The following is a 132,375-nucleotide window of genomic DNA, read 5'->3' on the forward strand; positions in this document are numbered from 1 at the left end:
ACACTTCAGGAGTTCTTTATAAATGTTGGATATTAATCTTCTAATAGATGTTGAGTTGGTAAAAACCCTTTCCTATTCTATAGGCTACCACTTTGTCTAAATGACAGTTCCTTCTTCATACAAAGATTTTAGTTTCAAGAAGTCTCATTTATTCATTGATGATCTTAGTACCTGTACTAACAGCATTCTCTTGAGAAAGTCTTCTCCAGTATCAATGTGTTCAATGCTATTCTTTACTTCTATCAGGTTCAGTGTGCCTGGTTTTGTGTTGACGTCTTTGATTGATTTGGAGTTCGGTTTTGTTCAGGGTGATAAGTAGAGATCTATTTGCATTCCTCTACCTGCAGACATCGGTTTGACCAGCACCATTTGCTGAAGTTCATGGGTGGTTGATTTATGTCAGAGTTCTCCATTTTATTCCATTGACCAATATGTCTGTTTTTATGTTAATATCATGTGGTTTTTATTACTGTAGCTTTGTAGTATAGCTTGAAATCAGAGATGGTGATACTTCCAGCAGTTCTTTTATAATTTGATATTGTTTTAGATATCCTGGGTTCTTTGATTTTTCATATGCAGTTGAGAATTGTCCTTTTAAAATCTGTGAAGAATTGTGTTGGAATTTTGATGAAGATTACATTTAATATGTAGATTACTTTTGGTAGGATGGCCATTTTTACTATGCTAATCCTATTAATCCATGATCATGGGAGATCTTTCCATTTTCTGATGTCTTCTTTAATGACTTGAAGTTTTTATGATACAAGTCTTTCACTTGCTTGGTTAAAATTAGCCCCAAGACATTTTATATTATTTGAGGTTACTATGAAAGGTGTTACTTCCCTACTTTTTTCTTAGTCCATTTGCCATTTGTATATAGGTGGCCTACTGATTTTTGTGAGTTAATTTTGTATCCAGCTACATTGCTCAGTGTTTGTAAGCTGTAGGAGTCCTCTGGGGAAATTTTTAGGGTCATTTATGTATACTATTATATCATCTGCAAATAATGAGAATTTGACTTTTTCCTTTCCAGTGTGTATACAATTGATTTTCTTCAGTTGTCTTACTGCTCTAGCTAAGTACTTCAAGTACTATATTAAATAAATATGGAGAAAGGGGACAACTTTGTCTTGGTCCTGATTTTAGTGGAGTTATTTTGAGTTTCTCTCCATTTAAGTTGATGTTGGCTATAGGCTTGCTGCAGTCTGCCTTAATTATGATGAGGTATATCCTTTGTATCCTTAATCTCTCCAAGACTTTTATCATGAAGGGATATTTGTCAAAGGCCTTTTCTGCATCTAATGAGAAGATCATGTCAGATTTTTTCCTTCCAGTTTGTTTATATGTTGGAAAACGTTTATTGATATATAATATATAATATATTGAACCATCTCTATATCTTTGGGATGAAGTCTACTTGATCATGGTGGATGATCTTTTTGATATATTCTTGGATTATGTTTTCAAGCATTTTATTAAGTACTTTTGCACCTATGTTCATAAGATAAATTGGTCTCTAATTCTCTTTATTTGTTGAGTCTGTGTGTTGTTTGGGTATCAGGGTACCTGTAGTCTCATAAAATGAACTGACCAGTGTTCATGTCTTCAGCAGCTAGATTGCTTTCTCTCCCCTATCTTTTATATTCTGTTGGTAAAGTTTGCCTCATAGTTAATAACCAAATTGTTAATTTTTTATTAGAATTCTTTGTTTGGATTTTCTTTATTGAATCTATTTTCAATAAAGAAATTGAACAGTTTTATTCCTTTCTTCTCACTGTTTATGTTTTCCTGGATTTCTTTAAGGGATTTATTTCCTCTTTAAAGGTCACTTTCACTTTTCATAAAGGCTGTTTTGAGATCTTTTTCTTGTGCTTCTGCTGTGGTGGAATATTCACGACCTATTGCCATAGGGTTACTGAACTCTAGTGGAGACATATTGTCCTGGACGTTATTGAATGTGTTTTTATGTTCACATTTGGCATCTGGGATTGGGGTGATTATAGGTTTATGTGCAGATAGCACATTTTGTCTTTGTTGGATGCTGTTTGGTTCCTTGGTTTCTGTTTCTTCTCTGGATTTTAGGTGGATGTGGTAGCTGTATGATGCCTGTTAGAAATTTTTCTGTGGACCTGACAGGCATGACCACCAGGGGCTCCAGGTACAATGTGTTTCTGGATATTGGGTGTTGACGCTTAGGAATGGTTCTAGGATAGGATCTGAGGGCATTCACAGGAGAGAAGAAAGCAGAGTGTTCCACCAAGATCTGCTCAGTTAGCCTCCTTGTAATGGGGGTAAAGAATAAAATAAGTCACTCCAGAAGGCCTGCCATAGAGCTTGGGATGAGACTGGGATTTGGATCTTGAGAAATAGTAGGAGAGGGGAAGATCTGAAGACAACCTGTCTGCTTCTCTAGTAGGAGTGGCTAGGGGAGTTAGCAGGGTGTGCCTGCTACAGGTGGTGCTGGGATAAAGCAATTAGTGGTGAAGGGGGGTTAGGAAAGGATGATCTGTGGAATCTACAGATGTGGGCAGTGAGGGAAGGAAGGCTGCAGCAGGTGTTCCACTGAAGAGTTAGGGATGAGACTAGAGGATTGAATTCGGAAGGATAGAGGGATTGATAAAGGCCTTCAGTTAGCATATCTGGCTTGCTCAACTGGTGTATTCCCAGGGGATGCCTGCTGGTGTTGAAAGCTGAGGTAATGTAATGATTTGGGGGAGAAGAGCCTTCTGATCCATTTGGGATAAGGTCAGAGAGGAAAGTAGGTGCTCTGCTGTAGAGGTAGTAATGAGACTGGGCCCTTGGATCTGGGGGAGCAAAATGAGAGGTGAACATCTGTATCAGCCTGCTTGCTTCTCTGATGGGAGTTTTACAGGCTATTTTGCCCATAAATCCTTCTAAAAGTAGCTTATCTATAAGCAACTAACCATGTTTTTAAAAATCAATAAATAATACTTAGCTATAGATGATGAACTAAATTGATGTAATTGTAGCTACAAATGATGGCATATATCCTTAGATCTAAAACTTGGGAAACATGAGGATACCAATTTTAAGAACTACCTGAGCTATATAGTTAATGCCAGGTTTCATAGTAACACACTGTTTCTATAGTTAAATGAACAAATAAACTTATTATGTATTTCATTTATATATATATACAGATATTGATAAAGTAATAGATTGTTAAATACCAAGAGTTTATACTGCCCTGGTGAAGGCTTGACTAATATGATTTGGTTTGATATTAGCTTTAAATGTCACCAAGGAAAGAAAATCAGAGCATGTGTTTTATTGTTTTTGATCTATTGAATTAACCACTAAAAGCCCCATATGCGTTATAAGTAGGAAGTACAGAATCTTCATGAAGTGACTGGCCCACACATAGGTTTTAGAAATCCCTCAGTGACTGCTGAAACAGAATTGTCAGCCGACTTTCAAACATGAAATAGCAGTGCAGAACTATAATTCGCTCCTTACTGTTATTCTCAATCATAGCCACACGAAGGCACTGTTGCCTTGCCAATAATGAAGAGTCTTCTTCCTTGCAATAATGCTATTGCTTACTCCTATTGGCTGTACAACTTTGACATTCCAAACTTTGTTGTCACAGTCAGCCTGTATTAGCAAAGAGACCTCTCATAGATTTCCTGTTAAGTGACAAAATGTGGAGCCTGGAAAGATGATTCAGAGGCTAAAAGCATTTCCTGCTCTTTCTAAAGATTGGAGTTCACAATCGCCTGTAACTGCAGATCCCATACCCTCTTATGGCTTCCACTTGGATGTGCACACACACACTCACACACACACATACACACACACAGACACACACACATCAGATAGATAGATAGATAGATAGATGATACATACATACATACATACATACATACATACATTATAGATTCCTTCAAAAGATATTTACAAATTTTCTATATATCACCAATTTGAAATTTTACTTCATTTTATCTACTCAACAGAGTGTTCAAAGGCTTCTGCTAGAACAATATCATAGTGTAGGAACCTCAAAACAAGCAACTCTTTTCTTCATCTGCATTCCCTGTCATCTTTACCTGTATGTGAGTTTGCTTCTGGGCCTGTCTAATTGTCTGGCTTGCTCCGTCAACCATCTTCACTGAGACCGGTAACTTGTGGGAAAACTGAGTGATACCCAATGGCATCACTTGTCGTCCAACTTTGTTAAAGTCCATTTCTGTGGTATTTAACATTTGAGCATGAAAGTCAGAAAAACTGAAAGAAGGAGGCAAACCCTGAAGTTACTGCTGTGTTTCACACTGTAAAACGTAATTTCAAACTTCTAAAACTGGGTTGACTGTATCAGTTGGCATGTAAATAGCATCTAGGATGTATCAGGCAAGAATTCGCTGAAGAACCACATAATCCGATCTTTCTCAACTTGTTCTAACAAAAGCATTCCATCCAACACAGAGTAGCACAGGTTAATGTATTTCTTGTCATGCACACAGTCATAGGCACCTTCAGGATGTGATCTCTAGGGTAGGATGGAGGGCTGACTGTATGTTTGGCTGCTTTTGTTACTGTTGATTTTTGTTTTGTTTTGGAGTTTTTGTTTTGTTGGCTTTGTTTGTTTTTTGATAGGGGTGTGTTTGGCTGGTCTTTGTTGTTTTTGAAGACAAGGTTTCAGTGTGAATGCTAGGCTGACTTAGAACTCGTTCTCCTCATGCCCCAGCCTCTCAAATGTTGGGATTATAGCCATAAATCACCACACCCAGCCAAGTGGATTGTTTCTGCAAATTATAGGTGTGCACTCTGCAGAAAATAAAAGTATCATTGTTACTTGAAAGAATGTGAATGACTACACTGGATGAAAAAAGAAAAAAAATAGATGAGCAGAGAGATATTACAGAAAAACTAATCTTGAATTCATGAGAGAACTTTCCCATGGAGACTTCTAAAGTAGAGTCCTTTCTTCTACCTGAAACTTCTTTTGAAAGAAGGAGGGGTGGGCTGTGAACCAGATTGTAAGAGCTTTCTCTAACCTCCTATACCTACTGTCCAGTGACAAACTAAACCCAGCATCTCTGGCTTTATTCCATCCAAAACCCAAACCCACCGCAGGCCTTGTTTACTGACTAGACAAGAGGAAGCACACTTGCTAGTCTCTCATCCACAGCAGGAAATGGAATCTTATACAAAAACAGACACTGAAAGACCACCCAGGGGATGCCTCCACCTATACCCAGTCATCCACAGTTCCCCACAGCTCTCACATCCTTGACTTCCTATTTAGTAGAAGCGAGTTAGTCAAAGATCCCTGCCTACCCAACCCTGTCTGCTGGCTGCTCTCCCTGCTTAGTCCCATATGTCTTACCCTCTTCCTTTAACCTGGAACTCACATGTGCATCTACTGCTATAGTAACCCAGCCAGGCCTTTGGTGAACAAACCATGAGGGTTATAGAAGTTCTTAATTCTCACCTCTTCCTAGTCCCAGATGACTTGGGAAGCAGACTTGAAGGGTAATGAGCTGAGGTTTTAGGAAGTCTATCTATGAAACAACTAAATTGGAATATGCAGGAGAGGACAGTTTCAAAGTAAAATAGAAATTGTAGGGACTTGGTGCAAAGACTGACCCATAAACAGAGATGGAAGGGAAAGAAAGAAACTACAGGGAAGCTTCCTTTATTCTTTGGGCACTGTGGTGTAAGGACCCCTTTCCTGCCATGATCTCACACAGGACTCTGAGTGGTGCTAAGTTTCAGATTGAAATTTATGATGATAAATTTTACATGAAATTTGTGTTTATTCATGGTGATTTTTTTCAAGTAGATTAAAATATCACAGAGAGGATATGTTTTTATTTATTGATAAGCAAAAACGTGGGGTTTTTAACTAATTACAGTACAGAAAAGATAAAATGGTTGAGTTATTTTCAAGAGAGTCAATAAATGATAACCAAAGAATCTGAGCTAGACAAGGACCAGAGTGGTCTAGAGCAGACTCCCTCCATTAGACAGGACTTGCTGGGCTTGGTGTCTTTCACTCAGCCTCATATCCAGTGGCTTGTGAACTACGGTGTTACATAATTTTTAGGTTTTTTTCAGTTATTTTTATTATAGCATGTATTTGTGATATAGAATGATGGCGTACTTTGTTCTTTTGCTCTCTGACCTTCTCTACCTCTCAAGTCCCTCCTCCTATGTTCATGTCTGACGAGGATAGTTTTACAATCTATATTCCACAGATGAAGAAAACTGGCAGTATTTGTCTTTCCCAGTATGACGTCACTTAACACAACCATCTGTAATTCCACCAATTTTCCTACATGATATCACTATGGATGAATAAATCTCTAATGTGTACATGCTGCGTTTATTCTGTTTATTTGACAATGGAATGTTAAACTAGTTCTATATCTTAGCTATTTTGAATGCTTACATAGGCAATACCATCTAACTTGTGTCACACTACCCCACCGCTCCCCCCACACACATACACACTTGAGTGTGCAGTCACCTGAACTCTATTCTGCCCATCACTCCCGAGACACCTGAGTCACAGCCACAGCTTCAAATCTGAGTAGGGCTACACATCACAACGAAAGGAAGTAGAACTCTGAGGGACACAAGGTTAGAGTGATTTAAGAACTGTAAAATGTATCCAAAGAATTTGAAGAAATATACAGGAAAGGACAATGATATCTAGAAATTAGAAGTAGAGTTAGGGATCACTTAACAGGATATTCAGATTAAAATGGAAATTATAATAATATAAGTATTATTATGTTTCATCATCGTCATCATAATCATCACATGTAACTATGAACATTTCTCACAGAGTTAAGCAAAAGCAACCAAATAGCTAGGACTTCAGATCAGTCATATGCAGCCATAGAAAGCTAGAAATGTAGCACATGCATGTTCTCTCTCTCTCTCTCTCTCTCTCTCTCTCTCTCTCTCTCTCTCTTCCTCTGCCCCCAACTCTGGCTCTCCCTCTCAATGCACATTCAACAGATAATCAGTTTCTGCTCAATATTCAAAGAAATCCCTTTAAATTGTTTTCTTTAAGTAAACCAAATAGTTCCTCGGTCCCACCATTCACTGAATCTTTTCTAGACTATAATAACATATAATAAATATACTTATTTGATATTTTCAATTTTCCATTAAAGAGACATTTCACAGAGCAAAACATGATGGTATTTTGTTTTAAGTATTAGTGTTCTATATATTCCAAGTGGCTTTAATTTAATAGTTTTGAAATCTGATCATCAGAGTCGGTCATTAAGGACTGCTTAGTCGCATGGTCCTGGCTTCAGCCTCAGGAGACTTTTCAAACAGGAAAGAAGATGGCTCTGTGAGTCCTTGCTGTGGTCTAAGGACATGTATTCACTTGCCAGGAGTCGCATGTACTTCACAGCATGTACTTATAATCCCAGCATTGGAGTTGAAGACAGGAAGAGCCCAGGGACTTACTGGCCAGGCACTCTAGCCAGTCAATGAGTTCCAGATGCAATGAGAGATCCTGTCTCAAAAACATATAAGTAATTCTAAGAGTAGTGGAAGAAGACACTTGACATGAACTTCTAGCCTCCCCATCCACTCAAGTACATGAGCGCGCGCCGCGCACACACACACACACACACACACACACACACACACACACACACACGAGTAAGATTATTGAAGAAACCTGAACTCTCAGTTTTCTATGAGCTAAAAGTAACATCACTGGCTCCAATTGCAATTATATACCCTGTTTCTTTATCCATTTCTGCAAATCACTGTATCCAACTTTAAATGTGGTTGTATTTATACTCTCTCCCATTGAGGCTCTTGAGTTTTATATAACTAGAAGAACAATTTCAAATTCAAAGGATGCCCTTTATGCCACTCCAGATGGTTTTCCACTGTCCACACCATTGATCTTCTCATTCCTCAACCACCTCTACTTAACCCCAGAAAACAAAGGTGGCATCCCCAGATACAAACTGGTCAGTGATGGCAAATGGGTGCTGCAGAGGCTCGCAGATAGCACAGACCAGACTCCATGACAAGAAAGCTGTTCATGATGAGAAATTAGAAATAGCAGATAGTTTATTTTATTAAGATTTATGGATATCAACCTGGCAAGCATTTAATACATAAGTACACTACAATGGCCTTCTCAGATGAATTCATCCCTCTACCATCTCAACCATTTTTAAAAGGTTTCTAAATTCTTTTCCATCACCTCCTTCCTTCCCATCTGTAGCACAAAGGCAGCAGAAATATCAGATTCAAGCTCCTCAATTTCTCATGACAGACCCATAAGACCAGAAAACTCCAAGAGACTATCTCTCTTACTGCAATCCTTCCACTCATGGTTTTGAATCTACCTTACCCATCTTAGAAGCATGCTAACAGATTCTCTAACTGCTCAGACTCTCCTGGAGCCTTTGCCTGGACATTTAACACACGTGTGTCTTTCATTTCATGGTAAGTATTTTTAACTGTTGCACAGCCCCCACGTGGTGGAAAGTTTGTGCCTTCACTTTTGACAAATGTACTAAATCTCAGGGACCTGAATGAGGCGAGGCACATTTTCATGTGTCCAGTTAATGATAACCCTTAGAAAAGTTAAACTATCCTAAGAATGAGGCTGACCACAGGGAATCTTCTGCTTTGGTTTGGTTCTGCCATGCTCAGACTGTGTCCCATCCAATGCACTTAGGTTAAGGATTGCATTAACTCAAAATAAATGGTTTCCAGGTTAAAGGCTGCTGAAAATGCATTATGAGGAACAGTTTGGCAATGTAAAGATATTTCACCCAATTATTGCTTTCCAAACATATGACTGATCTTGAGAAGATGAGGGAACTGGGGTGGTATACTGGCTAGTTTTGTGTCAACTTGACACAGCTGAAGTTATCACAAAGAAAAGGAGCTTCAGTTGAGGAAATGCCTCCATGAGATCCAACTGTAAGGCATTTTCTCAATTAGTGATCAAGGGGGTGGGACCATCTCTGGGCTGGTAGTCTTGGTTCTCTAAGAGAGCAGGCTGAGTAAGCCAGGGGAAGCAAGCCAGTAAAGAACATCCCTCCATGGCTTCTGTATCAGCTCCTGATTTTTGACCTGCTTGAGTTCCAGGCCTGACTTCCTTGGTGATGAACAGCAGTATGGAAGTGTAAGCCGAATAAACCCTTTCCTCCCCAACTTACTTCTTGGTCATGATGTTTTGTCCAGGAATAGAAACCCTGACTAAGACAGGTGGCAAGAAGAAAATCAGATCATATAGAAGTCCAGTTCAGTTGTGTATGAACTCTACAAAATCATTAGAAAAGGCTTTAATTCATGTTAGTGTGGACCATGCTGGGGGAAAGCAATAATCACATTTTTCATCAGCTTTCTTCCAGTGCCTCATGAACCTGGGTGCCCAGTACCATATCAAAAATTTACCCTATCCCAATGACATTCATTCTCTGTCTCTCTGTCTCTCTCTCTCTCTCTCTGTCTCTCTCTGTCTCTCTGTCTCTCTCTCTCTCTCTCTCTCTCTCTGTCTGTCTGTCTTTCTCTCTCTCTCTGTCTCTCTCTCTTCATCCCTGAACTGCTTTCTAGGCAGTCTTAACTACAGAATACATAAGCACCTTGGTATCCAGTACAATGGCACAGCTGAGACCACACAACAGTCCCTTCTGAGAGAAGCTGGCTATTGAGTGTATATACATCCCCTGGACTGGCCTTTCTCTGTATTATAAAACTCTGGAGAAACTCTCTTGTTGAAAGTCTTCTGCTGACATAGGTACTGTACTGGGGACCCAAAACATCACTGACATCCTCCCTGCCCCCTAGCCTGGAACTCACAGATAGGCTTTGGAGAAAATGCTCTCTGAGGATTGAGCTCGAGCATCCAGTAGCTGGAACTTCTGAGGATTGAGCTCCGCATCCAGTACCTGGAGGTGCTTTCCTCATGCTCATAAAAAATCTATGGGATTTTGTGTTGTGCAGTTGATTTCTAGGTCTTCCCCCAGCCAGTGAAGGGCTATAATACTTTCCTGGGCACAGAGCTAAGGAGCTAAATCTCTTCAGGACTTTAATTTTTATGTTTTAGAATTATTCTAGGTAGCCTTGCTGGGAGTAGATGCTCTCTTTCCATAAAAGTACCACAGATCAAACTCAAACTCTAAGGCTTGGTATCAGGTACCTTCCACTGTGAACTGTCTCATTGGGTCTTGTTGTCTTTTTTCTTTTGGGGTGAGTGTGTGTGTGTGTGTGTGCGTGTGCGCGTGCGCCATATTCTTGTTTGTGCAGGATGTATATGTGCATATATATAGGTCTAATGACAACCTTACCTATTGTTCCTCGGGCATTATCTATGTTGATTTTTGAGACATGTTCTCTCACTAGCTTGGGAACTGTCAAGTAGCCATACTAGCTGGACAGCAAGCCCACAGAATCTAACACTCTCCTTCACCCTAGCACTAGGATTACAAGTATAGGCCAGCAAGCCTGGTTCTTCTACTTTATTCTCATTAATTGATTTATTTATTCAATTTACATCCAGATTGCAGCCCCCTTTCCAAACAGTACCCTCCTCATATGCCTCACATCCCTCCCTTTCTCTGAGAAGGGTAAGGTCCCCTTCCTGGATACCAACCCATGACACCTCAAGTCACTGCAGGACTAGGTACCTCCTCCCTGGCCCTGGGCAGGTGGTTCTGATATGGAGCAACCTAAGAAACAGCACTCCTCCACACCTTCTGCTTCCATTCCTGCCTTTGGATCATGACTTTGAGTTCTTTTCCTGACTACCCTCCATGATGGACTATAAGTCCTAAGATAAAAATAAAATACTTTCTTTCCCAAGTTGTCTTTGGTCACTGTTTTATCACAGCAATAGAAACCTAACTAAGACAGCAGGCAAAAATAGGAATAGATTACACACTGAGTTGAAAATAAAATATGAAAAGATGCAACTTATTGATCATCATTTGACTGTAATTTAAAATAAATAAGTAAAACACATAGTAAAGATGGTTTTAAGCAAACAAATTCTGAAAAACCTTTATAAAAGAAAACTATTAGAGATATACTTCAGGCAGAAGATACATATTTCATACACACACACACACACACATATATATATATATAAGTGTGTGTGTGTGTGTGTGTGTGTGTGTAGTCACAAGTGTGCCACAGCATGAGTGTGAAATTCAGAAGAAAACCTCAGGTATAAGTCCTCACCTTCCATCTCATTTGTGACAGAATCTGTTATTCACCACTGAGTCCAGCAGGTTATCTGACCCACAAGCTTCATCCTTTTATCCCCCAGGTAAACATTGGAATAGACATACCACCAACATGCATAGATTTACATTAATTCTAGATATTCATGTTTGTGTGGCAATCTCTTTACTCACTGAACCATCTCACTAGCTCTAATACATACTTTTAAAGCTATATGTTAGTGTGCTGCAACAAAGATTTTCCAAATACATGTAGCTTAATCCAAACACAACTTTATTTCTGTTTTAGATTCAAGTCATAGTTTGTGCTCTAGACAGCATCAGGGACACAGCCTCTTTGATATTGCTCCCCTGTCATCTTCAACCATCTTGAAATCAAAGAATCCTTTGAAGAGACCATGCCTACATCCATGCTCCAAGAGCCAGCATGTGATATTAATAATGAGGAAAACACTATTCTTTTTATATGCTGCCAAAACAAAATGGCTCTAAGGTCAAAAAGGGGTTTCCCCCAATGGGTATACTATACCATAGCCTGGATTTCTTTAGGACAACTTCAAAGAGTTGAAGTTCTAGATACACTTACTAATAAAAACATATTTTTTCCTGAGGTAAGTATAATTCATATCCATCCTCACTACCCCATCACAGATGCCAGCCACCCTGAAAACTGTTCAGTCTCTCTGAAAGAAAAGTACTCATCAGTAGTAAAACATACAGAGGATGGAGCATCAGAAGCACTGGCCTCCCTCTTCATCACTTCTAAAATGAATTCCAGCAACAGCATACTTTCATCACCTTTGTATCATAGATCAAAGGAGCAAAGCAAAATACTGTATAAGTTGAAAGCACAAAGAATCTTAGATGGATGACTATTCTAAGTGTGACAGTCCTTCTGTGAGTTTTTACCTGGTTCCTATCTTCAGAAATAGATGAGACTACTAATGTCACATTATATTTATGGTTCCCAAGGGAGAAACTCATTTTAAACATCATTGCTTCTACATTTACTGAAGCCGTGCATCAGAGTCTAGTAAAATTTGCTACCTTTTTAGATGCAAAAAAATTACAATTGCTCTTATTAAATCAATACTTATAAAATAGATGTAGTTAATAGTTTGTCTTGTCTGTTATTTATGCTAAGCAAAAATATCAATAAAATTTAAAACATGAACTTTTTAAAAGGGGAATCACTACATAGAAATACAATTACATCTAGAAAATGTCTGTCCAAGAATAAGTTACATATAATACCTAATTCATTTAGGTTTGTTTTAAATAAGTAAGTAACATCTATGTTACAATGAGAGGTGGTATTTCAGCAGGTTACCATTTTGCTTCCATTAAGAGACACCATGAGCGAGTGATATGCATCCACTGCATTGGCTTAGAGACCTTGAAGTCACTATGAACCAACCTTAAATCAGGCACAGATTTGCCAGTTTCACTCCAAATAGTGTCATGTGATCAGTTAAGGTTAAAAAGAAAAAAATCCTATCCCCGTGACAACAGTGGAGAGTTGTTAGACTTGAAAAGAATAAGATGAAGGAGAAATAACCAAAAACACAGATACCCAGATATATCTCAGTAGTATGCTGAGCCATATGCCTATGGGTATTCTCTGCAAAGACAACTAGGAGTAGGAATGTTCACTGTGAAATTGGTTCTGCTCCTACACTCTATGCCAGCCATGCACTCTTGGTGGAGTCTTCTGTAGCCAGTGATTAGGATATGCTCAAATCGATGCTTTTGTGTAGAACACCCTGAGCACTCGCTGGCGAATCTGTCGAGTCTTCACCCCATAAACAAGAGGATTCAGGGCAGGTGGCACAAGGAGATAGAGAGTGGCCAGCAGAACATGGACATGATGGGGAACATGGTGGCCAAAGCGGTGAGTGAGGAAGGAGAACATTCCAGGGACATAGAAGATGAGAATAACACAAACATGAGACCCACATGTACTGAAGGCTTTAAGTCTGGCTTCACCCCCTGGCACCTTCAGCACTGCCTGGAGGATGAGGGCATAGGAAATGCCAATGGCCAGGACATCTAGTCCTACCACCAGCAGTGCCACTGACAGACCATAAGCTCGATTCACTGTGGTTTCAGAACAGGCAAGTTTTACCACAGCCATATGCTCACAATAGGCATGGCTTATGACAGTTGCTCTGCAGAAGACAACATTCTGCAACAGAATGGGGAATGGGAAAAGAAGGACCAATCCCCGCACCAGTACTACCAGCCCAATGCGCCCTATAATCCCTGGATGCAGGATGGTGGAATGACGCAGAGGGTGGCAGATGGCAACATAGCGATCCAGAGCCATGGCTACAAGTATGCCTGACTCCATAGAGGAGAAGGCATGAATAAAGAACATCTGAGTCAGGCATACAATGTACCCAATCTCATGGGCATGAGCCAGGAGCACAGTGAGGGCTTTGGGTGCAGTGGAAGAGGCCAGGACCAGGTCAATAGCAGCAAGCATGGCCAGGAAGAGGTACATAGGTTGGTGTAAGGATGAATCAGTCCAGATAATGAAGATGATAGTCACATTGCCCACTAGAGCAAAGAGGTAAAGGATACCCAGGGGCAATGCTATCCAGTGCTGACTTTCCTCCAAGCCTGGAACACCTACTAGGAAGAAAGGGGGCTGGGGCTGCCTCCAGCTAGAATTGCTAAGAGCCATGAACAATAGCACAGAGAAAGAAGAGTGCAAAGACACCAGAGTCATGATTTCTCCATTCTTGATACACTAAGCCACTCTGGAGATCCAGCTACCATGCTCATCAGAAGAACAAGGTGACTTAAGCTGCAACACAAGGAAATAAAGTTAGATTGAAGGAAGAAAATTCTTTCTGGATGCAAGTGTTTACAGATGAGTCTTCCACATATCTGAACCAGGCTGAGTCTAGCTGTCATGAGGGATAGGAGTAAACACTGAGCACAGCTGCCTTGAGAGAGATGTTAACTCTGCCACTCAGTGACTGGTTTCAAAACTGTCAACTTGAAATCACAATGCTGACTGTGTAAGTAGCGCTGAAGGCTATGTCATCTGTCACCTTGACACTCATCTCCTGCAGCCTCATGACACAGCACTCAGTAGTTGTTCCTAGGTAGTCTGCATCCCACATCTTCTCCCCCCTATTACATGTCAGTTCCAGGGTTCAGAATTTCCTCCTTCCTCTTTCCTATGTGACTTATCATTGAGTTGTTTTAACTTGTTAATGTGCTTCATTTCATTCCAATTTTATCTTTAGTACAAAAATATATCTGAGAAGCACAAATTCATTTCTCTGCATCCCTAAGCCCAAACACTCAACATTCAAAGTTGGTGGATTACCTAGTCTTCCCAGACATCCTACATTGTGTCTGTCCATGCTATATCAGTATTTGTGTGAATAAACCCTTATCTATGTATCCAAATTGAAAACTGTCTTTACTAATTTTTACAACTGATGCCTTTTATCTTTTCAACACTGCCCATTGACTTTACCTTTATCATCTCACAGCTGCTTTTTTCCCGAGCTCCCAGAATCACTGCCTATGTTCACAATCCAACTTTCTCTTACCTGAGCTCTACCAAACATAACAGAAAAATTCGGGTTGGAGAAACATTTATTGTGAACTCTGGCTGTAACACTCTATGTCTATGAAGTTTTGAAATTTTTACTTTCAACCTTTAAATCACAAATTCTCCCTAAATATGTACACACTCACACACACACACACACACACACACACACACACACACACAGAGAGAGAGAGAGAGAGAGAGAGAGAGAGAGAGAGAGAGAGAGAGAGAGAGAGAGAGAGAGATACAGATGTATGCATATAAAATACTTTGTGGAATGTCATCCTAAATGGAATAAATCACAGACTGGCATACAAGGTTCCCAGGTTGTCTTATAGCATTTCTTTCTTAGCAGTTGTGTGCTCCCAGTTACACATATATTTTGCTGTCCCCTTTTATTGCTATTGTAATTTTATGATCGCACAGACGTATTATACATGACTTCTATGCTGCTTTCTCCTTCTTTTATCTAAATTGCTCTTTTATCTAAATTGCTCTTTCTCATCTATCAAAATTTGAAGTCCAGTGTCCTATTCTCCTCCAGAAGTATTCACAGTGGTTTGCCAACCCTGATAACATTTCCTATATTTTATGATCTTCCTTTGTTTATCTATAAATTTCTGATATGTCCACATCATAAAATCCATTTCAACGTCTAAGTGTTTTATTTCAAAAGACAGAATCAGATCTTGTATTAAATTAAATTTGGTAATCACCAACAAGCATGGTGGTCCCTTCACAGTGTATAACATCAAACTTAATTAAATTTAAGCTATTTCTATTTTGTATTCTAGCAATAAAACTTTGGCGAGCTACTTAAAATTTATAAGCCTTGGTTTCTCATCTGACAAAAAATAAAGAAGATCAGCTATATACATTACTATAAATATTAATCAAACAGTGCATTCAAAATCTAGACTGACATTATTCTACAAGTTATGGTTTTCATTAGTATTACTATAAATTATTAAAGAATATGGTCCCAATTTTTTTCCATTTTTCTTCCCATCCACAAATGTTACCTCTATGTTTCAAATGTTCTGTCTCTTGTTGCCTTGTAAGAATTCATTGCTGTTGCCTCCAAGTGTACTAATAAGAGAAACAAGTAAATGAAACATGTACTCTGTTTAATCTGCTTCTTTTGATTCACCATGTATCATTGAACAGAAATGTATATGATATATTTATGACTTAAGATTTGTCTTAAGATAAAGATAAACTCTGAAATAGTATTAATCTATGCTGGGACTCATACATACACACATGAAGAGTCAGACATGACTCAGTTTTGGGTGATCCCACATCTATAGATCATTTTGAGTATTTTAAAATAAATCAGTAATGACTATAATACTGCCTCCTAACTCTGCCTATAATTACTACAAAATCCAAAATGCCCAATGAACAAACATCAGCCTTTTCTTTTCTTCCCCTTTAATCTTAAAGGAATAGCAGTAGTTCTGTTGAGTGCTCCATGGTAATCCATCCAAGTACAATAATTCATCCATTAGTACTTAGAACTCTGTACAAAGAGAAAGGTTATTCTCCTTCTTAGCTATCCTCTTATGATGCAAACCTGCTTCTCCATTTTTTAGCAGAAAAACAAAGTGATCACTATGCATTAGGGAAGCATGTCCATAGCTTTTATAGGAGCAATGTAAGGGAGGTTGAGGGGCAATAATGCAGGTCCTTGGCATCAGTTACCTCTGTGCTTTGTGGCTTGTATGCCCAGAGTAAAAGCCTGGAGCCTTCTGTATTACTAAGTGGTCCTCAGTGAGCCTTACAAAAAAACAGAAAAGCATTTGTCTCCAGGAATCTGGAGAGAGAGATGCATTTAACTCTCTGACCAGGAAGTGGAACATAGAAAGGACTGGGATGTAATTCCCTCACAGCCATCAGATCCACCCCAAGCCATCTGTCTTTTGTCAAGTGGTTCTTTGAGTTCTGTAGGGCAGTCTGATATGTCTCCTTTCCTTCTCAATTATAATCCTTTCATCGCTGTATCACTGCGCTGATTACTTTGCACTGTAAGACCACTCAATCCCTGAAGAGTAGGGATGATGTCTTACTTAGGGGAGACTTCCCAGAACCTGATGCAGCATTCCTGGAATCCAATTAATCCTGCCTATGACTGGGTAAAGAAACACATACCCAACTGTTCAAATTACATAATAAATAAGTGAAAATGGAAGCGGTCTTAAAGAACTTGAAATTGTGGGAACTTGATGAAGCAGAGGCTGGACTTCGGGACAAGGTCATCATAATAAACAGAAGAGTGTCTACTGAGGGGTGACCACTGAGCCTTGATGTTCCCCACCCAACGTGACACTCCGGGTGCTTCATGGGTGTGGGGGCTTTGCTGAATCTCAGCTGCAAGAGACAAGTTAGAGTTCTGGGTGTGTACAGAAAAGAAGGGAATCGGTAGTCAATATAAGACACTTCTTTGATTACCTGTAGTAGGTAGGAAGGTTGCTCTCTTGGTTGTGACCTGACTCTCCTTAATGTCCTCAACAGTGTCCTGGATTCCATGAAAGTTCAGGAAAGGGAAAGATAAGAACACAGCCAGAGGTGCAAGAATAGTGGGTCTGTGATAATGCTCTGACATAAGAAGAAGACACAAAGCACTCAGAGATATGGCTCTAACTAACACATCTTAGAGAACCTAATACAACAAGCAGGGCACTGTCTTCCTTGTGTCTGGGCTGTCCTCAAGGATGTGCCCTTTGAATTTGAAGTTTTGGGTCAACTATGAGGAAGATAGACTCAACAGCAAGTAGAGTACTTGGAAAGGGGTAAATGGATCTTGTCAAATTCAGGAAGGTTCTACTAAGCCTTCCCCTAATCCCAAGCCACAGAGCTATCAGGCACCATTCCAGCCTCCACAGTGACACACTGCTCTAGGTTTGGAGTGATGATGGGGAGACTTAGTGCTCAGAAGGACTGCATAGCAATTTCTGAATGTTGAAGAGAAAATTAAATACATCATTCATGGCCTGTGAAGCTAATGCTTCTGAAGTTGTCAACACTATTAGTAGCATCCTCCTGGGCTAGTGTGCTGTGAGGATGAGAAAATGAGACTATGCAGAAAGGGGTTGGGAGTGTCTCCAGCTCACGGTGATGTTCAATGAGATCACTAGGTGTCTGCACTAACAGCTTGTGGCAATGTGTCCTCTGTGATCTCTGTGTCAATGTGCTTAATTCTTTATGTCAGTGCCCAGGCCAGACTTGTAAAGAACAGAGCTTGTGACTCAGGGGAACAGTATCTAAAACTACTAAGAGGTGCTGGGCTGGAGAGAAAGCTCAGTCAAATAAAGGTCTGCAGTGCAGGCGCTGTAGGGAAGAGACAGCAAATGTGTCATCTTGCTGGCCAGCCTGCGGCAGTGAGCCCAGGGTCAGTGAGAAATCCGTTCTCAAAAAACATGAGGTGGACACAGACTGAGAGAAACACCTGCTATCTACCTCTGGCTTCCTCGTGCTGGAGCATTCATGTACATATCCACAAAATCATGTACATACACCACACACAATGAGAGAGAGAGAGAGAGAGAGAGAGAGAGAGAGAGAGAGAGAGAGAGAGAGAGACTACAAAGATATGTTAAAGCAGTTGTATTTACATAGTTGCAGCCCCATTAACCAAGCTGAGAAATGATTCCCCCCCCCACAGGACCTTAAAAAAATTCAGCACTCAGTAGGCTTCCCCCAACCCTAAATTCCAAATCTGACCTCATTTCCACAGCCCAGGTTCTGTGCTTCATCTTGTTGCTGCTTGTGACAGTTATGAAAGTTTCTTCTTGATGTTTCCTCAAAGGAGCAACCATGACTGTGAACAGACTCTGGGAAAGGGTGTTAATACCAACTGATAGGTCCCGGAGGACTTGCAGCACATCTGCTCAAAGCCTAAGTTAGTCTTCAGACTGGAGAGACACATGGGCTGAGTGAACATCCCAGAAGGGTGGGTGGATGAGCAGGGAGACAAGGCTAGTGATGACACCTTGACTCACAGGGTAAATTGAGACAGGCAGAGAGGTGGGGTATGGCTTTGGGTTACTGCCTAGAAGCTATTGGCTTCTGGCATTTTAACTCTTTCTTATAATTTAGAGGCTAGAAGCTACTGGCTGCTAGCAATTTAACTCTTTCTCTGGGGCCAGAAGCTGGTGACATCTGGTAATTTCACTCTTGCTGGTTGCATCAGGGAATTAAGAGGAAAATGGCTTAGTTACCTGGGTTGTTTTCTCTCAGCCCAAAGGCCCCTTGCTGGACAGGCTAGGGGCTCTTCTTGAGCCAGAGAAAAAAGAAAAGAAAGGAAGAAAGGAAGTCAGCTGCTCTTATCTCCCCCTTCCCCTTTCCCCTTTCCCCCTCCCCCCTTCCCCCTTTCCCCTTTCCCCTTTCCCCTTTCCCCTCTTCCCCCCTCTCACTCTCTCTTTCAGGCCAAATTACCTGCTTCATTGTATTCACAAGTACACATGCATACTTAGAAACATATACATATACCTTCATATGTATGTATGTCCATACATATAGACAGACAGACATAGATACATTTGGTGGATGGAGCAGAGGCCCAATGCATGCTCTATGAGCCATGAACCTCAAACTGTTCATCTTCACTAATCAAGCTTAGACCCAAGTGAACTCTACCTTTTTTTTTAAATGAGTGAAAGCAAAACCTTTATTTCCTATTGATCTCTGATTTTTATTAGATATTTCCATTACATTTCAAAAGATATCCCCTTTCCTCATGTCCCCTCTGAAAACTTGCTATCCCTGCCCAACACCCCTGCTCACCAAACCACCCACTCCTGCTTCCTGGCCCTGGCATCCCCTACACTGGTGCATCGAGCCTTCACAGGACCAAGGGCCTCTCCTTCCATTGATGACTGACAAGGCCATTATCTGCTACATATGCGGCTGGAGCCATGGGTTTCTCCATGTGTACTCTTTGGTTGGTGGTTTAGTCCCTGGGAGCTCTGGGGGTACTAGTTGGATCATATTTTGATCCTCCTATGGGCCTGCAAACCCATTCACCTCCTTGGATCCTTTCTCTAGTTTCTTCATTGAGGACCCAGTGCTAAGTCCAAAGGTTGGTTGAGAGCATCCACCTCTGTATTTGTCAGACAGTGGTAGGGCCTCTCAGGAGACAGCTATATCAGAGACCTCTCAGCAAGCATCTGTTGGCATTCATAAGAGTGTCTGGGTTTGGTGACTGTATATGGAATGTTTCCTCAGGTGGGGCAGTCTCTGCATGGCTTTTCCTTCCGTCTCTGCTCCACACTTCATCTCAGCAACTCCTTTCATGGATATTTGATTCACCCTTCTAAGGAAGGCCAAAGTATCCATACACTGATCATCCTTCTCCTTGAGCTTCAACTGCTCTGTGAACTGTATCTTGGGTATTCCAAGCTTCTGGGCTAATAACTACCTATCAATGAGTGAATACTTGTGTTCTTTTGTGGTTGGGTTAACGCACTCAGGATGATATTCTCTAGCTCCATCTATTTGCCTACAAATTTCATAAATTCATTGTATTTAATAGCTTAGTAGTACTCCACTGTGTATATGCACCACATTTTCTGTATCAATTCCTCTGTTGAGGACATCTGGGTTGTTTCCAGCTTCTGGTTATTATAAATAAGGCTGCTATGAACATAGTGGAGCATGTGTCCTTATTACATGTTGGAGCATCTTCTGGGTATATGCCCAGGAGTGGTATTGCTAGGTCCTCAGGTAGTACTATGTCCAGTTTTCTGAATAACTGCCAGACTGATTTCCACTGTGGCTGTACCAACTTACAATTCCACCAGCAATGGAGGAGTGTTCCTCTTTCTTCACATCCTTGCTAGTATCTTCTGTCACCTGACCTTTGATCTTAGCCATTCTGACTGGTATGAAATGGAACCTCAAGGTTGTTTTGATTTGCATTTCCCTGATGACTAAGGATGTTGAAAATTTCTTTAGGTGTTTCTCTGCCATTCAGTAATCCTCAGTTGAGAATTCTTTGTTTAACTCTTTACCCCATTTTTTAATAGTTATTTAGTTCTCTGAAGTATAACTTCTTGCACTCTTAGTATATATTGCATATTAGGACTCTATCGGGTGTAGGGTTGGTAAAGATCTTTTCCCATCTGTTGGTTGCTGTTTTGTTATATTGACAGTGTCCTTTGCCTTAGAGAAGCTTTGCAATTTTTATGAGGTCCCATTTTTCAATTCTTGATCTTAGAGCATAAGCTGTTGGTGTTCAGGAACTTTTCCCCTGTGCCCATGTCCTCGAGGCTCTCCCCCACTTCATTTCTGTTAGTTTCAGTGTATCTGGTTTTATGTGGAGGTCCTTGATCCACTTGGACTTTAGCTTTGTACAAGGAGATAAGAATGGATAGATTTGCATTCTTCTACATGCTAACCACCAGGTGGACCTGCACCATTTGTTGAAAATGCAGCCTTTTTTCCAGTGGATGGTTTTAGCTCCGTTGTCAAAGATCAAGTGACTATAGGTGTATGAGTTCACTTCTGCATCTCCATTTCTATTCCATTGATGTACCTGCCTATCACCATACCAATACCAGGCAGTTTTTTCACAATTGCTCTGTAGTACAGCTTGAGGTCATGGATGGTGATTCCACCAGAAATTCTTTTATTGTTTAAAAGTGTTTTCGCTATCCTGGTTTTTTTGTTATTCCAGATGAATTTGGAAATTGCTCTTTCTAACTCAGTGAAGAATTGAGTTGGAATTTTGATAGTGATTGCATTGAATCTGTAGATTGCTTTTGGCAAGATAGCCATTTTGACTATATTAATCCTGCCAATCCATGAGCATGGGAGATATTTCCATCTTCTGAGATTTTCTTTGATTTCTTTCTTCAGAGACTTGAAGTTCTTGTCATATAGATTTTTTTTTCTAGCTTAGTTAGAGTCACACCAAGGTATTTTATATTGTTTGTGACTATTGTAAAGGGTGTTGTTTCTCTAATTTCTTTCTAAGCATGTTTTTCCTTTAAGTAGAGGAAGGCTACTGATTTGTTTGAGTTAATTTTATATCCAGCAACTTTGCTAAAGTTATTTATCAGCTGTAAGAGTTCTCTGGTGGAAGTTTTGGGGTCACTTCAGTATACTATCATATCATCTGCAAATAGTGAAATTTTAAGTTCTTCCTTTCCAATTTGTATCCATTTGACTCCTTTTTGTTGTCTAATTGCTCTGGCTAGGAGTTTGAGTACTATATTGAATAGGGAGGGAGGGAATGGGCAGCCTTACATAGATGCTGAGTTTAGTGGGATTGGTTCAAGTTTCTCTCCATTTGGTTTGGTGTTGGCTACTGGTTTGCTGTATATTGCTTTTTACTATGTTTAGGTATGGGCTTTGAATTCTTGGCTTTTCCAAGACACATCATGAAGGGGTGTTAGATTTTGTCAAATGCTTTCTTAGCACTTAATGAAATGATCACATGGGTGGGTTTTTTTTTTTTAGTTTGATTATATAGTGGACTATGTTGATGGATTTTCGTATATTGACCTATCCATGCATCCCTGGCATGAAGCCTAGTTGATCATGATGGATGATCATTTTGATTTGTTCTTGGATTCAGTTTACAAGAATTTTATTGGGTATTTTTGCATAGATATTCATAAGGGAAATTGGTCTGAAGTTCTCTTTCTTTGTGGGTCTTTGTGTAGTTTAGATATCAGAGTAATTGTGGTTTCATAGAACGAGTTGGATAGAGTTCCTTCTGTTTCTATTTTGTGGAATAGTTTGAAGAGCATTGGTATTAGGTCTTCTTTGAAGGTCTGACAAGGACTCTGAACTAAACTCATCTGGTCCTGGGCTTTTTTTGGCTGGGAGACTATTAATGACTGTTTCTATTTCTTTAGGGGATATGGGACTATTTAGATCGTTAATCTGATCCTGATTTAACTTTGGTACCTGGTATCTGTCTAGAAAATTGTCCATTTGATCCATATTTTCCAGTTTTGTTGAATATAGGCTTTTGTAGTAGAGTCTGATGATTCTTTGGGTTTCCACGGTTTCCATTGTTATGTCTCACTTTTCATTTCTGATTTTATTAATTTGGATACAGTCTCTGTTCCCTCTGGTTAGTCTAGCTAAAAGTTTATCTTATTGATTTTCTCAAAGAACAAGCTCCTGGTTTTGTTGACCTTTTTGTATAGTTCTTTTTGTTTCTACTTGGTTGATTTCAGCCCTGAGTTTGATTGTTTCCTGCCATCTACTCCTCTTGGGTATATTTGCTTCTTTTTGTTCTAGAGCTTTGAGGTATGCTGTCAAGCTGCTAGTGTAAAGTCTCTCCAGTTTCTTTTTGAAGGCACTTAGAAATATTAACTTTCTGCTTACCACTGCTTTCATTATGTACCATAGGTTTTGGTATGATGTGTCTTCATTTTCATTAAATTCTAAAAAGTCTGTAATTTCTTCCTTGACCAAGTTATTAAGTAGAGCGTTGTTCAGTGTCCATGTATATGCGTGTCTTACATTGTTTTTGTTGGGATTTAAGACCAGCCTTAGTCTGTGGTGATCTGATAGGGTCCATGGGATTGTTTTCATCTTCTTATATCTGTTGAGGCATGTTTGGTGACCAATTATATGGTCAGTTTTGGAGAAGGTACCATGAAGTGCTGAGAAGAAGGTCTATTCTTCTGTTTTACCAAGAAATGTTCTATAGATATCTGTTAGATCCATTTGGTTCATAACATCTTTTATTTTCCCTGTGTCTCTGTTTTTGTTTTTGTTTTTGTTTTTGTTTTTTCCCATAGTCTGCCTGTTGCTGAAAGTGGGGTGTTGAACTCTCTCTGTATTATTATGTGGGGTGTGATGTGTGTATTGAGCTGTAGTAAAGTTTCTTTTACAAATGTGGGTGACCTTGCATTTGGAACAAAGATGTTCAGAATTGAGAGTTCATCTTGGTGGATTTTTCCTTTGACTAGTATGAAGTGTTTTTCCTTCTCCTTTGTGATAACTTTTGGTTGAAAGATGATTTTATTCAATATTAGAATGGCTACTCCACCTTGTTTCTTGGGAAGATTTGCTTGGAAAATTGTTTTCCAGGCTTTTACTCTGAGGTGGTGTCTGTCTTTGTCACTGAGGTGGATTTCCTCTATGCAGCAAAATGTTGGGTCCTGTTTACATATCCATTCTGTTAGTCTGTCTTTTTATTAGGGAATTGAGTCCATTGATGTTAAGAGATATCAAGGAAAAGTGATTGTTACTTTCTGTTATTTTTGTTGTTAGAGTTGGATTTATGTTTATATGGTTATCATCATTTAGATTTGTTGAAAGATTACTTTCTTGCTTTATCTAGGGTGTAGTTTCCCTCCTCGTGATGGTGTTTTCCATCTATTTTCCTTTGTAGAGCTGGATTTTTGGAAACATTGTGTAAATTTGATTTTGTCATGGAATATCTTGGTTTCTTCGTCTATGGTAATTGAGTTTTGTTGGTTATAGTAGTCTGGGCTGGCATTTATGTTCTCTTAGGGTCTGTATAACATCTGTCCAGGATCTTCTAACTTTCATAGTCTCTGTTGAGAAGTCTGGTATAATTCTGATCAGTCTGCCTTTATATGTTACTTGACCTTTCCTTACTGCTTTTAATAATCTTTCTTTGTTTAATGCATTTGGTGTTTTGATTATTATGTGACAGGAGGAATTTCTTTTCTGGTCCAATCTATTTGGAGTTCTGTAGGTTTCATATATGTTTATGGACATCTCTTTCTTTAGGTTAGGGAAATTTTCTTCTGTAATTTTGTTGAAGATATTTACTGGCCCATATGTTGAGAGTCTTAACTCTCTTCTATACCTATTATCCTTAGGTTTCATATTCTCATTGTGTCCTGGATTTTCTGGATGTTTTGGGTTAGGAGCTTTTTGTATTTTCTTTGACTGTTGTGTCAATGTTTTCTATAGTATCTTCTGCCCCTTATATTCTCTCCTCTATCTCTTATATTCTGTTGGTGAATCTTGCATCTATGACTCCTGATCTCTTTCCTAGATTTGCTAATTCCAGTGTTGTATCCCTTTGTGATATCTTTATTGTTTCTATTTCCATTTTTAGATCTTGGATAGTTTTGTTCATTTCCTTAGTCTGTTTGATTGTGTTTTCCTGTAATTCTTTAAGGGGTTTTTGTGATTCCTCTTTTAAAGGCTTCTACCTTTTTAAAAGTTGGTTATTTGTGTCCTTCTTAAAGTCTTCTATCATCATCATGAGAAGTAATTTTAGTGCCAAGTCTTGCTTTTCCAGTGTGATGATGTATCCAGGACTTGTTATGGTGGGATAATTGGGTTCTGATGATGCCAAGTAACCTTGGTTTCCGTTGCTTATGTTCTTATGCTTACCTCCCACCATCTGAATAGCTCTAGTGCTAACTGCCTGCACTATCTGACTGGAACCTGTCCTTCCTCTAATTGTGGTTTTGTCAGAACTCCTCATAGTCCAGCTGTCTCTGTGATTCTGTGATTCCAGGATCCTGTGATCCTGTGATTCTGGGTGTGATCCTGGGAGACAAGCTGCCTCTGGGACTCTGAGATCCTTTTGTGACCAAGCTCTTGTGATCCTGGAATCCTGGAATCATGGCTGTGTTAGAGTGCCTGGGATTTGAACTTCCACTGTGTGCTGTGGGACTGGCTACAGAGTTCATACCCACAGTAAACCTGTGCAGACTCAAGGGAGAGAACTCTATCTTTAATGGGTGCTCTGATTAAAGATGCTAGAAGTATTAGCTGCTGGAAGCTCATAACTGAGCCACTTTCCTATGGGAGAAAAAAAAAGAGTCTTTCTTATCCCAGGCTATTCTCCTTCTCTTTTCAGCCCTCACTGGATTAGTGCCATATAAATATAAAGGTAGAGCCCACTTCATTTAAATTTTAAAATATACTAAGCAGTTGCTCATCACGTACCCAGTGTTAACAGTTTCCATGACAGCAGTGCTTCAGCTCATAATCCTTTCCTTCTGCTAGTCAACAACTATTTCACCCACACACTGTAGGAAGCTACATAATCCATCAAGTAAATAGTTTTCACATAGTTTTCAACTTCCTAATGTTCATCTTTCCAGTGGCACAAAACTATTATGCATTCAGTCCAAGCCATATAATTTTGAATTTTGATGTTTTCCAAGTTAGTGTTGTATGATAGTGTTCTCTTCCAATGCTGCACAATGTCATTGAGCTCTGCTTTCCCTGTAGCTGTGTAGTCATAAAGGTAAAAAATATAATATCTATGGTACACTATGCTGCTAACCTTGGGTGTTCAACAGGTTAGGTGTATAAAGTATATTCATGACTTACAACATCTTAATTTTATGATGGGTTTTTTGGGTGTCACAGAATCTGAGAAACATCTCTTTAAACTACCACCTCCATGCACTATACTAAGTATGACACAACAATCCTTGTGAGCTGTGGGGTTATTATTTATTAAGTACATCGTGATGGAAGTGTTGATAATGATCATAAATGCTATAGACTTCAGTCAACATATTTAATAGTATGTGATGGAAAGAATTCCTAGTATAGTGGGCTCAAGAAATACGCACTAATAAAAATCAGTAACCAGAAGTATTGGTTAAAAGTGAATGTGTGTGGGCCATGAAGAAAGAGAATATGGTACTTTTCTTTTCTTTCTAGTCTTTATTTTAGAGTTTATAATATTATTACAACATTTCTCCCTTTCTTTTCCTCCTTCCAAACTCTTTTATATAAGCACCCACCTCACTGCACCACTTTTCTCTCACACAGTCTGTCCCCCTGTGCCCCACTATACTTCTCCTCTGAGAGGGTGGAGGGCCCCCTTGGGGTCCCCCCACCCTGGTGCATCAAGTCACTGCAGGGATAGGATCATCCTCTCCCACTGAGGACAGACAAGGCAGCCCAGTTAGGGGATTGTATTCCACAGACACAGAACAGCTTTAAGGGTGGTCCCTGTGCAGTTGTTGGGGAAACCACATGAAGACTAAGCTATATATTGCTACATATGTGTTTAGAACATAGGTACAACCTGTGTATGTGCTTTGGTTGATGGGTCAGTCTCTGAGAGTCTGTAAGGGTTCAGATTAGTTGACTCTGTTGGTCTTCCTGTGGAGTTCCTAACCCCTTCAAGGCTATCAATCTTTCCCCCATCTCTTCCATAAGAATCCCTGAGTTTCATCCAATGTTTGGCTGTGGGTGTCTGCATGTATTTCAGGCAGCTGTTTGGTGGATTCTCTCAGAGTATAGTTATGGAAGGCTCCTGTCTGCATGAGTAACAAGAGCATCATGAATAGTGACACTTGCCCATGGGATGGATCTCAAGTTGGGCTAGTTATTGATTGGCCATTCCCTCAGTCTTTGCTCAGTGTCACTGTATTTCTTATAGACAGGATAACTTTTGAGTCAAAACTTCTCTGAGTGGGTTGGTGTTCTCATCACTCTACTGATGCCTAGCTACAGGAGGTGGCCTCTTCAGGTTCCATATCCTCATTGCAGTGAGTCTCAGCTAAGGTCAACCCCATTGATTCCTAGGAGCCTCTCTCATCCCAAGTCTCTGGCTTGTCCTTGGAGATGTCTGCCACCACCATACCTTGATCAGTGGCAGATTTCCATTCATTCTCCTGGCCCTCTGACTTTCTCTCTTGTCGCTCCACACAAATGATCCTTACATATCCCCATTTCCCTCATTATCTCCTCACTTACCCAGTTCCCTTCCTCCATCAGCCTCCTATGACTATTTTATACCCCCTTCTAAGTCTCACAAGAGTGCTGACACACAGGCTTAAAGGAGGAACAAGCCACAGTCAGAGACAGCAAGACAAAATAACACCAGAGACAACCAGATGGTAAGAGACAAGGGCAAGAACATAAGCAACAGAAAACAAGGCTACTTGGCATCATCAGAACCCAATTCTCCCACCACAGTGAGCCCTGGATACTCCAACTCACCAGAAAAGCAAGACTCTGATTTAAAATCACATCTCACAATAATGATAGAATGACTTTAGAAAGGACATAAATAACTCCCCTAAAGAAATAAAAAAGAACAGGTAAACAGGTAGAAGCCCTTAAAAAGGAAAACGTAAATATCCCTTAAGGAATTACAAGGAGGAAAGCCACACCCTAGTAAAAATCAAGAAAGTAATATCCTTTCAACAAAGCCAAAAGAAGATAGCCACACAAACATAATTCCATCTCTAACAACAAAAATAACAGGAGTCACTATTCCTTAATATCTCTTAACATCTATGAACTCAATTCCCCAATAAAAGGGACTAACAGACAAGATACATAAACAGGACCCAGCATTTTGCTGCATACAGGATATGTACTTCAGTGACAAAGACAGATATTATTACCTCAGAGAAAAGGGCTAGAAAACGTTTTCCCAGCAAATTTTCCCAAGAAACAGGCTGGAGTAGCTATTCTAATATCGAATAAAATTGAATTGCAACCAAAAATTATCAAAAAACATAAGGAAGGACATTTTATAATCACCAAAGGAAAAATTTACCAAGATGAACTTTCAATTCTGAATATCTATGCTCCAAATGCAAGAGTACCCACATTTGTAAAAGAAACTTTACTAAAGCTCAAAGCACACATTGCACCTTACACAATTACAGTGGGAGACTTCAACACCCAACTCTCATCAAATGACAGATCATGGAAACACAAACTAAACAGAGACAGTGAAACTAAAGAAGTTACAGACCAAGTAGGCTTAACAGATATCTATAGAACATATCATCCTAAAACAAAAGAATATACCTCCTTCTCAGCACCTCATGGTACCTTCTTCAAAATTGACCATATAATCTGTCAAGAAACAGGCCACAACAAATACAAGAAGGTTGAAATAATCCCATGCATCCTATCAGATCACTACAAAGGCTGTTCTTCAATAGCAACAAAAATAACAAATGCCCACATACACATGGAAACTGCAAAACTCCCTACTCAATGACAACTTGGTCAAGGAAGAAATAAAGAAAGAAATTAAAGATGTTTTAGAATTTAATGAGAATGAAGGCACAACATACCCAACAAAAGCACTGATAAGGGGAAAACTCATATCTCTAAGTGCCTCCAAAAAGAAACTGGAGGGAGCACACACTAGCAACTTAACAGGACACCTAAAAGCTCTAGAACAAAGAGAAGCAAATACACCCAAGAGAAGTCAATGGAAGGAAATAATCAAACTAGGGGCTGAAATCAACCAAGTAGAAACAAAAAGAACTATACAAAGAATTAACAAAACCAGGAGCGTGTTCTTTGAGAAAATCAACAAGATATATAAACCCTTAGCCAGACTAACAAGAGGTCACAGAGACAGTATCCAAATAAACAAAATCAGAAATGGAAAGGAAGACATAACAGCAGAAACTGAGGAATTTTTTAAAAATCATCATATTCTTCTACAAAAGCTTATACTCAACAAAACTGGAAAATCTAGATGAAATGGACAACTATCTAGACAGATACCAAATACCAAAGTTGAATCAGGATCAGATAAGCCATCTAAACAGTCCCATAAGCCCCACAGAAATAGAAGCAGTCATTAATAGTCTCCCAAACAAAATTTTAAAAAGCCCAGGACTAGATGGGTTTAGTGCAGAATTCTATCACACTGTCAAAGAAGACCTAATACCAATACTCTTCAAACCGTTCCACAAAATAGAAACAGAAGGAATATTACTCAACATGTTCTATGAGCCACAATTATGCTATACCTAAACCACAAAAGACCCAATAAAGAAAGAGAACTTCAGTCCAATCCACTTATGAATATTGATACAAAAATACTCAATGAAATTCTTGCCAACTGAATCCAAGAGCACATCAAAATTATCATCCATTGTGATCAAGTAGGCTGCATTCCAGGGATGCAGTGATGGTTGAGTATTCAAAAATCCATCAATGTAATCCATTATATAAACAAACTCAAAAAAATACATGATCATTTCATTAGATCCTGAGAAAGCATTTGAAAAAAAATTCAGCATCTTTTCATGTTAAAAGTCTTGGAAAGATCAGGAATTCTGGCCCATACCTAAACATAGTAAAAGCAATATACAGCAAACCAGTAGCCAACACCAATCAAATGGAGCAATCCCACTAAATTCAGGGGCTCAACAAGGCTGCCACTCCCTCCCTGTCTATTCTATATAGTACTTGAACTTCTAGATAGAACATTTAGACAAGAGAAGCAGGTCAAAGGGATCCAAATTGGAAAGGAAGAAGTAAAAATATCTCTATCTGCAGATGATATGGTAGTATACTCAAGTGACCCCAAAACTTCCACCACAGAGCACCTACATCTAATAAAAAAACTTCAGCAAAGTGGCTGGATACAAAATTAACTCAAACAAATCAGTAACCTTCCTCTATTCAAAGCATAAACAGGCCAAGAAAGAAATCATGGAAATGACACCATTCACAATGGTAACAAATAATATAAATTATCTTGGTGTGACTCTAACCAAACAAGTGTAAGATCTTGGTAAGAACTTCAAGTCTGTGAACAAAGTCATCAAAGACCCCATAAGATGGAAATATCTCTCATGCTCATGGATTGGCAGGATTAATATGGTAAAAATGGCCATATTGTCAAAAGCATTCTACAGATTCAATGCAATTTCCATCAAAATTCCAACTCAATTCTTCATAGAGTTAGAAAAAGCAATTCTCAAATTCATTTGGAATAACAAAAAACCCAGGATAACAAACACTTTTCTGAACAATAAGAGAATTTCTAGGGGAATCACCATCCCTGACCTTAAGCTGTACTACAGAGCAATTGTGAAAAAAAAAAAAACTGCATGGGGACAGGGACAGACAAGTAGATCAATGGAATAGAACTGAAGACCCAGAAATGAACCCACACACCTATGGTCACTTGTTCTTTGAGAAAGGAACTAAAACCATCCACTGGAAAAAATACAGCATTTTCAACAAATGTGCTGGTTTAACTGACAGTCAACATGTAGAAGAATGTGAATTGATCCATTCCTATCTCCCAGTACAAACCTCAAGTCCAAGTAAATCAAGGACCTTCATATAAAACCAGATACACTGAATCTAATAGAAGAGAAAGTGTGGAAAAGTCTCAAACATATGGGCACAGAGGAAAAGTTCTTGAAGAGAATACCAATGGCTTATGCTCTAAGATCAAGAATTGACAAATGGGACCTCATAAAATTGCAAAGCTTCTATAAGGCAAAGGACACTATCAATATAACAAAACAGGAACCAACAAATTGGGAAAAGATCTTTACCAACCCTACATCTGATACATGGCCAATATCACATATATTATGTATATCATATATATACACACATTTTATATATATATATATATATATATATATATATATATATATATATATATATGCTCAAGAAGTTAGACTCCAGAGAACCAAATAACCCTATTAAAAATGGGGTACAGAGCTAAACAGAGAATTCTCAACTAAGGAAACTCAAATGGCCAAGAGCTACCTAAAGAAATGTACAACATCCTTAGTCATCAGGGAAATATAAATCAAAATGACCCTGAGATTCTACCTCACACCAATCAGAATGGCTAAGATCAAAAACTCAGGTGTCAGCAGATGCTGGCAAGGATGTGGAGAAAGAAGAGCATTTCTCTATTGTTGGTGGGATTGTAAACTGGTACAACCACTCTGGAAAACAGTCTGGCAGTTCTTCAGAAAATTAGACATAGGACTACCTCAGGACCCAGCTATACTACTCCTGGGCATATGACCGGAAGATGCCCAACATGTAATAAGGACACATGCTCCACTATGTTCATAGCAGCCTTATTTATAATAGCCAGAAGCTGAAAACAACCCAGATGTCCCTCAACAGAGGAATGTATACAGAAAATGTGGTATATTTACACAATGGAGTACTACTCAGCTATTACATTGACTTCATGAAATTCACAGGCAAATGGTTAGAATTTGAAAATATCATCCTGAGTGGGGTAACTCAGTCACAAAAAAAACACACATGGTATGTACTCACTGGTAAGTGGATATTAGGCAAAGAGCATGGAATACCCATGATACAACTCATGGACCACTTGAAGTTCAAGAGGAAGGAAGACCAAAGAGTGGATGCTTCAGTCCTACTTGGAAGGGGGAACAATATAATCAAGGGAAGTAGAAGGTAGGAGGCAATTGGGGAGAAGAGAAGATGGGGAGGGGAAAAGAGGGCAGAATTAGGTATGGGAAGAGATGAGGGAGATGTACAGAGGGTCAGGAAATTGAACAGAAGTGTATAGCAGTTGGGTATGTGGAACTGTGGCAGTCACCAGAAAGTCCCAGATGCCAGGAAGGTAAGACACTCCAAGGACTCCCATGGGCATAACAATAGCTGAGATACCCCACAAAGGGAAGGGAGAACCTGTCAAGACCATATCCACAGGTTAGGCATGGCCCCCAGTTGAGGGATGGGGCCATTCACCCATCTCCAAAATTTTAACCCAGAATTGCTCCTGTATAAAGGAAATACAGGGACAAAGACCAGAGCAGAGACTGCCCCACCTCGGGATCCATCCCACATGCAGGCACCAAACCCAGACACTATTGCTGATGCCAAGAAGTACTTGCTGAAAGGAGCCTGATACAGCTGTCTCCTGAGAGGCTCTGCCAGATCCTGACCAATCCAGATGCTGAGGCTCACCACCAAACATCAGATTGAGCACAGGGACCCCAATGGAGGAGTTAGGGGAAGGACTGAAGGAGCTGAAGGGGCCTTATCTGGCATCAGTGGGAGGGAAGGCCCTTGTTCCTATGAAGGATGGATGCCCAAGTGTAGAGGAATACTAGGGTGGTGAGGCAGGAGTGGGTGGATGGGGGAGCACCCTCATAGAAGCAGGGTAATGAGGGATGGGATAGGGGTTTTGCAGAGGGAAAACAGGGAAAGGAGATAATATTTTTCTTTTTAACTTTACATAGCAATTTTTTCTTTTTCCAATTTTTATTAGGTATTTTCTTCATTTACATTTCAAATGCTACCCCAAAAGTCCCCTATACCCTCCCCGACCCTGCTCCCCTACCCATCCACTCCCACTTCTTGGCCCTGGTGTTCCCCTGTACTTGGGCATACAGAAAATGTGGTACATTTACACAATGAGTACTACTCAGCTATTAAAAATAATAAATTTATAAAATTCCTAGGCAAATGGATGGATCTGGAGGGTATCATCCTGAGTGCGGTAACCCAATCACAAAATAACTCACATGATATACACTCACTGATAAGTGGATATTAGCCCAGAAACTTAGAATACCCAAGATACAATTTGCAAAACACATGAAACTCAAGTAGAAGAAAGACCAAAGTGTGGATACTTCGCCCCTTCTTAGGAGATAACATTTGAAATGTAAACAAATAAAATACCGAGTTAAAAAAAATTGAAGCTTTAAAAAAAAAAAAAAGATGGTCATTTTCACTGTTAATTCTACCTAACCATGAGCATAGGAGATCTCTCCATCTTCTAATACTTCTTATCATCTTTAATTTCTTTTTTCGGGGACTTGAAATTCTGATAAGAATTGTTGAGACTTGGTCTATTGCTATGTTTTGTAATGCTAAATTCTGTACAATTCTATATAAAATTGGCAACAGCCAATTACTGGGGTTTGGGTCACCCCTAGTCTACTCTTTTGACTGCTGGCCTGGCTACCTCCCCAGTGGTGTACCCCAGACAGTTGCTGTTTCTCCTGGCCATGCGCTCATGGTTCTTCTCTCCTCATAGATGCTTGAAGGGAGGCTTCTCTCCTCCCTCTTCCTCCTTCTCCCCCTAGCTTCTCCCCTTAGTCTCATCTGCTCCAAATAGGTCACTCCAAGTCCACCTACCTCTAATCCCTTCATTAAATGGACATTGACTATTTTATTTAACCAATAGTTTTAAATCAACAAACAGAGTTTGCACAACAAAAGCTTGTAAACATAAAAAGTCACTGGTAGGCCTAGACCTTTGGATATAGGATTTAGCATTATAGTACTTAGCAATAGACCAAACCTCAACAATGCCCCAGAACAGGGGAATGCCAGGGCCAAAAAAATGGGACTAGGTAGGTAGGGGAGTCGCGGGGGGGGGGGGACTTTTGGGATAGCATTGGAAATGTAATTGAAGAAAATACGTAAAATAATAATAATAATAATAAAATTTAAAGGTAACAATAATAATAATAATAATAATAAAATAAAAAGTCACTGGTAGGCCTAGACCTTTGGATATAGGATTTAGCATTATAGTACTTAGCAATAGACCAAACCTCAACAATTCTCAAGAAGCATGGTGTTCTTACTTAGCACCCAGGATCTGCCTTTACTAACAATACTTTTTGTTAATCCAGCATATTTAAAGGATTTTTTTCAAAAGGAATTTATTCAAAGCCCTGAGAGACTTCTAAGTCCCTTGGAGAAAGCCCTTCACTCACCTACAGATTCTATATGCAAAATCTTGAAATTATTCTATCTGTCTCCAAGATCTTCATCTTAGTAACATGCTGAAATTCTGAGAAATACTCAAAATAATATGAAAGAAAATGATGTCAGGGAAATAAAAAGGAAATAGAGAATATCAGAAAACAAATGCAATAGGAAAGACACTAGTATTTGTGGTGTGATAAGAATAGTGGTTTATTTTGTTTCAACAAAATACACTGAAGACTCACTGTTGTTATAAAAAAATTTGTTTATTCATTCATTTATTCTAAAACACATATTTTACTTATATGGCTGATGGAAAATGTGCTATTGCTAAATCAGTTCATTAAAGAAAGATTTATTTGTTTATTAAGCAAAAATTCATTACTTCCTAATCAAATACCAGGAACCATGGCAAGGATGTGATCATTGTCTGCTATGGATGCAGAAATAACTCATCCATTTTTTAAAAATACATATATATTAGTAAATAATAATAAAGGATAGGAGAAATAAACCAAGATTTCTGGCAGTGGAAAACAAGTAACTTGATTTGGTTGGGAAATTCTCCAAATAGATAAAGGTGTGGAAAAGTCAAAACAAACAACAGTGAGATTGAGAACACGCATGTTTGCTAACTCTGATTGGAGGGAGCACAAACATTTGAGGAACCCCAAAAGGAGCACTTCCAAATACATAACACAAGGGAAATACTATGTATTGTAATTTAAGAACATGTAATGTTATTAAACATACAGCAAATACATCAAAATAAGTGGCAATGGGAGGAGTTTTCGAGGAAATGAGTGAGAGGATTAGAAATGAAGAGAGAAAATAAGTAAATAGGATGAGAGTCAAGAAAAATTACTGTGGACAATAAAGTTTCATGCTTTAGTCTCTACTTTTCAGACTCAAAAAATGAGAAAATAAAGAACTGCTATTATTATTCTGAAGGGTTCAAAATATATAGTATTAGAGGAAGATTTGTCTATCCCAAAATTAAACTGAAAGAGTATATAAAATAATGAAACTAGGCTTCATCTGCAATTCTGGAATCAAGTGGGGCATGAAGAGCATAGAGCACTGGTTCTCAACCTTCCTAAAGATGAGACATACATACCCTGTCCTTGTGAAAAGGATATTTGACCCTCAGGGGGTTGTGATTGAGAACCACTGGTTTTCTTAACATAAACTCAAGATAGTGCTATAATTTGATACTACTCTAAAGCCTGAATTTCTCCAGCAGAGAGGATCTTTTGGCTCCCATGTGTAGGCTGAGTGTGCATGCTACGTGGTAAGAGCTGCCTCATTTTCTCAAATGTCCAGAATAAGCATCTAGTCTACAGCTCTCACTACATGCCAGGTATGTACAAATCTTTTTGCGTGTGTGACATGGTCTTGCTATGTATCCCTGGTCAGATTTCAATTCTTTGTGTAGCCCAGGCTGACCTCAAACTCATGATTCTTCTGCCTCAGCTTCCCTCCTGTATCTCCATGCCCAGCTACTATTCTATTTCTTAACTATCTGATGTATCTATATCATCAACCTTTAGAAGAAAAAGATTCGAGAGATACTTGTTTAGTGAATAACTGAGCTTCTACACCTTTCTTAGTCTTGTATTCCAATATGCAAACATCAGAGAACCCAGAAGAGATTTTCCATATTATAATATCCCAGGATGCTTTCTGTCTCCACCAGGCAAATGACCTGGTCAGTAGAACTTCTAATCTATGGAGAAAGGCCATCATGACCCCTGAGGTCCAGCTGACAAAAATAACAGTCAAGTGGGTTCAATCTTCTTGGAACCTATAATTGTGAACAGACACTCTCTGATCTGTTTGGTCTTAACCCCATATACAATGGGGTCCAAAGCAGGGGGAAAAAGCAAGTAGAGATTGGCAAGGATGACCTTGGCAGCAGAAGCTGTGGATGGCCCAAAGCGCTGCATGACCACAGAAAGAAAGCCAGGTCCATAGAAGAAGAGGATGACACAGACATGGGCTGTGCATGTACTTCCTGCTTTGCCACGTGCCTCTGGAGAAGGAAAACGCATCACTGTCTTCACAATCTGTCCATAAGAGTAGGCAATAAAGGCCATATCCCCCACACCAAGAAAGATTGCCACAGCAAAAGCATAGAGACTGTCCACAGTTATGGCCCCACAAGCCAGCTTCACCACGGACATGTGTTCACAGTAAGTGTAAGCAATTGTGTGTGAACCACAATAAGACAGTCGACAAGCCAGGCTTGGAAAGAAGATAGTTAAACCCACACCTCGCAGTGCCACCAGGCCTCCAATCTTGGCAACAACTTCAGGCGTAAGGATGGTTGCATAATGCAATGGGTTACAGATAGCCACAAATCGGTCCAAGGCCATGGCCACCAGCACCCCTGACTCCATGGCAGAGAATGCATGGATGAGGAACATTTGGGACAGACAGGCATAGGAGCTGATGGCTGTGGCACCAAACCAGAAAATAGCCAGCATCTTGGGCAGAGTGGAAAGGGAGAGGACCAGATCAACAAAAGAGAGCATTGCAAGAAACAAAAACATGGGCTGGTGGAGCCTGTGTTCTATCCAGATGAGAGAAAGCAGGACTGCATTCCCAGTTAGTGACAGGACAAACATGAAGCAGAAGGGAAGGGATATCCAAACATGGGCAGCAGTCAGTCCTGGGATGCCAGTCAAGAAGAAAGTATGTGGAAGGAGATGAGAATTATTAGAAAAAATCATAGTTGCTCTCCCACACAAAGAGCAAAGAGCCGCTGTAAAGAAAAGGCAGAGATGTAAGATCCAATGAGTGCAGATTATTAGAAAGTCAGGTTGTATGGTCTCACTGATATCAACACCAGCACCACATCACTTTTGCCTTACAGTTAGTTCTAAAGAAAAGCTCAAAGATAATTTTCAATTTATTCAATATTTCTGAACATTTTCAGATCAGAAGGGTAAGACAGTGGGAAATACATTGGTGAGAAGTTCGGAAACAAGATCCAAAGCTTAGATTCACAGCATGTGTGTTCTGGGCTAATTTATGCAGCTGTGAGTGAATATCAAGCAAGTACTATCAATTTTTAAATCGTTCCTGTCAAGCTCATACTCCAAATCATCATTGGCCTTGGTGTCCTCAAGACTTAATCCACTGACCACTTAAAACTGCCCAAAATGCTAGCACCTGAAAAGTCTTCATTTAGCGGCAACTCGCTCTTCTGGATTTTTTGGCTGCCAACATTAGAGAATATTATGTATTCCCTGGAGTCTCCAATGCTGATCAGACCCTTCCTTGTATTATTCTTTTTTAAAATTTTATTTTATTTTTAATTTATTTTTACACTCCATATTCCATTCCCGCCCCTCCTCATCAACCCTCTGTCTGCTCCACATCCTACACCTTCTCCCCACCCCCTCCCATCTCCACGTGGATGCCCATACCCCCTACCCCCTACCTACCTGACCTCTAAACTCCCTGGGGCCTCCAGTCTCTTGAAGGTTAGGTTCATCATCTCTGAATGAGCACAGACCCGGAAGTCCTCTACTGTATGAGTGTTGGGGGCCTCATATCAGCTGGTGTATGCTGTCTGTTTGGTGGTCCAGTGTTGAGAGATCTCAGGGGTCCAGATAAATTGAGACTGCTGTTCCTCCTACAGGATCACCCCTCTCCTCAGCTTCTCTCAAGCCTTCCCTAATTCAACAACAGGGGTCAGCTGCTCTGTTCATTGGTTGGGTGCAAATATCTGTATCTGACTCTTTCAGCTGCTTGTTGGAAGCCACTTGCTTCTCCACCCAATATCTCAGTGACTGACTGCCTCACCTGCCATATCTCCCTCTCCTTCAAGGTGGTGATGTGCTGGTATACAGCATTTCAGTGACCTTCAGTAAACAGAAGCTCTTAGACACATAGGTAAAGGCCAAAGAGTGTGTTAGAGCCCCCTACTGAGAGTAGAGTATAAAGTTATCTGATGTTACCACAGCAACAGTTTGCAGCATTGTCTGTGTTCTCAAGATGCTCCCTAACAAATGTCATCATCGTGTGTTATTAGAGTCACAGAAAACTAGGAAGAAATAAGTCAACCAGTGTAACATACATGTCTGAATAAATGAATAAAACCACAGCCCACATCCACTGACCTAATAAGCTACAAGATGTCTCTGTGTCACAGTAGCTCTTACAGGGCAAGAAACATCTAGGACCCTTGGACCATGACTAAAAGAGAGTAACAATATAGATAGATGAAACAAGGACTGAGTAGCAGTGACTGGGGGATTATCAGTCGCTCTGACATCTTAATACCTCAGGTAGCATGATCCTTTCATGTGACAGTTAAGCACAGGGACACAAAAATATAAAGACTTAAGCAGCACTGCCCTCAGGTAATCATCAAGCCCTAACCCACCACACATCTGAAACTGTCTGGAAAATTGTCATCTGGGAAAACCTTTCACTTAAAGGCATCTCAGTCTTCCTGATGTTACTTGACTGGCAAGATTACTGAATACACACACACACACACACACACACACACACACACACACACACATACATACTCAGGAATACTTGTATATGCAATAATCAGGAAAGCTTTGGGAAAGTGAATCACATGCTAGGTGAGAAAGAAATAGTCATTGATCTTATAGCCCCAGTGATGACAAAAGTGAGTCTCTGGGTAAAAGAAACAGAACTCATCTTGGAATGTAGTTCAAGAGAGCAGTTTTAAAGTGGCCAAGGAATTTGCCTCTCCTCCTTATGGAAACCATATAATTATTTTCCTTTCCTTCAACCACAACTGCCAAGAAGACTGTGTGATAATAACAGATAATAAGGTCATGGAATAGAATACACCCAGAATCAAAATCCATCTTTTCTGACATGTCAGCTATGTTAACATTAAGAAAAGCACCTAGGCACTTTCAAACCTCCAAGGAGGTATCCTCACATGTGAAATGCTTATATTAAAATCTGCCTCACAAAGGCATAGTAAAAATTGAATAATATTTAATATAAAAATGTCAAATGTAAAAAATATCACTTTAATTGGACTGTAAGTAATAAATGATATGCTAGAAGCACTCTGGTTAAAAGTAGGAATTTTGGGGGATTTCAAGAGAGGATATAGTAACTGGGGTTATCTGTACCCACTCCTTGCATCATGCTCCACTCTCCCTTCCCAGTGGCATACTATTCTACTAATCACCTCCAGGGTGTGGTGCTGTGAGGGAAATAGAGGCTGAAGAGAAGTATGGCTCTGATTATCTGCTTCAAGTTTTCCTCTACAGTCCACCCTTAAGCCTCTGTCTTCAGAAAACTGTTAGAAATAATTGCACCTGGTAACGTTGGGACAGAAAAAAAAAATCACTATTTTATCCATGTACTTCAGGAGTCAAAACAAGGAAGTAAGAAAAGAGGGAAAGGATTAAAGAACCAGAGAAATCTCAACTCCAGATTGCCTTTATAAATGTTTTCCTATGACTAGTCTCCTGGGCATCCAAAAGGATCAGGCCTCCAAAAGACTCCTAATCCAGGACTGAACTGTGTGCTTTGCTGAGGAATTTTCAAATACTCATGTCTTCCTTGTCTGTCCCATAAAACACCACACAGAGATCTGACTAGGCTTCTAACACAATATATAATATTACCCATGTTGTCCTTTTAATTTTTTGTTTAATGACATAAAGAGCATGCCACTTCACTATAGACTAGTTCAGATTAGCCAGAGTAAAGGACAGTTAAAATATAGATATATCCTTCATAAGTATGTCTTCCTACCCTGAGCCATTACTCACCAAACAACTGTGTTGATTGACCTACAGAAGGGTAAGAGGTTAAGCTACCAGTCAGGCCCCAAGAATAGAGTATTTAATAGGATGCTTTTGAGATATTGTCTGTAGGGATCCAAAGTGAATTTTCAAACATCTAGATACCAATTAATATTTCTGCCTTCTCTTCAAACAAAAGTCTAACAATATCTTTTCTCTTTATTGAGTCTCATGAGAACAGCCCCAGCAGGGAATATTTTGAACAGCATATCCCAGGGTATCTTGCCAAGAAGAGACCAAGATCCAGAGACAAGGAAAGGATTATTGTCATGGATACTGGGAGTACCTAAACTGGTGATGATCTAGAAGAATCTGGTTCAAGATGCTAAAGAAGAAAACAGGGAATGAGGAAGAGTAAGTAGCCTTGGAAGCAGCACAGAATATTGCCAAGGAGACCCCTAGATGGTCAGGAAGAACCATGAGAAGAGTAGATGAATGTGTAGAAGAAACCTTTGATGCAAGGGGGAACTTGGCCAGAAACTATGCCAATGGTCCTGTGTCTAATGTTGCAGTGATGGATCCAAGGCTAAGCCAAGTGCTGTAGGTGTTGTTCCATGTATGCCGTCTAACAACTCAAGCCTTTTAATTGGCCTTTCTATAATTTACTCACTTCTCAATCATTAAATCACCCTTAATAAAAATGGCAACTCAACCTACTGGAAATAGGGGCTATCTAGGACTATGAAAGATTTGGATGTTACATTTGACAGGAAGGAACTGGAGAACTGTATGTTCAGTCTTCAGAGGAAAAGGTATATATGATGGCATGCCTCAATATTCACATATTATTCAAATCCAGGAAGAATTTTCTAACAAGGGAAAATGATTTTTTTTAACAAAAGCCTTAAGGTGAAGTGAGAGCAAACTCATTGTGCCAACGAGTTTTATAGTAACTTGACACAAGCTAGAGTCATCTGGGGAGAGGGATCCTCAATTGAGAAAATGTCCCTACAAGATTGATATATAAGAAAGCCTATAGTGCATTTTTCTTAATTTATGATTGATGTGAGTGGACCCACCTACAGTGGGCAGTGCCATTCCTGAGTGGGTGGTCCTGGATTCTATAAGAAAGCAAGTTGAGTAAACCAGGGAGAAGAGTGCTACTTACTGGCTTATTTCTCACGTTCCTTCCCTGATTTCCCTTAGTGATAGATTGTGACCTCAGAGTTGTAAGTGAAATAAACTCTTCCTCCCAAGTTGCTTTTGGTTATGGTATTTTATCACAGCAATAGAAACCCTAAGTAAGTCGCGCATATAAACAATTTTTTGAGACAAGGTCTCATTATGCAGCCTTGACTGACCTGGAACTAGCTATGGAGACCAGGCTTTCCTTGAACTCATAGCTATCTACCTGCCTCTGCTTCCACAGTGCTAGGATTAAAGCCAGGCATGACCATGATCAGCATGCATATAAATTTACAGTTAGGATTGAGACATATTTTTGTCTCTTTGGCATGATAATCCCTTTGCCCCTTCCCCTAGGCTCCATATCCCAACTCTCAACTCCAGCAGAGTCTTATGCTTACAAGAAACCACACTAGCATTAGTAACCCCAGGTTAGACATCACCCACCTCTGCTAACACTCTTTAAGGCCAGCTTAAGAGTTTCCAAACAGCAACCCCTCACCTAGGTTCCATATCCCTTCTGGCCTACAACTTCAGCGGGAGAATTCTGCTTTACTAAAGGCCACAAAGGTATCAGGAATCCTAGATGACTAGAGGCCAGCATAAGCACACAATTAACAACAGCCATAGTTGGAGAGGTGGCTCAGCAGTTAAGGGCACTGACTGTTCTTTCAGAGGTCCTGAGTTCAATTCCCAACAACCACATGGTAACTCACAACCATCTGTAATGGGATCCAATGCCCTTGTCTGGTGTGTCTAAAGACAGCAACAATGTACTCACATACATAAAATATAAAAAAGAAATATGCAAACATGTGAAGGAGATGAGAAAAACTGTTTGAGACCTGAAAATGAAAATAGAAGAGATAAAGAAAACACAAACTGAGGGAATCCAGAAGATGGATATTTTAGGTAAGCGAGCAAGGAGTACAGGCACAAGCATCACCAACAGAATATAGGAAGAGAGAATCTCAGGAGTAGAAAATACAATCAAAGAAATTGATAGATCTGTCAAAGAAAATGTCAAATATAAAAAAGTTCCTGACAAAACAAATCCAGGTTATCTGGAGCATGATGAAAAGAGCAAACATAAAAATAATAGGAATATGAGGAAAAGATTCTCAGGCCAAAGGCCATAAAATAGCAGTTACGGGGAGGGGAAATGTGAACCCCTAATCTACTTTTCTAATGGATGGACCAGACACTTCCCTGCTGTGTACCCCAAAGACTTGCTGTTTAAATTTTCATAGGATATTTCTGCTCCAGCACTCTGGTGTCCTGGAAGGGCAGGCAATTTCACTCAGGCATGTGCTGCTGATCCATCATAACTAACATAGACTTCTTGTTCTCCCCACCTTCTCCTCTTCCACACTCCTCTCTACCACTTCTTTCTTCTCCTCATGGTCCCTACTTGCAACCCTCATCCAGGTAACTGAACCTACCTAACTCTATTTCCTCCAGTAATTGGCTGTATACATTTTTGTTTAACCAACAGTTTTAAATTGGGAATCAAAGTTTGCACAACAAAAGCCAGTATGCATGGGAATTTGCTCTTCTTGGGGAAGCCAGATCTTGTAGTACAGAATTTAGCATTTAAATAGATAGCAGTTCCAGATCATCTCCCAACAGATACTTGTTCAACTATGTTCATAGCAGCTTTATTCAAAATGGCCAGAAACTGAAAACAACCTAGATGTCCCTCAACTGAAGAATAGAAAAAGAAATGTGGTTCATTTACACAATAGAGTGTCACTCACCTGTTAAAAATAATGAAATCATGATGTTTACAGGCAAATGGATGGAACTAGAAAAACTACCCTGAGTGAGGTAACCCAGGCCCAGAAAATCAAACATGATAATGTACTCACTTATAAGTGGATAAAGTACAGGAAAACCATGCTATAATCCACAGACCCAGAGAAGCTAGATAGCAAAGAGAGCTCAAAGGAGAGCACATGAATCTCTCAATGAAGGGGAAATAGATGAGACATCATAGGTGGATGGGGTATGGGAGAGCGCTGAGGATGGGGTTATCAAAACAAGTGGGATCAGGTAGAGGGGAAAATGGAAGAAGAGAGTATTGAGAGAGACAACTGGAATCTGGGAGCATTTCTGGGATGAACTAGAAACCTACTGCAATGAAAACTCCCAAGAGTCTGACCCTAGCTAAAATTCTTAGCAATAGAGGATACGGAGCCTGGACTGGCATCTTGTGTAACCAGGCAAGACTTCCAGTGGAGGGACTGGGGTGTTAACACAGCCACAAAAACTTTGTCCTACAATTTTTGTGAGGCCTACACGATGTGGTGGGGAAAGGAAATACAGAACTTTTGGGAGTGGCCAACCAATGATAGGTCTAGCTTGAGACCTATGCCATGAAAGGTAGCCCATCCATGATACTTCCTGGTGATCCAGGACCCAGAGACTGGATATCCCAGAGACCAAGAATAGAAAATGATTCCTAATGATACTCTGCTATGTAGGAGCCAGAGGGCTCAAGGATACCACAATAAAACCCATAGAACCAACCAATCAGGGCTCATAGAGGCTCACAGAGACTGAACTGACAATCAGGGAGCCTACATCAGACTGACCTAAGCCATGGGCATATATGTTACAGTTATGTAGCTTGTTCCTCTTATGTGACTCCTAAACAGTGGGAGCAGGGGCTATCTCTGACTCTTTTGACTGCTTTAGGGACCCTTTCCAACCTCAACATAAGAGGAGATGTCCAAACTTACTGAAACTTGATGTTCCATGGTTGGTTGATACTCATGGGAAACCAGCACTTTTCTGAAGAGAAATGGAGGAGGAGTGGATTTGGCAGGACAGGGAGGGAGGAGCAGATGGAGGTTTGTGGAGTGGCTAAGAAGAGAGTAGGGAGAAGAAACAGCACCTGGGATGTAAAAGAAGAAGACGAAGAAGAAGAAGAAGAAGAAGAAGAAGAAGAAGAAGAAGAAGAAGAAGAAGAAGAAGAAGAAGAAGAAGAAGAAGAAGAAGAAAGGAGAGAATGGAGAGAAAAGAAAAAAGAAAGAGAGAGAGAGGGAGGGAGGGAGGGAGGGAGGGAGGGAGGGAGGGAGGGAGGAAAGGAGAAGGAGAAGGAGAAGGAGAAGGAGAAGGAGAAGGAGAAGGAGAAGGAGAAGGAGAAGGAGAAGGAGAAGGAGAAGGAGAAGGAGAAGGAGAAGGAGAAGGAGAAGAAGAAGAAGAAGAAGAAGAAGAAGAAGAAGAAGAAGAAGAAGAAGAAGAAGAAGAAGAAGAAGAAGGGAGAGAATGGAGAGAATGGAGAGAATGGAGAGAAAAGAAGAAAGAAAGAAAGAAAGAAAAAAGAAAGAGAGAGAGAGGGAGGGAGGAAAGGAAAGGAAAGGAAAGGAAAGGAAAGGAAAGGAAAGGAAAGGAAAGGAAAGGAAAGGAAAGGAAAGGAAAGGAAAGGAAAAAAGAAAGAGAAAGAGTAGAAATGTATTTATTGTGTGTTTATATACATATATACACACATAAGTACACATATATTGATTATCCCTTATCAGAACAATAGGAGTCAACACAGGCCATATCAGAAAGAAATCTCAGAAGATTGGTCAGATTCAAGTACCAAGAATCTGATAATTTACTTACTATAGTCATTTTCTTAGAACACTGTACATTTCCTGAAGAAATAAGAACACATAGCAGGTCTCATTTAAGGTAAGTGCAAGTTATAAACCTAATATAAAATGCCTTGTTGTCTGAGAATTGACCCTTGATAACCAAGAGACAATGCTATGATAACTCTGAAACTTCAGGAAACAGGCTAGGAACCAAAACAGCAGAGAAACCTGACAGAACATATAGGTAAGACATGTGTCAAAAGCTATACAAAGATCAGAGGAACTAAGAAAGACAAACATGGAACTGTAACAAACACTGAGATGCTTCAAGTAAATAAATGTTTCAATAAAAGGTGAGAGTGTGGGCTGCATGTGTCAAGCTCTCAAAGCTTTCAGATAAAGTTGGGCATTCTACAAATCAAGAGATAAGAATAAGTATAACCTAAACACAATCAAGAGGGTTTTTTTTCAATCCTATCTTTTTTTTAGGTATTTTCTTCATTTACATTTCCAATAGTCCCCCATACCCCCCCCCCCAACTCCCCTACCTACCCACTCCCACTTCTTGGCCCTAGCATTCCCCTGTACTGAGGCATATAAAGTTTGCAAGACCAATGGGCCTGTAGTTTTTTTGTTTGTTTGTTTGTTTGTTTGTTTGTTTGTTTGTTTAAGTCTGAGTTCTTCTTAAGATTGTGCGACAGTCTGCATACATGCTGTGGTTGTTTAGCTTGGGGTGTTTGTGGGACTCCAAATAGTGGGAAAGGTAGTATCTCTCATTCTTTTCTCTGTTCTTGGGACTCCTTTCCTCCTACTAGGTTGCCTTTGTCCAGGCTTGATATGAGGGCTTGTGCCTAGTTTTATTGCATCTTATTATGCCATGTTCAGTAGATGTCACTAGGAGGCCTGCTCTTTTCTAAAGGCAAATAGAGGAGCAGTGGATCTAGGGGACACAGGGAGCCTGGGATGTATGGAGGGAGGAGGCTGTAGCTAGATGTATTTATGAGAGAAGAAAAAAATTTTAAAGATTGTGGATCAGAACATAGAAATTTGAAACTGGGTCACATAGAAGGTGTATATTAAAGCAGAACAAAGCCCTACTGTAGGCAAGGGAAAGTGCCAAGTAAGGATGGGTGGCCACAGCTTGGAAAGAGAAACACCTTAGAGAGACACTGTCTAATTATGCCTGTAGGGATCAGACAAGGCTTCCCAAATGAGGCAACATTGCAGAAGGTTTCAGGATGACTCATTAGCATTAAGGAGACACCAAAAGTCAGAAAGTATGGAATTCTTGGTGCTTTAACTATTTGTTTGTTTGTTTACGTGTGTGTGTGTGTGTGTTTGCTCTATGTATGTCTACATACCAAATGTGTGCCTAGCATCTGAGTAGGCCAGAAATTGGTGTAAGGATCCCTTGAAACTAGAGTTACAGATGGTTGTAAGCTACCATGTGGGTTCTGGGATTAAACTTATGGCTTCTGGAATAGCAGCTGGTGCTCTTAACCACTGAACCATCTCTCCAGCTCAAAAAATAGGGGATCCATTCATTTTCAGCAGCTGCAGCGATAAATACTGTTCTAAAGGAAGGCTAGTCTCAGTCTACAAGAGGTCTTAAGTTTACACAAAGAACACTTCACAGTAAATTTGGAGTCAAGAAAGACATTGGAACAGACATGGAAGTATATATGTAGATCAATCTCATTCATACACACAACAGTGCTGTCAGCAGCTTCCTTCATAGTATCCTAGGCATAAGAAGAAGGAATATAAATTTTGGATTGAAGTGAATATATATATTTTTATATCCTTAACCCTTGTCCCTCTTCTCCTCCAAGTCTCATTCTTACAAATCCCTCTCCTCATTATACCCTCCCCTTCTCCTCAGAGAAGGGGAAGCCCCTCTTTAGTACCACTCCAACCTGGGACATCCAGCCACAGGAGGAAGCTAATACTACATTTTCCCAATGTGCCACTCATGGGTGAACAACAGAAAGAATTAAAGGCAGCATGTACATCTGTTTGTGGTGGCACTATCCTAAACAGTCAAGATATTGTATTAGCCTATGACCACATTAATAAATGAATGGGTGAATAAAATGTGATTTTCTACACAATGGAGTGTTATTGAGCCATCTGCCTTATAGAAGGAAATTACATCATCCACAAGAAAGTGGATGGTCTGAAGAGTATTACATTAAGCAAAATAAGCAAAATTCAGAAAGACTAATGTTTTATCTTCTCATATGTGGACACTAGATCTAAACATGAAAATACATGAAAGCAGAACAGGACTATGGAGGCAAGAGGACAAGAGGTGTGTAAAGTGTAAAGTGCTGAGTATAGGTGGAATGCACTATGTGCATCAATGAAAATGTCATAATGAAACACATTTATTTTGCACAAATTACACAAATTAACTTAATTTTTAAATGCATTTAATAATTAACAATAAAAGAAAAGAAAATGAGAGTTTAAAAGGGAATAGTTCTCAAACCATGTTATGAAGCCACTAAAAACCTAACCATCATAGAGACATTGAAAAATAAGAAAGCCTAGATCAATATCCTTCATGCAACAAACATAAAAATTCTCACCAAATTAATTATTAAGTAAAATTCAGCAATAAGTGGAAAGAATAATATATAAGGAGTACATAAGGACATTTGTTAACAAAGAATGCAAGATAATTTGCCATTTAGAATATCTCAAGATAATTCAGCATATTAGCAAAATATGTGAGGAAAATCATAATCTTATTCAATAGACACAGACACAAACTTGCAAACTCGGCACACTGGAAGCAGCAGGGCACTTCCCACACATGAAGGGGAGCCTGCATAGAACAGATGCTGCTAATGTGGTACTTGGAAGTGAAAGGCTGAAAACTTCCCCCTAAATGTGGGGGTTTCTTTGTTTTTTTCATTGTCTGACATTCTCAATGCTCCTAATGACTGGAGGCTCTAATGGTGTGAATAAGACAGTGAGAGTGCAGACTGGAAAGACAGGAGTAAGAAGCTGTCATATGCTGACAGTGTGATTGTACAAAAGCCTGAGATACCAGAGCAGTGAAGGAAATATCTTCAATGTACAGGTCTTTTACAAACCTCTTCTGTATCTGATATATGTGTGAGTCTTCTTAATAGCACACAAGATAAAATCTTTCTTTAAAAATGTAATTTTCTCAAAGCATCTTTATTTTTTTTTGCCAGTGGGGAAATGTGATTTCATATTCTTATGAATATAAATATAGAAAAAATAAATCTTTCTCCTCTAAATTCTCCTCATGCCTTCTACTGACAAAGTTTACATTGGGACAAACTGAAAGGACAGTACTATTTAAAGGGCCCACAGGCATTTTACAGAAAAGGCAAATTGGTAAGTTTGTACACAAGATGAAGTAAGCTGATTGCTAATAAATTCACAGTTATGATATCAGTATAAAACAATGACATAATGAATACGTAATTGCAACATTTAAACTTGTGTTCTTGCTATTAAATTTCACTATTTGGTGTGGAATCACCAGCAGATAGATACAGAAGAAACTATTACGGGCGCACAACGTATAGTCCACTTGCCTCCACTAAGTCAGTGCAGTCTCTTTCTGTTTGGTAACTGGGATACATCACTCCACAAAATAGCTAACTACTTTCCCTACTGCTTTTGTAGTAATAAATTAAGTCCTTTGGTGTGAGAATTTTTAAACAATGGATCAAAATTGAAACATTTCAAGGCTGGAGATTTACCTCAGTAATACAATATTCCAGAACTACTGAAACACACACACAAACACAATTCTGTTCTAGGCCTTTGTTGAAATTTGAATATTTTTCATTAGCATAAATACAAATTGAAATCCAGAATATGTACATATCCCAACCAGGAAATATCAGTACCTGCTGAAGTACCCTATATCCTACTAGTTAGCTTCACTGTAGCCTGGACAGAAGGCTACAGTAGAGTTACATCTCTCATTATAATAGCTAATCATCACATCAACTTTGAATTTAAGAAGCAGCCAAAGATTACATCTGTTTACTTATACTTACTTCCCATTAAGCATCACTACACCAGCTTCCTGACTATTCATCTAAGAAACCTTAAGGTTTCTTCAGGAAGTAGGCTATAACATTAACTTGTTGAATCCAGTGTACCTCTGAATTTAGAAGTATTCTGATGAGCACCAACAAGGCCCCCCTCTCCAAAGTCATACACATCTTATGATAGAGTCTGACTGACTGGTTCATTTTATTGTTCTGTCATTTAAAGTTTATTTCAGACAAAATCACCAATTCATCACCTTTGACCCAAGCATATGTATAATTCCATCCCATTGCACTCTTGTCATTTAATTCCACTAATACATAAAGAAATTTAGTAAATTTATAAAGATTTTTTTTGGAACATGAAAGTTTGGCCTGCATGTATGTCTGTGCACACTTAAGTATGTGCCTGGTGCCTGTGGAGGCCCTCAGATCCTCTAGAACTGGAGTTGCTGATGAGGGTGGGCCACCATGTGGGCACTGGAAATTGAACCCAAGTCCGCTAAAAAAAACTATCAGTGCTCTTAAACACTGAGTCATCTGACCAGCACCCCATCACCAACCACCACTGAGTAAATTTACTTCTTTTCAAAATAGATTGGTTGGTGGAAAATATCACAAAGAACAGTCTACCAGAACAGACTGGTGATTCTGTCAAGGAAAGTAATCTCATTGCTCTGCATTCTAAATTAATATTCAAAACTTGTCATAAAAGAGGAAACAGTCATCAGCATTTTGAAGTCTTTAGCAAGGACAATACTTGGCTTTAAGACAAAAGAAAGAGCTGTAAAATTTAAAAGTCTGCCAAGTCCAAATAATAGGAAGTAAAACAGACTGTAGCCTTTAGAAGAGATACTGGCTAAAAATAGTGATCATACAATTCAAAGCCTTTTTATAATTGGGAGGGGGATGATCAATGAGACTGGAGTGAGTTCATGCCTGAAGAACCTGGAGTGTTAGAGTAATAGTCTATTAGGCTGCTCCTGGGACCAAGGCTACTTGTCAAAAAGCTCTTGAGTCATATTGCCAAGGTAACATGTGAAATATTGAGCTCTTGAGAATAGAGTAAGGAGGGCCCAAGAATCATCATCTCAGAAACAGGCAACTTGGGGAGTTATACTAAAACCCCCCCAACTCCAGGTGTGAGGAATAAGAGAAGGGATGTGTTCGGGATGGTGGGCTGAGCACAGGTACAGTAGCATGGGAAGCAGAGGTTGCTGCAGGGCCCTGTAACAGGAGCCTCGTCACACCCTCCTGAAGAGGTAAGCAAGCCTGCAGGTTCAGAGGGGAAAGGACAGAGTCCCTGCCTTATATTTCAGTCCTGATCCCTGAGTGGTGAGGCAGCAGAGTCCCTACCCTGTAGTTCAGTCCTAGTCTCTGACTACAGACCTCATTTCTAGTCTTCACAACTGGTTTTCTTTTCTTTTCTTTTCCTTTCTTTTCTTTTCTTTTCAAGATTTATCATCATCAATACTTCCTGTCTCTGACCTCCTCACTTAGGTAAGGACTGGGATCTGTGATCTAAAAGCAAGAGCGAAAGAAATAAAGCTGAAGTCTAGACTGATCAGTGAGCAATAGATTATGGGACTTGTAATAATACTCCTTATCCAGCTTCCCCAGTAACAATAAACTCTAAAGATTGTTTTACATTGTTTGATAAAAGATATAAACTATCAAAGGCCAAGATTAAAAATACTGTATTTAATATAAGTCCAAACTGAATTCCATTAACGTAAACTAAAAACGTGATTTATGTGTGCTCATAATGGCATTGTTTTACACTGATATTCTATCCATGAACTTCAAGCCATTTCATTGACACAGAAAACAAAACATAAGAGATATAAATATTTATAAAGAGGAAGAATGCTTAGCAATTTTACAAGGCTGAATTTCACCTCCAATGCTGCTCAAAGGAGGTGCACACCCTGTGATCCCAGTAGGAGGCAGGAGGATTAGAAATTCAGGGTCATCCTCAGCTACACAATGAGTTTAAGGCCAGCTCAGGCTACATAAGAAAATGCCACGTAAACAAGCCTAACACCTGAATAAGGAAGGATACCTCAAAAGGCTTCCAGCTATAGCTCTTCAATCCAAGCTGCACACTTTGCCCTGGTCTTTCCCGTTACATGAGTGAGCACCCAAAGCCAGGAAGAAGCCAGTCCCTACAGGCCAGAGTAGCCTGAGAGAAGAGTTGGTCAAGCTCAGGGGACAAGGCTGCTTGTTACTGTGATGATTAGTGTTGTCAGCTTGATGGGATTTAGAATCGCCATGGAAACAAATCTTTGGTACATCTGTGAGGGATTTTCTAGATTAGGTTATCCAAGGGATCACACAGGTGTCTAGTGTCTGTCCCCACAACTCAATCCTGATCCCAACTGGCTTCATGATTCCATTCCTAATGGCTATGGAATGGAACTCCTCACAGGCAGGATACATACACTCTTGGTTATCTAGATCAGCCCACACCCTTGCCCCCAGTAAGCAGGCGCGCAGCTTAGTGACTAAGCTGCAGCTGCTACCTCAAGGTACTATCCACTGAAGCTTATTGGCCAAGGCTCAGCTGACAGTAGTATTGCTGGCTAGGGTGGACTTGCTCAGCAAGTTGGGTCAAAGCAATAGAAGGCTGGTGCTCCAGCAGGGTAGGGGAAAAGCTGAGACATGGGAGGCGCGGGGGGGGGGGGGGGGGCACTTTTAACTTTCCTGGACACCCACTGAGATCCTGCTGAGACATCCACTTTTGGCTACAGGAGCATTGGTGGCTGCCACTCTGTAACCAAGCAAGTAGATTTGTTAAGTTCTGGTAAGCAAGACAGCCTCCTTTTAAGTCTCTTTTTTAAAACTTGGAGACTCCACCATAGAGGGGGGAAAACAACAAAAACAAAAACAAAAACAAACAAACAAACAAACAAAACAAAACTGCCCAGTGCCTTGTTATGTATTCTTGGTGGTAAGTGAAGGTTATAAAATTAGCATTCATTATCAATAGTTTTAACTATTTACTTATTGCCAGCTGGGTTGGCAGGTGGCTTATGGAAGGTAAGGGAAGTTTTCAAAGGCAAACAGAAGGAGCAGATAGATTTAAAAAACAAAATTGGAGCAAACAGATTTAAAGCCACTTGTGAAGGTGCACACAAGGAATCCGGAGATGAAGGACATCCTTCCTTGCATAGTGAGTTCCTAGCCATTCTTAGTAGCAGGAGACCAGGTTTCAAATAAATGCCCAGTGGGCCGGGCTCCAGTTTTGTCCACTGTGTTTCTTAGTGGTTATCATATCACAATCTAGTCAGTATCTTGAAGCTGTGTCCAAATCTTCTGAGACCTTGTGGGAGTAAACTGTTAAAGGCTTCGGGATACTCTGCCTGTCATAAATTTAAATATACTAATAATTAGCAGACTTCTGGCAAGATTGAGGGCTATATTGATTGGTTATATCTGAATAGAGCACACCATCATTCAATGGCAGTAGAGAAAAATAATCAAGACAGGCTAGGAATGAAAATCTTAAGTAGCTTTGACAGGTTATGTAAGTAGAAAAAAACACATTTTTGCATTAGCAGAGAAACATTTGTCTTAGAGTTGGTGTGGACCAGAATACGGGAGCTGGCAGCAGTGGCTTGAGATCATGATGAGAGAACGTAAGTTTGTTCAGGTGGATTTAGGCTGTGCAGATGGTGCGGGTGGGCAAGCCTTGGGAATGGCTAGTCTGCAGAGCAAGGAACAGGCACACAAACGGGCAGGGATGGGGGCTGGGCAGCCTGTAGCCTGAAGGGCACAATAATGGAATGTGCCCCCAGAGCATGCTGGGCCAAGATGTTGCTGCTGAACTGCAGTGGCAGCAAGGCTGTGTCTACTTCAACCGAGGGGGTGAAAGTTCTGGAAGCTGGAAGCCGGAAGGTGTAAACCGACTGACCAGAAGCAGGAAGCCCAGCGCTTCTGGCTGTAGGGTCTGTGATGGGCAGCGAGCATCCGAAGTAGTGTTCCAGCAAGGTGCACGGTAATCTTGTGTCACGTGGCATGGCTAGCCCCCACTTTATAAGTCTGGGGCAGAGAGCGAAAGGGGGGGTGCTCCCTCACATGTGTGGGGAAATGGCTTCTTGAACAAGGTCAAAGCTGTTTTTATTGCAGGTGCAGCAGGACTACTAGCAGGATAAGGATGTCTAAAAAGTAACAGTGCTCAGAGGAGGAAGTCTCTACAGGGCAGATTAGGGGCAGGCAGGGTCAAAGCTGCCTTTTCCATGGCTGAGAGCTGAGCAGGCAAGCAGGGCCCAGTGGTAGCTTTGGCAGGCAAAATGTAGAACACCCTTGTTCGAGAGCTCATGCAAGTGTAAGGGTGGGGGTGGTCTCGTTCACCTGAGAAAGCAAGTCTCACAGAGTCCCAGGTAGGATGTAAGGGATGGGGCCAAACCTACTTTTCAGGTGGCAACCTGGTGGAACCAGCGCCTGCAGCAGAAGTAGGTGCCAGCAAATGCGGGAGGGTGGGGGGCTCAAAGCCTACGCTACAGGTCGCTAGCAAGAAGGTGCCAGTTTAGTGGCCATGTAGAGATGTTGTTTTCTGTTAACTGTGACTTAGACCAAGACATCCCAGTAAGTAGGGACAAGGTGGCAAAGATCGAAAGAATAGGTGAAAAGAATAGGATTATTAACTGTCCCAACCAGCGTCCTGAGGGCATCATCAATAACCAGAGAGATTCTAGCACAGGCCAGACCACCAGGTCATCACGTGATGGACTGCGACTAACACTCGGACCTGGTGCTCCTGAGCTGCAGAGAGCAGTTTATCTGGGCCCTGGAATTTCTCAGCAGCAAAAAGGAAACTGTTTCAAAGGAGAGAGCAAAATTTCAACCAAGGGAAAGAGTCCCATTACAAGGGTCAGTGAGAAGGCTGAAAGTCTCCATCCTCCCCCCCCACCCCGGGCAGCACAGGGGTGGCTCCGAGCTCAAGAACTCTCCCTGGGACCATGCAGAAGTCTACTCTCACCAGAGTGGGGAGGGGGCTTACCAGTTCTCCCAAGTTTAGGCTATCAAGCATGGCTCTCCATGTGATAGCAGGGGTGGGATGTAAAACTGCAGTTTCTAAATCCTGGGTTTCGACACCATGTTGTGCTTATAAAAAGATAGGGGGAGGGTATGTTCTATGGAGGTGATGTGTGGGGGAAGGGGGTGCCTCCACCATGCTGAGGCATCCCTTCCCCTAGAGTGACCAGCCACATGACAGTACAGTATAGAATAGAGTTTATTCAGGGCATGGGGAAGGGAGTTAAGAGGGTAGTATAGACAGAGAAAGGCAGAGAAGGAGAGGGAAGTAGAGGAGTAGAGGCTGGCCATGAGCACGTGGACAGAGAGGGGAAGGGAATGAGGAGAGAATGGAGAAAAAAAGCAGAGAAAGAACAAGAGAACAAGAGAGGAACAAGAGAGGGAGGAGGGGACAAGCAGCCCCTTGTATAGTGGGTCAGACCTATCTGGCTGTTGCCAGGTAACCGCAGCGAAGCTTAGACAGAATGCTAACAACTGTATGAGTGGGTGGAATTGAACCTGAGTCCTCTGGAAGAGGTGTTAGTGCTCTTACCCACTGAGCCATCTCTCCAGCTCCTTGTTTTATTTTTCAACACAGGATCTCAGGCTGGGAATGTGGCTCAGTTGGTGGAACACTTGCCTAGCATGCAGGAAGCCTTGACTGTGTTCATCCCCAACACTGAGTACCATTTGGTCTGGTGGTACATGACTGCTGTCTAAGCAGTTGGGATGTGGAGGCAGGAGAATTAGAACCTCGCTGTCTGAACTGTATAATGTGTATAGACTGAAAAAAAAAAAAAAAAGAATAGGTCTTAGAGTAGACTGGTCTCTAACTCACTGGGTGGTTCAGGAGGCCCTTGAACCCCTGCCCTTCCAGCTTTCATCTCCCAGGTGCTAGGAGTGTGGATGGGCATCATCATGGGATATAACTGGGCATTTAGTAAGGCTGACAGAAGACTTGTAGTTATTTGTTTCTTAATTACATGATATTCAGAGAGCAGCTTATGTTCCTAAGTAGCTTGAAACTTAGTTAAATGCACGCATAAAAAAATATAGCTCTCTATTAGTTTCCATCTGTGTAACTAGATTGACATTTAAACATATATACACACAAATTTATATTTTTTGTCTTCATTTCCTCTTAATCCTATATTTAAGAAATTTGGGATTCTCATTATTATTTTCACTGAAATTGAAATTTAAAAATTTTGTGTGATTATGTCTGTGTGTCTACTTTGTGGTGCAGTGCCCACAGAGGCCAGAAGAGAGAAGAGGGCAGTAGAGCCTCTGGAACTGGAGTTAAAGGCATTTGTAAGCTACCAATATGGTTGCTGGGAAACTGATCTCAGGTTCCTGTCAAAAGTAGCAATTACTCGTGTGTGTGTGTGTGTGTGTGTGTGTGTGTGTGTGTGTGTGTGTGTGTGTGTGTATCTGTGTGTGTGTGTATCTGTGTGTGTGTGTATCTGTGTGTGTGTGTGTCTGTGTGTGTCTGTCTGTGTGTGTCTGTGTGTGTGTGTGTCTGTGTGTCTGTGTGTGTGTGTGTATGTGTGTGTATTGCTTCTGCTTTGTTTTTTTAAGTTAAAATTTTTAGTTAGTGAGCCAGGCAGTGGTGGAACACACCTTTAATCCCAGCACTTGGGAGATGGAGACAGGCAGATTTCTGAGTTCAAGGCCAGCCTGGTCTACAGAGTGAGATCCAGGATAGCCAAGGATACACAGAGAAACTCTGTCTCGAAAAACAAAAACAAAAATTTAGTTAGTATAAAAGAAAATTGGTTTAATTTTGATATTTTATACATAGACATATTATGTTTTATTTACATTACCCCCCACTGCACTTTCCCATCCTTCTTCCCTCTCTCTGATCCCCCTCCCCCTATAGCTTCCTTTATGACACGTCACATGTGTACACATACCTGCATTGAAATATAGATTCCTCATATGACATTAAACAAGCAATTCTTTCTCCTCCCCTTCTGACCATGTCCCCCTCTTTCCTTTCCCTTCTAGTCTAAATGTTTACTTTTATTTTTTGTAACAGAGTCTCTGCACTCAGCTTCATCCAGAATTAACTGCATAGCCCAGCCTGGCCTTGAGTTCATGGAGATACTCTTGCCTCAGCCTCCCAAGTGCTGGCATACAAGAGTGAACTACCATGTGGAACTCCCAAATGATTTCTTATGAGAGCAGTTTAGAAGTCACAGCTCTGCTCCTTGTCTTTTCAGTTTTGTCTGTAACACATCCCTCACCTCGTCCCCTCCCAGCCTCCTTCCCTCTTCTCCTTTGAGTTTGTGTTTCAGACAGGATCTTGCTATGTTGCCCTAGCTGGCTTGAAACCAACTCAGGCTGGTCTCAGATGAGGCTGTCCTAGCCTCATGTCTCAATATTGGATTATAGCTGTGTAGCACCATGCCAGGCTGGGCACCACCATGCCATGCTCTGTCTGACTGTTTTCAGACAGAGTCTCACCAACTAGCCCAATGTTGAGGCAGCATCTGACCAAGCCAGCCAAGTCAGTCAACCGGGTCTCAAGGGAGGGAGGGAGGATTGAAAAGAAAAAGACAATTAGACAGTGTTATAACATGACTCCAGCCAGTACTGAGGCTGAAGCACATTTATTTTTTTCCCAGTCTGCTTTTATGCTAGGTACATGCAAAGATTACTCTGGGAACTGACCGTGCTACCAATCCCCATCTGGCTTCCTTTGAACTCTTGAACAAAAGAGACATGCATCGCCTCACTTGGTACAGGGAACTACTCACTAAGTAAGCACTCCCAACTGAGCTCAGTCCTCCTCAAGATGTACATTGTAGAGAAGGCACAGGAGTATGAGATCCAATCTTTTTCCTGAAAGCCTAAAGTTAATTCCTGATTAAACACCTTCAAAGTCTCATCACAGACATAACTGAGAGCGTCTCTTCAAAATGTCTTTTGTCCCCAATTCTAAGAAGGGGCACAGTGTCCACACTTTGGTCTTCATTCTTCTTGAGTGTCATGCGTTTAGCACATTGGATCTTCTATCTTGGGTATCCTAAGTTTTGGGCTAATATCCACTTATCAGTGAGTACATATTGTGTGAGTTCCTTTGTGATTGGGTTACCTCACTCAGGATGATGCCCTCCAGGTCCATCCATTTGCCTAGGAATTTTATAAATTCATTCTTTTTAATAGCTGAGTAGTACTCCATTGTGTAAATGTACCACATTTTCTGTATCCATTCCTCTGTTGAGGGGCATCTGGGTTCTTTCCAGCTTCTGGCTATTATAAATAAGGCTGCTAAGAACATAGTGGAGCATGTGTCCTTCTTACCAGTTGGAACATCTTCTGGATATATGACCAGGAGAGGTATTGCTGGATCCTCCAGTAGTACTATGTCCAATTTTCTAAGGAACCACCAGACTGATTTCCAGAGTGGTTGTACAAGCTTGCAATCCCACCAATAATGGAGGACTGTTCCTCTTTCTCCACATCCTCGACAGCCTCTGCTGTCACTTGAATTTTTGATCTTAGCCATTCTGACTGGTGGGAGGTGGAATCTCAGGGTTGTTTTGATTTGCATTTCCCTGATGATTAAGGATGTTGAACATTTTTTCAGGTGCTTCTCTGCCATTCGGTATTCCTCAGGTGAGAATTCTTTGTTCAGTTCTGAGCCCCATTTTTTTAATGGGGTTATTTGATTTTCTGGAGTCCACCTTCCTGAGTTCTTCATATATATTGGATATTTGTCCCCTATCTGATTTAGGATAGGTAAAGATCCTTTCCCAATCTGTTGGTGGTCTTTTTGTCTTATTGACGGTGTCTTTTGCCTTGCAGAAGCTTTGCTGTTTCATGAGGTCCCATTTGTCAATTCTCGATCTTACAGCACAAGCCATTGCTGTTCTATTCAGAAATTTTTCCCCTGTGCCCATATCTTCAAGGCTTTTCCCCACTTTCTCCTCTATAAGTTTCAGTGTCTCTGGTTTTATGTGAAGTTCCTTGATCCACTTAGATTTGACCTTAGTACAAGGAGATAGGAATGGATCGATTTGCATTCTTCTACATGATAACAACCAGTTGTGCCAGCACCATTTGTTGAACAAAACACCCATGGAAGGAGTTACAGAGACAAAGTTTGGAGCTGTGGCGAAAGGATGGGCCATCTAGAGACTGCCATATCCAGGGATCCACCCCATAATCAGCTTCCAAATGCTGACACCATTGCATACACTAGCAAGATTTTGCTGAAAGGACCCAGATATAGCTGTCTCATGTGAGACTATGCCGGGGCCTAGCAAACACAGAAGTGGATGCTCACAGTCAGCTATTGGATGGATCACAGGGCTCCCAATGGAGGAGCTAGAGAAAGTACCCAAGGAGCTAAAGGAATCTGCAACCCTATAGGTGGAACAACATTATGAACTAACCAGTACCCCGGAGCTCTTGACTCTAGCTGCATACGTATCAAAAGATGGCCTAGTTGGCCATCACTGGAAAGAGAGGCCCATTGGACACACAAACTTTATATGCCCCAGTACAGGGGAACGCCAGGGCCAAAAAATTGGGAATGGGTAGGTAGGGAAGTGGGGGGGAGGGCATGGGGGACTTTTGGGATAGCATTGGAAATGTAATTGAGGAAAATACATAATAAAAAAATATTAAAAATTTTTTTAAAAATTGTTTGCTTCAGCAGATAACAACTGACACTTTCTTTTATACACACACACACATATATATATATCAGCTTTAATTAAAAGCAAACAAAATAAAAATTAAAAAAAATAACAAAATCTTTTAAAATAAAAATATTAATAACAAAAAATGTCTTTTGTCTTTCTGTTTAATAAAATCATTAACTGATTCTGAACTTGTTTTCTGTGACAGATTTCAAGGTCCAGGTGCATCTGTGTGTGACCCACCTTGCTCTGAGAAGACCCCCACAGCTTCTGTGCTCAACCAATGGAATTGCATGCCCAGCTGCTCATAACAAGATGGCTTCACAGAGCTGCCAGAGAGGTCCCCAAGGTGCCAAGCTGTACTGCTCTCTGCTTTTTTTTTTTTTTTTTTTTTTTTTTTTTTTTTTGCAGTCCTGGCTCTTTACCACAAGGCAGCAGCCTAGTACCACCCAAGAAGTGTGGAGGGCTGAGCAAGCCACTCCAATCCAGCTTAGAGGTCTCATGGATGGCAGAGTGACTGGCTGGCTTGTGAAGTTTATTATTGTTGTGTCTGTGGTGCCTGCCCTCAGCAGGTAGGATGCAGATGGAATGAGAAGGAAGAGGGAGAGGCTGTAGCTCTTGCCATCCCTGGTGGGTTCTGATGGATTCCCATTTACTATGGTTGTGGCTCCTTCACCCTGCCTGCACTGAGTGCTCTTGTACATAGAACAGAATACTGAGTGATTGTGCAGTCAGGCTTTAAAGACCTACAGTGTGCCATTTGCCTTGATTGTAGACATTTTGGTGCCTTGCCACTTTACCCATGATGTGGGAACTAGGGGGAAAGTTAGAAAAAGCCTACCTTCATGTCATCTAGACATTTGTACTAATGTTTTTGCAGAGGCAGGAGGGACAGTTTTCATCTCATGGGGACATTCAAAGGGACTTAGTTTTATAGCCTGAGAATCTAAGTTAAAATTCTGGCTGTTTTAGCTCTAGGATAGCTTTTTGTTCTGTCATCATGGCAGACAGAGCTCTCTCTTGTAGCTTACACCCCTTATCACACCACCAAACATGTTCATGGACTGAAAATGTAACATTCTGATAATATGCCCAAGTTGTTCTAAAGACACATAGATGAGAACCTAGCAGACTTCTTTGTACAAATTGATAAGTTAGGGCTGCTGAGGTGACTTGACAAATTAAACCTGATGACCTGAGATTGGTCCCTGGAGCCAAAATGGTTTAAGGAAAGATCTTATTTCCACAAGAGTCCCCTGCTTCTACAGAGATGCTGCAGGCCCATATGTGTGCTCTCTCTTGTTCTCTCTCTCTCTCTCTCTCTCTCTCTCTCTCTCTCTCTCTCTCACACACACACACACACACACACACCCCTTCCAAACACTAACATACTCAATAAATGTAAAATTGTAGTTAAGTATTTCACTATCTGATTGTAAAATGTGCACATAGGCCCCTAACAGCCAAAGCAATTGTCTAAAGAAAGGACAGTGCTAGTCGATCTATCTAGGGTAATGAGGTAAGAGCTTTTCTGAGCTGTTCAAGGCTATATAACAAAAGCTATTTATCACTTCACCATGACTGGGTACTACAAACCTCCTTTAACTGGGTTCTCATATTGCCATAGGTAGATTGGAAGTGGCGATGGCAGGGAAGACTCAGATGGTATTCCTACATGAAGATGTCACCATACCCTGCAAAATCCCTGGCTGGACCTCAATACTGTGGGAGTCATCTGGTCTTTGAAGAAGGACAGGAATGAATCTGAGGTCCAGGTGTTTGAGTTTTATGGAGATCAACAAGAGGCAGTTCGTCCTGGAGCTGATGTGTTCTTGTTGGGGCTAGAACTTGGAAATGCCTCACTCCATCTGCCCACGATGGAGCTTCGAGAAGCAGGAGAATACAGATGTAAGGTTGTGGTCACCCCTGAAAAGGCAGAGGGGACAACCAGGCTAGAAATTGTTGGTGAGTCCTCTGTGAAAGTGCCCTGAGGTTCTGATGCTGCTGGGGTAGTGGTAGGTGTGTGGATGGCCAAGCAGAGCAGAGGGTTAGAACATGGGTGAAGGAATCAGGCTTTCAACTCCACTGCAACCCAAGTCCATAGGCAAACACTGAAGAGGATAAAGCAGGGGAATCTTGCTTATCTTTTTATTTTGTCATTTCTGCACAGAAGTGCTGATTTTAAAATTGCTTTGGTAATTACAGCGTACTATTCTTTCCTGCATAGTTCATGATCTGACATTATTTACTAATTTGGCTTTTTGGAAAATGGTTTCAGGTAGCCTAAGCTGGCTAAGACTTACTGTGCCCTGGAATTCTCTTCCTCCTATCTCCATCTCCTGAGTGCTGGTGTTGCAGCTGGTGCCTCCACAGCAGGCCTTATTTGTGCATTGTGTTATCAGTATCACAGCAGCTTTCCTGAAGGATAATTCCTGGAAATGCTCCTGACACTTCTGAATAGATGCAGGATGGCCATATCTCCCTACAACATCTCTTTAACCTGACAGCTCATTTCCACAGAAAACACACTAAGAACCCTGTAGTGGTGTCCACTAGAGATATGCTCACTGCTGTTTTTGGAATCTTAAAGTAAAATTGTTAATGGTGCTATCTGAGGCAGGATGGAAAACAGGGGCGATAATAGAGAGAGGGTAGAACCCCTTACTCTGGGGAACCTCTCAACAGCTTAAAACATTTTCAGCACAATTCACACGTGAATACTGTGAATGTTGAGCACACTGGGGTATTTATTTTAAGAGTATTGGGGCTGGAGAGATGGCTCAGTGGTTGAGAACACTGTCTGCTCTTCCAAAGGTCATGAGTTCAATTCCCAGCAACCACATGGTGGCTCACAACCATCTGTAATTGGGCCTGATGTCCTCTTCTGGTGTGTCAACAACAAGATGCTCATATATATTAAATAAATATTAATTAAAAATTATTAAAAAGAGTGTTAAAATAGTAATATGCCATGTCTGTGCCTACAATGCCCCAAGCAAGGCCGTCTCCTCTCCCAAGGCTTTGGCAAAGTCCCAAATAACATGAATAGCTTTGTTTACAGTGGGAAGTTCTAACTGCCTATATTTCTGTGATATAGCCTTGTTCCCCTGTCAGGTGCACCTCAGGGGTCACCTTTTGGAACCAATGATTTCAGAGTCATCAGAATTCTATGTATGAGCCAGACACAGGGGTCAACACCTATAATCTAGCACTTAGAGACTGATCTCTGTAAGTCTGAGGTCAGCATCACCACATAGAGAGTTCCAGGCCAGCACCTGTCTCGAACAAGATAAACAGTGAATTCTATGTCTTACTATTGTAAAGGCAATGGAGATTATTCTCTGGGAAGCCTACATCCATGAGCTAGGATATTGGTTTTTTTCTCAGTCCTTGTGTTGAAATGTATAGTAACATCTCCGTGTAATAAACTGGAAATATCCTTCACTTTGGTTAGTTGTGAAATTCTTTACTTAGGTCAGAGTCTGAGTTTTCTAGGGCAGAGTTAAGAATCTAGGTTTACCTGAGTGAAGGTCTCCAAAAGATAAAGAATTCTTCCAGCTGCTGGTGGCAATTCTGAGCTATCTCCACAGTATGTCCACAACATCTTTTGTACGGCTCATGTTGGATTGTTTGGGACACTGTGGGTGAATTCCCTCCAGTATCTGGCCTAGATGCTACTTTGTTTTGTTTCTCCTGTTTTATCTCAGGGCCCACATGGTGTTTAATGAGTATTCTGACTCCTGTAAAAGCAATCATGAGAGCTATCCATTCTGTGTTCCTGGGTCAAATTGGGAGGTAGGTGGTTTTCCTGGGGCGGGGGAAGGGGAGGGAGATAACATTATGAGACTGATTCTGTAAATACACTAAGTCTCTGCCCTAATTAAGAATTCTATTGCTGTGAATAATCACTAAGACCAAAGTAAAGTGGGGAGAATGGGTATAAGGAACAAGATAAAGAAATGATACCGTGGAGTAGATGAATATACCCATGGAAACCAAGACCACCTGTGTGTGTGTGTGTGTGTGTGTGTGTGTGTGTGTGTGTGTGTGTAAGATAAAATTGAAGTAAAGTAAATGCCAGATGAAGTAATGTGTGAGTGCCTTAATTATGATTGGCTAAGAGTAGCTTTAAAACTACTGTCTGGCCACCGCCACTCGCTCACTTCCATAGTCCACGGAGACGCTGTCATGCTGAGCGATCGAGTCCACCAACCCGGATGCCTGCCGCCTAATGAGAGGAGCCCACACCACGGACCGCGCTCTAGCTGAACCCCAAAATGGAAGGACATGTCACCAACCTTACCAGATGAGCTGCCATTGGGCCAAGCTACGACATCGGGCCAGAACGGAAGTTAGTGAAGTGTGAGTGTATGAATGAAAGTGGTTCCATTTCGCTACTTATTGCTGTTTATGAATAAACAAGTTGTTATAACCTGACCTCCGAATCTGAGGCTTCTTTCTCGACTCTGTCCTCAATCCTGATTCTGACAATTGGTATAGTCGGCAGGATCGGATCAGTCTTTAAGAGACTGATCCTCAGGACTCAAGCTGGGGCCCCACTTAGCAGCCGCCTAGCAGCCACCTGTTGGCCACGCTTTACCAAACATTTAAATTCTGGGCCATTTACTGGGCTGTAGAATTCGAATATACACCTAGTCTAAGCCTGAGCACCCTTACTCATCAGTAGGCACTGGCCTCCCTTGAAGTTGAAAGTCTAAGATACCTCGAAGCCAACTCTGAGCTGACCAGGAAAGGAGGAAGAGCAGGTAAATAGGTGCAGACAAGAAGACCAAGGAGCCAGGGGGGACTGGAGCCCACCACCCCAGAGCCAACTCTGGCCAGAAGCTCCTGAGGGAGCCAAGGTAGGAGGAAGAGCAGAGGGTGAGGGTAGAAGCCCCCAAAACCTATGAGAGTGTGTTTGGCAAAAATACTAGTAAGACGGATGAATAAATTATTTAATGAATTATTGAAAAATCCACCAAGAAGTAATATCACCTGGTACTTTACATAGAAAACAGTAAAGGCACTGTACCTATAAATTAACAGGATGAGTGTACCTAAAAGGCTCATCTAGGGTATGAAAACGATAAAATTAGAGGACAAAGAAAGCTCTGACCCAGTGGAAAGAGCTTGGCAGGATAATAACTGCATAGTTAAGAATAAGACTAAGTGCAAGGAAGTTAAAAATGACATTCCATTGACAGCACCACAGCAGGTGGAACCTATAATAGAGAGAGCATTACAAAAGGAAGTACCTAATATACTAATGAAGACTATAGTCAATTTGGATTAGGATAGATTAATGGGCAAAAAGCTAGTCATGAATATCACAAAACAATGGAAGGACTCCAATCCTTTCCAAAATGCCCTAGAGTCTGGTCAGTGACCGCCTCCCGGCTTCAGATGCTGGTAAGGGGTTCTGGACATGCCAGCCCCTTGGAGATTTAAATGGAAACTAAAGCATATACCCAACAGGAACTTAATGAACTTAGAAAGACTTATGCCTAAAACAGTATGAAGGATGCATCCTACATAGTAAAACTGTTGGAAAAGGGAGCAGATACAAAAATGTTATAAGACCAAGAGATGCACAAAATTAGTAATGTGGAAAATCCCACCATGTTTGATGCTCTAGAGCATGTTTTAGACAGCACCCAAGGAGACATGTACCCACCGCTTGATTGGAAAACTGCAGCTTGGAGATATATGTTCCCCTTCTTAGATTTAACTCAGTTTGAGGCCCCAGAAAAATGTAATAATTTACAGGAAGCAATTCAGTTAGCAAGAAAATTGGGAGTGCTCTAGTTCATTTACAATCAGGTACCCACCCTGCAGGCAGCACCAATGTTGGCCCATTTTAGGAAAATCCTGTTAAAAGGAGCTCTACAACATCTCAGGGTGACCCTAGCTGGACCAATGCAAGGATGTCAACCTATGGCAGATGCCATAGACTTCTTAAAATCATACAGAGAATTAGACTTGGATAAGGTAGTATACCTACCTTATTAAAGGTAAGAAATTTAACAAATGAGGAGAAGGCTTAAAAACATAAGACCATTTGGAAGGCTGAATGTAGGGGCAAGACCTATGAACAAGCTGCCATCCAGGAACAATCAAAAAAGACGAGGACATCCCTTTCAACCTCAGGGACACAACATCTAAAACCCAGAGTAGTACTACCTATCATACTACCTGATGGCACCACCAAAGTGGTTAAATGGCCGATGGACACAGGTAGTGAAATTAATGTATATGCCCTAGAAGAAGGAAAGATCCTGAATACAGGCAAGATCAAAGGCTACAAGTAGAGAGAGTTGGAGGCAAAGTCAGAACTCCTATAACTAGACTAATATTGCAAGTATATGATAAGAGCTATGAGCTAGATTTCGCTCTCTGCAGTGCCCTAGAAAATATCGTAGGACTACACACAATACACAAATTATTTCTGAAATTTCTGAATTATAAAAGAATACCAAAATATACTACTGGCTACAGTCAAAATTCCACAGGTAAACTACTTAAAATACCACCCTCCTTCACACCACAATACTCCATAAAAGGTGGGTTGGAGGAAGTGAAGAATACCATACAAATGTTATTTGGGTTTTTTTTGTAATTGTTTTGCAGTTTAATTTTGTGTTTTAAAAAATGATTGGCTTGTGTTTGTTTTTAAAATTACAGTCATTGAATGTACCATATCTCAAGTGACTTTCAGTTCACCTGCCCTCGGTCCTGTCCCATAGAGAATGCCAGTCCTGCAATTTCTTCTGTTACAGTAACACACATTAGTTCATACAGAATTGGTGAGCAGTGGACATGTGCAGCATCGTGCAAGCATTGCTGTGCTCTAGAGTTGACTTTTGTACATTAGCATTTTGACCAGTAATTAATAACCACTGAATGCAGACTGTACCAATGTGACTGCTATGAGAGCAATCCAGTAAAGCCTTGTATATTATACACAATGTCCTTGCAACTCCATCTCCCTCTGATTGGCACACACTCTCTACTTAAATGCCTATTGTCTGCTTTCTCATCTCTGTGGAAAGGAAACAGCCAGAGCTTTTCTTTAGAGCATCATTGTGTTTTGTCCAAATCTGCTGCTCTATGTGATTTCTGTTGACCATTTGTTCCACACACCAGAAGAAGTAATGATCTTCTCTTATATAGATGATCTCCTATTGATAGCAAACAATAAACAAATATTACATAAAACAGTAACAGACTTAATTGCACACCTGACAAATGAAGGATGGATCATTAATAAAAACAAAGTAAAGAGACCAGCAGAATTCCTCGGAGTACACTGGTCAAATAGAGGACCATCCATTGGCCTAGTCAGCCATCAGTGGAAAGAGAGGCCCATTGGTCTTGCAAACTTTATATGCCTCAGTACAGGGGAATGCCAGGGCCAAGAACTGGGAGTGGGTGGGTAGGGGAGTGGGAAGAGAGAGGGTATGGGGGACTTTTGGGATAGCATTGGAAATGTAAATGAAGAAAATACCTAATTAAAATAAAATAAAATAAAATAAAAAGTTTTAAAAAAATGTCTAACATAGGTTAACCACTGGATTAAGTACAATAGTTTTAATAATTAGTCAAGGAATGGATACTACAGTCATGGAGATTTTAGTATATTATACAATATTAAGTAATAATTTAAAGAATAAATTTTCATACTTAATGGAAAAAAACAAGTATGTTCTCTACTTTCCAGCTACTCAAACATTTTCCAATATTCCCGCTATTTGTTTTAAAATTCAATTCAGTTGCCCTTATAAGAAAACATACTCTGTACACTGTCTATTCTTTCTGACCTCCTAATAAATTTTCCATGGCCAGGAAAAAAAAAAAAAAAAAAAAAAAAAAAAAAAAAAAAAAAAGGACCATCCGTTCCACCAGAACTAATTAACAAATTAAGAAACTTACCAAGATCTCAGAATAAGACAGAAACCCAGCATTTAATAGGTTTATTTGGGTATTGGAGGCAACATATAACATACCTGCAATTGTTGCTTCAACCATTATACAGCAGAGTGAAAAAAGCATCTGATTTCACCTGGGGACCAACCCAGGGAGAAGCAGTAAAAATTATATTATAGTATATAGAGCAATTTAGTAATTTAATTTACATCAATGCAGATAACAGAGTGATAATAGATATCCTCTTTATAAAAGGATATGACAATTGGAATATATTTGTTAAACAACCACAAATTAAACAATTGGCTTTTATTGCAAACGCTTCCCTTGGTCAGGTGCCAAGTATTCACTCTTTGAAAAAACAATATGGACAGCCCATGAAGTACTCTGCATGTGCCACAGTATCCTAAGACAGAACCTGGTAGTACTCTGATCCACCATGCCCATTCTCAACTGGGTAAAGGCACCAGAAGAGGCATGGGCAGGGCTGCTGATGGAAGGAAAGGTATTACAATGGAAATGGTACCTCTCAGAGCTCCTTCAAGGAACAAAGGGGATGGTACCAATGGTGTTGGAGCACATACTGGCATCAATTAATGAAAGTCAGGTACCAATCACACTCAACACCTTCCCTCCCCAGAAACAGGTACCCATAAGAACATGGGGGTCAGGTCAATATTCCCCCTTACTGGTTAATGCCGGGTTTACTGATGGCTCAGCCACCACTAAAAGCAATGTGGTGTGCTACAAAGCAGCAGCTTTCAGGCTGGAAGACGGAATAGTACTAATAGAGGAAGAAAAGAGTAAATCAGCAAAACATGCAGAAGTATTAGCAGCCCTACTGGTAGACAATCCCATAAGGATGGAAAGGACTTCCACCTTTTAACAGGTTCTTGGTGCATGGCTAACAGAGTAGCAATTTGGTCAGGAAAATGGAAAAATCAATGGAAAAGACTTATGGTCTAAAGAAGTTTAGATAGAGATAGCTCAAATCAAGAAAGACATAAGAATTAAGGTATATCATGTAGACACTCACCAAAACAAAGATGACCTACAAAGCAAATATAATAACAAAACAGACAGGTTGACAAGTATGGCAATAAAACTTAAGGTACATTATCAAAGAGAACAAACAGGACCTACAAAATTTAAAATTAAGAGGAAATGGACCAAAGTGACACTCCACACACAGAGGTTACAAGAGAGGAAACAGAGCAAATACACAAATTCCTTGGACATGCAGGAAGCCAAGCAACATACCAATGGTTCACTCAAAGAAACATAGCCATAACATGGGATAAAATTAAGAATGCCATACAGAAATGTGAAGGATGTCCTGCAACCAAAAACAGATTTAAACATAATTACCATGGAATAGACACTCATAGACTACATTCTAATCACACACTCCAAATTGATTGACCATTAAATGAGTCTAGGAAACAGTACGCATGCACAATAGTAGATGTCTGCACAGGATTAGGTATGGCCAAATCAGGGTCCAAAGCAGACCAAAAACTAACAATATTTATATTATGGTCATGGATTTCAGCTTATTGTATACCCTGACTAATACAAAGTGATCAAGGAACCCTCCTTAATGGTAAAATCATACAGAGACTAGCAAAACATCTTGACATAATTTGGGAATTCCACCTGGTCTATAACCCAACAGCAGCAGTCAGTATTGAAAGATTCAATGGATTACTTAAAGTAAAATTAATAGCACATAAAGATAGACTACTTTCTGAAGCTCTGGTGAAAGCTATCTTTGAATTAAATAGCAGAGCTGGAACCAATAAGATGATCTCCAATTGAGGAAGTCCTCAGCACACAGACTGATATAGATTATCCAGATTGAAAAAAAAAAACAGAAATACAATCAAACCCTATGCTTGCATCTGCAGGCACAAGGATAAACTAACCCAGACAGAAATCATAGCACCAGGCACTGGAAACACCGTGTGGACCACAGATAGTAAGGAAGGACTATAACTAATCAAACTAGAGGACTTAGCATCACTCTAACAGGAAATGTGTGTATGTGTGTGTGCGAGAGTATTGATATATACAGTGATCCTTATTATTGTTGTTTCTCTGGGAATCAGTCCAGTGGTAAACCTCAGTGTGCACTTCTGTGACTAAATACATAATAATCATACTACTACTAGCCTGATAGCCAACTATACTATTTGCTGGCTAAAAACTGTGGCAAGAAAAAATTGAAAACGCTGACTGTGTGGTTGGCTGGTTGGGTAACAACAGGATTCGATGTTATGATAACATTGTTACCAGGAACATGTAAATAAGAAAAGGAATAAGAAAAAACAAAACAGATTAAGTTGCCATGAGAACTATGACTCAATATTTTGCTCCAGCCAAGAGTTCCACAACTGGTTCCAGGAGGCCTCCTTCTTTTGAAGTTTTTGCCTCAGTCTGTGGAACTTGTCACACAGATTCTATGGGTGTTTGTGTGGCAAAATATGAACTGAACCCAATGTACAGAATTTTCTGTACCTTACCCACTTAAAAGTGCCATAACCCCTCTACCTAAACCATGGGGAAATAGGTGTCCCAGGGAGTTACATGACCACCTATACTCAGAAGTCCAGAGGACATGGAACAAGACAAATTGGCTCTGTGTAGCAGGCTTCCCGAACCCACCCTGGTTCAGCAAGCTAAGCTATTACCCTGACTTAAGGCGGGCCACCAGAATAGAAACACAACCATGGCCCACTTGGAAAGATGGGGTATAGTAGCCAGAGGCTACATGAACTGGGTTTCCAAGAGGAAAGCTGGGGCTGTATGGGAGAGACAACGAGAGAAGAACAAGACAAAGACAAGTTTCTGATCAAGGCCCAAAGTTTACTTTTGGAGTCTGAACTTTAAAAGGGGGAAGCCTATCCCCCCCCCCACCACCACCATGCCAGAATCTCATTGCTTTGTCAGAATCTTGTCAGGAAAATAGGTTCAGCCTCTCAGCAGGTAGTGGCATCTTGGAGGAAACTGAAGATGTGGCAGGACAATAAACTTTATCTAGGTGGGAAGACTCAACTTTATGTGGGCTAGCCAACTGTGGCATAAACAATAACTATATCAGCCCACTCAAGGTTGGGGGAGGGCACAATTGGGTATCAACCATGGCCCTGGGGATAGAATATTATATACAACCACTAATACTAACCAGCATCCTACCACAACCATGCCAGGCAATATTACATAAAAAAACACCAATAAATAACCTTATGCACAATGCTGAAGGCAACACACAAATGCTTTTTGGTAGCTCAGGGATATTCATGGATGTCAGAATAGAGTAGAGAAAATGACACCAACAGAGTACCAGGCATTCTCTGGAACTGCTTCAGCACAAACTCTTGTTCTATAAGACCAGAGGAAGAAAGACATAAAGTACTAACAGAGCATGGGAAATCAGAAGGAGAAGTAGGACTTCACATGCATGAGGCTCATGTTACACACACCCTACTCAAAGGAAATACAGCAGCATTCTTACCATTATGTAAGGAGTCCAGAGGTTATGAGTATACCTCACTAATGGCTCTGTGTGATCAAGGAGCTGGCATTATAGAATAGTACAAATACAGGAAGTATGGAAATATATAAAGAAACCAATACCCATTTTGGGGGGACTGCCAATGATAAGGAGAAATATAACCATGACAGGAGGAAACTTACCTAATGCATCGAGACTCAAGAAGGAAAACATAAACATGAATCCAAAAGGAACATACTTTATATTATTATTACAAAACATTACCTACTACAATCAACATCACTATATGACCACTTTCGATAAGAAGGAAGAATATAAAACAGTCAAGTACATTTCTGACACAGCAGTAAACAGCACACAAATGGATTTCCCTGTACCACGGGATATACTAGAAAACATTACTGCAGTTAATTTTCCAGAAAGAAAGGTAACCACAAAGTTCAGGGCAGCACCCAGTCAGGAACTCTATGGAATCGAGAGCATAACAATACCGGATTTTGTACTGGGGCATATAAAGTTTACAGGACCAAGGGGCCTCTCTTCCCATTGATGGCCAACTATGCCATCTTCTGCTACATATGCAGCTAGAGACAAGAGCTCTGGGGGTACTGGTTAGTTCATATTGTTGTTCCACCTATAAGGTTGCAGACCCCTTCAGCTCCTTGGGTACTTTCTCTAGCTCCTCCATTGAGGGCCTTGTGTTCCATCCTTATAGATGACTGTGAGCATCTACTTCTGTATTTGCCAGGCACTGGCATAGCCTCACAAGAGACAGCTATATCAGGGTCCTTAAAGCTAAATCTTGCTGGCATATATAATAGTGTCTGCATTTGGTGGAAGTAGGAGTGAGTGGGTAGGGGAGCAGGACAGGGGGAGTGTGTAGAGGACTTTTCTTACTTTGCTTTAAAAAGAGGCAATACACTATAAGCTTGATAATTTTATACCTTTGGTGAGAGCATACCAATTTATGTAAAGCAAATATTATGATATTGATCATTCATCCATGAAATAAGATAAACTAAAAATATTTCCTTGCTATTTTCTTGATAATAAACTTTGTAGTTGTTTAAATAACATCTACTAAATAACATCTGGAACAGTAAAAAAAAATACCTACTTTTAAGTACAGAGGATTTAACAAAATTAGATGCAAGAAAAACAATTTAGATCTTGTATCCCGGGTCCCTCAGAGACCAGTCTTCACAGGAGAGCACGCAGGCTGTAGAAGCAACATAGCTTCTGGGACAAGGCCACTTTTAGGCCTTCATCTTCAGCCAGGAGGCAGAGCTGAGCTCCAGACCTCTGTGCACCTTCCCTGCAAGAGGAGAGCTTGCCTGCAGAGAGTGCTCTGACCACTGAGATTCAGAAGAGAGTTGGTCTCCCAGGAGTGCTGACAGAGGCTAAAGAACCACAGGAGGAACAAGCTCCAGCGAGAGACAGCTAGAACATCTAACACCAGAGATTACCAGATGGCTAAAGGCAAATGAAAAAAAATCTTACTAACAGAAACCAAGACCAGTGGGCATCATCAGAACCCAGGAGGCCCACCACAGTGAGTCCTGGATACCCAAACACACCAAAAAACAAGATTCAGATTTAAAATAATATCTCATGATGCTGGTAGAGGATTTAAAGAAGGACATTAATAACTCACTTTAAAATACAGGAGAACACTGCTAAACAGGTAGAAGCCCTTAAAGAGGAAGCACAAATCCCCTCAAGTAATTACAGGAAAACACTGCTAAACAGGTAGAAGACTTTAAGGAGGAAACACAAAAATCCTTTAAAGAATTACAGGAAAACACAACCAAACAGGTGATGGAATTGAACAAAACAATCCAAGATCTAAAAATGGAAGTAGAAACAATGAAGAAAACCTAAAGGGAGACAACTCTGGAAATGGAAACCCTAGGAAAGAAATCAGGAACCATAGATGTGAGCATCAGCAACAAAATACAAGAGATGGAAGACAGAATCTTATGTGGAGAAGATACCATGGAAAACATGGGAAGAACAGTCAAAGAAAATTCAAAAAGCAAAAAGATCCTAACCCAAAACATCCAGGAAATCCATGACACAATGAGAAGACCAAACCTAAGAATAATAGGTATAGAGGAGAATGAAGATTTTCAACTAAAGGGACAGTAAATATCTTCAACAAAATTATAGACGAAAACTTCCCTAATCTAAAGAAAGAGATGCCCATGAACATACAAGAAGCCTACAGAACTCCAAATAGACTGGACCAGAAAGGAAATTCCTACTGACACATAATAATCAGAACAACAAATGCACTAAATAAAGATAGAATATTAAAAGTAGTAATAGAAAAAGTTCAAGTAACATATAAAGGCAGACCTATTAGAATTACACCAGAAATCTCACCGGAGACTATGAAAGCCAGAAGATCCTGGACAGATGTTATGCAGACCTTAAGAGACCACAAATGCCAGCCGAGGCTACTATAGCCAGCAAAACTCTCAATTACCATGGAGATAGCAAAGTATTCCATGACAAAACCAAATTCACACAATAACTTTCCACGAATCCAAAGGATAATAAAGGGGAAACTCCAACACAAGGAGAGAAAGGACACCCTAGAAAAAAACAAGAAAGTCATCCTTCAACACACATAAAGGAAGACAGCAGCAAGAACAGAATCCCAACTAACAAAAAAATAACAGGAAGCAACAATTACTTTTACTTAATATCTCTTAATATTAATGGACTCAATTCCCAAATAAAAAGGCATAGATTAACAGACTGGCTACATAAACAGGACCCAACTTTTTGCTGCTCACAGGAAACCCACCTCAGGGAAAAAGACAGATACTGCCTCAGAGTAAAATGGCTGGAAAACAATTTTTCAAACAAATGGTCCAAAGAAACAAGCTGGAGTAGCCATTATAATATGGAATAAAATAGACTTCCAACGCAAAGTTATCAAAAAAGACAAGGAGGGGTACTTCATACTCATCAAAGGTAAAATCTTCCAAGAGAAACTCTCAATTCTGAATATATATGCTCCAAATGCAAGGGCATCCATATTCATTAAAGAAACTATAGTAAAGGACAAAGCACATATTGCACCTCACACAATAATAGTGGGAGGTTTCAACACCCCACTCTCATCAATGGACAGATCTTGGAAACAGAAACTAATCAGAGACACCTGTAAACTAACAGAACTTATGAAACAAATGGGATTTAACAGATAACTGAAGAACATTTTATCCTAAAACAAAAGGATATACCTTCTTCTTAGAACCTCATGGTACCTTCTCCAAAATCTGCCATATAATTGGTCAGAAAACAGGCCTCAACAGATACAAAAATATTGAAATTATCCCATGCATCCTATCAGATCACCATGAACAAAGGCTGATCTTCAATAACAACATAAATAATTGAAAGCCAACATTCACATGGAAGCTGAAAAATACTCTACTCAATGATACCTTGGTCAAGGAAGGAATAAAGAAAGAAATTAAAGACATTTTAGAGTTTAATGAAAATGAAGCCACAACATACCCAAACTTATGGGACACAATGAAAGCAGTCCTAAGAGGAAAACTCATAGCTCTGAGTGCCTCCAAAAAGAAACTAGAGAGAGCATACACTAGCAGCTTGACAACAAACCTAAAAGCTCTAGAACAAACAGAAGCAAATTCACCCAAGAGGAGTAGACTGCAGGAAATAATTATACTTAGGGCTAAAATCAACCAAGTGGAAACAAAAAGAACTATGCAAAGAATCAACCAAACAAGGAGCTGCTAATTTGAGAAAATCAACAACATAGATAAACCCTTAACCAGACTCACTAGAAGGCACAGGGACAGTATCCTAATTAACAAAATCAGAAATGAAAAGGGAGACATAACAACAAAACCTGAGGAAATCCAAAACATCATCAGATCCTACTACCACAGGCTATATTCAACATAACTGGAAAACCTGGATGAAATGGACAAATTTCTAGACAGAAACCAGGTACCAAATTTAAATCGGGATGAGATTAGTGACCTAAACAGTTCCATATCCCCTAAAGGAAAAGAAGCAGTCATTAATAGTCTCCCAACCAAAAAAAAAGGTCCAGAACCAGATGAGTTTAGTGCAGAGTTCTATCAGACCTTCAAAGAAGATCTAATTCCAATTCTCCTCAAACTATTCCACAAAATAGAAGCAGAAGGTACTCTACCCAATTCATTCTATGAAGCCACAATTACTCTGATACCTAAACCACATAAAGATCCAACAAAAAGAACTTCAGACCAATTTCCCTTATGAATATAGATTCAAAAATCCTCAATAAAGTTCTCACTAACCGAATCCAAGAACATATCAAAACAATCATCCATCCTGACCAAGTAGGTTTCATCCCAGGGATGCAGGAATGGTTCAATATATGGAAATACATCAACGTAATACAGTATATAACCAAACTCAAAGACAAAAACCACACAATCATCTCATTAGATGTGGAGAAAGCATTTGACAAAATCCAAAATCCATTCATGATAAAAGTCTTAGAAAGATCAGGAATTCAAGGCCCATACCTAAACATAATAAAAGCAATCTACAGCAAACCAGTAGCCTACATCAAAGTAAACGGTGTGGGATAAGGGTGGAAGGAACATAAAACTAGAGCAGGCTGAGTTTATTGACATGGGTCCTCTGAGTAGAGATTCTAGGTTTAATACAGAAGCTCGCATAGTTAAAAAAAGGTGTCAAAAGTTTGTTTGAATGGTTGGCTGAGGTGTTTATCAAAAGATAGCCTACTGGAAATGACTTGGAGATGCCTGACATTCCGTGGCTTAGTGTTGATGAAGGGATTTTAAGACTTAGGGAAATTGCAATGCTAGAGTGGATATATTGTGTAAAGCCTAATTGTCCACAATGGGAAGGTCCAGAAGATATGCCCTTCACCAGCTCTATAAGACGCAAATTGGTGAGAGGGGCACCAGCACATTTGAAGGGTTTTGTTCTTTCCCTTTTCCTTGTGCCAGATCTTAGCATTGGAGATGCTTCTGCTCAATTAGATGAATTAAATTCACTGGGTTTAGTTGGATTCTGAGGTAACAAGGGCCAGGTGGCAGCATTGAATCGCCGGAGAGAAGGTGATCCTAGTTATTATAATGGACAGCGTAGACAAAAGAATGTTTATAATAACATACCCAGTAATGGTCAGCACAGGAGAGGTGAAATTTATAATGGCATGACTCTCTTGGACCTTTGGTACTGGCTAATCAATCATGGTGTTTCCAGGAATGAAATACATAGGAAGCCTACTGCATATTTGTTTGATCTGTATAAGCAGAAAAATTCTCAAACAAATGAAAGAAAGGCTACATTAGATCGTGGTAAACAGCAATCTCGGCCAGTGAATCAATTTCCAGACTTGAGCACAGTTTGCAGATCCGGAACCCCTTGAATGAAGGGGTGGCCAGGTTCCACTGAGGAAGGATCTTGATAAGACACCCAAAGGTTTTGCTGTTACCCTTTCTCCAGTTCTTCCCCAGATGGACCTATGGCCTTTTACAAGGGTAACTGTACACTGGGGAAAAGGAAATAATCAGACTTTTCGGGGTCTGCTGGATACTGGTTCTGAGTTGACACTGATCCCAGGGGATCCCAAGAAACATTGTGGTCCTCCAGTTAAAGTAGGGGCTTATGGAGGGCAGGTGATTAATGGAGTTTTGACTGATGTCCGACTCACAGTAGGTCCAGTAGGTCCCCGGACACATCCTGTGGTGATTTTCCCAGTTCCAGAATGTATAATTGGGATAGATATACTCAGAAATTGGCAGAATTCTCATATTCTCTCCAGCACAGGGAACACCAGGGCCAAGAAGCAGGAATGGGTGGGTTGGGGAGCAGGGCAGGGGGAGGGTATAGGGGACTTTCAGGATAGCATTTGAAATGTAAATGAAGAAAATATCTAATAAAAATTGTAAAAAAAGAAGTTAATGAATCAAATGTATACTTTTATATAGACTGGGTGAAAGTTCCACTAATGGGATATAATAAACCAGAAGAGTATTAATGGTTACTATATCCCACCAACCTTTTGTCTTTGTTAATATTTTCTTTTATATTTTCAATGTGGAAAGAATAAATTGAAAATAAAATAAAATAAAAATAAAGTTAAAAACCCTTCATGTGAATGGAAAGAAAGAAAGGAAGAAAGAAAGAAAGAAAGAAAGAAAGAAAGAAAGAAAGAAAGAAAACCAATTTAATAGCAACAAATGTACCAGCAGTTGACTGCTATTTAACCTTAGCAGCCTAACACACAAATACCACATCAAGGCACCAAAAAGGAGTATACAATGGTGGAAAACTTGGGGAATCAAACATAACAATGCAAGAACCATATATCATTCAGGCTTACCATATTATTTTAGCTACATATTACCCACACTCCCAATATCAAGACTGGCAAATGTCAGATTGGTCAGCAGAAAAGCCAAAAGCAAGCCCTATGCTGACAGGCATAGATGGCTGGAATAAGATCTTATGCTTACCCATGTCACTACAAGACTGCCACAAATCAGACCACTCACACAATAATACTTGCTTGGTAGACAAAGGAGGATTCAACATTACAACAGACTATGCAGATATCAATAAAACCAGTATAAGATTCATGATGGAATATTACCCACCAGGATGGTTAAATCCACCACCTGGACCACCTTCCGTCCAAGAGACCCCATTTGTAATACCAGACACAACTTTACCAGTAGAAATAATATTGAGTCCTAGAATCAAGAAGATCCAGATTTTCATCTCATTACAAGCCTTTAAACCTCCTAAGTTACATTGTGCAGAAATAGACACTATATCATATCAATACAGAAGCCCAAAATAAGTTCAGCAGAAGACCCCTAGAGGCACTGGCCATAGGAGCTTTCATGGCTGGAGCATTATTAGGAGGCTTGATGGGAGGAACAGTAGCAGAAGCAGTAGTCGCACCCATCAAGGCAGAAATCTATAATATCCAGAAAAGTAACAAGAAAACAGCCCAGGCACTCCACTCACCATCAAGAAGCATAGATTTACTCCACATCATGGTAAACACCATGAATAGAGAAATTCAAGTATTTAGGGAACAATATAAACACAGGAATATAACAGAACAAGGAACCTTATAACTAGAACCATAACTTAATTATGTGCCAAATGTATAAAAGTAATCTATCAGAAGTAGAGAGAATTAGATACCCTTTTCACAACAGGACTAGGAAGAAGGACCCCAGACTTCCAAACATTATTAGATAACAAAAAAAGAATCATATTGTGCAGAAGGCATATGTGAGATACACCTAATATAGGTATTCCTGGACAACGAATACCCAGACTATCACACTAAAGCCATACCACAGAAACTAGGCAATGAATTTATAATACTGATCACTTCCTGTGGTTATCAATTAATACCACAAATAGCTCTATATATATATACCACTTGAAGGCACCATTAAATTAGGAGCAAACACATATGTCTAACCACACCTACCAGACACAAAGATGCAACACACATCATTAGCAATGTTGAGATTAACAACCATAATAGAAGACATGGGGAACTATAACTTTATACTATGCACACCCACACCAAAAATAGCCACATGCAGATGGCTAAATGAATCATTCATGAACACTTCCAAAGCATATTTTAATTTAACAGGCAGATGTTAAATGCTTTGATGATGAACTACTCACAGGCCACAATGGACAATACAACAATTATGACTACTGTTGACCCTGGAGGAAAAACATTGCTTTGACTCCAATGATCTATTCTACTTTGGATTAGAACAAGATCATTATAACAACTTTATTCAAAAAAATGAATGAGATCTTAGAAATCATGATATACAATGAAAAACAATTAGCATCATTAGATCCCAAAATCAAGAAAGAAAGCATCACCCTGGGCAATACTCAGAGTGAAATACATAACTTGGTTGGCCTATTAAAAGCCAACACCATAATCGATAAAAATTGGGACAAGGAGATAATTAAATGTGGCCTGTAGGAAACCATTAGCAGATGGTCTGTATGACATCTGCCCAGGATCTTCTGGCTTTCATAATCTCTGTTGAGATGTCTGGTGTAATTCTGATAGGCCTGCCTTTATATGTTACTTGGACTTTTTCCCTTACTGCTTTTAATATTCTTTCTTTCTTTAGTATATTTGGGGTTTTGATTATTATGTGTCAGGAGGAATTTCCTTTCTGGTTCAGTCTATTTGGAGTTCTGTAGGCTTCTTGTATGATCATGGGCATCTCTTTCCTTAGGTTAGGGAACATTTCTTCTATAATTTTGTTGAAGATATTTAACTGACCCTTTGAGTTGGGAATCTTCATTCTCATCTATACCTATTATCTTTAGGTTTGGTCTTCTCATTGTGTCCTGAATTTCCTGGATGTTTTGGCTAGGATCCTTTTGCTTTGTGAATTTTCTTTGACTGTTCTGTCAATGTTTTCCATGGTATCTTCTGCACCTGAGATTCTTCTATCCCTTATATTGTGTTGGTGATGCTTGCATCTCTGACTCCTGGTCTCTTTCCTAGATTTTCTATCCCCAGGATTGTCTCCCTTAGTGATTTTTTTTTATTGTTTCTATTTCCATTTTTAGATCTTGGATGGTTTTGTTCATTTCCTTCACCTGTTTGTGTTTTCCTGTAATACTTTAAGGGATTTTTGTGTTTCCTCTTTAAGGGCTTCTAGCTGTTTACCTGTGTTCTCCTGTATTTTTCCAAGAGAATTAATTTCAATTCTTAAAATTCTCTATCACTCTCATGAGATTTTAAACCTGAATCTTGCTTTTCTGGTGTGTTTATGTATTCAGGGCTTGCTGTGGTGGGAAAACTGGGTTCTGATGATGCCAAGTAACCTTGGTTTCTGTTGCTTATGTTCTTATGCTTGCCTCTCACCATCCAATTATCTTTAGTGCTACCTGCCCTGGCTATCTTTGACTGGAGCCTGTCCTTCCTGTGATCCTCGTTGTGTCAGAACTTCTCAGAGTTCAGCTGTCTCTGTGGTCCTTTGATTCTGGAATCCTGTGATTTTGAGATCCTGAGTGTGTCAGAGCTCCTGGGAGTTAAGCTGCCTCTGGGACCCTGTGATCCTGATGTGACCAAACTCCTGGTATCCTGAGATCCTGGGATCCTGTGGACCTGGGCTTGTTAGAGTGCCTGGGAATGGAGATTTTTCTGTGTGTTGTGGGACTAGATGAGGAGTTCGGGCCCAATGTCTGCTCAGGGAACCGGCCCAGACTGGAAGGAACCTATGCCACTGTTCGGGTGGAGTTCCTGGGTGATTGGGTCCCTCTGGTTCCAGTTACTCCCAGTGTTGGGACAGATGTTGTGTTCTCCTCACCTCTGATCCTATGATCCTGGGTGTGTTAGAGCACCTGGGAGTGGAGCTTCCTCTAGGTGTTGTGGGACTGGCTGCAGAGTTCATGCCCAAAGTCTCCTCAGGGCACTGACCCAGACTGGAAGGAACCCATGCCACTCCTATTATGGATTTCATGTTACTCTGCCCTTAGAGTCCACTGTCACCCTGTTGTGTTTGGCTACCCCTGTTGGTTCAGCAGTTGGCCTGCACTGTCTCCTTAAGATCTGCTGTCCTTATGGAAGAAAAGGAGGATAAAGGCCAGCCAGTCACTGTGACCAGGTCAGGAAAGGAGACTATGTCCAGTTCCTTTCCTTCTTCAGCTCTCATGTGTAACACTCATACACTGTGGAGCTGATGGAAGTCTTGTCACCTTTGATATGGTGTTGGTGATTAAAAAGGTTTTTCAGTCAATAGCTTGCACCTACTACTGTACTTGTTCTTCTGCTATGGTAATAGTCAACATCTACTGAGTATTTATTTATTTATTTATTATATGTAAGTACACTGTAGCTGTCTTCAGACTCCCCAGAAGAGGGCATCAGATCCCAATACAGGTGGTTGTGAGCCACCATGTGGTTGCTGGGATTTGAACTCAGGACCTTAAGAAGAGCAGTCAGTGCTCGTAACCACTGAGCCATCTCTCCATCCTCTGAGTCTTTCTTTATTAAAGATCTAAACAATGTTTAAGTTAATTGTCCCAGTTAGAAGCTAAAAGGGGGGATATATATTTACAAGTTTTTTTTTTCCTAGAAAATATTTCACTATGTAGCTTTGGCTTTCCTAGTGATTTCTCTGGCCTCGAACTCACAGAGATCTACTCTGCCTCTGCCTCTCTCCATCACCCTCATTGTGGTGGGACTGAAGAGGTGCACCACCACCCCTGGCCTAGAATAGGTTTCATTGATGAAAAAGAAGTAAGACCAGAGGACTGTCTAGATGGCTCGGTGGGCAAAGGCTCAGTGCTAAGCCTGGTGATTATTTGAATCCCTAGGGGATTCAAATATTCAGCACTAGGGGATTCAAATATTCAGCAATACAGGGAAATGCCTCAGAGGAAACATAAACTCTAAGAATAGTTTCAGAGTCCCCCCCCCCCTGCCAGATTAAACAATAGAAGCCAAGAATTTCCACAGAAGCCCAATTGGAAGAGATTTAGAAAGAGGACACTCTCCCACCTGCTGAGCTGCGTGCAGGCTGGGCAGTGTGCTCCATGGTCCCAGCTTTGTCAGCTGTCACCCATGCTGGACTGGGTTTTGGTGATGTGCTGTCCTTGAGTCATTTCTGCTCCTGGAAGTAATCCGTCACCCATACTCCTGTACATAACCCCTATAAAGCTCATTGGTTCACCAAGTTGGACTTTGGTAGTATCAGTAGTTTTTTTCTGCCCTGGTCGGCATGGAACTTGCAATGAAGGCTATGCTGATCACAAACTTACCTTGCAGTAATCCTCCAGCCTCTACTTCCTGAGAGTAGAGAATCTTGGTGTGTGCCCCTAAGAGGTCTTCCTGAGAGTTCTGAGATACATGTGGCCTATTTGGCATTTTATTGCTGTATTTATTTAAAATCTCATTGACCAGAAAGCAACTTGTCTTGGTTAGAGTTTTATTTCTATGAGTTTATGTCATGAGCATAGCAGGTTATAAATTGTTGGTGTTTGTTTTTAATATTTATATTTTACATTTATCTGTGAGTCTGTATACTTGCATACAGTGCCCACAGGGGGCACCAGATCTCTGGGACTGATGCTGCAGGCAGGTGTGAGCTGCCAGCAGCCTCTGGAACAGCAGCAATGCTCTCAGTTGCTGACCCATCTATCTTTTCAGCACACTCCTCTGACGTTCTTAAATTTATTTCTTTTATTTATGTATATATGTGTATGTATAGGTGCTTTGCCTGTGTGTATGTCTGCACTGGGCATGCCTGATGCCTGCAGAGGCTAGAAGACTGAGCCATCTCTCCAGCTCCTTGTTTTATTTTTCAACACAGGATCTCAGGCTGGGAATGTGGCTCAGTTGGTGGAACACTTGCCTAGCATGCAGGAAGCCCTGACTCTGCTCATCCCCAACACTGAGTACCATTTGGTCTGGTGGTACATGACTGCTATCTAAGCAGTTATGATGTAGATGCAGGAGAATTAGAACCTCACTGTCTGAACTGTATAATGTGTATAGACTGAAAAGAAAGAATATGTCTTAGAGTAGACTGGTCTCCAACTCACTGGGTGGTTCAGGAGACCCTTGAAACTCTGACCTTCCAACTTTCATCTCCCAGGTGCTAGGAGTGTGGATGGGCATCATGATGAGATATAACTGGGCATTTAGTAAGGCTGACAGAAAACTTGTAGTTATTTGTTTCTTTTTTTTTAGGTATTTATTTCATTTACATTTCCAAGGCTATCCCAAAAGTCCCCCACACGATCCCCCACCCACTCCCCTAACCTCCCACTTCCAATTCTTGGCCCTGGCACTTCCCTGTACTGAGGCATATAAAGTTTGCATGACCAATTGGCCTCTCTTTCCACTGATGGCCGACTAGGCCAACTTCTGATATAAATGCAGCTAGAGACACGAGCTCCAGAGGGTACTGGTTAGTTCATATTGTTGGTCCACCTATAGGGTTGCAGATCCCTTTAGCTGCTTGGTTACTTTCACTAGCTCCTCCATTGGTGGCCCTGTGATCCATCCAATAGCTGACTGTGAGTGTCCACTTCTGGGTTTGCTAGGCCCCAGCATACTCTCACAAGAGACAGCTATATCTGGGTCCTTTCAGCAAAATCTTGCTAGTGTATGCAATGCTGTCAGCTTTTGGAAGCTGATTATGGGATGGATCCCCGGATATGGCAGTCTCTAGATGGTCCATCCTTTTGTCTCACGTCCAAACTTTGACTCTGTAACTCCTTCCATGGGTGTATTGTTCCCAATTCTAAGAAGGGGAAAAGTGTCCACACTTTGGTCTTCGTTCTTTTTGAACTTCATGTGTTTAGTAAATTGTATCTTATATCTTGGGTATTCTAAGTTTCTGGGCTAATATCCACTTATCAGTGAGTACATATTGTTTGAGTTCTTTTGTGATTGGGTTACCTCACTCAGGATGATGCCCTCCAGGTCCATCCATTTGCCTAGGAATTACATAAATTCATTCTTTTTAATAGCTGAGTAGAACTCCATTGTGTAAATGTACCACATTTTCTATATCCATTCCTCTGTTGAGGGACATCTGGGTTCTTTCAAGCTTCTGGCTATTATAAATAAGGCTGCTATGAACATAGTGGAGCATATGTCCTTCTTGCCCGTTGGAACATCTTCTGGATATATGCCCAGGAGAGGTATTGCAAGATCCACCAGTAGTACTATGTCCAATTTTCTGAGGAACTGCCAGACTAATTTTCAGAGTGATTGTACAAGCTTGCAATCCCACCAAGAGTGGAGGAGTGTTCCTCTTTCTCCACATCCTCGCCAGCATCTGCTGTCACCTGAATTTTTTATCTTAGCCATTCTTCCTGGTATGAGGTGGAATCTCAGGGTTGTTTTGATTTGCATTTCCCTGATGATTAAGGATGTTGAACATTTTTTCAGGTACTTCTCAGCCATTCGGTATTCCTCAGGTGAGAATTACTTGTCTAGCTCTGAGCCCCATTTTTTAATGCGGTTATTTGATTTTCTGGAGTCCACCTTCATGAGTTCTTTATATATATTGGATATTAGTCCCCCTATCTGATTTAGAATAGGTAAAGATCCTTTCCCAATCTGTTGGTGGCCTTTTTGTCTTATTGACTGTGTCTTTTGCCTTGCAGAAGCTTTGCAATTTTATGAGGTCCCATTTGTCGATTCTCTGTAGATTGCTTTTTATCATGTTTAGGTATGGGACTTGAATTCCTGATCTTTCCAAGACATTTACCATGAATGGGTGTTGGATTTTTATCAAATGCTTTCTCCGCATCTAATGAGTTGATCATGTGGTTTATTTCTTTAGTTTGTTTATATACTGGATTACGTTGATGTATTTCTGTATATTGAACCACCCCTGCATCCCTGGGATGAAACCTACTTGGTCAGGAGGGATGATTGTTTTGATGTGTTCTTGGATTCGGGTAGCAAGAACTTTATTAGGGATTTTTGCATCAATATTCATAAGGGCAATTGGTCTGAAGTACTCTATCTTTGTTGGGTCTTTCTGTGGTTTAGTTATCAGAGTAATTGTGGCTTCATAGAATGAATTGGGTAGAGTACCTCCTGTTTCTATTTTGTGGAATAGTTTGTGAAGAACTGGGATTAGATCTTCTTTGAAGTTCTGATAGAACTCTGCACTAAACCCATCTCGTCCTGGGATTTTTTTTTTTTTTTGGTTGGGAGACTATTAATGACTGCTTCTATTTCTTTAGGGGATATAGGGCTGTTTAGATCATTAATCTGATCCTGATTTAACTTTGGTACCTGGTGTCTGTCTAGAAATTTGTCCATTTCATCCAGGTTTTCCAGTTATGTTGAGTATAGCCTTTTGTAGAAGGATCTGATGGTGTTTTGGATTTCTGCAGGATCTGTTTTTATGTCTCCCTTTTCGTTTCTGATATTGCTAATTAGTATGCTTTCCCTGTGCTCTCTAGCGAGTCTGGCTAAGGGTTTATCTATCTTGTTGATGTTTCTCAAAGAACCAGCTCCTCGTTTGGTTGATTCTTTGAATAGTTCTTCTTGTTTCCACTTGGTTGATTTCACCCCTGAGTTTGATTATTTCCTACCATCTACTCCTTTTGGGTGAATTTGCTTCCTTTTGTTCTACAGCTTTTAGGTGTGTTGTCAAGCTGCTAGTGTGTGCTCTCTCTAGTTTCTTTATGGAGGCACTCAGAGCTATGAGTTTTCCTCTTAGAAATGCTTTCATTGTGTCCCATAAGTTTGGGTATGTTGTGGCTTCATTTTCATTAAACTCCAAAAAGTCCTTAATTTCTTTCTTTATTCCTTCCTTGACCAAGGTATCATGGAGAAGAGTGCTGTTCACTTTCCACTGAAATGTTGGCTTTCTATTATTTATTTTGTTATTGAAGATCAGCCTGAGTCCATGGTGATTCTATAGGATGCATGGGACAATTTCAATATTTTTGTATCTGTTGAGGCTTGTTTTGTGACCAGTTATATGGTCAATTTTGGAGAATGTAACATGAGGTGCTGAGAAGAAGGTATATCATTTTGTTTTAGGATAAAATGTTCTGTAGAGACTGCCCAGTTAGATTTAAGTTTTAGAAAAGCAACCAGTTTTCCTTTCAATGTTAAGTGTGTTGAAGTTTATTAGGGCCTATTTATACTACAAGTTATTTGCTCGAAGTTCAAGTTTAACTGGGAGCCCTGTGTTTTCCTGGCAACCTTAAAATACACTGGTATGAAACATTCCTTTTAGAGTTAAATAGCTATTTTGATTGTGCTGTTTTGGTATGTTGGGAAGTAGAACAATTTAAAGGCACAGGAGATTTCTAAACATCGTAGAAAGATAAATAGATTATATATTTATTCTCATAATAGTTTCCCTAATGGAATTTTGGGGAAAATTTTATTTTTATATAATTTCATATTTACAGAAAAGTTTCAAAAACAGTTAAAAAAAAAACCAAACTGGTTTTACTCAGATTCATGGATTGTTCACCTGTGTTTTAACCCCTTACCCCAGCTCAGAGTGGCGATTGAGCCCAGGACCTCAGTCATGCTGGGCTAGCCCTGCATTCATGAGCTGTGTCCTCAGGCCTTGCTTAAGCTCCTACATAGACATAGACACCCTGTTTTTATTTAAGGGTTTGAGTCATGGGCCTCATGATTTAACCCAAAATACTTCAGTGTGGTGGTCAATAATTTCCTAAAAACTATTTTTTGTTTTCTTTTTAAAGGAATATCCAAACCTTACAAATCTGAGCTGAACTACTTACTATAAGCCTTAAAATAAGGAGACATCCCACATCCCAGCCACCTGACGTTTGAATTTGGTTGCCTTTTTCGACCTGTGTAGTCACAGGCTATACAACTCATGTTTTTACGCATGAAACTCTGTTTTTCTCCACAGGATGGAGCTGTAACGTAGATAGGATGGGTTGTTAGTAGAAGCTCTACACTGAGAGCAGTATTTGATGTGGCTTAAGAATTTACATCACATGGCAATTATAAATGGCATATACCTCAAAATTATGCCCCCTTGAGGTCACATCTAATGTCTTGAGCAGTTAGGACTGGTTGAGATGTCACATAAGAAAAAGCAGGACTTACGTATGTAATGGCTAGGAATGTCACTTTACACTGCTGTGTATTTTCTCTGTCCCTAAGACTTGGTCTAGTGCCAGGCATACAGTTGGTGTCTAATATTTGTTGATGGAAAGTATATGTATTTAGTATACGTTAAGTGATGGTGATGTAGCTTGTTTAGTAATGTATCCTATTTCCCCCTCCCTCTCACTTTTTCTTTTGGATCTCATAATAAAAGACATCAACCCACTAATTAGGTCAGTTTTCTTGGGGACTTAAAAGAACTAAATGATCACCACACACAAGCCAGCCCTTTTGAAACCCTCACTGCTTTCACGTGCTTTTCCCACTTGATTGGCTATGTCCTCTGTCCCTCCAAGTGAAGTCTAATACCTACTTCTAAGTTTATAGTTAACAAGCAGTTTAATTTTTAAGAAATCTTAACTTTTCTTGTACATGACACAATTGACAATCCCTATTCCTTTGTGTCCTTGTGTTTGGATTACTCCTGGGTATCTTTCTTCTGGTCTCTTCATTTAACCTAAGTATCATTCCTCAGACTTTTTGCTCTTAAGTCACTGGACCGTACTTTTGAGTAATTTCAATGCAGTAATCTCATTTTAGCTTCTCAGTCTGTCTCTCTGCTGTGCTCACTTGGCTGCCTGTTGTCGCTTCTGCATCTTCAAGGACTCAGTCACCACAAACCTACTCTATGTTTGTGTTCCTTACTTGGTTAATTTCAGAGCCGTTGCACCGTTCAAGGCTTTACAGTTCATTCCTGTATCGTCCACCTGACTATTGGTGTCTTAAGCTCTGCCGATTTTCTCTCAACATTTCTATCAGTGTTTTTCAGTTTTTATTACGATCACCAAAGGATTACCTGTCTTTTCCCATCTCTCTGTTGGCTCCTATCACCAGATTGGGCTTTCTAGAAGCCTTCAGCCTAATTCCTGCTGGCAAGTTTCATGAGCTTTTTGGTGAGAGTCTCTGCTTGATATCCAAGACCCTCCTCTTGTGTTTGCCACTGTTCTGATAAGAGTGTTAAAACGTTTTCCAAAAGTCCAGAGTTGTTGGCCTTCCAAACCTTTGCAAACACAGTATTTGCATTGAGAGCCCTAGGCTTCTTTCTCATCTGGGAAATTCCATGCATTTTTGAAATCTGTGAAATTACCCCTGTCCCCTTCCTATGGTCACCACTGTAACTGCAACCTACCTCTACTGAATCACTTATTGTACTGTATATTTTATTTTATGAAGTGTCCTTTATTAGAATGTGAGCTCCTTAGGGGCAGGAAAAGAAACTATTCATTTTGGCACCTCTATAGCATAATGTTTGGCACATGAGCATTTAATAAATGTTTGTTGAATAAAAAAAACAAAACAAAACAAAAAAAATGTTCTGTAGATATCTGTTAGATCCATTTGTTTCATAACTTCTGTTAGTTTCACTATTTCCCTGTTTAGTTTCTTTTTCCATGATCTTTGCATTGGTGAAAAGGGTGTGTTGAAGTCTCCCACTATTATTGTGTGAGGTGCAATGTGTGCTTTGAGCTTAACTAAAGTTTCTTTGATGAATGTTGCTGCCATTTTATTTGGAGCATAGATACTCAGAATTGAGAGTTTCTCTTGGAAGATTTTACCTTTGATGAGTATGAAGTACCCCTGCTTGTCCTCTTTGATGATTTTGGTTTGGAAGTCAATTTTATTAGATATTAGAATGGCTACTCCAGCTTGTTTCTTCAGACCATTTGCTTGGAAAATTGTTTTCCAGGCTTTCATTCTGAGGTAGTGTCTGTCTTTTTCCCTGAGATGAGTTTCCTGTAAGCAACAAAATGTTGGGCCCTGTTTGTGTAGCCAATCTGTTGGTCTATGTCTTTTTATTGGGGAGTTGAGTCCATTGATATAAAGAGATATTAAGGAAAAGTAATTGTTGCTTCCTATTATTTTTGTTGTTAGAGTTGGCATTCTGTTCTTGTGGCTGTCTTCTTTTAGGTTTGTTAAGGGATTACCTTCTTGCTTTTTCTACGACGTGGTTTCTGTCCTTGTATTGGTTTTTTTCTGTTATTATCCTTTGAAGGGCTGGATTCATGGAAAGATAATGTGTGAATTTGGTTCTGTCGTGGAATACTTTTTTTCCATCTAAGGTAATGAAATTTTGGCTGGGTATTGTAGCCTGGACTGGCATTTGTGTTCTCTTAGTGTCTGTATAACATCTGTCCAGGCTCTTCTGGCTTTCATAGTCTTGGTGAAAAAATCTGGTGTAATTCTGATAGGCTTGCCTTTATATGTCACTTGACCTTTTCCCCTTACTGCTTTTAATATTCTATCCTTATTTAGTGCATTTGTTGTTCTGATTATTATGTGTCAGGAGGAATTTCTTTTCTGATCCAGTGTATTTAGAGTTCTGTAGGCTTCTTGTATGTTCATGGGCATCTCTTTCTTTAGGTTTGGGAAGTTTTCTTCTATTATTTGAAGATATTTGCTGGCCCTTTGAGTTGAAAATCTTCATTTTCATCTACTCCTATTATCCATAGGTTTGGTCTTCTCATTGTGTCCTGGATTTCCTGGATGTTTTGAGTTATGATCTTTTTGCATTTTTCATTTTCTTTGATTGTTTTGCCAATGTTCTCTATGGAATCTTCTGCACCTGAGATTCTTTCTTCCATCTCTTGTATTCTGTTGCTGATGCTCCCATCTAAATTTCCAGATTTCTTTCCTAGACTTTCTATCTCCAGTGTTGCCTCACTTTGGGTTTTCTTTATTGTGTCTACTTCCCTTTTTAGGTCTTGGATGGTTTTATTCAATTCCATCACCTTTTTAGTCATGTTTTCCTGCAATCCTTTAAGGCATTTTTGTGCTTCCTCTTTGAGGTCTTCTACTTGTTGAGCAGTGTTCTCCTGTATTTCTTTAAGTGTGTTATTAAAGTCCTTCTTGATGTCCTCTACCATCATCATGAGTTATGCATTTAAATATGGGTCTAGCTTTCGGTTGTGTTGGGGTGCCCTGGACTGGGCGAGGTGGGAGTGCTGGGTTCTTATGATGGTGATTGGTCTTGGTTTCTGTTAGTAAGATTCTCATGTTTGCCTTTTGCTATCTGGTAATCTCTGGAGTTAGTTGTTATAGTTGTCTCTGGTTAGAAATTGTTCCTCTCATGATTCTGTTAGCCTCTATCAGCAGATCTGGGAGACTAGCTCTCTCCTCTGAGTTTCAGTGGTCAGAGCACTCTCTATAGGCAAGCTCTCCTCTTACAGGGAAGGTACACAGATATCTGCCATTTGGACCTCTCTCCTGGCCAAAGATTAAGGCCCAAAACAGGACCTGTCCCAGAAGCTGTGTCGTTTCGGCCTGTCACAGAAGCTATTAGCTTCTGTAGTCCACACTCTCACCTGCACAGACTAGTCTCAAAGGGTTCCGGTAACCAAGATGGCTCCCCCAGGTGCTCAGGCAAAGCCCTTCCACACAGGGTGGACACCTCTCCTCTGGCAAGGAAGGTGCCAGGATGTCTGGAGCCTGAAATGGGGCTGCCTTAGAAGCTCTGTGGCTCCCGCCTGTCCCAGAACCTGTTAGCTTCTGTAGTCCACACTCTCACCTGTGCAGACTAGTCTCGGTGGAGTCCAAGAAGTCTCCCACAGATCTCAGGCAAAGCCCTCCTGGGCAATTATTTGTTTCTTAATTACATGATATTCAAAGATCAAGTTATGCTCCTGAGTAGCTTGAAACTTAGTTAAATGTATACATTTAAAAAATATAGCTATTAGTTTCAATCTGTGTAAATAGATTGACACTTAAACATATATACACGCAAATTTATAGTTTTCGTCTTCATTTTCTTTTAATCCTACATTTAAATAATTTTGGGATTCTCATTATTCTTTTCACTGAAATTCGTGACTTTAAATTTAAAAAATATTTATATCTGCCTGTCTGCTTTATGATGCAGTGCCCATAGGGGCCAGAAGAGGGCGGCAGAGCCACTGGAGTTAAAGCCACCAATGGGTGCTAGGGAACTGATGTCAGGTTCCAGGCAAGAGTAGCAAGTGACCTTAACCACCGAGACATTTATCTACTTGCATACATTAATATATATATATATAAAATAAAGTATATAAATATAGGTATATATTGCTTCTGCTTTCTTTTTTCAGTTAAAATTTTTAGTGTAAAAGATAATGGATTTGGGTCCTTTCAGCAAAATCATGCCAGGGCCTAGCAAACACAGGAGTGGATGCTCACAGTCAGCTATTGGATGGATCACAGGGCTCCCAATGGAGGAGCTAGAGAAAGTAGTAATATTTATTAGGTATTTAGCTCATTTACATTTCCAATGCTATCCCAAAAGTCCCCCATACCCACCCACCCCCAATCCCCTACCCACCCACTCCCCCTTTTTGGCCCTGGCGTTCCCCTGTATTGGGGCATATAAAGTTTGCATGTCCAACGGGCCTCTCTTTCCAGTGATGGCCGACTAGGCCATCTTTTGATACATATGCAGCTAGAGTCAAGAGCTCCGGGGTACTGGTTAGTTCATAATGTTGTTCCGCCTATAGGGTTGCAGATCCCTTCAGCTCCTTGGCTACTTTCTCTAGCTCCTCCATTGGGAGCCCTGTGATCCATCCATTAGCTGACTGTGAGCATCCACTTCTGTGTTTGCTAGGCCCCGGCATAGTCTCACAAGAGACAGCTACATCTGGGTCCTTTCGATAAAATCTTGCTAGTGTATGCAATGGTGTCAGCGTTTGGATGCTGATTATGGGGTGGATCCCTGGATATGGCAGTCTCTACATGGTCCATCCTTTCATCTCGGCTCCAAACTTTGTCTCTGTAACTCCTTCCAAGGGTGTTTTGTTCCCACTTCTAAGGAGGGGCATAGTGTCCACACTTCAGTCTTCATTCTTCTAGAGTTTCATATGTTTAGCAAATTGTATCTTATATCTTGGGTATCCTAGGTTTGGGGCTAATATCCACTTATCAGTGAGTACATATTGTGTGAGTTCCTTTGTGAATGTGTTACCTCACTCAGGATGATGCCCTCCAGGTCCATCCATTTGGCTAGGAATTTCATAAATTCATTCTTTTTAATAGCTGAGTAGTACTCCATTGTGTAGATGTACCACATTTTCTGTATCCATTCCTCTGTTGAGGGGCATCTGGGTTCTTTCCAGCTTCTGGCTATTATAAATAAGGCTGCTATGAACATAGTGGAGCATGTTTCTTTCTTACTAGTTGGAAAATCTTCTGGATATATGCCCAGGAGAGGTATTGCTGGATCCTCCGGTAGTACTATGTCCAATTTTCTGAGGAACTGCCAGACTGATTTCCAGAGTGGTTGTACAAGCCTGCAATCCCACCAACAATGGAGGAGTGTTCCTCTTTCTCCACATCCACGCCAGCATCTGCTGTCACCTGAATTTTTGATCTTAGCCATTCTGACTGGTGTGAGGTGGAATCTCAGGGTTGTTTTGATTTGCATTTCCCTGATGATTAAGGATGTTGAACATTTTTTCAGGTGCTTCTCTGCCATTCGGTATTCCTCAGGTGAGAATTCTTTGTTCAGTTCTGAGCCCCATTTTTAATGGGGTTATTTGATTTTCTGGAGTCCACCTTCTTGAGTTCTTTATATATGTTGGATATTAGTCCCCTATCTGATTTAGGATACGTAAAGATCCTTTCCCAATCTGTTGGTGGTCTTTTTGTCTTATTGACGGTGTCTTTTGCCTTGCAGAAACTTTGGAGTTTCATTAGGTCCCATTTGTCAATTCTCGATCTTACAGCACAAGCCATTGCTGTTCTGTTCAGGAATTTTTCCCCTGTGCCCATATCTTCAAGGCTTTCCCCCACTTTCTCCTCTATAAGTTTCAGTGTCTCTGGTTTTATGTGAAGTTCCTTGATCCACTTAGATTTGACTTTAGTACAAGGAGATAAGTATGGATCGATTCGCATTCTTCTACACGATAACAACCAGTTGTGCCAGCACCAATTGTTGAAAATGCTGTCTTTCTTCCACTGGATGGTTTTAGCTCCCTTGTGGAAGATCAAGTGACCATAGGTGTGTGGGTTCATTTCTGGGTCTTCAATTCTATTCCATTGGTCTACTTGTCTGTCTCTATACCAGTACCATACAGTTTTTATCACAATTGCTCTGTAGTAAAGCTTTAGGCCTGGCATGGTGATTCCACCAGAAGTTCTTTTATCCTTGAGAAGACTTTTTGCTATCCTAGGTTTTTTGTTATTCCAGACGAATTTGCAAATTGCTCCTTCCAATTCGTTGAAGAATTGAGTTGGAATTTTGATGGGGATTGCATTGAATCTGTAGATTGCTTTTGGCAAGATAGCCATTTTTACAATGTTGATCCTGCCAATCCATGAGCATGGGAGATCTTTCCATCTTCTGAGACCTTCTTTAATTTCTTTCTTCAGAGATTTGAAGTTTTAATCATACAGATCTTTCACTTCCTTAGTTAGAGTCACGCCAAGATACTTTATATTATTTGTGACTATTGAGAAGGGTGTTGTTTCCCTAATTTCTTTCTCAGCCTGTTTATTCTTTGTATAGAGAAAGGCCATTGACTTGTTTGAGTTTATTTTATATCCAGCTACTTCACTGAAGCTGTTTATCAGGTTTAGGAGTTCTCTGGTAGAATTTTTAGGGTCACTTATATATACTATCATATCATCTGCAAAAAGTGATATTTTGACTTCCTCTTTTCCAATTTGTATCCCCTTGATCTCCTTTTGTTGTCGAATTGCTCTGGCTAATACTTCAAGTACTATGTTGAAAAGGTAGAAAGAAAGTGGGCAGCCTTGTCTAGTCCCTGATTTTAGTGGGATTGCTTCCAGCTTCTCTCCATTTACTTTGATGTTGGCTACTCGTTTGCTGTAGATTGCTTTTATCATGTTTAGGTATGGGCCTTGAATTCCTGATCTTTCCAAAACTTTTATCATGAATGGGTGTTGGATCTTGTCAAATGTTTTTTCTGCATCTAACGAGATGATCATGTGGTTTTTGTCTTTGAGTTTGTTTATATAATGGATTACATTGATGGATTTTCATTTATTAAGCCATCCCTGCATCCCTGGAATAAAACCTACTTGGTCAGGATGGATGATTGCTTTAATATGTTCTTGGATTCGGTTAGCAAGAATTTTATTGAGGATTTTTGCATCGATATTCATAAGAGAATTTGGTCTGAAGTTCTCTATCTTTGTTGGATCTTTCTGTGGTTTAGGTATCAGAGTAATAGTGGCTTCATAAAATGAGTTGGGTAGAGTACCTTCTACTCCTATCTTGTGAAAAAGTTTGTGCAGAACTGGAATTAGATCTTCTTTGAAGGTGTGATAGAACTTTCCACTAAACCCGTCTGGTCCTGGGCTTTTTTTGGCTGGGAGACTATTAATAACTGCTTCTATTTCTTTAGGGGATATGGGACTGTTTAGATGGTCAACTTGATCCTGATTCAACTTTGGTACCTGGTATCTATCCAGAAATTTGTCCATTTCGTCCAGGTTTTCCAGTTTTGTTGAGTATAGCCTTTTGTAGAAGGATCTGATGGTGTTTTGGATTTCTTCAGGATCTGTTGTTATGCCTCCCTTTTCATTTCTGATTTTGTTAATTAGGATTTTGTCCCTGTGCCCTTTAGTGAGTCTAGCTAAGGGTTTATCTATCTTGTTGATTTTCTCAAAGAACCAACTCCTCCTTTGGTTAATTCTTTGAATAGTTCTTCTTGTTTCCACTTGGTTGATTTCACCCCTGAGTTTGATTATTTCCTGCCGTCTACTCCTCTTGGGTGAATTTGCTTCAATTTTTTCTAGGGCTTTTAGATGTGTTGTCAAGCTGCTAGTATGTGCTCTCTCCCGTTTCTTCTTGGAGGCACTCAGAGCTATGAGTTTCCCTCTTAGAAATGCTTTCATTGTGTCCCATAGGTTTGGGTACGTTGTGGCTTCATTTTCATTAAACTCTAAAAAGTCTTTAATTTCTTTCTTTATTCCTTCCTTGACCAAGGTATCATTGAGAAGAGTGTTATTCAGTTTCCACGTGAATGTTGGCTTTCCATTATTTATGTTGTTATTGAAGATCAGTCTTAGGCCATGGTGGTCTGATAGGATACATGGGACAATTTCAATATTTTTGTATCTGTTGAGGCCTGTTTTGTGGCCAATTATATGGTCAATTTTGGAGAAGGTTTCGTGAGGTGCTGAGAAGAAGGTATATCCTTTTGTTTTAGGATAAAATGTTCTGTAGATATCTGTCAGGTCCATTTGTTTCATAATTTCTGTTAGTTTCACTGTGTCCCTGTTTAGTTTCTGTTTCCACGATCTGTCCATTTAAGAAAGTGGTGTGTTGAAGTCTCCCACTATTATTGTGTGAGGTGCAATGTGTGCTTTGAGCTTTACTAAAGTGTCTTTAATGAATGTGGCTGCCCTTGCATTTGGTGCGTAGATATTCAGAATTGAGAGTTCCTCTTGGAGGATTTTACCTTTGATGAGTATGAAGTGTCCCTCCTTGTCTTTTTTGATAACTTTGGGTTGGAAGTCGATTTTATCCGATATTAAAATGGCTACTCCAGCTTGTTTCTTCAGTCCATTTGCTTGGAAAATTGTTTTCCAGCCTTTCACTCTGAGGTAGTGTCTGTCTTTTTCCCTGAGATGGGTTTCCTGTAAGCAGCAGAATGTTGGGTCCTGTTTGTGTAGCCAGTCTGTTAGTCTATGTCTTTTTATTGGGGAATTGAGTGCATTGATATAAAGAGATATTAAGGAAAAGTAATTGTTGCTTCCTATTATTTTTGTTGTTAGAGTTGGCATTCTGTTCTTGTGGCTGTCTTCTTTTTGGTTTGTTGAGGGATTACTTTCTTGCTTGTTCTAGGGCGTGATTTCCGTCCTTGTATTGCTTCTTTTCTGTTATTATCCTTTGAAGGGCTGGATTCGTGGAAAGATATTGTGTGAATTTGGTTTTGTCGTGGAATACTTTGGTTTCTCCATCTATGGTAATTGAGAGTTTGGCCGGGTATAGTAGCCTGGGCTGGCATTTGTGTTCTCTTAGTGTCTGTATAACATCTGTCCAGGCTCTTCTGGCTTTCATAGTCTCTGGTGAAAAGTCTGGTGTAATTCTGATAGGCCTTCCTTTATATGTTACTTGACCTTTCTCCCTTACTGCTTTTAATATTCTATCTTTATTTAGTGCATTTGATGTTCTGATTATTATGTGTCGGGAGGAATTTCTTTTCTGGTCCAGTCTATTTGGAGTTCTGTAGGCTTCTTGTATGATCATGGGCATCTCTTTCTTTATGTTTGGGAAGTTTTCTTCTATTATTTTGTTGAAGATATTAGCTGGCCCTTTAAGTTGAAAATCTTCATTCTCATCAATTCCTATTATCCGTAGGTTTGATCTTCTCATTGTGTCCTGGATTTCCTGGATGTTTTGAGTTAGGATCCTTTTGCATTTTGTATTTTCTTTGACTGTTGTGTCGATGTTCTCTATGGAATCTTCTGCACCTGAGATTCTCTCTTCCATTTCTTGTATTCTGTTGCTGATGCTCGCATCTATGGTTCCAGATCTCTTTCCTAGGGTTTCTATCTCCAGCGTTGCCTCGCTTTGGGTTTTCTTTATTGTGTCTATTTCCCTTTTTAGTTCTAGTATGGTTTTGTTCATTTCCATTACCTGTTTGGATGTGTTTTCCTGTTTTTCTTTAAGGACTTCTACCTGTTTGGCTGTGTTTTCCTGCTTTTCTTTAAGGGCCTATAACTCTTTAGCAGTGCTCTCCTGTAATTCTTTAAGTGACTTATGAAAGTCCTTCTTGATGTCCTCTATCATCATCATGAGAAATGTTTTTAAATCTGGGTCTAGGTTTTCGGTTGTGTTGGGGTGCCCAGGACTAGGTGGGGTGGGAGTGCTGCGTTCTGATGATGGTGAGTGGTCTTGATTTCTGTTAGTAGGATTCTTATGTTTGCCTTTTGTCATCTGGTAATCTCTGAAGCTAGCTGTTATAGTTGTCTCTGGTAAGAACTTGTTCTTCAGGTGACTCTGTTAGCCTCTATAAGCAGACCTGGGAGGCTAGCTCTCTCCTTAGTTTCAGTGGGCAGAGTATTCTCTGCAGGCAAGCTCTCTCCTTCAGGGAAGGTACCCAGATATTTGGTGTTCAAACCGGACTCCTGGCAGAAGTTGTGTTCCACTCGCTAGAGGTCTTAGGATCCCGTGTGGAATCCTGTGTGGGCCCTTGAAGGTGTCAGGCGACTCCGCTGGCAAGGTACCTCGGTGCTCGAGTGGAGTGGGAGGGACTTGTGCCCCAGGTCAGGCCCGGGTAGTCTGCTTCCCTATTTACTGCAGTCTCAGGTTCCCAGAGACTGGATTGGGGCAGGTGCTGTGTTCCACTCACCAGAGGTCTTAGGATCCCGTGGGGAGTCCTGTGTGGGCCTTGCGGGTGTTGGGCAAGACTCTGCTGGCAAGGTAGCCCAGGGCTGGAGTGGAGCGGAAGGGGCTTGTGCCCCAGATCAGGCCCTGGTAGCCTGCTTCCCTATGTAAGGCAGTCTCAGGTTCCGGGCGATTGGATTGGGGCAGGCGCTGTGTTCCACTCACCAGAGGTCTTAGGATCCCGTGGGGAATCCTGTGTGGTCCTTGCGGGTGTCAGGCGACTCTGCTGGCAAGGTAGCCTGGGGCTCGAGTGGAGGGAAGGGGCTTGTACCCCAGATCAGGCCCGGGTAGCCTGCTTCCCTATGTACTGCAGTCTCAGGTTCCGCGGGATTGGATTGGGGCAGGCGCTGTGTTCCACTCACCAGAGGTCTTAGGATCCCGTGGGAAGTCCTGTGTGGGCCCTTGTGGGTGTTGGGCAAGACTCTGCTGGCCAAAAATTTTTTTAAAAAGGAGGAAAGTCCATGTTGGCTTAAAATCAACATCTGGGTTGGCACAAAAATCTGCTGGTGACAGAGAAGGACTTACTGGGAATTACTGTATTTTATTGTAGTCCTTTTTCACTCTGTCTCTTCTGCACTTGGGAATTAACTGGTAAATGTCATGTCATTGCTCTGATTTGGAAGGTTTGCTTTCACTTTTCACAGTTTTACAAAGATACATAGAGAACCCCTTATTTTTTTAAGCTGGATTTTAAATCATATCAGATATTAAGCCTAGTTTGGCCATAATATTTTTCATCATTATACCATGAAAGCAATCCTTTTTCAGAACTCTTTTATCAACATTTCTAAGAACTCAAGCTTTCAAGAACTATGGTTACAGTTTTAATTTTGCTTTGACTTTGACATGGAAACCAATTTTTGTCATCCTGTGTTTCAAGATTAAATGCTTTCATGATGTTTATAACATTAAGATGACGGGATAAGGGAGACAGTATAAAGCAAAAATAAAGATGCTGTTTTCTTGAAAAAAAAAAGATAATGGATTTAATTGTGATATTTTATACGTAGACATTATTGTGTTTTATTTACTTCCCTATCCCATCCTCTTCCCTCTCTCTGATCCTCCTGCCCCATAGCTTCCTCTCTAACTCATGTCACATATGCAGAGACACATGTATTGAAATATAGATTCCTCATATGACATTAAACAAGCAATGCTTTGTCTCCTCCCCTTCTGACCATATCCCCTCATGTCCACCTCTTTCCTTCCCTTGGGCCCTTTATCTACCTCCTATTCAAAATGTTTACTCTCTTTTGGGTTTTTGTTGTTGTTGTTGTTATTGTTTGTTTGTTTCTGTTCTTTTTTTTTAACAGAGTCTCTGCACTCAGTTCAGGGTAGGAGAGGAGGCAAGAACAAGCATGGACTTGAAGTTGTTTAATGGATATGTGTGATCCTGAGGGAACCTGCAGACCAGTCTATGCCTGGGAACACAGTAGGTCATCAGATTGCCATTTGTCCCTTCTGTGTTTTGGAATTTGGGGAGGTAAATTTTCCTTTCCATCTGACAATCAGCAATGGATATTTTGGGGTGGTAAAGCAATGATTCTTCTTCATTTTTTTTTTAATGAACTGTTTTCTTTTTTGTTTGTTTGGTTTATTTATTTATTTATAAAAGTTTATTTACATTTCAAGTGTTATCCCCCCGGTTTCCCACTCCTGGAACCCCCCTGTCTTATTACCCCTTCCCATGCTTCTATGAGGGGGTTCCTCCACCCACCCACCTACTCCTGCCTCCCCACCCTCTATTTCCAATTTGTATCCCTTTGACATCCTTTTGTTGCTTAATTGCTCAAGATAAAACTTCAAGTACTATATTGAATAGATAGGGATAGAGTGGGCAGACTTGTCTAGTCCCTGATTTTAGTGGGATAGCTTCCAGCTTCTCACCATTTACTTTGATGTTGGCTACTGGTTTGCTGTATATTGCTTTTACTAGGATTAGGTATGTGCCTTGAATTTCTGATCGTTCCAAGACTTTTATCATGAATGGGTGTTGGATTTTGTCAAATGTTTTCTCAGCATCTAATGAAATGATCATGTGTTTTTTTTGTCTTTGAGTTTGTTTATATAGTGGATTACATTGATGGATTTCCATATATTGAACCATCCCTCCATCCCTGAGATGAAGCTTACTTGATCATAGTAAATGATCGTTTTGATGTGTTCAGGAACTTAGTTGGCAAGAATTTTATTGAGTATTTTTGCATCAATGTTCACAGGGGAGATTGGTCTGAATTTCTCTTTCTTTATTGGGACTTTGTCGGGTTTAGGTATAAGCGTAATTGTGGCTTCATAGAACGAATTGGGTAGTGTTCCTTCTGTTTCTGTTTTGTGGAATAGTTTGAAGAGTATTGGTATTAGGTCTTCTTTAAAGGTCTAATAGAATGTTTTATCTGGTTCTGGGCTATTTTTGGTTGGAAGACTATTAATGACTGCCTCTATTTCTTTAGGGAATATGGGACAGTTTAGATGGTTTATCTGAACCTATTTTAAATTTGACATGTGATATATGTCTAGAAAATTGTCCATTTCATCCATATTTTCCAATTTTGTTGAGTATAAGCTTTTGTAGTAGGATCTGATAATTTTTTTTTAATTTCCACGGTTTCTGTTTTTAAGCCTCCTTTTTCATTTCTGATTTTATTAATGTGGATACTGTCTCTGTGCCCTATGGTTAGTCTGGCTAAGGGTTGATCTATCTTATTGATTTTCTCAAAGAACCAGCTCCTGGTTTTGTTGATTCTTTGTATAGTTCTTTTAGTTTCTACTTGGCTGATTTTTCAGCCCTGAGTTTGATTATTTCCTGCTGTATACTCCTCTTGAGTGGATTTGCTTCTTCTTGTTCTAAAGCTTTGAGGTGTGCTGTCAAGCTGCTAGTGTAAGCTCTCTTCAGTTTCTTTTTGGAAGCACTTAGAGCTATGAATTTTCTTCTTACCACTGCTCTTATTGTGTTTCAGAAGTTTTAGTATGATGTGTCTTCATTTCCATTAAATTCTAAAAAGGCTTTAATTTCTTTATTTCTTTGTGGACCGAGTTATCACTGAGTAAAGCAGTGTTCAACTTCTATGTGTATGTTGAACTTTCTGTTTTTGTTGCTATTTAAGACCAGCCTTAGTTTTATGGTGATCTGATAAAGTGTATGGGATTATTTCAATCTTCTTGGATCTTTTGAGGCCTGTTTTGTGACCAATTATATGGTCAGTTTTGGAGAAGGTGCCATGAGGTGCAGAGATGAAAGTATATTCTTTCGCTTTAGGATAAAATGTTCTATAAATATCTGTTAAAACCATTTGGTTCATAACTTGTGTTAGGTTCACTGTATCTCTGTTTAGTTTGTGTTTCTATGATCTGTCCATTGCTGAAAGTGGGGTGTTGAAGTCTCTCACCATTATAGTGTGGGGTGTGATGTGTGTTTTGAGCTTTAGTAAAGATTCTTTAATAAATTTGGGTGCCCTTGCATCTGGAGCATAGATGTTGAGAATTGAGAGTTAATCTTGGTAGATATTTCCTTTGACCAGTATAAAGTGTTCTTCCTTATCTTTTTTTGATAACTTTTGGTTGAGAGTTAATTTTATTCGATATTAGAATTGCTCTTTCAGCTTGTGTCTTGGGACCATTTGTTTGGAAAATTGTTTTCCAACCTTTTACTCTGAGGTAGTGTCTGCCTTTGTCACTGTCATTTCCTGTATGCAGCAAAATTCTGGTTCCTGTTTATGTATACAGTCTGTTAGTCTATGTCTTTTCAGGGAATTGAGTCTATTCATGTTAAGAGATTAAGGAAAAGTGATTGTTACTTCCTGTTATTTTTGTTCTTAGAGGCGGAATTATGTTTATGTGGCTATATTCGTTTAGATTTGTTGAAAGATTACTCTCTTGCTTTTTCTAGGGTTTAGTTTCCCTTTTCAATCTATTATCCTTTGTAGGGCTAAATTTATGGAAAGAGATTGTATAAATTTGGTTTTGTCGTAGAATATCTTGTTTTCTCCATTTATGGTAATTGAGAATTTTGCTGGGTATAGTAGCCTAGGCTGGCATTTGTGTTCTCTTAGGGTCTGAATGAGTTCTGTCCAGCATCTTCTCGCTTTCATAGACTGTTGAGAAATCTGGCGTAATTCTGATAGGTTTGCCTTTATATATTACTTAGCCTTTTTCCCTTACTGCTTTAATATTCTTTCTTTGTTTAGTACATTTGGTATTTTGATTATTATGTGACAGGAGAAATTTCTTTTCTGGTCCAGTCTATTTGGAGTTCTGTAGGCCTCTTATATGTTCATGGGCATCTCTTTCTTTAGGCTAGGGAACTTTTCTTCTATAATTTTGTAGAAGATATTTAGTAGCTCTTTAAGTTGGGAATCTTCACTCCCATCTGTATCTATTATTCTTAGGATTGATCTTCTCATTGTGTCCTTGATTTCCTGGATGTTTTGCGTTAGGAGCTTTTTCCATTTAGTATTTTCTTTGACTGTTGTGTCAGTGTTTTCTATGGTATCTTCTGCCCCTGAGATTCTTTCTTTTATCTTTTGTATTCTGTTGCTGATGCTTGCATCTATGACTTCTGATCTCTTTCCCATGTTTTCTATCTCCAGGATTGTCTCCATAGTGATTTCTTTATTGTTTCTATTTCAATTTTTAGATCCTGGATGGTTTTCTTCAATTCCTTCACCTGTTTGTTTGTGGTTTTCTGTAATTCTTTAAGGGGTTTTTACGTTTTCCTTTTCAAGGGCGTTTACCTGTTTACCTGTGTTCTTTTGTATTTCTTTAAGGGATTTATTTATGTCCTTCTTAAAGTCCTCTATCATTATCATGAGATGTGATTTTAAATCAGTCTTGCTTTTCTGATGTGTTGGGATATCCAGATCTCACTGTGGTGGGAGAACATGGTTCTGACTATGCCAAGTAGCCCTGTTTTCTGTTGCTTATTTCTTGCCCTTGCCTTTTGCCATCTTATTATCTCTGGTGTTAACTGCTCTTGCTGTCTCTGGCTGTGGTTTGTCCTTTCTGCAAGCCTCTATGTCAGTACTCCTGGAATACCAGTTCTCTCTGGAAGGAATTTGGGCATGAAGAGCTGTGGTTATCTGATATAGGGCTAATATCCAATATATACAAAGAACTCAAGAAGGTAGACTCCAGAAAACCAAATAACCCTATTAATAAATGGGGTATAGAGCAAAACAAAGAGTTCTCAACTGAGAAATACCAAATGGCTGAAAAGCACCTAAAAAAAAATATTCAACATCTTTAGTCATCAGGGAAATGGAAATAAAAACAACCCTTAGATTCCACCTCACACCACATCAAAAATTCAGGTAACAGCAGATGCTGGCAAGGATGTGGAAGAAGAGGAACACTCCTTTATTACTGGTGGGATTGCAAGCTAGTACAACCACTCTGGAAATCAATTTGGCAGTTCCTCAGAAGATTGGACTACCAGAAGATCCAGCAATACCACTCTTGGCATATACCCAGAAGATGCTCCAACATGTAATAAGGACACATGCTCCATTATATTCGTGGCAGCCTTATTTATAATAGCCAGAAGCTGGAAAGAACTCAGATGTCCCTCAACAGAGTAATGGAAACAGAAAATGTGATACATTTGCACAATGGAGTATTATGCATCTATTAAAAACAATGAATTTGTGAAATTCTTAGACAAATAGATGGATCTGGAGGATGTCATCCTGAGTGAGTTAACCCAATCACAAAAGAACACACATGATATGCACTCACTGATAAGTAGATATTAGCCCAGAAGCTTGGAATACCCAAGATATAATTCACAAAACACATGAAACTCAAGAAGAAGGAAGAACCAAGTATGGATACTTCCGTCCTTCTTAGAAGGGGGAACAAAATACCCATGGAAGGAGTTACAGAGACAAATTGTGGAGCAGAGACTACAGAAATGACCATGTAGGGTAGTCTCTGGGGATCCAACCTATAAACAACCAACAAAACTAGACACTGTTGTGGATGCCAACAAGAGCTTGTTGACAGCAGCCTGATGTAGCTGCCTCCCTAGAGACTCTGCCAGTGACTGACAAATACAGAAGTGGATGCTTGCAGCCATCTATTGGAGGAGCACAGGGTCCCCAATGAAGGAGCTAGAGAACAGACCCAAGGAGCTGAAGGACTTTGCAGGCCCATAGGAGGAACAGAATATGAATTAAGCAGTCCCCTACCCCCAGAGCTCCCTGAGACTAAACCACCAACCAAAGAAAATACATGGTGGGACTCATAGCTCTATCTGCATATGTAGCAGAGAATGGCCTGGTCGGTCATCAATGGGAGGGGAGGCCCTTGGTCCTGTGAAGGTTATATTCCCCAGTATAGTGGACTACCAGGGCCAGGAAGCAGAAGTTGGTATGTTGGTGAGCAGGGGGAGGGGAGAAAGGGGGAGGGGCTTTCAGAGGGGAAACTAGGAAAGTGGGTAACATTTGAAATGTAAATAAAGAAAATATCTAATTAAGAATAAATAAATAAATAAATAAATAAATAAATAAATAAATAAAAATAAATGGAAGAAGAAGAGCTGTGGTTCAGGACCAGTTCTGGGGTATAGACAGAAACCAGAAGGATCCTGTCCTCAGCTGTTCCTTGGTTCCTGTGTCCTTTTCACTCTGGAAGTGTTCCTCTTGGGCCAGGAATTTGAACAGAAGTGGTGGTCTTCTCAGGTGTGTCAGCTTTTCTGGGAGTCCAGCTGTCTCCTGTTCATATTTGTGTATGTAGCACTGTGGCACAAGATCGACTCCAGATGGAAACTGGAAGGCTATTGTCCTAGGCCACTCCTCCATTTCTGTGTCCTGAGGGTTACAGGAGGGTCCCTCTGAGCAGCGTTGGTGGTTTTACCTGTGTTCACAGGCTTGTCCACACTCTTGGGAGGCTAGCTTTCTTCTCGGTGCTATTTGGATATGGAGCCCTGTGGCAGAGGATCAGATCTGGGTCAGATGGAAACCAAAACAATGATTGTTTTTTATTAATAATTAATTAATTAATTTTTCTTTTTTATTATTTTTCTTTTTTATTAGATATTTTATTTATTTATATTTCAAATGTTATCCCCTTTCCTAGTTTCCCCTCTGAAAATCCCCTATCCTCTCCCTCTCCTCCTGCTCCCCAACCCACCTACTCCTACTTCCTGGCCCTAGCATTCCCCTATACTGGGGCATAGAGCCTTCACAGGACCAAGGGCCTTTCCTCCCATTGATGACTGACTAGGCCATCCTCAGCTATATATGCACCTAGAACCATGAGTCCCTCCCTGTGTTTTCTTTGATTGGTGGTTTAGTCCCAGGGAGCTCTGGGGTACTGCTTAGTTCACATTGTTGATCCTCCTATGGGGCTGCAAACCCCTTCAGCTCCTTGGGTACTTTCTCTAGCTCCTTCATTGAGACCCTGTGCTCCATCCGATGGATAAATGTGAGCATCCACTTCTGTATTAGTCAGGTACTGGCAGAGCCTCTCAGGAGACAGCTACATCAGGCTCCTATCAGCAAGCTCTTGTTGGCATCTGCAATAGTGTCTGGGTTTGGTGGCTGTTTATGAGATGGATCCCTAGGTAGGGCAGTTTCTGGATGATTATTCCTTCAGTCTCTGCTCCAAACTTTGTCTCTGTAACTCCTTCCATGGATATTTTGTTCCCCCTTCTAAGAAGGATTGAAGTATCCACACTTTGGTCTTCCTTCTTGAGTTTCAAGTGTTTTGCAAATTGTATCTTGGGTATTCCAAGCTTTTGGGCTAATATCCACTTATCAGTGAGTACATATCATGTGTGTTTTTTGTGATTGGGTTACCTCACTTAGAAAGAGATGCCCATGAACATACAAGAAACCTATAGAACTCCATCTCCTTATGGCCCTTTCCCAGTGAATGAGACCATAGGGTTGACCGTACACAGCCTGAGAAGAGCCATCAGGGGCCCAGCCAGGAACACCCAGCATTGTTTAACAGGGTGGCCACTTAACACTTTAACAGTGATCACGAACCACTTGGGTGCAGCGTGATCCTGGGGCCAGGTGGCCTTAGCTAAAGGCCAAGGGCTCCATTTGTGGTTCTATTGGCATTTGTGTAAAAACAATAGGATGTGTTGAAGAACTGTTAGTTTTTCAAGACATTACCTCAAGAGCCAGCCTGTAATTCTTGAGTAAGAAGAGTCATGGTTTAAGGGCATTGTATAAAGAAACATTGTTTATGTTAGCATTCTGTCTAAGCTCTGCCCCACAGTTACCTGGCAACAGCCATGTAGGCCTGACCCTATAAAAGGGGCTGCTTGCCCACTCCTCCCTCTCTTGTTCCTCTCTTGCTCTCTTGCTCTTTCCCTGTTCCTCTTTCCCTCTCTCTCTGCATTCCCTTCCCCCCTCTTTCTCCAAGTGCTCATGGCCAACCTCTACTCTACTCCCACCCCTCCTTCTCTCTACCTTTCTCTGCCTCTACTGCCCTCTCAACTCCCCTCCCCATGCCCTGAATAAACTCTTCTATACTATACCTTTGTGTGGCTGGTCCCTCAGTGGGAAGGGATGCCTCCGCATGGGCCCACTGAGGAACCCCCTTCCCCATACCTGACGTACCCCCCCCTTCATCTTTTTATAAACACATCAGTTTATGTTTACTGTTTGTCCCTTTTTGAGCAGAACAATAAAAGGGACTACATCTTTTTTTTTGTTTTAGAAATTGTCTTTTGAGACAGTGTTTCATGTAGTCAAATCTGGCCTCAAGCACCATACAGTGAAGATAACTTTGAACTGTTGACCTTCTGGCCTCTCCTCACAAGTACTGGGATTGCAGGTGAGCACTAAATAGCATGACTAAGAGATCAACTCTTTACCAAGGGGATTACTGAATGTGTTTGAAAATGACGGCCACACTCCCAGACTGGGGAAGAGCTGCTGGGGCTCCCATGGAAGATGTGGCTTTTATCTCACTGCCAGTGACACACACTGGACTCTGCCTCAAAGCCCATCTCATGTGCTACAGTGTGCTCTGAGTCTGTGTAAAGTCAGATGATGTTCACCTTCCCTCAGCATCCAAGAGTTCGATGAAGGAGTAATCTAGGAAGATAATTCAGTTTGTCCCGCTTTGCACAAGATCACATGACCAAAAAAGAAAAAAAAGTCAAGCTTTACTTTAAAGTGTTTTTCTACTTACCAGTTCATACAACAGCTGGAACAGAAAAATTACAACAAAGGATCACCCGTCAGGGCAGGGATAATGATGAACTTAACGTTTTCAATCTCCCTATAACTGCGAGAGAGATTGATGAGACTGGAGTAGATTAATGCCCTGGGGAATCCGGAATGAAAAGTAGTCTCTTAGGCTGCTCCTGGGACCGGAGCTACTTGCCAGAAAGCACTTCAGTCTTATTCCCATGACAACCCCGGGAAGCATTGAGCTCTTGAGAATAGAGTAAGGAGGGCCCAAGAATCATCATCTCAGAAACAGCCAACTTGGGGAGTTATACTAAACCCTCAGGTGTGAGGAATAAGAGAAGGGATGTGTTCGGGATGGTGGGCTGAGCACAGGTACAGTAGCATGGGAAGCAGAGGTTGCTGCAGGGCCCTGTAACAGGAGCCTCGTCACACACTCCTGAAGAGGTAAGCAAGCCCGCAGGTTCAGAGGGGAAAGGACAGAGTCCCTGCCTTATAATCCAGTCCTGATCCCTGAGTGCTGAGGCAGCAGAGTCCCTACCCTGTAGTTCAGTCCTAGTCTCTGACTACACACCTCATCACTGGCTGCCACAACTGGTTTTCTTTTTCCTTTCCTTTTCTTTCCTTTCCTTTTAAATCCTGTCTTTATCTTTTCTTTTGTTTTTAAAATCCATTATCTTCAATACTTGACATCTCTCAGCAATTCACTTAGATAAGGACTGGGTACTGTAATCAGGAAACAAAAGAGAAATGATGCTTAAGTCTAGACTGAGCAGTGAGTGACAGACAAGGTGACCTGTAGTAAAGTCTATATACAGTTTGCCCAAACAATAACAATAAATTCCAAAGATTATTGTTTTATATTTGATAAAAAATACATAATGTCAAAGACAGATTGTTTTAATTTGTATTAAATGTAAATCATAATGAATTCCAATGAACATAAATTAAAAGCGTTATTTACATGTGCTCATGGCATTGTTTTACATGGATATTCTGTCCAGGAACTGGTAATCATTTCTTTGAAACAGGAAGCAAGAATAAAGGGAAACAGATATTTGGGAAAAGGAAAAATACTGTTTTATGCAATTTTTGTTTCATCTAGAAAAGAAATATTTTAGAAACAGTACCAATAAGAAATTGTAGAAGTTAATAATACTTTAGAAAAATGGTTGATATATCAACCAAGCAGCATACACCAGCTGATATGAGGCCCCCGACACACATACAGCAGAGGACTGCCTGGTCTGGCCTCAGTGAGAGCAGATGCACCTAACCCTCAGAAACTTGAGGGAGGCCTGGTGGGATGAAGTGGGGGGTGGGTACATTCTCTTGGAGACAGGAGTGGAAGGAAGTATGGGATAGGGAACAGTCAAGGGGCAGACCAGGAGGGGGATGAAGTCTGTACTATAAAAAATGATTAAAGAATAAAAAAAAATTAAAGAAAAGAAAAAAGAAAAATGGTTGATATAAAAAATAATAAAATTAAAAATATAAGGTATTTTATCCAGCAGTAATTGTTTACTTGATACAATACAAAATGAAGACACTCACAGAGCTTTTAAAAGGAGCACAAGGTGAGTTGGGCATTATAGCACAATCCTGTAATCCCAGCCCTTGAAATGAAGAGGCAGGAGGATCAAGAGTTTCAAGTCATCTTTGGTTACAGAGTCAGTTTGAGGCCAGATTGGATTGTCTGAGACTCTACCTCAAGAAGTAAACAAATAAATAGAATATAGAAGCAGCAACAATTGTTAAAGCTAATGTACACAAAAGGAAATAACAAAAATGAGAATAATAAAATCAGCTCAACAGATGATCATATGCTTAAGTACATTATATGGAGAAATAATCATATTTGGTTAAAAGATCTCAAGATATTAATAATTATAAGAACATCATAACACAACATCCTGAAGCTTTATTTTTTATTTCTTATGTATAAGTGTGAGTATGTATATGAGCTCATATGTGTGGGATGTTCTAGAGGCCAGGAAAAGGTGTCCAATCCGCTAGAGCTGGAATTACAGATCTTCCTGAGCCCCCTGACTTAAGTAACTACTGAGAATTCAACTCCAGTCCTAAAAAGCAACAAGCACTCTTACTCACAGAGATGTCTCTCCAACTACGCAGTGCAAATTTCTAAAATCAATGAAAAAAGATGTAAATAATAGAAGAAATGGTCCATGTTTGTGAGTGAAAGACTTGATGCAAAAGTGCCTCATTTTTTCCACAATTTCATCTGTATATAGCTGCAAAATAAAATGTGCTGTGATGTTCTTATACTTATTAATATCTTGAGATCTTTTAAGAAAATGTGATTATTTTATAAATTTACACAGAATCTTTAAAGTTAACCTACAAAATGAGTGCATGAATGGGAATTCATATTGAAAGAAACAGAGAAAGGGATGAAAGTTAATGTGTATAAAATTAATGGTCTTTATACAAAAATAATCAGAAATATAAACAGTAGATACCCATAACAGAATTGTGCTGTATGTGTCCGTGTGCACACAAGTGTGCCTACTTGTGTATTCAGTATATGACAAAAGAGGTATAATAATCATTTGATGAGAAAGTAAAACCTATGGTTGATTATTCAAAACAAATATGTTTATGTACCTCTCATTAATAAAAAAAATCAATTTCATGTAAACTAGTTATACTATAAACCAAACACACAACCATTAAGAACTAATAGTAATTGAAAACTCAATATTGATAAAATTTTCTCATCATTGATTCTATACCTTACTTGTTTTAATAATGCAATAAATAAGTTTTAAATATATATGATTAAGTAGATATTTCACGGCCTGTAAAGACCGCCATAAAGAAATTGAGGAAAAGAGAGCAAAAGCAATCAAAGTTTGAGTTTTTTGTTCCTATCTGGATTTTTTTCTAAAAGTCTTATTGAGAATTCAGTATGTACAAAAGACCACAAGATTATGGATGAGACCTATATCAATATATTAAGCCTAGATAAAAATAAATATTTTTTATTTTTCCTCGATTTACAGGTAGATGCTGAGAAGAAAACATCCATGAACTGGATACTAAGCGTGCAACTAACAGCTCAGAGTTCCAAGTCTCTGAGTTCATTCTGCTGGGATTCCCAGGCATTCATGAATTCCAGATCTGGCTGTCCTTGCCTATGGCTCTGCTTTACATTGTAGCTCTTGGTGCTAATCTCCTTATCTTGATCACCATCTACCTTGAGCCTACCCTGCATCAGCCAATGTATCAGTTTCTTGGGATCTTGGCTGCAGTAGATATTGGCTTGGCTACCACCAGCATGCCCAAAATACTGGCCATCTTGTGGTTTGATGCCAAGACCATCAGCCTCCCTGAGTGTTTTGCTCAGATCTATGCTATCCACACTTTTATGTGCATGGAGTCAGGCGTCTTCCTATGCATGGCAATAGATAGATATGTAGCCATTTGTTATCCCCTCCAATATCCTTCCATAGTCACTGAAGCTTTTGTAATCAAGGCCACACTGTCCATGCTGCTCAGGAATGGCCTGTTAACCATCCCAGTGCCTGTACTAGCTGCCCAGAGACAATACTGCTCCAGGAATGAAATAGATCACTGCCTTTGCTCTAACTTGGGGGTCATTAGTCTGGCCTGTGATGATATCACTGTTAACAGATTCTACCAGTTGGCATTGGCCTGGCTTGTGGTAGGAAGTGACATGATTCTGGTCTATGCTTCTTACGCTTTGATTATTCGCTCAGTGCTGAGGCTGAACTCCACTGAGGCAGCATCTAAGGCCCTCAGCACCTGCAGCTCCCACCTCATCCTCATTATGTTTTACTACACAGCTATTGTTATAGTATCTGTTACTCACCTAGCAGGAAGAAGGGTTCCCCTCATCCCTGTTCTCCTCAATGTGATGCATATTGTCATCCCTCCATCCCTTAACCCCATGGTATATGCCCTTAGGACACAGGAGCTGAAGGTGGGCTTCCGGAAGGTTTTTGAGTCATTATGTGTCCAGAAAGTAAACTGACTACATGTGAACAAACTCTACAGTCAATATTGCAAGAAAAAGCAACTATAAAATTTACCCTCAAAATACAGTTTTTAAATTTGATCTCTCCCCATTTACAAGGCATCCACTCAAGGTCATCTACTTTGAATAGAACACTCCATATGTAAATAGAGTCTCCAAGCTTTTGAGAGATTTTCCTTCTCACTTCCTGTGATAGCCTATGATGCAAGTACTGTTCTTTGTAAGTTCTGCAGACAGGAAAAATGAATTGGGAAACTTCAAAGGTTGACTAGCAAGTTGAAACCTGAGGTTTTTACTCAGATAGTGTCCAGAGTCTCTGCTCTTAACCCTTCTGCTCCAGTCACTTTATTATTTCTTCTAAATTAAGTTAAGATAGTAAAACAAGGTAAGATTGTATATACTCATTTTTAGTAAAGTACCATACAGAGCATGGTTGTATAGGTGAATGGCAGCAATGGAATAATCAATTCTACAACCATCATGAAGAGGAAGATGGGAGTTAGAGAGATGACTCGGTAGTTTTAAGCACTTGTTGCTCTTGTAGAGGACCAGGATTTGATTTACAGCACCCACATAGTGGCTCACAGCTGTGTTTAATTCCAGTTCCAGGAGATCTGATACCCTCTTCTTGAATCTTGGACCATTCACTTGGTACCCAGAAGTATATACAGACAAAACACTCATATACACAATATAGTAAAATAAAATAATTTTGAAATATTAAGAAGAAGAAGAAGAAGAAGAAGAAGAAGAAGAAGAAGAAGAAGAAGAGGAGGAGGAGGAGGAGGAGGAGGAGGAGGAGGAGGAGGAGGAGGAGGAGGAGGAGGAGGAGGAGGAGAAGAAGAAGAAGAAGAAGAAGAGGAGGAGGAGGAGGAGGAGGAGGAGGAGGAGGAGGAGGAGGAGGAGGAGGAAGATGTTCATGACTGCCACTTGACTGAGGAACAGAAGGAGATCATGTCCAGTCAATCAATCAGGAATATGAATATACAGATCATACAACTCAGGTATAATTACATGCACTCAGAGGTACTTTGGAGAAACCATTTGAACAGTGTGCAACAGCCATGTTTAATCACATGACAAACACAGGGACCATGAAACCCTTCCAAAGAGTAAAATGACTTATCAAGGAAAATATCACTGTCTAAGTACACACAGGATACAAAAAACAACAACATGCCCAGGGCCATGCAAAAGGATCAACAAGTGGCTTTAAAACTCAAGTGCTTAGTTATACTTTGTTAATGTATAAAAAGCTGCTAAGTTATGAATATATGTGGGTTGGGGGAATAATTTGTTTTCTTTACCTGTACTACACAAAGTTACTTCTCATAATAATATTGAAAAACATATTGTTTTTTCACAACCATTCAATAGAAGAAAACTAAAACATAATTACATTAGAATTTTATACTGCTTGAAAGATTTTTTTGGTATATATATGTTATGGAAGAAAGAATAAAGTTTGAGGATTAGAACATCCATCAACTACTACGTGCGAATAAGGTTTGTGTGAGTATAGGGTTGAAGCATTGTTTCTTCCTCCCATCGTCTATGTGTATGTATGTGTAATGTTTGTGTGAATGAGAGGTAGAACATTGTTCTTTTCCCCATCAATTATGTGTGTGTATGTATGTATGTGTGTGTATGTATGTATAGCTTGTCTGGGTGCAAGTTGAAGCTTGCTCCATACACCAATCATATGTATATATGTATATAAGTATGTATGTATGTATGTATATATGTATGTATGTATGTATGTATGCATGCATGTATGTATGATGTATGTGTGTATGTATGTATGTATGTATGTATGTATGTATGTATGCATGTATGGTTTTGTATGAAATGTTTGAAGCCTGCTTACTGGAGCTTTCCTTTAACCATTCTATGTGTGAATATGGATATGTGTGCCTTTTTTTCATCCATTCTGTGTGTGTGTGTGTGTGTGTGTGTGTGTGTGTGTGTGTGTGTGAAATTTCTCTCTTTCTTGACAGCCTCTAGGAGTTAAAGAGTTCATAGGTTTTCTGCTGGCCAAGGGAGTACCAACCCCAGTAAATTAAGCTTTGTTCCTCCAGAAAAACGTCTGTTGGGTAATTTTGTTAATTGCTGTCTGCCTTTGACATTAGCCCTTGTAGGTATCTGAATACACAACTGTCATCAGCTCTAAGAACTGACCACCAAGGGCTGCCCACCTCAGTTTAACCATGACATGCATGCAAAGACAGTCATCAGTAAAAAAGTAACAAGATGTTCTGCAAGGCAAGCCTATAGTGTAGAGAAAACAGAAGGATTTTTCCATATATATGCATATATGTGTGTGTGTGTGTGTGTAAATGTTATATATATTGCATATATATTTCTTCTCTTATACAATATTACTTCTTGAGCTCATCCTCCCCTCCCTCAACTCCTTCCAGTCCTCCCTACATCTCCACTCTCCAGATCCACTGCCCCTCCATTTCCCTTCAGAAAAGAGCAAAATGCAGAAGTTTCTGTGATTGTTCACCTTCAAAATAGAAAAATATTCCTGTGAAAAACTGATTTTTCTCTTTCTTTTGAGACAATTAAATGGTTCAATTTCTACAGTGTCATCTGTCAAATATGACAACATAGCAGCATAAATATTTAGAGAGTAACCTTTAGAAGCATAAAAATCTAGACGTAACCATGGTCTCTGGTCCCAGATGGCAGGTTCATCAATTCTCGAGGAAAACAAAGAAACCAGCAGCAATTCCCCATCACTGTAAACTATAGTATTGTTAAATTCTCTGCAAGAACTCACTCTGTTGTGCCAGGAAGCATTTGTGATCCCCAGAAGACCACCAAGGAGCCATTACCAATGTAATCAAATTAGAGTCTCTTTATTATAAGCTTGTGTTTGGGCTCTCCTCCCACCCAACCCTGACACAGCAGAATGGGAAGGGAAGGCAGAGCAGCCTCAAATCATCAGCAGGACAAGGTTTTATAGAAAATGAAAATATTGGGTGGGGAGGTGTCTATTCTAGCAAACACCTAACAGAATGTCTATTCTAAGCTGGCATTAGGGTGCTCTGAAGCAAGATCTTGTACAATCACAAACAGTCTGAAAGTACATCTGAAATGATCAGACTAATCTTTGATTAACTGTTGCTAGGAAGTAGCTAGGGAGTAACTCTGGGCAAGGACAAGCTGTGTGATCATTACTGGTTCTTGGGTGTAGCTTGAGTTCTGCTGCAAGTCAAGTTCTCAGGTTTCTTTTTTTTTTTTTTCTTTGAGATAGAGGCTGGTGCCAAGGTGGAGTAGGTTTGGCTTCTCAATTCCTTGCTACTGACTAGTAAGAGTTAGACAGGGCTTATTTTGTTCAGTTCACAAACTCATGAATAAATGCTGTGGAACTCTACAAAGAGTAAAGAAAAGTATTAAAAATAAAACATTCAACTTGACTTGAACTTCTCTAGTGAAATATAAAAGTCCTATGGAGTCTTATAGTTCACTGGCATCATGAAGAACAATAGAAATTCTATAGGAAAAGGATGCTTGGCTAGAATAGAGAAATAATAGACTAAATTTGTTTGTTACCTGGTTAAATATACAAGTATGGATAACAAAGATTAAATATTGGCTCAGGACAATGTGTGTACAATAGATTTTCCAACACAATACCATAGTATTATGATATACTCTGGGAAAAAAAGACAACTGTGCCAGTAATTTGGAAGCCATCAGTTAAACTATTGAGTCTCAAGCAGTTGAATCCTCTTTCCTTTGGAAGAGTCAGTTAGGTGGCATGGACATCCTCTGTGAATAAGGCAAAACTTGACCCTGTGAGTTTATTTAACATTCTCCAATCATACTAAGACTCTGTTAGTGATGACCAATCATTGCTAACCTGGATCTATTGCTTTCATGTCTGTGGCAAGGCAGAAGTATCAGAGTAGAAATGTGTGTTTAAGAAAATTTATCATTTCATGGCCCTCAGAGAGCAGAGAGAATAGGAGAGGTTCATAGACAAGACCCTTCAAGTCCACACTCCTAATAGCCTATGTCTTTTAATTAGGTACCACTTCCTAAAAGCTCATGTGCCTATAAATTCATCAATATATTAATGTGCTGATGATGTTAGTGCTTTCATAATCTAATTAATAAACAGGATCTCCTGAAACTGAAAAGCTTCCATAAGGCAAAGCACACCATCAATAGGACAAAGCAGGAGCCCACAGAATAGAAGAAGATCTTCTCTAACCCCACACCTGATATAGAGGTAATACTAATTTCAAAAGTATATAAAGAACTCAAGAAACTAGACATCAACAAACTAAATAATCCAATTTGAAAAATTGTACACTGATCTAAACAGAGAAATCTCAACAGCAGAATCTCAAATGACTGAGAAACACTTAAAGCAGTGTTCAACATCCTTAGCCAACAGACACATGCAAATCTATCAGAATGGTTAAAATCAAAAACACAAGTGAACGCTCATGCTGGTGAGGATGTGGAGCAAGAGGAGCACCCCTCCATTTCTGGGGGATATGCAAACTTGTACAGCTACTTTGGAAATCAATATGTTGGTTTCTCAGAAAATTGGGAATCAATCTACCCTAAGACCCAGCTATATCACCACTCTTAGGCATATATACAAAGGACACTCCACCATACCACAAGGACACTTGCTCAACTGTGTTCTTAGCAGCTTTATTCAATAGTCAGGAACTGGAAACAACCTAGATGTCCCTCAACAGAAGAATGGGTAAAGAAAATGTGATACATTTTCACAATAGAGTGTTACTTGGCTGTTACAAACAATGACACTATGAAGTTTGCAGGCAAACTAGGGCTAATGCAGACTCAGAAAAATAAACATGGCATGTACTCACTTATAAGTAGATATTAGCTGTAAAGTTAAAGATAATTGTGCCTGGGTTAAAACAGGCATCTTGTGTGGGTGCAGGGTGAGGTATGGGTGGGTACTGAGGGAACAGGATGGATCAAGTGAAGGGGAGGATTGAAAAAGAGAATACTGGGAGAGACAACTGGAATTGGTGGGTGTGGGTCATCTCTGGGTCAAGCTAGAAACCTAGAGCAATAGAAATGCCCAAGAACCTGAGGGTGGCCTAGCTAAGACTCCTAGCGATGGGGGATACAAAACCTGAACTGGCCATTTCCTGTAACAAGGCAAGACTTCCAGTGAAGGAATTGGGACACAAACCCAGCAACAAAATTTCTGTCCTATAATTTTTGTCCTGACTAAAAGATACATTGGGGTATAGGTGGCACAGAAATTGTGGGGTTAGTCAACCAATTACTAGTCCAGCCTAAGGCCCATGCATGAGAGGGAGCCCACCACTGACACTGTCTGGAGGCTAGGACCCAGAGGCTAGATAACCCAAAACCTAGGATTAAACTAATTCCTAATTATACTCTGCTATACTCATAGATTGGTGCCTAGACCCACTGTTATCAGAGAAGCTTCATCCACAATTGCTGGAAACAGATACAGAGACTAACAGCCAAATGTTAAGTGGAGCTCAGCAAGGTCTGTGAAAAGAAGGAAAGATTGTAGGACCCATAGGGGTCAAGACTCCACAAGAAATCCCACAGAATCAGCCAGTCTGGGCTCATAAGGGCTCACAGAGACTGAACTGCCAACTAGGGAGCCAACATGGGACTAACCTAGGTCCTCTGCATATATGTTATAGTTATGTGGCTTAGCTGTCTCATAAGTCTCTCAACAGTAGAAGCAAGGGCTGTCTCTGACTCTTTGCTACTTTAAGGACTTTTTCCTCCTACTTCGTTTCCTCAGCTAGCTTCCATACAAGAGGAATTGCTTAGTCCTACTTCAACTTGATATGGCATCATTGCTGATATCTTTCAGGAGTCATGTAGGAAAGACTGAAGGCATGAAGGGGACTTTCCTGGAAATGACAGCATCATTTTGCATGGATGCAATGGATAATTCAGAATTGCAAGGGTTTCAGATCTCATTGATTTTTGCAGATTAAATATACCTTCCCTGCCCTTATAAAATTAGTCTAATGATCACTGGGAATTAACCCACAATATTGGGCAGATTTTCTTTAGATCAATGAAGATGTACTGTTTTGTAGCGATGCTATAGATGATTTCTTAATTCTTAATGATGATTCTATAAGAATTCTTAATGTTATACTAGTAATTATTAAGCCCTTTATAGTAGGACTGTAATAAACCCCCTCTGTGATATGAATACTGCAATTAGAACTCTTCTTGTCTTCACGTGTCACTGACCAAATCAAAATCAGACAGGAGCCTAGCATGCCTTTCATCTAAGAGGCTCCACCCAGCAGCTGACTGAGACAAATGCAGTTACTAAGCCCAAACATTGGACAGAGGTCACAGACCCCTATAGACTAGTTAAGGGAAGTAATTGTGGGAACTGAAGGGGATTGCAACCCCATAGGAAAACCAATAGCATCAACTAACCTGGATCCCTGGGAGCTCCCAAAGACGGTGCCCCTCTACCAAAGAGCATATACAAGCTGTTTCAAGGCACAGCTGCACAGCCCTTATGCAGAAAAGAACTGCCTTGTCTGGTCCCAGTGGGAAAGAATGTGCCTAATCCTAAAGAGACTTGATGTCCCAGGGTGGAGAGATACTGGGGGGGGGGGGGAAGTTGGGAGGACTGCCCTTTCAGAGGCAAAGGGAAGGGGTATTGGGGAAGAGCTCTGCAAGGGGGAACCAGGATGGAGGCAACATTTGAGATAGAAAGAAAGAAAGAAAGAAAGAAAGAAAGAAAGAAAGAAAGAAAGAAAGAAAGAAAGAAAGAAAGAAAGAAAGAAAGAAAGAAAACTATTTTGGAGCTATATATGTGCTCAGAAAAAAAAATCCCCCCAGAAACACACATACACACACACACACACACACACACACACACACACACACACACACACACACATTCTAGGCTGCTATTGATATTTGCATGTTTTCCACTGGCATAAATACTAATTGAAAACCAGAATATGTACCTATCCTAACCAGAAACAGTACCTATCAGCACCTGCTTGGGTACAATATAATCCACTAGCTAGCTCCACAATAGTCTGGACAGAAGGCTACAGTAGCCTTGCATCTCTCACTGTCACTGCTAATCGTCACATCAACTTTGAACTTAAGAAGGAAGCAGCCAAGAATTGCATCTGCTAGACAGGGGCATCACTAAAGCAGCTTCCTGACTACTCATCTCTGAAACCCTGGAAGATTCCCCCAGGAAGTAGGCTAGAACATTAACTTGTTGATTCTGGTGTACCTCTGAATTTAGCAGTATTCTGATGAGCATCAGCAAGAACCTCCCCAAGGTCATGCGAATCTGTTATAGTAACTCTGACCTACTGGGGTTCATTTTGTTATTCTGTCACTCAACATTCATTTCAGACAGCATCACTTTTGACCCAAGCATATGTCTAATTCCATCGCATTACACTCTTGTCACTTAATTCCACTAATAGCATAAAGAAATTGAGTACATTTTAAAAATCTATTTTTATTTGTGTATGAAGGTTTTGCCTATACAACACTTAAGTATATGCCTAGTGCCTGTGAACATCAGATTACCTGCAACTGGGGTTAGATATAGTGGTGGGCCAACATGTGGGTGTGAGAAAATAAATCCAAGACCTCTCAAAGAGCAATCAGTGCTCTTAAAAACTGAGTCATCTGACCAGCACCCCATCACCAACCACCACTGAGTAAATTCATTTCTTTTCAAAATAGATTGGTTTGTGAAAACTGTCACAAAGAACAGCCTTTACCAAAACAAATTAGTGCTTCTCTCAAGAAAAAGAATCTCATTGTTCTTTATTCTAAATTAACATTGAAAATTTATCATAGAAGAAAGGAAATATAATTTGGAATTTTGAGGTCTTTATCAAGGACAATACATAGGTTCAGACAAAAGAAATGGTGGTAAGATTTAAAAGACTTCAGAGCCCAAAAGAGGAACTAAATTAGACTATAGCTTTTAGAAGATATATTGACTAAAGATAGTGATCATACCATTCAAAGCCTTGCTATAATTAGGGAAGGTGATCAATGAGACTGGAGTGAGTTAATGCCTGAAGAACCTGGAGTGAAAAGTGGTCTCTTAGGTTGTTCCTAGGTTTTTCCTAGAATCAGGGCTACTTGCCAAAATCTCTTGAGTCATATTGACAAGGCAACATGTAAAGCATTGAGCTCTTGAGATTAGGGTAAGGAAGGCCTAAGAATCTGCACCTCAGAAACAGGCAACTTGGGGAGTTATACTAAACCCTCAGGTGTGAGGAATAAGAGAAGGGATGTGTTCGGGATGAGAGGCTGAGCACAGGTACAGTAGCATGGAAAGCAGAAGCTGTTGCAGGGCCCTGTAACAGGAGCCTCGTCACACCCTCTTGAAGAGGTAAGGAAGCCTGCAGGTTCAGAGGGGAAAGGACAGAGTCTCTGCCTTATAATTCAGTCCTGCTCTCTGAGAAGTGAGACAACAAAGTCCCTCATACTGTAACTCAAGCCTGGTCTCTGACTACAGATCTCATCTCTGGCTTCCATAATTGGGGGAGATGTGGTGGTGATTGTAGTGCTGCTTCTTCCTCTTCCTCTTCCTCTTCCTCTTCCTCTTCCTCTTCCTCTTCTTCTTCTTTTTCTTCTTCTTCTCCTCCTCCTCCTCTTCCTCCTCATCCTCCTCATCCTCCTCCTCCTTATTTCCTTTCTCTTTCTCTTTCTTTCCTTTCCTTTCTTTCCCTATTTTTTTTTAAATTCATCATCTTCAATACTTGCCTTCCCTCAGCTCTTCACTTAGATAAGGACTGAGAAGAGGTAATCAGGAAGCAAGAGAGAAATAGGACTGAAGTCTAGACTGAGCAGTGAGTGACAATGAAGGTGACTTTATATTTGATAAAAATATATATAATGTCAAAGACAACATTTTCTTACATTTGTATTTCATGTAAATCCTAATGAATTCCAATTAACATAAATTAAAAATGTGGTTTACATGTGGTCATGATGGCATTGCTTTACATTTATATTCTGTCCATAAATTTGTAACAATTTCTTGAGATAGAAACAAAAATAAAAGGATATAAATATTTGAGAAGAAGAAAAGTACTGTTTTATTCAACTTTTGTTTCATCTAGAAAGGAAATATTTTAGAAACAGTACCAATGAAAAAACTGTATAAATTAATGATACTCTAGAAAATGGATGATGTAAAAGAAAAATAAGATAAAATAAAAATATAAGGTACTTTTAAACAGCAGTAATTTTTAACTTGATACAATACTAAATAAAGAAAATCAGAGTTTTTGAAGGGAATACAAGGTGATTTGGGCATAGTAGCACAATCCTGTAATCCCAGCCCTGAGATGAAGAGGCAGGAGGATCAGGAATTTCAAGTCATCTTTGGATACAGAGTCAGTTTGAGGCCAGCTTGGATTATCTGAGACTCTACCTCAAGAAGTAGACAAATAAATAAAAAATAGAAGCAGCAATGCTTGTTAAAGTTAATATATACAAAAGGAAATAACAAAAATGAGAATAATAAAATCAGCTCAACAGATGATCATATGTTTAAATATATAATATAGAGAAATACTTATATTTGCTTCAAAGATTTCAAGATGTTAATAATTATCAGACCATCATAACACAACATCCTGAAGCTTTATTTTTTATTACTTATGTGAAAGTGTGAGTGTATATTTGTGCTCATATGTGTGGGAGTGTTCTAAGAGGCCAAAGATAAAGTCAAGTCCACTGGAGGTGGAATTACAGATCTTTGTGAACCCCCTGACATAAGTACTGAGAACACAACTCCAGGACTGAAAAACAGAAAGCATTCTTACCCACAGAGATGGCTCTCCAGTCAAATTTTTAATGTGAATGTTAAAGATGTAAATAAAAGAACAAATGGTCCATGTTTATGAATGAAAGACTTGTTCAAAAGTGCATCTTCTTTCCCCAAATTCATCCACATGTAACCCCAAACAAAGCACTCTGTTTTATGAGTTGACATAGAATTTCTGAAGTTTATCTAATAGTGAGCGCATGCATGGGAATTAAAATTGAAGAGAACGGTGAAAGGAATAAAATTTGGTGTCTACTAAACTTACTGATATTATATAAAAATAATCAGAAATGGACACTATATTCACAGAATACAATTGTGCTGTGAATGTGTCCATGTGCACACACATGTGTGTCTACATGTATCTTCAGTATATGACAAAAAGACATAATAATCATTTGATGAGAAAGCAGAACCTATGCTTCATTACTTAAAATAAATTTGGTTACCTACCTCTCATTAATAAAAAAAAAAACCAATTCCATGTAAACGACTTATGCTATAAACCAAAAACTCAATCATTAAGAATGAAGAGCCATTCAGAAATGAATATTGATAAAACTTTCTTGATGAGAGAAAAATATTCTACAATCATTACTTGTTTCAATAATGCAATATGGAAGTGTTAAATATATATGATTAAGTAGATATTTTACATCCTGTAAAAAAAAAAAAAAAAAAACACCAAAAAGAAGTTGGAGAAAAGAGAGCAAAAACAATCAAAGTTTGAGTTTTTTGTTCCTATATAGATTTTTTTTTCTAAAACTTTTATTGAGAATTCAGCATGTTCAAAAGACTGTAACATTACGGGTGAGACCTATATCACTACCTCAAGCCTGGAAAACAATAAATATTTTTTAATTATATGTGGTTTTTATTGCTTATTTTATTAATTTACATTTCAAATGTTATCCCCCTTCCTGGTTTCCCCTCTACAAACCCCCTATCTTATCTCCCCTCCCCCTTGCTTCTATGAGGGTACTCCCCCACCCACCCATACACTCCCACCTCATCACCCTAGCAGTCCCCTATGCTGGGGCATTGAATCTCCACAGGACCAAGGGCCTCTCCTCTCACTGATGCCAGATAAGGCCATTCTCTGCTACATATGCAGCTGGAGCCATGAGTCCTTCCAAGGGTACTCTTTGGTTGGTTTAGTCCCTAGGAGCACTAGGGGGTCTGGATGGTTGATATTGCTGTTCTTCCTGTGGTGTTGCAAACACCTTCAGCTCCTTCAGGCCTTCCCCTAACTCCTTCATTGGGGTCCCAGTGCTCAGTCAGATGGTTGGCTGCAAGAATCCACATTTGTATTGGTAAAGCTCTGGCAGAGCCTCTCAGGGAACCACTATAACAGGCTCCTGTCAGCAAGTGCTTCTTGACATAAGTGTCTGGGTTTGATGTCTGCAGATATGATGGATACCTATTTGGGGCAGTCTCTGGATGGCCTTTCCTTCAGTCTCTGTTTCACTCTTTGTCCCTGCATTTCTTTAGATAGGAACAAATCTAGGTTAATATTTTTCAGAGAGGTGGGTTCCCGATCCCTCAAACGTGGGCCATGCCTGACCTCTGGATATGAACTCTACAGGTTCTCTCTCCACTTTGTTGGGTATTTCACCTAAGATGATCTCCATTGTGTACTGAGAGCCCCTTGCTTTCCTGTCATCTAGGACGTTCTAGTGGCTACCCCTAGCTCCCCATCGCCCACTGCTACACAACTCCATTCAATTCCCTGACAATGATTTTTTTTATTTCCCTTCAATCTACAGGCAGATGTGAGAACAAGGCACTCCCGGAAATGGGTACTGCCCTGCATGAAACCAACAGCTCAGAGGTCCACGTGTCTGAGTTCATTCTGCTGGGATTCCCAGGCATTCATGAATTCCAGATCTGGCTGTCCTTGCCTATGGCTCTGCTTTACATTGTAGCTCTTGGTGCTAATCTCCTTATCTTGATCACCATCTACCTTGAGCCTACCCTGCATCAGCCAATGTATCAGTTTCTTGGGATCTTGGCTGCAGTAGATATTGGCTTGGCTACCACCAGCATGCCCAAAATACTGGCCATCTTGTGGTTTGATGCCAAGACCATCAGCCTCCCTGAGTGTTTTGCTCAGATCTATGCTATCCACACTTTTATGTGCATGGAGTCAGGCGTCTTCCTATGCATGGCAATAGATAGATATGTAGCCATTTGTTATCCCCTCCAGTATCCTTCCATAGTCACTGAAGCTTTTGTAATCAAGGCCACACTGTCCATGCTGCTCAGGAATGGCCTGTTAACCATCCCAGTGCCTGTACTAGCTGCCCAGAGACAATACTGCTCCAGGAATGAAATAGATCACTGCCTTTGCTCTAACTTGGGGGTCATTAGTCTGGCCTGTGATGATATCACTGTTAACAGATTCTACCAGTTGGCATTGGCCTGGCTTGTGGTAGGAAGTGACATGATTCTGGTCTATGCTTCTTACGCTTTGATTATTCGCTCAGTGCTGAGGCTGAACTCCACTGAGGCAGCATCTAAGGCCCTCAGCACCTGCAGCTCCCACCTCATCCTCATTATGTTTTACTACACAGCTATTGTTATAGTATCTGTTACTCACCTAGCAGGAAGAAGGGTTCCCCTCATCCCTGTTCTCCTCAATGTGATGCATATTGTCATCCCTCCATCCCTTAACCCCGTGGTATATGCCCTTAGGACACAGGAGCTGAAAGTGGGCTTCCGGAAGGTTTTTAGCCTGAGTGAGTTTGTGTCTAGGAAGTAAACAGACTATATAACTGAAATACCACTGATTGTAGTATTGCAGGGAAAGGAAAGTATAGACTTTAATCCCAAAATACCTTGTTAAAATTTGATCTCTCCACATTTACAAGGCATACACTCAAGGTCATCTACTTTGAGAAGTACATTCTATATGTTAATTGTGTCTCAAAGCTTTTCAGAAATTTTCCTTCTCACTTCCTGTAAGAGCCTATGATGCAAGTACTGTTCTTTGTAAGTTCTACAGACAGGGAAAATGAATTGGGAAACATTCCCAAAGTTGACCAGGAAGTTGAAACCTGAGATTTGTACTCAGATAGTGTCCAGAGTCTCTGCTCTTAACCCTTCTGCTCCATTTGCCTCAATATTAGTTTTCAATAGTAAGTTAAGATAGTAAAACAAGTTAACATTTATATCCTCATTTTTAGTAGAATTCCCTTTAGAGCATGGCTGTAGAGGTGAATGGCAGCAATGGAATAATCGATTCTACAACCATCAAGAAGAGGAAGATGGCAGCTAGAGAGATGACTCAGTGCTTAAAATCACTGGCTGCTCTTGTACAGGACCAGGATTTAATTGCCAGCCCCCACATAGTAGTTCACAGCTGTGTTTAATTCCAGTCCCAGAGATCTGACGCTCTCTTCTGGTTTCCTGGAGCATGCACTTGGTACCCAGAAGTATATATAGGTAAAACACCCATACACACTATATAGTAAAATAAATTAATCTTTAAAATATTTCTGAAAAAAAAGAAGATGTTCATGACCACAACCTGCTTGAGGAACAGAAGATCAAGTCCAGTCAATCAGGACTAAGAATATACATATCATATGACTCAGATATAATTACATGCACTCAGAGATACTATAAGGGAAAGCATTTTAACAGCGTACAGCAGCCATGTCTAACTACATGACAAACACTGGAACCATGAGACCCTTCCAAAGAATAAAATAAAACATCAAGGATATTATCACTGCCCATACTGTATGTGTATGTATATGTAATGTATGTATGTGTGTATGCATGTATGTTTGTGTGTATGAAGTTATTGAACTCTGCCTTCTCTTTCATCCACTCTGTGTGTGTGTGTGTGTGTGTGTGTGAATTACTACACACAGAAAGCAAAAGACACTAAAATGCCAAGCCAAGAGCCATGCAGCAGGAATGACAAATGGCTTTAGAACTCATGGAATGCAGTTCACAGGTTACCACAGCCACATGGGTAAGCCTCAGCCCCAAGGACTCTATGTCCTGAGAACTTTATGCTGTTAAGGAGTTCTGCTCTGCTTTCTGCCCTCACATCCCTCTTAACCCAAGAATTATATGAAAACTCTCAGGCATTGCTAGTGGGCAGATTAATGATTCAGTGACCACCCTAGGAAAGAACTTAGAGATGTAGATTGTCAGAAATGACTACCACCCTTAGAAAAGATTTGGAAAAATAAAACTGTTAGTGAAGATCAGTTGAGATGCTTTTACTATTGGCTCTGATGTTTATTAAAAAAAAAAAAAAAAAAAAAAAAACCTTAAGAAAGCCACACTCTTATTAGTTAAGCTGGGGACCTTTTATGGTCAGCAAACAAGAACAATGGCAGCACTGGCTGAAATGACTCTCACTGAGGCTAGACTGGTGATAATTGATTTCCTATGCCCATTTTGACCTCGGATTTCTGATATGATTTATTAAGAATTGCTGCTAAGTAGATATGCATTTTGAAATTTTAAGTTAAATGTGACAAATTTTTATATAAAAGTTTAGATTTGCGATTCTTTTAAGATTCTTATGAGAATTCTTTTAGAGATAAGTAATAAAATAATTCTTTCTTTGTAACCACAAATTGCTGCCTGCCAGTAAGAAAAACTGGCTGGGAAAATTACCTTGCTTGCTTATACTTCGTTCATCTAAAACAAGTTGCTTAGTTACAAATGTATATGGGTTTGGGGGAATCATTTGTTTTCTTTACCTGTACTATTGTAATGTTATTTCTTATAAAAGTATTGGAAGACATATTGTTTTTTACCACCATTTACTAGAAGAAAACTAAAATGTAATCACATTGTAATTTTATACCTCTTAAAAGATTTTGCTAGTATATATGAGCTATGGAAGAAAGAATAAAGTATAAGAGTCGGAGCATTCATCAACCATGTGTGTTTAAGGTTTGTGTGTGTGGTGGGTTGGAGCATTGTTCCTTCCATCCATCAACCATGTGTATGTATGTATATGTGTAAGGTTTGTGTGAATGAGGGAACATTGTTTCTTCTACTCGTGTGTGTGTGTGTGTGTGTGTGTGTGTGTGTAGCTTGTGGATGTGTGTTGGAGCTTGCTCCATCCAACAATTGTGTGCATTTATGTATGTATGTGTGAAATGTTTGGAGAATGCTTACTGGACCTTTGTTGTAATCTTTCAATGTGTGAATGTGTTTATGTCTGGCTGTATGTCTGTATGAATATATGTATGTGTATACATAAACATTTATGTTTATTTGTATGAAGTTTTTTGATTCTTCCTTATGTTTGATCTACTGTGTTTGTGTGTGTGTGTGTGTGTGTGTGTGTGTGTGTGTGTGTGTATGTGTGTGTGTGTGTGTGTGCGTGCATGAATTTCCTTGCTTTCCTTCTCTTTCTTACCAGCCTCAAGGAGTTAAAAGAGTTCGTAGGTTTTCTACTGGCCACAGGAAGTGCCAGCTCAAGTAAATATTTTTTATTTCATTTCATTTTTAATTCATTTTTTACACTCCAAATTCCATTCCCCGCCCCTCCCCATCCACCCTCTGTCTGCTCCACATCCCACACGTCTTCCGCACGCCATCCCGTCTCCACGTGGATGTCCCACCTCCTATCCCACCTGACCTCTAAACTCCCTGGGGCCTCCAGTCTCTTGAGGGTTAGGTGCATCATCTCTGAATGAACACAGACCCTGAAGTCCTCTACTGTATGTGTGTTGGGGACCTCATATCAGCTGGTGTATGCTCTGTTTGGTGGTCCAGTGTTGAGAGATCTCAGGGGTCCAGATTGAGACTGCTGGTCCTCCTACAGGGTCGCCCTCTTCCTCAGCTTCTTTCAGCCTTCCCTAATTCAACAACAGGGGTGAGCTGCTTCTGTCCATTGCTTGGGTACAAATAACTGCATCTGACTCTTTCACCTGCTTGTTGGGTCTTTCAGGGGGCAGTCATGATAGGTCCCTTTTTGTGAGTGTCCCATAGCCTCAGTAATAGTGTTAAGCCTTGGGACCTCCCCTTGAGCTGGATCCCACTTTGGGCTTGTCTCTGGACCTTCTTTTCCTCAGGCTCCTCTCCATTTCCATCCCTGTAATTCTTTCAGACAGAAACAATTATGGGTCTGAGGTGTGAATGTGGGCTGGCAACCCCATCCCTCACTTGATGTCCTGTCTTCCTGCTGGAGGTGGGCTCTATAAGTTTCCTCTCCCTAATGTTGGGCATTTTATCAAAGGTCCCTCCCTATGAGTCCTGGGAGTCCCTCACCTCCCAGGTTTTTTTGTGCATTCTAGGGGGCCTCCAAACCTCCTATTTCCTGAGGTTGCCTGTTTACATTCTTTCTGCTGGCACTCAGGGCTTCAGTCCTTTTCCCTCACCCAATACCAGATCAAGTTCCCCTTTAACCCCATTCTCCCCCCATCCACTTTCACTCCCAAGTCTCTCCCTCCCTCACCACCAGAGTCATTGTACCAGTTTGCAATCCCACCATCAATGGAGAAGTGTTCCTCTTTCTCCACATCCTCTCTAACATGTATTGTCACCTGAGATTTTGATCTTAGTCATTCTGACTGGTGTGAGGTGGAATCTCAGGGTCATTTTGATTTGCATTTCTTGATCCCTAAGGACTTTGAACATTTCTTTAGGCGTTTCTCACCCATTCGAGATTCCTCAGTTGTGAATTTTCAGTTTAGTTCTATACCCCACTTTTTTATTGGCTTGTTTGTTTTTTGGTGATTAACTTCTTGAGTTCTTTATATATTTTGGATTTAGCCCTCTGTTGGATATGGGGTTAGTGAACATTTTTCCCAATCAGTAGGCTGCCAATTTGTCTTATCGACTTTGTCCTTTGCCTTACAGAAGTTTTCCAGTTTTATGAGGTCCCATTTATCAATTCTTGGTCTTAGAACCTGGGTCATTGAAATTCTTTTTAGGAAATTTCCCCCTGTGCCAATGAGTTCAAGGCTCTTTGCCAATTTCTCTTCTATTAGATTCAGTGTCTCTGGTTTTTATTGTGAGGTCCTGGATCCACTTGGACTTGAGCTTTGTACAAGGTGACAAATATGGGTCTATTTTCATTCTTCTACCTACAGACAGCCATTTATTGAAGATGCTTTCTTTTTTCCATTGTATATTTTTGGTGTCTTTGTCAAAGATCAAGTGACCATAAGTATGTGGTTTTATTTCTGGTTCTTCAATTCTATTCCATTGATCAACATGTCTCTCTCTGTACCAATATCACGCATTTTTTTTTTAAATCACTATTGCTCTGTAGTAAAGCTTGAGGTCAGGAATGGTGATTCTCCCAGTTGTTCTTTTATTGTTAACAATTGTTTCCACTTTTCTTGGGTTTTTTTTTTTTTTTTTTTTTTTTTTGCCTTTCCAGATGAATTTGAGAATTGCTCTTTCCATGTCTTTGAAGAATTGTATTGGGATTTTGATGGGGATTGCATTGAATCTATAATTGGCCATTTTTACTATGTTAATTCTGCCACTTCATGAGCATGGGAGATCTCTTCATTTATAGAGATCTTCTTCGATTTCTTTCTAAAGAGACCTGAAGTTATTGTCATATAGATCTTTCACTTGTTTGATTAGAGTTACCCCCAAGATATTTTATACTATTTGTGGCTATTGTAAAGGGAATTGTTTTCCTTATTTCTTTCTCAGCCTGTTTATCTTTTGTATAAAGGAAGGCTACTGATTTATTTGAGTTAATTTTATATCCCGCCACTTTGCTGAAGTTGTTTATCAGCTGGAGAAGTTCTCTGGTAGAATTTTTGGGGCCGCTTATGTATACTATCATATCATCTGCAAATAGTGATACCTTTATTTCTTCTTTACCAATTTGTATTCCCTTGATCTCTTTTGGTTGTCTTATTGTTCTAGCTAACACTTCCAGTACTATATTGAATAGATATGAGGAGAGTGGGCATCCTTGTCTTGTCCCAAATTTCAGTGGGATTGCTTCAAGTATCTCAATTTAATTTGATATTGGCTGTTGGTTTCCAGTAAATTGCTTTTATTATGTTTAAATATGGGCCTTGAATTCCGGATCTCTACAATATTTTTAACATGAAGTGGTGTTGTTTTTGTCAAATAATTTATCTGCATCTAAGGAGATGATCATGTGACTTTTTTCTTTGAGTTTGTTTATATAGTGTATTATATTAATGGATTTTCATATATTAAACCAACCTTGCATCTCTAAGATGACGCCTACCTGACTATGGTGAATGATGATTTTGATGTGTTCTTCGATGCAGTTTAGAAGAACTTTATTGAGTATTTTTGCATTGATATTCATAACTGAGATTGGTCTGAAGTTCTCTTTTTGGTTGTGTCCTTATGTGTCAGAGTAATTGTGGCTTCATAGAACAAGTTAGGTAGTATCCCTTCTGTTTATACTTTATGGAATAGTTTGAGGAAAATTGGTATCAGGTCTTCTTTGAAGGTCTGGTAGAAATATGCACTAAATCCATCTACACCTGGACTTTTTTTTTTCTCTCTCTCTATTTTACTTTTAATTTTTACAATATTTATTAGGTATTTTCTCTTTTTTTGGAGTTTATTTTTTATGGGTATTTATTTCATTTACATTTCTAAGGCTATCTCAAAAGTCCCACACACACTCCCCCACACACTCCCCCACCCACCCACTCCCACTTCTTGGACCTGTCCTTCCCCTGTAATGAGGCATATAAAGTTTGAACGACCAATGGGCCTCTCTTTCCACTGATGGCTGACTAGGCCATTTTCTGATTCATATGCAGCTAGAGACACGAGCTCCGGAGGTATTGGTTAGTTCATATTGTTGTTCCACCTATAGGACTGCAGATCCCTTTAGCACCTTAGGTACTTTCTCTAGCTCCTCCATTGGGTGCCCTGTGATCCATCCAATAGCTGACTGTGAGCATCCACTTCTGTGTTTGCTAGGCCCCGCAATAGTCTCACAAGAGACAGATCTATCTGGGACCTTTCAGCAAAATCTTGCTAGTGTATGCAATGGTGTCAGCATTTGGAAGCTGATTATGGGATGGATCCCTGGATATGGCAGTCTCTAGATGGTCCATCCTTTGGTCACAGCTAAAAACTTTGTCTCTGTAACTCCTTCCATGGGTGTTTTCTTCCCAATTCTGAGAAGGGGAAAAGTGTCCACACGTTGGTCTTCATTCTTCTTGAGGTACATACGTTTAGCAAATTGTATCTTATATCTTGGGTATCCTAAGTTTCTGGGCTAATATCCACTTATCAGTGAGAACATATTGTGTGAGTACCTTTGTGATTGGGTTACCTCACTCAGGATGATGCCCTCCAGGTCCATCCATTTGCCTAGGAATTTCATAAATTCATTCTTTTTAATAGCTGAGTAGTACTCCATTGTGTAAATGTACCACATTTTCTATATCCATTCCTATGTTGAGGGGCATCTGTGTTCTTTCCAGCTTCTGGCTATTATAAATAAGGCTGCTATGAACATAGTGGAGGATGTGTCCTTCTTACCAGTTGGAACATCTTCTGGAAACATGCCCAGGAAATGTACTGCAGGATCCTCTGGAACTACTATGTCCAATTTTCTGAGGAACCACCAGACTGATTTCCAGAGTGATTATACAAGTTTGCAATCCCAACAATGGAGGAGTGTTCCTCTTTCTCCACATCCTCGCCAGCATCTGCTGTCACCTGAATTTTTAATCTTAGCCATTCTGACTGGTGTGAGGTGGAATCTCAGGGTTGTTTTGATTTGCATTTCCCTGATGATTAAGGATGTTGAACGTTTTTTCAGGTGCTTCTCAGCCATTCGGTATTCCTCAGGTGAGAATTCTTTGTTCAGCTCTGAGCCCCATTTTTAATGGGGTTATTAGATTTTTCTGGAGTCCACCTTCTTGAGTTCTTTATATATATTGGATATTAGTCCCTTATCTGATTTAGGATAGGTAAAGGTCCTTTCCCAATCTGTTGGTAGTCTTTTTGTCTTATTGACAGTATCTTTTGCCTTGCAGAAGCTGTGCAACTTTATGAGGTCCCATTTGTCGATTCTCAATCTTACAGCACAAGCCATTGCTGTTCTATTCAGGAATGTTTTCCCTGTACCCATATCTTCAAGACTTTTCCCTACTTTCTCCTCTATAAGTTTCAGTGTCTCTGTTTTTATGTGGAGTTCCTTAATCCACTTAGATTTGACCTTAGTACAAGGAGCTAGGAATGGATCAATTCCCATTCTTCTACATGATAACTGACAGTTGTGCCAGCACCATTTGTTGAAAATGCTGTCTTTTTTCCACTGGATGGTTTTTGCTCCCTTGTCGAAGATCAATTGACCATAGTTGTGTGGTTTCATATCTGGGTCTTCAATTCTACTCCATTGGTCTACTCGTCTGTCGCTATGCCAGTACCATGCAGTTTTGATCACAATTGCTCTGTAGTACAGCTTTAGGTCAGGCATGGTGATTCCACCAGAGGTTCTTTTATCCTTGAGAAGAGTTTTTGCTATCCTAGGTTTTTTGTTATTCCAGATGAATTTGCCGATTGCTCTTTCTAATTCGTTGAAGAATTGAGTTGGAATTTTGATGGGAATTGCATTGAATCTGTAGATTGCTTTTGGCAAGATAGCCATTTTGACTATATTGATCCTGTCAATCGATGAGCATGGAAGATCTTTCCATCTTTTGAGATCTTCTTTAATTTCTTTCTTCAGAGACTTGAAGTTCTTATCATACAGATCTTTCACTTCCTTAGAGTCACACCAAGGTATTTTATTTTATTTCTGACTATTGAGAAGGGTGTTGTTTCCCTAATTTCTTTCTCAGCCTGTTTATCCTTTGTGTACAGATAGGCCTATGACTTGTTTGAGTTAATTTTATATCCAGCTACTTCACTGAAGCTGTTTATTAGCTTTAGGAGTTTTCTGGTGGAATTTTAAAGGTCACTTATATATATTATCATATCATCTGCAAAAAGTGATATTTTGACTTCTTCCTTTCCAATTTGTATCCACTTGATCTCCTTTTGTTGTCGAATTGCTCTGGCTAGGACTTCAAGTACACGTTGAATAGGTAGGAAGAAAGTGAGCAGCCTTGTCTAGTCCCTGATTTTAGTGGGATTTCTTCCAGCTTGTTACTGTTTACTTTGATGTAGGCTACTGGCTTGCTGTAGTTTGCCTTTATCATGTTTAGGTATGTGCCTTGAATTCCTGATCTTTCCAAGACTTTTATCATGAATGGGTGTTGGATTTAGTCAAATGCTTTCTCTGCATCTAATGAGATGATCATGTGGTTTTTGTCTTTGAATTTGTTTATATACTGTATTACGTTGATATATTTCTGTATATTGAACCATCCCTGCATCCCTGGGATGAAACCTACTTGGTCAGGATGGATGATTGTTTTGATGTGTTCTTGGATTCGGTTAGCAAGAACTTTATTGAGGATTTTTGCATCAATATTCATAAGGTAATTTGTTCTGAAGTTCTCTATTTTTGTTGGGTCTTTTTGTGGCTTAGGTATCAGAGTAATTGTAGCTTCATAGAATGAGTTGGGTAGAGTACCTTCTGTTTCTATTTTGTGGAATAGTTTGTGAAGAACTGAGATTAGATCTTCTTTGAAGGTCTGATAGAACTCTGCACTAAACCTATCTGGTCCTGGGCTTCTTTTGGTTGGGAGATTATTAATGACTGCTTATATTTCTTTAGCAGATATAAAACTGTTTAGATCATTAACCTGATCTTGATTTAACTTTGGTACCTGGTATTTGTCTAGAAACTTGTCCATTTCATCCAGGTTCTCCAGTTTTACTGAGTATAGCCTTTTGTAGAAGGATCTGATGGTGTTTTGGATTTCTTCAGAATCTCTTGTTATATCTCCCTTTTCATTTCTGATTTCGTTAATTAGGATGCTGTCCCTGTGCCCGATAGTGAGTCTGGCTAAGGGTTTATTTATCTTGTTGATTCTTTCAAAGAACCAGCTTTGGGTTTTGTTGATTCTTTGTGTTTATTTCTTTGTTTCTATTTGGTTAATTTTGGCCCTGAGTTTGATTATTTCCTGCCTTCTACTCCTTTTGTGTGAGTTTGCTTCTTTTTATTCTAGGGCTCTCGGGTGTGCTAAGTTGTTAGTGTAAGATCTCTCCAGTTTCCTTTCCAGGGCACTTAGTACTATAAACTTTCCTCTTAGCATTGCTTTCATTGTGTCCCATAGGTTTGGGTATGATATGTCAATATTTTCATTAAATTCCAGAAAGTCATTATTTTCTTTCTTTATTTATTTTTTTTTTTGCCAATGAATAAAGAGTTGTTCAGTTTCCATGTGTATGTAGGCTTTCTGTAGTGTTTGCTATTATTAAAGACCAGCCTTAGGCCATGGTGGTCTGATAGGATGCATGGTATTATTTCAATCTTCTTGTATCTGTTGAGGGTTGTTTTGTGACCAATTATATGGTTGATTTTGGATAATGTACCATGAGGTGTTGAGAAGGTGTATTCTTTTCTTTTAGAGTGAAATGTTCTATAGTTATCTGTTAAATCCATTTGGTTCATAACCTCTCTCAGTTTCACTGTGTCTCTCTGTTTAGTTTCTGTTTCAATGACCTGTCCATTGGTGAGAGTGGGGTATTGAAATCTCCCACTATTATTGTGTGGGGTTCAATGTGAGTTTTGAGTTTTAGTAAATTTTCTTTTATGAATTTGGGTGCTCTTGCATTTGGGGCATAGATGTTCAGAATTGAGACTTTCTCTTGGTGGATTTTTCTCTTGGTGGATTTTCCCCTTGAAGAATATGAAGTGTCCTTCTTCATCACACTTGATAACTTTTGGTTGAAAGTCTATTTTATTGAATATTAGGATGGCAATTCCTGCTTGTTTCCTCATACCATTTGCTTCGAAGTCCTTTTTCTATCCTTTTACTCTGAGATAGTACCTGTCTTTGTTGTTAAGGTGTGTTTCTTGTATGTAGCAAAATGCTGGATCTTGTTTGCCTATCCAGTCTGTTAGCTTATGTCTATTTATAGGTGAGTTGAGTCCATTAATATTAAGCAATATTAAAGAGAGATGACTGTTGGTTCCTGATGTGGATTTATGTGCTTGTGGCTCTCTGCTTTTGACTTTGTTGTGAGGTGCTCAATATCTTGTCCTTTCATATCTAGCTCCTAATGCAAAATGAATAGAACTTCATGAGTTCCTGAAGTCTCCCTATTTCAACATTTTTCAAAGTTCCAATTCTCCCTTAAAACTCAAGGCAGAATCCTGCTGTGAGCCCCCCCCCCAAAAAAACCCAGAAAGTTATACTTTTTCAAAATGCAATGATATAGTACAAACACTCTCATTCCCAAAGGAAGGAACATGACAAGACCAAAACCAAGCAAATAAAGGGTCAAGGTCAAAATCCATGTCCATCATCAAGGGCACATGGTGCTGTGTTAAAAATTCCAAAGAACTGAGGGAGCCCCACTCACATGGTTTACCAGATATAGTCTGCAGGACATCTCTCTTGGGCTAGTTCTGCTTACTAGAGAACTTTCTTTATTCTGCTGTAC

The 132,375-nt window shown here is 40.1% G+C and overlaps 4 protein-coding genes across 4 annotated transcripts; 2 read left to right on the forward strand and 2 right to left on the reverse strand.

The window, feature by feature from the left end:
• Positions 1-12,933: 12,933 nt before the first annotated feature.
• Positions 12,934-13,884, reverse strand: Olfr685 (olfactory receptor 685). The gene has a single exon (NM_001011857.1). The coding sequence runs from the start codon at positions 13,882-13,884 to the stop codon at positions 12,934-12,936; it is 951 nt and encodes a 316-aa protein (NP_001011857.1).
• Positions 13,885-35,960: 22,076 nt separating this feature from the next.
• Olfr686 (olfactory receptor 686) lies at positions 35,961-36,914 on the reverse strand. Its single transcript, NM_147069.1, has one exon. The coding sequence runs from the start codon at positions 36,912-36,914 to the stop codon at positions 35,961-35,963; it is 954 nt and encodes a 317-aa protein (NP_667280.1).
• A 23,375-nt stretch (positions 36,915-60,289) lies between these two features.
• Olfr687 (olfactory receptor 687) lies at positions 60,290-109,034 on the forward strand. The gene is made up of 2 exons (XM_011241955.3): positions 60,290-60,377; positions 108,058-109,034. The coding sequence occupies exons 1-2, from the start codon at positions 60,290-60,292 to the stop codon at positions 109,032-109,034; spliced, it is 1,065 nt and encodes a 354-aa protein (XP_011240257.2).
• An 11,633-nt stretch (positions 109,035-120,667) lies between these two features.
• On the forward strand, positions 120,668-121,633 carry Olfr688 (olfactory receptor 688). The gene has a single exon (NM_001011533.2). It carries the CDS (start codon positions 120,668-120,670, stop codon positions 121,631-121,633), a length of 966 nt encoding a protein of 321 aa, NP_001011533.2.
• Positions 121,634-132,375: the final 10,742 nt, after the last annotated feature.

Source organism: Mus musculus, chromosome 7 (assembly GCF_000001635.26).
Source record: "Mus musculus strain C57BL/6J chromosome 7, GRCm38.p6 C57BL/6J".
Lineage (NCBI taxonomy): Eukaryota > Metazoa > Chordata > Mammalia > Rodentia > Muridae > Mus > Mus musculus.

Coding starts and splice junctions, on each gene's coding strand:
- Olfr685 (NM_001011857.1), bottom strand. CDS start 13,884: ATGGCTCTTAGCAATTCTAGCTGGAGGCAGCCCCAGCCCCCTTTCTTC.
- Olfr686 (NM_147069.1), bottom strand. CDS start 36,914: ATGATTTTTTCTAATAATTCTCATCTCCTTCCACATACTTTCTTCTTG.
- Olfr687 (XM_011241955.3), top strand. CDS start 60,290: ATGGAGCTTCGAGAAGCAGGAGAATACAGATGTAAGGTTGTGGTCACC. Junction 60,378..108,057: donor AACCAGGCTAGAAATTGTTG/GTGAGTCCTCTG, acceptor GATGCTGAGAAG/AAAACATCCATGAACTGGAT.
- Olfr688 (NM_001011533.2), top strand. CDS start 120,668: ATGGGTACTGCCCTGCATGAAACCAACAGCTCAGAGGTCCACGTGTCT.